At 31.1% G+C, this 114792-nt stretch overlaps 4 protein-coding genes and 10 pseudogenes across 8 annotated transcripts; 3 read left to right on the top strand and 11 right to left on the bottom strand.

The window, feature by feature from the left end:
- Positions 1–20964: 20964 nt before the first annotated feature.
- Positions 20965–23613, bottom strand: LOC145181942 (uncharacterized; annotated as a pseudogene). The gene is made up of 3 exons (XR_016452945.1): positions 23275–23613; positions 22395–22635; positions 20965–22152 (listed from the first exon to the last, which is right to left on the bottom strand). The product of XR_016452945.1 is annotated as an uncharacterized LOC145181942 (transcript).
- Positions 23614–29953: 6340 nt separating this feature from the next.
- On the bottom strand, positions 29954–31544 carry LOC149888054 (uncharacterized; annotated as a pseudogene).
- A 2453-nt stretch (positions 31545–33997) lies between these two features.
- LOC149888053 (zinc finger MYM-type protein 1-like) lies at positions 33998–35032 on the bottom strand. Its single transcript, XM_090088993.1, has one exon. It carries the CDS (start codon positions 35030–35032, stop codon positions 33998–34000), a length of 1035 nt encoding a protein of 344 aa, XP_089945119.1.
- A 52-nt stretch (positions 35033–35084) lies between these two features.
- On the bottom strand, positions 35085–36128 carry LOC149888052 (zinc finger MYM-type protein 1-like). Its single transcript, XM_090088991.1, has one exon. The coding sequence runs from the start codon at positions 36126–36128 to the stop codon at positions 35085–35087; it is 1044 nt and encodes a 347-aa protein (XP_089945117.1).
- Positions 36129–46597: 10469 nt separating this feature from the next.
- Positions 46598–48335, bottom strand: LOC149888051 (uncharacterized; annotated as a pseudogene).
- Positions 48336–50103: 1768 nt separating this feature from the next.
- On the bottom strand, positions 50104–59934 carry LOC149888049 (uncharacterized; annotated as a pseudogene).
- On the bottom strand, positions 51288–53430 carry LOC145184043 (uncharacterized; annotated as a pseudogene). Its single transcript, XR_016452383.1, has 2 exons — positions 53235–53430; positions 51288–53021 (listed from the first exon to the last, which is right to left on the bottom strand). The product of XR_016452383.1 is annotated as an uncharacterized LOC145184043 (transcript).
- Positions 53995–55559, bottom strand: LOC149888050 (zinc finger MYM-type protein 1-like; annotated as a pseudogene). The gene is made up of 3 exons (XR_016452386.1): positions 55126–55559; positions 54816–55005; positions 53995–54722 (listed from the first exon to the last, which is right to left on the bottom strand). The product of XR_016452386.1 is annotated as a zinc finger MYM-type protein 1-like (transcript).
- A 1891-nt stretch (positions 59935–61825) lies between the features above and the next one.
- On the bottom strand, positions 61826–64274 carry LOC149888048 (uncharacterized; annotated as a pseudogene).
- A 3972-nt stretch (positions 64275–68246) lies between these two features.
- LOC149888047 (uncharacterized) lies at positions 68247–68957 on the top strand (annotated as a pseudogene).
- A 110-nt stretch (positions 68958–69067) lies between these two features.
- LOC149888046 (uncharacterized) lies at positions 69068–70734 on the top strand (annotated as a pseudogene).
- A 3217-nt stretch (positions 70735–73951) lies between these two features.
- LOC149888045 (uncharacterized) lies at positions 73952–76295 on the top strand. Its single transcript, XM_090086944.1, has 2 exons — positions 73952–75929; positions 76135–76295. Exons 1-2 carry the CDS (start codon positions 73952–73954, stop codon positions 76293–76295), a joined length of 2139 nt encoding a protein of 712 aa, XP_089943070.1.
- Positions 76296–94180: 17885 nt separating this feature from the next.
- Positions 94181–94519, bottom strand: LOC149888044 (uncharacterized). Its single transcript, XM_090088990.1, has one exon. The coding sequence runs from the start codon at positions 94517–94519 to the stop codon at positions 94181–94183; it is 339 nt and encodes a 112-aa protein (XP_089945116.1).
- A 4457-nt stretch (positions 94520–98976) lies between these two features.
- On the bottom strand, positions 98977–99989 carry LOC149888043 (uncharacterized; annotated as a pseudogene). Its single transcript, XR_016452390.1, has 2 exons — positions 99859–99989; positions 98977–99784 (listed from the first exon to the last, which is right to left on the bottom strand). The product of XR_016452390.1 is annotated as an uncharacterized LOC149888043 (transcript).
- Between the last annotated feature and the right edge of the window lie 14803 nt (positions 99990–114792).

Genomic DNA, 114792 nt, shown 5'->3' with positions numbered 1-114792 from the left:
ACTCAGTTAATGCTTTTCGAATAACTTCACCTTCACCGTCAATCAAGAAAAAATTGGATCTGATATATTTCTCAAATTTCTTTCATTTTCATTTATTACCTCAACTTGTATTTTTACTAACTCTTCATCAATACAAATATTGTGTCGTTTACAAAAGTTATGTAAAATAAAACATGCATAAATTACTGTTGGAATTTTTTCAAGTTTTAAATCCATTTATTTGATCAAAATTTTCCAACGTGCTTTAAGGCGACCAAAAGCACATTCTATAGGGTTGCGTGCAGTCCTCAACATACTGTTAAAAATGACTTCTTCATTTTTCTTGCATGTACTATATTCTTTCATACAATGTGGAAGTAGTGGATATGCAAGATCTCTAATTAGGTAGCATGGAACTTTTATTTTGCTCTTAGTAATAGTTTGAAAGGTTCCTGGAAGTCTTGAACATCTCAAATTAGTATTAATAGAAGAATTTGAAAAGACTTTAGCGTCATGCACACTACCATGACGTATTTGCCTTTGTTAATTAATTTTCTAGCTAGAGTGGACTTGCCGCTTCAAGTAGGACCTACAATAAATACATTCTCTGGGTAGTTATCGCGTTCACCCTTAAAAATGTCCACTTCTTTTTTGTCGTCTTTAGAGTTTTTTTGAAAATGACTCACGTCGTTTTGTTTGGTGTAACAAGAAGAAAATCCGCATTCGTTAAGATTCTCTAAAAGAGATTTTTCTGTTTTGGTTATGTTTTCTTTTCGTTTTTGAGAACTTTTGTCTTTGCTCGATTTTTCAAACTCCGCATCGTTTTTTTCTTCTTGTTCCATTTCGATATTTTCTTATTATTTTTTTTTCAAGTTGCAATTAAAAAAAACAACTGCTTCTTTTTATATAAAAATTTTTCAAAAAAAAAAAAAAAAAAAAACACCAAAAAAAAACAATTCTTTTTACAAATTTAAAATAGAGCGAAAAAAACTAAATATTGTCATCGATTTTTTTCTTTTTAGCATTAATTGTTGCAGTATTTTGCCACATTTTCAACTGTTTAAGTTTTAGTCATTTTATTGTGCTCGCATATATCTTTCGTTTCGCACAAGTAATTTCTTTATCTTTTTGATATTTACACTTGGCTTGATCCATTTCACTGTTTACAATTTCTAATTTATTGTTTAGTTTTTCAATCATCGTCTGAAACTTTGACTGTAAATTTTCCGTATCGTTTAAATATTGTTTTAAAATGTCAACATTATTCTTCATTTTTTCCGTATCCATTTTAAGTTTTTTTTTTCTTTCTTTCATGTTAAGACGCTTTACATTTTCTTCTATATCTTTTTCTTCCATTTAAATTACTTTTGTTAAATTTAAAAAACAAAACAATTAAAGCAGGTAATAATAAATTTATTACTTTTTTTTTTTGAACCGTTAATACAATACAATACAAGTTTAGCTAACTTACTCCGTTCTTGGTTTTTTAACCGGAAATTTAGCCATTAAATAAGACATATCACAATCACACACTTCACAATTTTTTTGTTTAACATTTATAACAATTAAACAAGCAATAAAAGTTATTACTTTTACACCGCTAGTTTTTAAAAAAAGTTATTACATTACAATGCTAGTTTCGGCATTAAAACATTTCAAAGTGTTTTTACATTGACGTAAACAACCGCTAGACAGTTTAAAGCCAATACAATTCCGAGTTAAATTATAAAACTTAAAATTATCTTGCTTTTTACACCTTAAACATTGACCATTAAATTTGACATTAAACATGACTTGTTTTGAAACGTTAACCTGACAACGATTGTATTCATCGATTTCGATGTTTTTCACCATTTTTTTAAACTTTTTTATGTCGCACGTTTCCATTTCTATGGTTTTGTTTTTTAAAAACAATTCTCTTTGACACACTTCGCATTCAGGTGTTTCCAGTTTTTGTGCATACTTTTGACAAAATGTTGAAAACAAATCTTTCACTTTTTCCAGCGGCAAACCAATTTTTGTTGTTTACTCTTCCAACCACTTTTCATGTTCCAAGTCTTTTGTCATGTGCAAATCTTCACGTTTTTCAACGATTTTGTTATTGTCCATTTTTATTGCTAAACAAAAGCGGTTTTTTTGTTACACTCACAACATACATAAAAAAAATTTAGTGTAACACAAAAAAAATAACTACTACGTAATTATATATAAGTACAATTTAAAAGTAAAACTACCATTTCAAATTTTTAAAGATTTTTCATAATATTTATAATCATATTCCAATAATGTTCGTTATCAACACAAAACGGGTGATATTTTTTAGCCCATTTATCCGGAGTCAGAAACGTAACGCCTGGTGATTCCATAGCCCAACCATGTAATGCCGCATATTGATTTCTTTTAACTGCAGAGCAATCAACTTTTATCATGAAGTGGTTAAATTTTTTCCGTAAAATTTTTTTTTTCTCCTTTACAGTCATTTTTTAAAATTCTTTGGTAAATGATAGAAATCTGATAAGTAAATCATTGTTTATATTAATTATATTAAAACTGAAAAAAAAAAACTTTATTTACAATAAACACATTTTCCGTTACAAAGAGTAGTCACTTTAACAGCTTTTTTGCAAATAACACAAGGTTTTTCTGCAATCCATACGTAAGGTCCAACTGAAATGGTTTTTACATTCTTTTCCATTTTTTTTTTTGCAACTTAAAATAACAACAAAATTTTTTTATGCAACTTAAAAAAAACAAACACACACACATTAAATAAAGCTATGTAAAAAGATTAACAGTCATATTTTTATTTCCAATTTAATTTAATTTTATAAAATCTTCGCTAGATTTTTTGAGAAACAACATAAACAAAATATAAAAATATGTCGTTGGATTTAATTGGTAAAGTTTATGTATTATGGCGGAGTATCGATCATCCGACTTTCGTTGATCGTAGTCAATGCTTGCAATGTCGTATTCTTTCATGTTTAAAGCACGTCCAAACATTTTTACGTCACAACCCCATAATTCTCGAGCAATTTCTGTCATTTTGTTTTTTTCACAATGTTAGCGTCATACTCACAATGACTAGCCTTTTTTTTTTGTTTTATCGTTTACTAAAAAAAAATGCTTTTTTGTTTTTTTTTTTTCTAAAAAAAATATTTTATATGTTAACATACATTAAGATTGTTAATGCATAAAAAAAAAAAAAAAAAAAATAGAAAAGGATATGCATAAAAAAAAAAGAATATTGCACAACATATATTTTTATCATTTTATTATATAAACCAAAAATACAAAATTGTTTTTTTTTTTTTATTCAGAAAAAGCTAGTAAATCTTGGTTATCTTGAATCCACATTTTCTTTATTGTCTCTTGACCCTTGTCTTCTAAAAGAAACGCCAAAAAAAGATCTTTTTGATACAAACACGGATTTTGTTTTTTTTGCAATGAAAAAATTTTAAAATACTTGTCGCTAATGTGACATTTTTTTTCAATTTTCTTTAAAGCCTCTTCGTCCATTTGTAAACTGTTTGTCAGAGTTTTCCAGTTATCTTTATATATCTCCAATGCAATGCACGCTAATTTAAATGAAGCAATAGGTACTTTAACGGTAAGTTCTCCATTTGATATTTTTCCAACAAAAATATTTTCAATAGCAGGCAAAATAAGTTTTCTTTCTTTCACTTCCAATTTGTTTTTGCTAAAAAAAATAAGTTACTGTTATTAGCACATTATAATTATATTATATATAATTACACTATTATAAAGTAAGCACACTGTTATACACTTTTGTAACAAAAATTTTTGTTTACAATTCAATGAATTTATTTTTAATATTTTGTTTACAATTCAATGAAACTTTTTTAAAAGCGACAAATTTGGACATATTTTGTTATCAAAAAAGAAATGAGCAATGTCGTTGTGTTTTTCTAAGCAATTGGAGCAAACAAAAACCTTGCAATGTCTGCACGGAACGTCCAATTCAAATTCATCTTCCGAATTCTTTTTAAAGTACATTTCGCAATGAACACACAAGTCGTACTTCTTCTTGTGAGCGTATTGAGCATTTAAAAATCTTTGCTGTCGTTGAGAATCCATGATGCTATAAACTCCTCTAGTAGTGTTGCCACGTAATAATTTTAAACACTTCTGCCAATGAATTCGTATTTTTGTTTCATTATCATCAATTTCTCTTAGCTGTCGAATAACTTTATTCAAGGCGCAAACAATTTCTGTTAATGTTGTCTTTAATTCTTTTTCACCATTATCACCACTTTCACCATTTTTACCACTTTCAGCATTCTCATTTTTTGACATTGGCTCCAATTTTCTAACAACACTAAACACGTGTTCTCTAATTGATTGCAACAGTATTTCATTCCCTCTCAATTCTTCCATTTTTTTTTCTTTAATAAACTAATTTTTTTATTGAATAAGAAAAAATTATATATATATATAAATATATATATATATATTTATGCATGAAAAAATACTTTTTTTTAAGAAAAAAAAAGCGTTTTTAGAAAAAAAAAAATTTATCATTTGCTCATATATTATTTGCATTTTTCTATAAATACAAATCAGGATTAATAATATTTATGTCCAGCCAATTTTTCAATTTTAATACTACTTCTGAAGTAACAAGTTTTTCTTTTACAATACACTCAATTAAATGTTCCAGAAAACATTTTATTTCTTCAATTGTTTTGTCGTAAATTTTTTTTGCACGATAGTAACTAACACCTTTTTTATACTTGTTTCTTTCAAATGTCACAACATTTTTTTTAAACTCGACTAACGACTCCAATATTACACAATTATTATTGTGTAATAATATATATATTATAGCGTATATTTATATATTATATATAAAAAACATACTTAATTTTTTTTTTTAGTCCATTAAAAAAGTCCCATTAAAAAAAAAAACTAAAACGTTATTTGACAATAAATTAAGAATATAAACCACCTGTTTTATGATTACTAATAAAGAAGATTAACCTCAAAGATTGTGAAATAACTTGTGAAGAAGAGTACTAATGAAGAAGGGCGAATACAATTATTTCATACTGTAAAAGAAAAATGCAAATGATGCAAAAATGCAAATGATTCAACAACTCTGAACATTACTTTTGCATTTTTATATAATGTAAAACAAATTTATTTATGGCTGCACAATGGAAACAAAAGCGGTGTAGCCATTTTTTTCAAGAAGACCGTTCAAAATAAAGTAAGGGAAAAAAAGATGAAAAAGTTGAGTTAAATGAAGTTATTGACAACAAAACAAATTGCAAAGATTACAAAGAAATCTCAACAAACCTTTTTACAACCAACACATATTTAAAATGGTTATTTGTTAAAGATAATGTTAAAAAGGAAGATATCAATAAAGACAGAGCGAGTAAAAAAAAGTTAAAAATGATTATAATTATGACAGGATCCTTTCGTGGATTCGACTCGCTGAAAAACCTACATCTTGAACTACACGACATAAAAAAAAGAAATTTGAAAAAAAAAAATGCAAAAGTAGTAAATATTCCATAAAATAAATTTTGCACTTGACGAACTATTAAGAAAAAAGTTGTTGATGTCAATGAAAATAAAAAAGTGCTTAAAAAAATCGGGTAAGGTCAAAATATTTTGACCTTAAAGAATTTGACCAAAAAGAATTTGTTGATGTTAATGTTGATGGAAAAAAAAAAAAAAAACTTTTCATTTTATGTTCGACCAACTTAGTTTATAATATAAAATTTATAATATAAAAAATGATCGCGAGATAGATTAAATTTTTAAAAATACATCTTTTTTAAAATGTGCTAAATATAAATTTTAGTTGTAAAAGTTATGTTGTCCGAATTGTCATAAAAAAAGAAGATAAAAAAGACGTTTTAAGACGTTTCAAGAAGATAAAAAAGACGTTTTAGACAATAAAATGATGTTAAAAAAGAAATTGTTAATTTTTAGCAACATCGCAATGTAAATATTTGAAAGTTTTTATAATTGTTATTATAAAATTTATAGAATTGTATATAAAAAATATAGAATTGTGTATGTAATTAAATATGCAAAATCAAAAAAAAAAAAAAATGACAAAAAAAGATTAATGTCGTTTAACAAATAACCGTTTTATCATCGTTACTTTGTAATGCATTATAATAATAATGATGATAATAATGATAATGACAATGATGTAGATTTTTTTTTTTAAGGGGTTTAAAGAGAATGATAATGAAAATGATTATTTAAACGTTTACACTTATAATAATTGATGAAATGATCATGACACTGCTAGTATAATAAAGAAAAGATTAAAAAGAAAAGAAAATGATCATGACACTGCTAGTATAATAAAGAAAAGATTAAAAAGAAAAGAAAATGATCATGACACTGCTAGTATAATAAAGAAAAGATTATCAAAAATAGAAAGTGAAATGTCATAGTCCGTTCTCTTACTAACGTACAAACTTAAAAAAACAATTTCAAAATAGAAATCCGTTTAAAAAAAAAAGTAAGAAGAAAGTTTGAAAAAAAATTTCATATATTGATATATTGTTTAGAACATAATGAATTGTTTAAAATTATACCAACGAAATAATAAATTTTTTTTTTTGAAAAAAAAGTTTTACGTCTGAAACACCTTGATCGTCTTGAACTTCTTCAGGTGATTCCAAATCGGGATGACTCATTTCTTCTAGTCGATACTTTAAGTAAGGCTGCAAAACGTCACTATCAAATTGAAATATCCAAGGTTCGTCTCGTTGCAACACTTGTTCTTCTAACTTTATTAACGTTCAATGTTCTCGTCACTACAAAGTTCGCTTTCTTTTAAACCCTTGTTGTTTTCTTCCAGCTCTTTTAAACTGTCACAACCTTGAACAAAGCAACTTAAACCGTTATACCAAGTGTACATTTTTGTAACAGTGCCTGTTTTTGGCATAAACTTTAATCGATGTTTTGCTATTCTAACGCCTTTGGTATTAAGCGTTATGCGGTTTTGAAACACTGTTTGTTTGTCATTGTCGTCATCATCGGCTTGATTGTTGTCAGCTAACGCTTTAAAATAATTTAAAGGAGTCAACTTGTACTGTGGATAACCTTTGGCTCGAATTTTGTTGAAAGAAGACTCTACAAAATAACACTTTGGAGCCAAAGCCACAACACAACGAATAACAGCGGGCGGAGGATATTCGTTTTGAAAATATTTATAGGCTTTGGCATGTTTATTGTTATAAAAGGGATGATCGTTAGGATAGTTTGAATAGTCTATTTTGGAACAAGTTCGCAAATCTGAATGCAGCATTTCTTCTACGTAATCGCTAAACGTCATATTTGTCGAAATTGTTGTTGTCATCATTAACAATACGATAAAACATTAAACAACCAGAATCCGTATCTGTTACCATTAAACTGGTACGTATGTTGTGATCTGCAGACACTTTTTGAACGTTTAACACAAATCGACCAATACTTCTTTTAGCTTCGTTTAACACTTGAGAAGCCATAGCTCTTAACGACCGATTAAAACGTCATTTGTTTCTTTCAACAATTAAATAGCCGTTGTTATCACTTTGACCACCGTCACCCAAGCGACCCAACTCAAGCAAAATGTCTTCTTGATTGTCGCCTAAAACACATATAGTTAAAGTATCTACACTAAGCATTTTTTCGGTAAGACTTTCCCGAAACTATTCGTTGTACACGTCGTACAAATTTTCGCGTTGGCTCTGATCTGCTATTTCAAGTGTTTATTCATCGGCATTAATGCAATACCAACTTGCCGGGTGTTGAATAAACGTTTCACTAGCGTCGTATAACAACTCTTGAAACGGCGTGCTTAGCATGCTTTTAATTTGAAAATTTGTGTAGTTCATTTTCACCAAAACTTCTCGACACTGTTTCACGTTGTCGATAATATAAACTAGCTTGGACTGAGCGTTTACCTTGATTCCCATTTTGCGATATTTTTCATCGTCCATAGCCAAACAACCGTAGTGAGCGTTGGTGCGTAATTTAGCGTTGGCGTCGCTTATTTTGTCTCCTTTTTTTAACGCTCCTTGTCGTTTTAAAATGTTGCTAACCACAAATTCTTTGGCAAAAGGAAAAAGCCACATGCCAAGAACAAAATAAACTCGCAACAAAACGGCGCCACACTCTTCCACTAAAAATTTGAGCAATGGAACGCTTAAAATGTTGTCGTGCTCGTCCATTTTCATGACCAATTTTTGCTGATTTTTAAGAGGCGGTAGCTTAAAACATTTTTTGTAACGATCAAATTTTCAAAGCAGCAACAAATCTCTCGGACCTAACTGGTGACATTGCATCACATCTTTTTTCACGAGACAAGTATACAAGCCCAACAAGGACTGAAATTGAGGATCAATTTTTAAACGAACGTAACACAAAGCGCCTTTTGAAAAACCGTAATAAGGATTTTGATGATAATACTTATTCAATATTTCATCCAAATTAGTCAAGCTGTAGTCAAAAATATAACGCATTTGAAAAGGCATTGGTTCTTCTTGACCTCCACCGTATTGACCATTTTCGTCAAACATTTTTATGCACGTTTGCAATCTGCTGTTGATAAGATATTTTTGCAACCAACTTTTAATGCAATCGGTATCGACCATAAAACGCTTGCCGTTTGTAGACATGCCGCTTTTCATCCAACTGTTAATAAGGCAATGATGTTGCTGAGACGGAGGATACTGGGCGGCCACGTTGCACAAAAACTGAATAAACATTCTCGTGAACCGAAATATGGACAACTCGTTAAGCATGTGAAAACCGGTGCTTTCAAAATTCTTGCTGTCGTAGCTGTGCAACGTGACCAACAAAGAAAGTCCGTCCAACACCGTGTAAATTTCCAATAGCTGTCGCAAAGTTTTCAGTTGCAAAAAAGTCCACATTTTGTCCACCACGGCGTAACTTTCCTGCGTCTTTTTTATTTCTTCTTCAAATGTTTGCGTTTTAGACAACAGGTTTCCGGCAAATATTTCAATGGGAGGCGTTTGCCTGTAACCGAATATCTAACAAATAAGGATCAATGTGCTGATATGGAAATATCGCTTTTTTGCAAAAACAACTTCGAAGCGACTGGTCGGTGCGAAGCTCCACCAATTGCTGTTTGTTAATGTATCAGGAGTTATCTGCAGTTATCTATTACTGACAGCACAATTTAATAAAACTCAATTTAATTTTTTATAAATATGGCCCTACGGTTTCTTTAATCGATTCCTTAGTTTTCAACAAACCAAGATGTTTCTTCGGATGATGATACTAAAGGTGGCACCAACCAGTCGATGGTGATGATCTGTTTGCCGTCAAAAAATTCAAACGACTGCATGGACAAAGTTTGGAGCAGATGAATTTCCCCAACAGTTCATGAGCTCCTTTTTCTGAATCAGTTGGTTCCCGGAAATACTGCCAAATTAGGGAGCGTTTCTGTCGTGCACCTCCTTCCTCACTTCCTTGAGTACGGGAACGCTTCAGTTTTGGGCGGACATCTAAGATGACAAGTTTAATAAAAATTAGGCAGATAATTAACCATACGATTAAAATTAACTTTAATCAAAACTTTGAACGCCTCCCATCGTCTCTTGATTTTTTACAACTTTAAGCAATCCTTGAAGGTAATTAGCACCCTGTAAAAAAATTTACAAGCACTAAGCAAAGAAATTAAACTGATTATATTAAACAAGGTATTACCTGTTTTTTCGTCTTCGCTTTCAGAGGGAAGTATGTCATCTGGACCTGAAGATAATGTAGGATTTTCTTTTTCACATTCACTTCCTTCTTCGTTTTCAGTATCATCATCGCCTAGACTTTGTGATGACAGAGCACTTAACTGGCAAGCAAACATTTTTGGAATGTTTTCCTCTTTTACACACGTCCGATTTTAAACTCAAAATTTTAAAATTACGACCTTTTTAACATCGTTTCATCGTTTACGAAAAAGGAAGCAATTCTGACACACAATGATGCTTTACGATCGTTTTTGGCTTACCTTGGGTTTTTTGTGACAACCAATCAGAGTCGAGCATTTCAAATAAAGATAGAGATAAAGTTATTTTGCCAAAGGAATGGCGTGAATAGCATAAGAAAATAGATTAAATTTTGTTTAATTGCCAAAAGGCCAAGTGAAAATGTAATTATTGTGATTATTACGGTTATATTCCGTTTTGATAACTTTTTTAGAAATATCAATTATCTTTAATCAAAATGGGCCTTTTTCACAGAATACCCGACAGAGCCGTTCGGGTAATCGGGTTCGGTTCGGGTAATTGGGTTCGGGAACCGATAGGATCAATAACTTTCGGGAACCAATTATTTAAATTACGCGAAAGATTGAGTCGGGTCGGGTATGAAAAAAGTTCGACTACCCGATTTTATCGGCCTTATCGGGTAATACCCGTTCGGGTAATCGGAGTCCAATAAAACTATTTTTAGCTTTTATCGGTGTCCGATACCCGTTCGGGTCGGGACTCGTTCGGTTACTATCGGGACCCAGCCATTCCCTAGTTGTAATTCCATACCTCTTCTAGCATTTAGCAATTTAAGTTTTGCACAAGCGCAATCCCGAAGCTCAACAAAACATTCAGAGTCAATCCATTGGTAAGAATCTTTTGCTAAATCTGCCATTTTTGTAATTACAAAATTGCGAAAAGCAACGACATCTTCTTCAGCTGGAAGTTCAGATGGTTTACGGGATTTTATGTTTTTGTTTTTATTTAGTTGGTAAGTGGCATCTCCAAAGATAAAGTCCTCCCACATTTCTAAAACACTAACAAACTTGTCAGTTTCACTAGCAGACTGTCATTTGCTTCTGATAAATATAATGCATTAAGAACTTTTGCAGCATGTTTTATTAAATAAAATAAATTTTGCTGCAAACCAGCTTTGATCCCTGAATCTGCCTTTTTTGTAAAAATATCTGTTGCTTCTCTTAAGGCAAAGAAGTTAGAGCGCAATAACATACTACTAGAATCTTTACTTTGTGTTGGTAAGTTTTTGTGGTGTAAAAATAAGTTATAGAGATGTGCTAATTATCTTAGCGTCTCTGACAGAGCTTCTTGCTTCTATAACTTTATCAAGTTTCCTCTTTTCTTTATCATAAAAAACTGAACCAATTTTAAGAATTGTTATGTCTTTTAGGCAAATCTGACCAATTTTGTCTGTTCGGAAATGTGATAAAATGTTTAAATGCTTCTTCAGGTAATCTTAGAAGCCCCACTGGAACAAGAAGAACTTTTTGGCATGAGTGTTTTTGACACGACTTCACATGATTGTGCCAGAATCGTTTTGAAACAAACACAAGGCATTGACTGCAATAGCTAATCGCCTTGTATTTCTGAGCCTCTCGTTCTCTTTCATATTTTGGTTCCGCTTTTCCAGCTTCAGCTACATTGGCTTCCAAAATACTTTTTCTTTTAAACATTCCAAAAGCTTTATCTCTTTCTTTTTATGATTTAATTGATAATGCAACTTCAACTTCTGAATGACTTTTGTGCATAACCTTTATGTATCTTTTTAAATATGATGTATACTTTTTACAAAAAATGCAAAATTGATGTGGTTTCTTTTCTCTTACATTCTAAAATTTAGAATTTTAAATTTCAATTTCTCAAATTGTGGGATTTAACTTTATTCACATTGATTTATAAATGTTGCAAAAAAAATGTATTTTTAAAATGTACCTTAACTTTTTTAGGCATTTCTTCATCAGGCAATGTTGGTTGGCTGTTTTGACCTACCTAGAATATTTAACAATAATATGAAGTAAGAGATGTTTTCTTTTTTAATAGTTTTTCTTGATTTTATTTCATATAATGCTAAAAAAGATTTAATGTTTAGTATAAAATCAGTGTTTTTCTTAGTTTTTAAAATGTTAAGTATTTAAAATACTTTTTATAAAAAAAGTCAGCTTAATTTTTACCTAAGGTTTTTCTGTCACGTCATCTATCATAAAAGTTCTTGAAGCTATTTTGGCATTTTTAATATCGGATATTTGCAAACAAATGTGGTTAAGATATTTCCTACATTAGTTAAAAATAAATTAAAAGCAATAAACTTGATTTTGATCACTTTGAACATGGAAAAGTTATTCATAACACTACTAGAAATTTTTTCACTTTTCACTTTATACAAGAGGTTTGAAACGAAAATAATGTTCTTTGGATGGCCCTGAAGACCAAATGCATAGCCAAATTTGTCAGGGTCGAACCATTTTTTGGTAAACTAGAGGTACCGGTTTTCCCATTTTTGTAATATAACTAAGCAATGTTGTTGAGGTATATGACTGTATAATTGACAAAAAACAAACTAAACAGGATTATAAGTCAGCCAGCAGAAGTCAGCCGTCATTCTCTCATCGGCGCGCCCATGGTAGTGATGCTCAATAGTTGAAATCGTTTGGTGGAAACGTTCTCCATTCTCGTAATGTTTCTCTCAAAATACTTGGGAAAAAGTCCGAATGGCTATGCAAAAAGTGAATCTTTAGGGACATATGCACATTCATTTCTTTGAAGGCTGATAACAGTTCTGAGATGAGTGCAAAGAAGAAACTTTCAGATACTTACCCAGAAAGTTCTCCACACAGTCTTTCAAAGCCTTTTATGCTCTGAGCTCAATCGGGGACAAGGAATCAGTAAACTGTTGCTTTTCAAAAGTTTTCGAGTGTCTGGTCCAACGAATACTCCTTCCTTAACTTTTGCAAGTTAAGGTAGGAGTATTCGTTGGACCAGACACTCACAAACATATGAAGCATGTGTATTTCATGTAACATCCTTGCACACCTGTCAGCAGACCTACAACTTTCAGATCCGATCAAACTCTCAACTGAAATGTGTCATAACGAACAAGCTGGAAAATAGATTTCATAGTTTCATAAGATTCTTTTGCTGTAATAGAGTTAGCAATCGGGATGGCTGGATACGTGTTCTCATTATGCAAAAGTACCGCCTTTACACTTCTTGTACTGCCATCGATGAACAACCACCTGCCATTCTCCACTTGTGTATAGATATCCATCTTCATCAACAAACTAGGAATATCACAGCAAAATTCAAAGTTACTATCTTCATTTCTCTTAAAAAATGGCACGTAAGTTGCGTCTCTTGTCTTATAAACAGACGTTCTCGTTTCCTTTGCAAGGACACCGAATTCTCATAGCATTGAACCAGCAAAACACGCATTCTGTTTGGACAGGCCAAGTCTCCTAACAAACAAGTCCAGCTGTCTCTGGCTGATAGACTTCGGCTCGTCGTTAAGCAGCCAATCATCATCATCTTCATTGCTCTTCTTCATGTTCTGCACATCATCATCATCACTCAAAACAACATCAAGAAGATTAGAAGAAAACACAGGAGGCTCTTCTCCCTTATCATATGCTCTCGATCTTATCGCTGATGGTAAGTCAGGGTAAATTATGCTGTTAGCTGTCCATCTGGAAAATTACGCCGTGTATAATGGAACGCTTATCTCCTTTAAACATAAACCTCCCGCAGCACTTCCGTCTCTGAGACATTCCAAATAATATGAAATAGCAAAAATAGTTATAATATAGTAAGAATTATAATTCATCGAAACTGATACTTAACATTTGCTCATGCGAATTAAATGTAGGATGAAGAATTAGATAAAATTGGTTCATTAAAACAGTTAAAATTATCACCATTTTCACAAATTTGTTCTTCAGCTCAAGTAATAATAATGTTAAGTGATAATACATGATAGTTTTTTTTAACATCAAGTCAAATAAATGTATTATGCATTCATTAGAGTAAAAGCATCATAGAAATTATAACCATCGACTATTCTTAGTATAAAGTATATGAAAAATGGAGAAATAAAAATTTCCATTATACAAAAAAATATTTCGACCTAGACTATCAAAACTATACTTTTTCTTTCATCATTTATTAAGAACTAAATGTTTTCGTTACAGTTTGTCTTGTATAAAAATTCATGTCTGGTAGTGTAATCAAATAGCATTTAAAATGTTAATTTAAATAACTCTAAAAACATTTTGTGTATTTAAAATAGTTTTCAGCTTAACAAATAAAATAATAAATTTACCTCTAAAACTAAGTTGTAGTTAAGGGCTTTAAAATCAATGTCATCCTAAAAAATTATTAGCATCTTTGTTTAAATCAAATCATATTATAAATGCAAAGTGGTAGTAAATTAAAGTTAAAACTTCGCATACCTTACTGGAATCTGATCTTGATGTGCTTTCATTTTCTAGAGTATGAATTCTTTCTTCATCACAGGACGTTAAATTAAAATATTTTCACTTAAGTTTGAAATGCTGAATATATTTCCTCTCAAATGATCAATTAGTTTTAATCAATCTTCAAATATTAATAAGCATGAATTTATTTACAAAAGCAGTATAGCTGTGGAGTTTGGGGTAAAGACTCTTTTTCACTTTCTAAATCAGATCTTTTTTTGTCATTTTTTATTGTATTCCTAACATCAGGAATGCCAGCCCAGAATATTTTGTTCAGGTAAACTTTAAAATCTTGTTGCTTTGCGAAATCTGCAGCGGATCCCCTTTTTTCATGCTTCTTAGTTTTTGAATATTCATTGTCCAGATTTGAAAGATTTTTCACTAGACTTTGATCGTTTAGTATAAAAAATCCAGCTTTAATCCATGGCTTTTTACCTTGGCCAAAATACAATCACATTTACTTTTTATTGCACATCTTTCAAAGTTTTTCTGAGGAGAACAAGCAAGAATAGTGGCTTTTTTTGATGTTCTTGGGGAAAATGATTGGTTATAAACTAAGTGCTGCAGTATTTCCATTCCTATTGGGAGCTGAGAGCCTTATTTACAAAAGATAAGAAATAAAAAGTTTAGCTAAATTTTTTAGCTTAAGAGATTCTAAAACAAATTATTACCTTTAATGGCTGGCTTTGCTTTTTCGATAATGAATAGTTTTTTAGGCCTTAGTGTTCTTTTACTTCCTATTTTATTTTTTACAAATGGAATCGTTCAATTGTTCTTTAAGCTACTAAAGCTGGGTCTCGTCAAATCTCCACCTTAAAGAAAATACAAAATTTTATTGTAGATTTATATTACTAACTAAAAAAGTAAAAAATATATATTTTAACTATATTGTTATAATCCTTTGTCAATAACAATACGGAAAGTATGTTATCAAATATTGTAATTTTTTCAAATATAAATACAAAAAAAAATTTTTTTTTTTAAAAAAACTACGATACCATGTATTTTTGCTAAAATATATAGGTAAAAATAAACATCCCAAAAAACAAAAAATTTCAAATTTTTTTCATTTAACTTTCCCCTTTGAGCTGGAAAATCGGCTGTTTTTGATGGTTTTTGAGAATTTTTTTTCTAAAAAAAGTGATTAGAAATAAGGTAAGGATAGATTGGACCTGAAATTTTTTTGGGAGTTGTTTTTTTAACATTTGCCCCAAATCTAGAGTGTATGGTATTTTAGATTTGAAAATTTCCTTGAATTGACTACTCCTAATATATATATATATATATATATATATATATATATATATATATATATATATATATATATATATATATATATATATATATATATATATGTATTAGGGCGGGCCAAAATTTTTGTCGATTAGAGCCGCCCCCTAGGATGATTCTATGGATAATTATAAGCAACTTTGGTGAAGGAACCATAGGTCTATCTCGATTTTCAAGTCTCCCACTTTTCAAAAAATGATTTTTTAACATAACATCATTTTGATTCAAAATTCGATTATTTATTTATCTTTATATTGACTTTTTTTAGGTATAAATGGTGGGTTTTTGGGGTCGAGAAATTCATTTCTGATCTTGATTTTTACCTATGACCACCGCCAGAGGGCGTTTCATGCATATTTTAACTATTTTTTGTCTATTTTCTGAGAAAAATTACAAGTTTTTCGGTAAAATTGATCTTTATTTATCTTTTTCAATAGAAAATCAACCTAAAAAATAAGAACATGTGTAAAAAATTTTAAAAAAATGAATTTAGTGGAAGAAAAGCGAAATAAGTTATTTTTGAAAGTCTTTCTTGCTTTCAAGTCTATGGTATTTTGCACTGCTTTCCGATGTAATTGCCATAACACTATGTCGATTTTTTTCTAAAACACGTTTAGAAACGCTAGCCAGCAATTGAACATGTCTTTCTGTTGTCTAGAGCATCCCGCCTTCGGAAATTGCGTAAATTCCGATGTGAGAAATAGTTTATAAAGGTGACTCCGATATGATTTAATCATTTTATTTTCCGATATTTTCCGATGGTTTGTGGTCGCTTGCAAAATTTTGCTGTAATTTTGCGAAAACTTCGTAATTATAGATAAATACATTGGAAATACCACAATATTACGAGTTTACACTTTAAATACGATTTATTGTGAAATTACGCGAAAATATCTTACGATAATGCGTAAATCTCGAAATATATCGGAGAGCGCGTGAAATTCTCCCCATCGGCCTCGGACTACATCGCACCTCCGATGTGATACCATTCCTCACCATGGCATCACATCGGAGTCACCTTTATAAACTATTTCTCACATCGGAATTTACGCATTTACGCAATTTCCGATGGCGGGATGCTGTTGTCTATATGTGTACCGGAATTCTTGGATCAGGCAATGGTGGATGATCGTATTCCAAATGATCATACGTAATGCTATACGTAAACGGTGGTTCGAATAAGACATCATCTTTATTTAAAACAATCATATTCGTATAATCTGTGCAATTGAAGTTTATCAAAGGTTTTTGATAAATTCTAAGATGTGCCGGGTCGTACAGATTTCTTCGGTATTCTAAAATTTTTTTGATTGCGATGTTTCGTGTCTCTTTTTTATCATCAAATTGCATCGCTAACAAAATATTTTCGGAATGTGCGTTATATGAATTGTCTTTCATGATATTATTCACAACTCCGCGTAGAATTGTATCCAAATATTGTGTCCAACGAATGAATTTGTAAAATAATCCAGTACCGACGACCACCGAATTATTGTACTTGATGTTGAAATGCATCGGCACATACACTTTCATTATGTGTCTTGCCAGAATTTTCAAATTCCTTGATGGATTTTCAGTTGACACATACAACCGCAACAATCTATTCGCCTTGGTGAGCCGACATGAATGTGCTATTGGTCCTGGTTTAATGTGAGACAAATCCGCAGGAACAACACCGATTGATATTGCATTGGCCATTTTGTATTGGGTTGGGGAATATATTCGTAGCGTTTTTATCAAAGACTTTTATTTAAGGGAAATCTTTACTTATAATAATAAATTAATCGATTATGTATTCGCCATCGCTGTTTACGACCTCCTCCCACCTCTCGACCAATTTGTCGATGCCTTTCCGCCAAAAATCGCCCGGTCTAGTATCGAAGAAGTTATTGACCCAGTTTTTAAGGTCCTCTTCATTATCGAAGGTAACGCCCCTCGTATGGTTCGACAGAGATCGGGTGCAAGATCCGGAGAATACGCCGGAAGCTGAAGGACCTCCCATTCGAGTTCTTGGAGTGTGGCTTTGACGACTTGTGCAACATGGGGTCTGGCGTTGTTGTGAAGGAGTATGGTTTGGCCTCGTCGATGAGGTCTTTTCAGTTGACTAGCTTCATTTACGCGGCGTAGCTGGGCAATGTAGAGCTCCTTGGTGATCGTGACATTCCTATCGAGCATTTCCCAGTGCACCATGCCCTCCCAGTCCCACCAAACACATATCATGATCTTCTTTGGATGAAGATCACGCTTGACTCTGGGCTTTGGCGTATCCCCTGGTGCCACCCATTCCTTCCTTTGCTTCATATTAATGTATAGACACCATTACTCATCTCCCGTGACGATTCGATACAAAAAGCGCTGTTTATGACCACGTATTGTTCGATGGCGGGCGAGATGTTGAGAAGCAATTTGAAGACGATTTTCTTTGTTTACTTCGCTCAACTCGTGAGGTACCTAGGCTCTTAATTTTTCAGCAAATCTCATTGAATGAAGATGGTTGAGAATCGTTTTATGATCACAGTTCATTTTTTCGGCCAATTCAGGACTTGTTTAGTGACCGTCCTCCTTTAAAAGTGCTTTGAGACGCTCTTCGTCGAAGTCAGAAGGTCTCCCGCTGCGAGGTGTGTCGTCGACGTCAAAATCGCCATTTTTAATCTTTGCAAACCATTTATGACACCGTCTCCGTATACGTTGCAAATGTCCCGGGTTGCTTCAGCAGCTTTGGCCTCGATGAAAAGCGAAGAAAAGTAGGTGTCGAAAATGTTGTTTTTTATCTCCTGGATATTCCATTTTTAAGCCTTAAAAGTAACAAAAAATTAAATCATTCCAAAAGACGATTAGGACAGTTTTGTAGAGCAGAAAGAGTTCTATCGAATGAATATTTACACTTTGTCAAACAGAAACAAATCGTTGTAAAATAAAATAAAATATAAAAACGCTGCGAATATATTCCCCAACCCAATATAACCACTTTGAATCGGTGAATAATTCAAATTGATCTAAACCAGGTGGCATATTCTCTAGCACGAATATCTCGAATTCATGTTCAGGCTAAAATATAAGAAATTAGATGAATTAAATGTAGTTTTACCGTTTAGTAATGGAAAAAATCGACGCGAAAAATGACAAATGATGCATACCGGAAGATTTACACACGTTTCAATTTGTTTGCCCAACGTTCCGGTTGTTGTTCGTGGTCCAGTGGTCGATGACCTTTCCAAAGTGTCAAACAAATGACGAAATGGCAGCTCGTTGAAGTGCTGAAGGCACACAAACCAATGCAGCGGTCTATTCAAATGCAATTCAAATCGACGCAAAATCCCATTTCTTATGCCAGTATTTGTTGGCTCACCATCACAGCATAAGCCGATTAATGCATCGAGAGCAATTTCTTTTTCGACGAAGAATGCATTCAATGTCATCAATTTGTGTTCAGCATCTTCATTTTCGACTTTTGTGTGGTCTATCAATTGAGAATTTGGTTCCTTCAAAACAACTAGATGTGGTTCTTTCACGATTCTTGCACGGAACTTCTCAAGGATTTTTTCCATTTATCCTCATGATAGATTTTACTCTTGCGAGATTGATGTGTCAAATTAAATTTGATATTTATGAAACGATTAAGTAAAACTTGGTTTTGTTTCCTAAACTAATTTTTTTTATACTTTTATGTATAAGCTGCATACTATAAGGAAATGCCTGTAGGAACTTCCTTATGCTATAAGGAAATGCCATTAGACATATCCATTAAAACAAATTATTACGTGTTTAACATGTTTTTAGGTCATTTTATAACGAATTTAAAAAACTATTGTTAATTAAATTTGTTAAAAATGATATTTAATTTCTCATTATAATAGCTCCTTTTAAAATGAGTGTATTATGTTTTTAAATTGAGTGAATATAGCCAGATTTTTATAACAATTGAAATGAGCTTGCTAGTTAAAGGTATTAAGCTATACTTTTTTCTAAAAATAGTTTTGGTTAAAATATTAGTACCGTATACAACTGAGTATTTTTGTGTTCAATTTGTGAGCGGAAAATGAGTTTTCCTTTGTTTTAAGCAATTTTTAAAGTGTGCGCGTGCGCTGACCAATAACATAGTGTTTTTGTGGTTAATTGCCCGTTTTAAGCGATCTTTTTTTATATATAAAATTAAAAAACATACAATGGGACAATTAGAATAACATTATTTAGTAAAAAGAGGAAAGTGGCCTTTTATGTGTCAGGTAAAACGCCCTGTATATATTTAGTTTTAATATTTATGTTTTGTTTCAAAAGAAATTAACTTACCTAAAAGTTTTTAACACTAAATAATCACAGGACGTTTTGCCCTCCACATAAAAGGGCATTTTTCTTCATCCAAAACTAGTCAATTGCAAATAAACTAGTTTTATTGATTGAGTTTTAAAATTTTTATACCTGAAATATTGTGGAATAAATTACCCACAAAACAAATATTTCTTTATTATAATCACACAAATAATACAACTAATTTTCTGTAACTTTTAGTGGAGCAAGATGTTCCTAAAGTCAAGTCCCTTGTGCATTTGTAAGAGCTAGGTAAATTAATAATGTTGACTTTATGGACATCTTGCCCCACCCTATTCTAAACTTGAAAAAATAAGAAAGCAAAAGAAGAGAATAAAAACAATTGTTAAAAAAAAAATGAAATGAAAAAATTAAACTGTAAGGTGCAACGAGCGAAGGGGGAGAAGACTGAGTCAAAGTAAGTAACTTGAGTACATATCGTACATATATATGCTTTATATACACGATCTTCCTTACTGTAAATTTTATGATACGGAATAGGAAATGGAATATATATATATATATATATATATATATATATATATATATATGCGCACGTTCCGTTTCAGTTCCGTTTGTAAACGCATTTATACGCGTAATTTGCGTTTGAGTTACGTTTTTAAACGCATTTTATATGCTTAAGTTGCGTATTAAATGAAGAGCACAATGCAAAAAACAGCAGAGTCACATTTTTCACATTTTGAGAAAACCTAAATTAAAGGTTTGAAACCTTTTTATTACAAATTATGTGAGAAACTGTCAATTCTTTTAATTTTTAAGGGAAGGTCATCCATTTAAGCATCAAATTTTAACAAATAAATATTCTGAAAATCATGTTAGCTCATGGAAAATTTTGTTTTTTCAAAATGTGTTCAGATTGGACTCTGCTGTTTTTTCCGTTGATTAGGACTTTGCCTGTTTTTCTATTGTAACACATAAGAAATTACTATATAAAACCATTAAATTTTAAATTTTTTTTATTTTAAACAAATAAAAAAATAAAAAATGCATGAACATTCACTGGTCTTGACCCTCATCTTCAACTTTATCGTCATACGGCAGAGCATCATAGAATGCCTTATTGGTGGTAAATTTTTTGAGGACTTGGAGGTCTTTGTACTTTGCAGCTGATATAGCCAGTCTGTCTTCATACAAAGTTACTGGCACTGCTGTGCATACTGAAAAATTGTTTTTTCTCGTTGGAACAATGATGTTTGTTTTCAAGAAAATACCGTTCCATGAGTCTCTGTGACAAACGGTCCCCGGACCTTCATCCTTGTTAAAAACCATTTCCCGAATGGGGCGCGTGGGGAACGGGCAGCCTTTCTTATACAATGGCCTTAGAAAGCCGGAGAAGTTTTTGACCAGATCCTGTTTAACATCAGTCACGTTAAATGGTGTAGGATGTTTTCGTGCTTCACTAAATATTTTTATCCAGTCTTCTGGAGCACTAGCACTAGACTTTGTATTTACTGGACCCATGTCCCTGTCACACTCCATATAAGAATGTCCGCGCTCAGGGAATGTCACTGTCACCGAGGTAAACCTTTTTCTATGGTGCACCATATAATCTAAAAACCGAATCAGGGTAAAGTTCTTATACTGTCCTGAGCAGGAATCGCAGAATAGTTCAAGGTGAGTAACCTCTTCGCTGACCTTGGTTGTGATGTGGTCATACAGGAAAGAAGCCACCTCATCTGAACCTTTCCTAGCGACAGTCTCATCATAGCAGTAAAGAAAAACATCATCAGTTGATAGTTGGTGAATGTTAAATGATTGTTATGTGAGCTTTCTGTTGTAGTAAAAGTCATTGGTGGACTTGTTGGGTAGGTTGGCATTTTTTTGGTAGTCAAACGTAAAGGCCTCAAGATGAGGTGTAATCTTGGCCCTTCGCTTAGCGTCTCTTTTTCTCCGGTAGAATGTGTCAGCCTTTCGCTGGTGGAGATCTTTTTGAAATTTTAACTGCTTCAGGTCCCTTATGAGGACTTCATTTGTTGGGTTTGATTCAAGAGTCTTTGTAGCAATTTCTATTTTTGCCAAGAACTGGTCGCAGGCTGAGCAAGTGTCGGTTCTTGGGTACCCAAAGCCAATGGTAAAATCGTTGTTGAATATAAGCCTGTATGACTCATACACTAAACTGTCTCCTGGCCACTTCTCTTGATATAAATCAAATATCTTGGAGATGCTGAGTTCTTCTGGCAGGTACAGCCGTCTCGTCTTCTCTTGTGAGTAATGAGACTGCCGACCCCTAAACGAAGAGATGTGGTCTCTTATTCTCTGCCGCAGTTCATCAGATATTTTGTGATGACTGCCATGCTTTCCTCGTCCATCAACAGGAGGCAGGCCTGGGGTGAGTAAAAAAAATTTAAAAAAAATTAAAAAAAAGTTATAAAAATACATGTTCAGAGAATAACAGCACTCTTTATGAATTTCAACATTTCTTTTTAAATATTGAAAAATATTAATATATAGACAAGAAAGGATTATAGAAAAATGTGCATTTTTTTTACATTAACTATGATAAGAAAAAATAGCTTTTTTATTCCACAAACTGAAACAAAAAACTATTGCTAATAGTATAAATTACCTGTAGTAGCAAGACTTCTCTTGATAGTCTCAAGTCTCCCTTTCTTAATTCCAAAGATGGAGATGAAGGCTTGAAAGCAAACATAGGCAAATGAATCTGGGTCAACATCATCTGTACTCTTCAGGAATACTTTATAGTGATAGAATACTTTATAGTGACTGTTTGCACTTTTAGGCTCTTCCTTTCGAGGTCTTTTTCGGCTAATCTCCGCGACTGTGATCAGTGAAGCAAGATAGGAATCCTGTAAAAAGAAGCAATATAAGATTATTAACGCAACCGGTCACACATCTTTGGAAACACAAGCATTTTTATAAAATTTAAAAATATATAAGCCTACCTACTTTGTTAGAATTAATAAATTTCACTGCTTTGTGCTAGGACCTACTCAGAAAGTTGAACATAATAGAATGATCGATTTTATCAAGAATTGTCTATAGATAGTTGAACATAATGGAATTATCGATTTTATAAAGAAGTTTTTTTTTATTAGATAGACGTCTAGGCTTGTTGTTATGCTGCGTTCAAATAGAACAATGAACTGTGATATTGGGTCCACCCCACTAAAAAACTAAGTTAAAAATGCCTATTAAACATACAATACCAGCCTTGGGTATCATAACAAAGTAATACAACCAGATGTCTACCATGGTTATGATTCAGATGTACAGGTCTAGCTATTCTAGACCTAACTAAATTTGAATGAAAATGAGAATGAGAAACCCTTTGTCTTATTTAATCAACATGTTCATGGTGGAATAACAGGTGCATTAAAATTATGAATCTAGGTCTAGACCTAAATCTAGAGCTAGTATTATAAATAAAAAAATAGTCTAGAACTATATTTAAAGAGTTTAATTTAAAACTTAAAAGAAGAACTCACCTGAGCATCCTTTGTTGGTAATGCATTGAATGACTCGAGGAGCAAGGCTCTATTCTCTTCTTTGACTGTTTGAAAGCATTTAAGTCTTATACATTTACAGTCAGGGCCAGTTACATGAGATGACAACCTCTGTTTCTTTGCTATGTCTTTCTTACTGCTATTTTTCTTTCTCTTTTTTGGCTTGTCTGTAACAATAGGTGTAGCATCGTAGTCAGCCATTTTGTTTTAGTATAGATTCTTTGTGTACTGGTTACTCAAATGAGCTTGTGTACTGGAACTCAAATGAGCTTAATAAAAACACCCTATTTTGATCCTTATGAATTTAAAATCAAAAAAAGATTTAAATTTACTTTCTATATTACACTTAAACATAAGAAGCATGCGGCAAAATTTTGAAAAGTTTAAAGAATTTCTATCTATTATAAATTACACGTTCGACGTCATATCTGTCAGAGACTTGGCATGATTCAGAATGTCCTCTAGAGTTGAATTCTGATTATAGCTTGGCAAATTACAAACTAATTAGCCAACCACGAGGAAGCAATAAAAAAGGCGGAGGCATAGGTGTTTACGTGCTCAAAAAGTATTAATTTAAAATAAAAAAGCCATTAAGTGTAGCAAATAATAATTATGAAATAATTAAATATATGAAGATCACAATGGAAATCAAAACGGCAGAGTCACATATAACGTTATTATATAGACCCTGCCTTTTCTTTCCTTGTCACTGGTGGACACTGCTGTTTTTTCCATTGTATACCATATTTTCTTATTCCATTTTACCATAGACTATGTCGGTTTTTTCATTTGAAACTTGGCTTAAAAGAAGTATTTTTCAATGCTTTATTACCCAAGGGCCATAACTGAAAAATTATAAAAATGTGACTCTGCCGTTTTATCCATTGTGGTCTTCAAATGCGTGCGTAAACGCAGTAATTTGCGTAAATTGCGTTTACGTTTATGTAAGTAAACGCAATAAATTTCGTCAAATGCATTTGAGTTTGCGTGTGAGTTTTTGTTTTGGAACGCAAACACAAAACGCAGTTTTTTTTGCGTTACAATAAATGACTGTAGACCATCCATTTGTAATCCGTCAAGTATCTTGCCTTGAATTGACGCTGACATTTGTGAAGAAATTGTGACGGAAAAATACATTCTATAGGTGGCTTGAATTGATTATTCACGAGAAAGAACTTTTGACTATCATCGAGTGTCCTTATCGCCATACTCAATTCTTCATAATTCATTGTAGCATTCAATATTTTACCAACATCATTGGTGAAAGCGAGAGGTTCAGAATCTGATTGTTTGGTAGTACAAGATATTTTCGCGGGAGGACTATCAATAGAATCATGTTGTTTAGAAATAACGGTATTAGTATTTGGTGCATTTTTATTGAGAGATTGATTATGATTTTCAGTTTGTTTTTTTGTACACCATCCATCTAGAGGTTGACAAGTTTTAGCTGCTGATATTCGTTTTCTTTCATTTTGCTCTTTGTGTCCCATAGTATATGAAGAGTGACTGAGTATGGTCAATTTTTCATAATAATGTAAATTTTTAAAAAATGAAATTATAAATATATCATTACTAATAACGGCAATGTAAATATAAAAATGAAAATATATTATCAGAAAATATTATCAAAAATTTAATATTATATAAAATGTGGACCTTTCAAAAATTGAAGGGGGGGGTGCGTACGCACCCTACAACCCCCACCCCACCCCTGCGTACGGGGTTGGAAACACAAGATATTATAAGTTCAGCTAAAGGAGTAAGATATTTCTGATGATCAGTGTACAAAAATGAATTAAACTCCTATGTTAATCTTGGAGTTGATGGGTTGTTATCAATAAAAACCACTCTATGTTCCTCATGAAATCCTTTAACTTGACATCGTTCACAGGAGTAATATCCTGTATGACCTTGTATACATTTAAGAAAAGAGCGAGAAGGTGCATCACATATGAATGCTTTAAGTGTAAAGTACGCACAAGTTCCACCACACATCCTGTCTACTGTAACAACTTTAGAGGGTTTTAAAAGGGTTCTTGCATCTTTTGGTAACTCTGAATGTTTTTTAAGAATACTCAAAAGCTGGTTTAATTGGTTTTGAGAAGTTTTTCTTTTTGAAGACCACTTTGCCAATCTTCTGCTAATGTTTCTGTTGTCAAAAGTGGTGCTGCATTACAACATTCAAAATTCTCATAATTACAACTCGAAGACTTATTGTTTTCTCCGCATTCTTTAAAAATATTATTTAGGGCTTTACAAGGATTTTAAGGCTCAGCCTGAGAAGCATTAAATTCAGGATTCAAATTCAAATTACAAACATTAATATCTTCATCTTCAAATGTCATTATAAAATTCAACATTTTTATTCAAGCGACAACGCTTTATTCGATTTTCAGTTTCCATAATGATACCTATATAAATCCTTTTGCAAGAATAATGATTTAGAGAATTTATATTGGTGGAGATAAAACTTCATATGAAAAATCTCACATTTTTAAAACACACAAAATTTATTCACGCCGAAAGTCTTTTTAAAAAAACGTCTTTAAGACGGCTAAAGGACGTCTTTTTTGTTTGCTGGGATTATTCCAAAAGTAAAGACGTCTTCAAGACGTCTTACGAAGACGCGCAAGTTTTCACGACGATACAGTGTTTTAAGAGACGTCTTCAAGACTTCATTCGTAGACAACACCACTTTAAGACCTGAATAAGACGGTCTTAAGACGTCTTATGTTTGCTGGGTAGTTTAAGCAGTTTTGTTGGAAGGCTGTTCGGTCCAACACTCTTACCTTCTATGATAGTGGAATTTATATAATCGAGGGTTTCCTCTTTAGTTATTGGTTGCACATAAAAAGAGTTACTATTAGGACTGGTCAGATACTTTTGAAAGTTGAATTTAGAATTTGTAATTCCATTGGATAATTTTGAAACAATCGTAGTAAAGAAATTGTTAAAATGAATAGAGATAGCTTTAAGAATAATTTCGCATTTGTTCTTGATCATTATGCTTGTTCGCGATTAACTTTTATTTGACTTTACATTTATCAACTCTTTTATACCTTACCAGGTATATTTTTATACCTTACCAGGTGTATTTATATTATTGATATTGTGACTAAGAAAGTTTGTGTATTATTTCATTTTGCAAAACTTTATAAGATCCCAGTGGGCGAAGCGACGTCGGAACAACGGTAGATTGATGTCGGAGCTGACGTCGGGTCGATGTCGGATTTACGATGGAAATGGAAAGGTTGGCAACGTCAGCATTCCGATGTCATTCAACGTTGAGCGATGTTAAACCAACATCGAAACGACGTCAGATTACTGACGTAAAGACAATGTCATTATGTGGTAGAGCGATGTTAAACCAACATAATAAATACAAGTAAAAAATAGCACATATTTTCTGGCGTAAGAGCATTCATTAGAAAAAACAACTTTCTATTTTGCATTGGTATCTTTCTGGAGACGCCCAACATCCCCACTAACAACTTTGCTAGGGGCATACCGCAATACCTTCCGTTTGATATCGTCTACCGTAACTTCGTTTCTTTTCGCCATGACGCTAGCTAAAAATAAGTTGAAAGTATAAAGGCATATATATAAAGACCAACTTTGATTAATTTAGAATTTCAAATCACATAAGTAAAGTTATTTTGGTTACAAAAACAAGCAACTAATGAAATTTTAAAAAAGTAATCCATTAACTACTTGACAAGAACATCTTAAATTGACTGAAAACGTTAAAAACTTTCAGAAAACTTGACCCATTTACCATCTTTATAGGTAAATAAAACAGGCTTATACTGAGTCTGTTTTGTTACTTCAGGGTTTCGTCAATGTCGAAATCAGCTAAATTGTTGTTAGCTTTAGTGCGGTAGTAGAGTAGTTGCAAGAGCGCTCGCTTTGTATTCATGAGGTTTTTGCAGTTCAACCCTTTCCTAAATCTCAGGAAGTACCGCGCTTAATTCTTTTTTCCGCATAGAGGCCTACTCATATTTCGAAGTTAAGAGTTGAGATTTTAAAAAAATGACGCAACTCTCATAAGTGGCCACACCCCAGCCAGCCAAACTAGGCGGGACCCACGTTAGTTAAAGTATGGGTCCCGCAAAGGAATTCCAGTCGGGACTCCCAAGGTTTTGTCCAGGGGGCCCGCATGGGAACCGCAAGAGATTATTTTTGGAAGGGGCTCGCACAGGAAATGCTTGGGATATGACCCACAGAGACCGTTTGTTAACTTGCGCATCTTGGGACCAATCTGCGACCTGTTTGACCACACGCATGAGTATCAGCGTATAGCAATCCTCAAATGAATTTGAAACTTAGTAAACATTTTATACTTTATACTTTAACTAATAGTCGAATATATATTGAATTCTAACTATATTTCTGATAATAAAGAATCTGAAGATGTTACAGATAATTTTTTTTTTGGCTGTCTTGGCCCCGGTCTCGCGCGTTAGCAAACCGCCTGCCCAGTTCGCCTTCGATCTCTTTTTGGGTTGCATTAAATGTTAATGCATTCGATCTCTTTTTGGGTTGCATTAAATGTTAATGAAAAATTACACACACACATATACAGATATAATATAGATAGATAGATAGATAAATAGATAGATAGATAGATAGATAGATAGATGATAGATAGATAGATAGATAGATAGATAGATAGATAGATAGATAGATATACACATGTTTTGATTTGACCGTTTAGATTAAGTGCTAAAAATTTCCATACAGCAGCTGCTGGTATGAAATTTTTTTAATAAAGTTTCTGTATTAATACACAAACTTTATTAAAATATTTCACAAGACAAAACTCACAGAAAAAACATTTTTTAAATTACACGTCTCAAGATTATTATATGAATAGCATAACATACCACAGACTACTGCATATATTTTCAGTTTGGAAAAACAAACTTTTCCAGATTACCCAGAAAGATTACACAGTCTTCCAAGATTATTAGAGAGAATGAATTTCATCATTCTTTTAATGGTATCATTTAATGAGCTTCCACCAATATTGGATACAATACAAGTCTGAAAAAAGTATCAAGTCGAATTAAATTAGTAAATGATTGAATTATGTATGTTTGTCTTTCTTGTTCTTCTTTTTGTTCATCTTCGTCCATGTCTGAGTCTGATATTTCTATAATATTTCGTTGTTTTTTAGATGGCGTTTCCATTATAGTTTCGTTCATTGCCATTGCTGACGTACATTGATTTTGATCGTCAGCTAGTAAATCATCCAATTCCGAATCAGTTAATGGTTTTATCGCTGCTGCTTGTTTTGCATAGTCGTTTGCTTTGTTAACATCATCCACTGTGTATGATAATTGCATAAGTACGTCGTATGCTTGTTGCTGGTTATGCGATGTTTCTAGCATTGCTTTTAGGTTTTTAATTTGTTTTTCTTTTGCTTCATTTGGTACTTCTTTAGTGGCTCTCCGTTTAATAACTTTGGTGTTTAGCATTTTGTGAAAGTTATTATGTGTTAGCTGTAGCTAGTTGGAGCGTGTTATGAGGCGTTGTTTCCGAAACGCATGTTTTATACTATGGATTACCTTAATCCTTTTTCCTATTGGTTGAAAACCGGTTCTTTTCTTGTTATCTTGTTAACACGAAATATTTACAAATTATTTACCGACCACCCGACCAGCCGGGCCGCCGGCCCATCCCGACCGACCATTCCACTATGAGATCTCATAGTTGATGGTCTTTGGTGTTTGATGCCAAGCACCAAAGTTATTAAACGGAGAGCCACTAAAGAAGTACCAAAAGAAGCAAAAGAAAAACAAATTAAAAACCTAAAAGCAATGCTAGAAACATCGCATAACCAGCAACAAGCATACGACGTCAACTATGAGACACGACCAGCCGGGCCGCCGGCCCATCCCGACCGACCATTCCACTATGAGATCTCATAGTTGATGGTCGGTCGGGATGGGCCGGCGACCCGGCTGGTCGGTCGGGTGGTCGGTAAATAATTTGTAAATATTACAAGGCTGTTTTACAGCCAATTACATTTGCTAATGTAACATTCTTCAAAGACTATGAAGTAACACATATGATTAGGCTTTTAAATCTTATTAAGAGAGAAAGACAGGATTTTAGAGAAGGATCTCCATAAACAACAATAGTACTAACTTGCAATTCCAAGAATTCGCACTTTGAATAAAAGCCAGTGTTCTTCTGGGTTACTGCATATTGTTTTGGCGTTTGACACTTTACTTGCTGCTTTTACTGGTGGATACTAAAAATTTAATGCAGTTTTATCTTTAATTAAACTTTTAACACTCTGTTTATTTCCATCAACCATCCACTTCATTGGCAAAAAGTCAATCTCTTTAGTCTCAACATATTCAACAATTGAATAGATTTTAGTGTAGCAAAATCAAAACTGCATCAGCTGAAATTTAGTAATCAATATTAATAGTCATGTAGTCATAATACTCACCATTCTTTAAATTTTTTATAATCAAATAAAAATATTACAAATTAATATTGCAACTAAACTTATCAAAGTAAAATTTTTTAAATATTTATTCATCTATGGAGTGACAAATTGTACACAAGTTCTTAACAAAAAAATCACTCAACGCACCACCAAAAGAAAGTTTAATACTAAAGTTGTATAAGTAATAAATTATTTTCTTTTTTAATTTATAGAAATATTAAATTGACTTAAAAAAATTATTTTAAAAGATAAATGAAATTGTGGCTTAGCAAAAAAACCTTGTTTAAATGGAAGTAGAAAATACTTTGTCAGCAAAGTAGCAACAGGAAAAGTTCGTCTAATTCGAGTAAGCTTGGTCACAAAATATATTGAAAGAGAAATTGAACTAACTGGATCTGAAAGAAATAGTTCAATATCTTCAAATTCTTCAAACACAACTAAAGCATTATTGGGTTCAGCAAAGGTAGAATTGTGCAAAATATTCTCTACAATTCCTAACTTACTTTCAATCTGAAAGCAATTGTCTCCAATGGATGTGAAGATAAATTACCCAGGTTCATGGTATTGTTTGAACTGAAAATACGAACGATAATCAATAGGTATAGGACCATCTAAATGAATTCTCTTCAACATTGGCTCTTTCTTATTGGAAGTGTTGTCATCGATGTTGCAGTGCCCTTCAATAATTCTGCGTACTATTTGACCAGTTGTATTTTGAGGCTCATGGACTAATTTTTTTAATCTCCCAAGGTAAGTTTCATATTGAAACGCAGATACGTTATTAAGAACACCATAATGTTTAGCATCACTGAGCAAATATATTAAAGAGTGAATATTATATACACGTTGATTTTCACCATACAATTTAGAAAATGAGAACACAAGGTATTTTAAGAGTTGTTCAGCATAGGCAATATTTTTTGACAATAAATTTGGGCTCAGCAATATCTGTATGGCAACAGACAAATCAAGGAAGTTTGAATATATTGTGTCTTAAAAACGTACTACTGTAAATTGCAATGGGAAAAGGTCCATTTAATGGACACTTTTAGTGTATCAAGAATTGGCCAAAGAGAAACTGAATTGCTCAAAGAGAAACTGAATTGCTATTAAATAGCGGTATACCATCAATATTAATATGAATATGCAAAAGGTCAACTTTAGAATCAGGCTGGTTTAATTTTAAAATATTACGCAGCCAATACTGCACCCCATAGTAATAATATTCTTTAACAGCAATTTACTTAAGATCTACAGTTCGCTGAGTGCTTAAAAGAGTTCTTGAGTCATTAGCAAGATTGGAGTGTAATGGACTCAATATGTGCAATGAACTTTTTAAAGCTGAGTGTGATATACTGTAAGTTATCGCCCAATCTCGCAACTTGTTTTTTAGTGTACAGTCATTGCAGTTACAATTATCGTTGACATCATCACTTTTTTTCTTTTCATCAATTTCATCAGTTTTCCAATCGTCCCTACTATAATCAAAATCAACACTAGATTTATTATCAATACTATGAGAAAACTTTTCTGAAAACTCGCTTTGAGAATTTAACCTATCAAAAGTAAATATGGATTCATTTTGCTCTTCATGAACATATGCATTCTGATCAAATTTTTTTCTTGATTCACTAAAACTTATATCATCCACAGTTCTATCTAACATGGAAATACTAGCACAATTCTCATTTTTCATACATAGCTCTCTAAGTATTATTGAAACCTTTGAATTAATTCTTTTTTTTTTTGTTCTATCTGAGCACAACTTGAAATCATAATTAGATGTTGCCATTATAATGTTTAACTTAATATTTTTTGATTACAACTGCTGTTTAAAATAATATCGCATAAATAAAAAACAAAAGAACACCCCACAGTTCTTTTAAAAACAAAAGTATTTATAAGACACAATGCTATCAAAATACATACAGGAATTAAAGATTAAGAAATTAATGATTTTATATTGAACTGGTCCATTGTTAAAACAGAACCTGCATATAATGATATTTCCAAAAGATGTTTACTATGCCTGAAAGAAAATATTGATACATGCAAATCGAAGAATGTTTATTAAATAAAAAATTGGAATTAATATCTAAATATAGACAAAAAAATTAAGTTTTTTTTGAAAAACAAAAATAAAAAAACCTTTAAAATAATAACAGTCCATTAAAAACATAAAAATACAGAAACTAACACTTCTAAAAAATTTTTTTTATTTTTTAAGTAATTGAGACATTAATGACATGTCTCAACTACTATATATATACAGTTATGGACAAAACATTAGTTGTGTGATTAAAATTAACGAATTATTATTTTTATCTTTAAACAGTTACTGAAAATGAAATTATGATACTGGATTATTAATTAAATAGGTGTAAGATGATAAAATAGTTAGTACAAAATTTTAAATTTTTGCTTTTATTTATAAGAATTTTATAAGTATAAAAAACAGGTTGGGCATAATAATAGTAGCATTAATTTATTTAATGTTATATTGCAAATAATTTAATTTATTAACAAAAAAAATGATATAAATTTAGTTAAACAATAATAAAAAATTAATATTTAATCACATGCCCCCGGTTTTTTATCACAGTTTTGCATCTATTCGGCATTGAGTTAGTCAAATTTTCAAAACATTTTAAATGAATGTTGTTCCAAGCATTCTGGACAATTTGCCGTAACTCCTGTTGTTTTTTGGTATTTGACTTTAAACTGCTTCTTTTATATCCGTCCAAAGGTTTTCGATCGGATTGAGATCCGGTGACTTTGCAGGCCAATCTATACCCTATTTTCTGCAACCCTATTTTCGATGAACCAACTTTTTATCCTGCGACTGGTATACTTTGGATCGTTGTCCTGCATATAAACTCATCTTAGGGGCATATCTTCTTCTACATAAGGCAACATGGTATTTTTGTAATATTTGAAGGTATATGTCTTGGTCCATATTACCATCTTATAGATTGGCCCTACGCCATAGTAAGAAAAACAATCCCAAATATTTATTTTTGCTCCGCCATGTTTTACAGTTTTTATGGAGTATTGCAGTTTGTATGCAGAGATAAGAGGCCTCCTTACATACATGCTGCGTTCACTTGACCCAAATAAAAAAATTTTGCTTTCATCAGACCACAAAATATTACGCCATTTTGAAACAGGCCAATCTCAATGCGTTCTTGCAAAATGTTATCTTGCTACCACATGCCTTTTTTTCAAAAGGGGAACTTTTCTTCAGCTTCTGGCGATATATATATATATATATATATATATATATATATATATATATATATATATATATATATATATATATATATATATATATATATATATATATAGCAATTCAGTTTCTCTTTCGCCAATTCTAGAAATGTATATATCATTTCTATATATAAATAGAAATGATATATTTTTTAAATACAAATGATACATTTCTGTTTCATACCTGAAATGATCAAACATTATTCATTTGTGTTACATCAGATAATCTGTTGCATGTGTCATTAGATGATTTTGGTTATCTGATGACACATACAACAGATTATAATCAGATATATTTGGTGAAACACGAATGTACGATTACAAATTGTAAATATGTTTTATCAGATTATCTGACAGATTCTAAAAAGAATTTAGTTCGTATACAATGATTATTATAGTGAGTGCATAATTTATAAAAAAATAGAAAGTGTTATAAAAAATTTTCTAACTAAATTCTAAAAAACACAAACTAAATTCACATGTAAAACTGCTTTCAGTCGCTAATAATTGTTTAAGAAAAATTAAAAGAAGTTGTTGTTTATTTGCGTCATAATACATTATCGTTTGGGATATCAACACGAGACCCGTATGGAAACCGACACAAAAACCTCACTGAACCCAGGCGGGGCAACCCACACTAGCCCAGACAAATACGGCGCGGGACCAGAGTGTCTTGGTTTGCTAGGACATTTCTCATGAGATGTTGTCATTTCCCATTGTCTATCAGGAATAGCTTTCAATTGTATGATTTAAAAAGGTTGAAATAATTTGCCAAATTTAAAAATGATAAGAAATATTTTTAGGAATATTTGCCATGTAATGTCTAGTGGTAGCAGATTTCAATTGAAATTTCATGATTCTCATCAGGCTCTTTCAGAGACTGAGTGAGGCCCGGGCCATTTACAAATTTTGAGGCCCTTACCATAAAATAACTGCCATTGCATAATAAATAAAAAAACAGCAAATTAGTAATAATTTTTATTTTAAAAATACTTTTCTTGCTTTTGATTTTGCAAATGCACTGACAACTGTTGAAAAATCGAGTTTTCTTGCAATATCACAGTTAATATTCAACATTCCAAGTCCATTCAAGCGTTCTTGTCCCATGGTTGAACGGTGATAGTTCTTTACTTGTTTCAACACATTGAAAGACCTTTCTCCTGAAGCCACTGAGACAGGCAAACTGATAAAAATTCGCAAAGCAATTGATATGTTAGGAAAAACACCAGACAGTCCAAGTTCTAATATTTCTTGAAACAATTCTTTTGGTTTGCAATCTGATGTAAAGTTTGTAGAGTAAATTTGTTTCAGAAAGATTATCTCATCAGAAATATCAGACAGTATTTCCTTGTGGTACTTTTTTTGAAAGTTTGTTGTGGCACTGAGTAGTTCTTCATTGCTCATCTTGTTGAAGTGCCAAAGAAATCCAAAAATACTACAAATTTGTTGTTGTGACTCAAATCGACGTTTAAGACCTGCTAGAATAGAGCCGATAATTACATAAAATACATTGATTTTATAGTGCTGTTCTGAATCAAATTGTGTTTTCAACTTTCGAGTGGTAGAAAATTCTGGTGAAATGTCAATAATCATTGCAATTAATTTTGACTCATTCAGAACAGCATCCCATTTTTCACGAATCTGTTGAATGCTGTCCATGAGATTTTTAATGTTTTCCATTTCAACATCTAGAGTTGCATTTCTTGCCTCAATTATAAGATTGGTTTGGTGAATCATTGTGAGGAGTTTCATCCATAAAGATGACATTACAATGCATTCAAATTTTGACAAATACTTTTGAATGGACTGAAGTTCTAACTGAGCTGATACTGTGAGATTGAGAGATTGCAGCTCTTTTAAAGCTGTTCTCAGTGAATTCAAGTGACGGGCAACTGGTTTTACTTCTTCAATCCTTGCTGACCATCGGGTCTTGGAAATACCATGTAGTGAAGCAGGTACATGTTGCTTGAGAATTTCCCACCTTTGTGGACTACTGCTGAAGAAATTGTACATTTGCTGCACAATTCCAAAGTAAAGAATTGCTTATTTGCATGATTCAGCACAGTTAAACAACAAGGTTTAAAGTGTGATTTCCACAGCTGGCAAACATACAGTTTGGGTTTTCTTCTAGCAAAACTGCTTGCACACCTTTGTATTTTCCAGCCATGTTTGGACCATTGTCGTATGCCTGACCAGTACACAACTTAAAATCTATGTTCAACAAAGTTAGAACGTGAAGAATCCTTGCTGCAATTTCTTTTCCAGTTTTTTTTGAGTAATCGTCAAAATAGAGAAACCGTTCTTCAATGGAAAATTTAGATCCATCAATTTTTATATAACGGATAATGAAAGTTGTTTGCTCCTTGTGAGAGCAGTCTGGTGTTGCATCAACAACAGTTGAAAAATATTTGGTGTTTTGAATCTCTTCAATAATTTTGGTTTGAACAAAAGATCCACAGAGTTCAATAAATTCATTTTGAATCCGGGTGGACAGATAATGAACTTGTAAGCGCTTTTTGTTCAGTTGAGATTCATGGACCTTTTTCACATGCTCTGATAAAATTGGATCATATTTGCTGAGGAGCTCAATTATTCCGAGAAAGTTTCCATTGTCAGGGTCATAAATGTGTTGACTGGAACCAAATAAAGCAAGCCCACGTTCAGAAAGAAAAAGAATGACGTTCAAAAGGCGCTCAAGAAGTTTTGTCCAATTACTGGTTTCAGTTGACAATTCTGTTATTAGTAAATTATCAATAGAACTTTTTCTGATGGCTGCTCTACTGGCTGATTTCCATTTGACATAGTTTTGTTTGTGTAATACAGACATTTCATGTGCTGGTATTTGGTCTTTCAACTTTCTCCAACCCCTGGTGATATTCCAAACTAACTGTTCTGAAAAGGTGGATACCTTGGAATCACTTTTGTTCAACAGAAAGCAGGGTGCACAATAGAATGACTGTTGCACATCACTCCAGCAAAGCCAATCTCTTGTGCATGTCTCACCATTGGGAAGAATTTTTGATCTCAGACGAGTAGGAAAGGCGTGATTATAAGAATCTCGTGGAATATTGTTTGGAATTAAAAAGTTTGTTTGGAAACTTTCTTGCATTTGAGTAATATTTCGTTTGTCAACAGTGCCAATGTCAGACACAATCAATTTTGATATATTAGAACAATCTGATTCACATTTTTGGTCCAAACTTTCTGAATATGAAATTTCAGAATCAGAGATGCAATTACACCATGTAACAACATTTTTGTTTATGTTAATTTTTTAATGTTTCTTACATAATTTTTGTATGCTGATTTCAGTGGTACCATTGGTTTTTCTCTATCATCAAGATTTCCTGAGAAAAAGCATAAAGTATATTTCGGAGTTTTCGTATATGTGTAATGCAATTAAAACATTATATATATATGCTGATTTTAACTATATTCGTGTGTTTATTTTCAGTTTAACTAATTACAACTGTTACATGAAGTGGTGAATATGTCTAGTAGATCCTGCAAGCTTTGTCCTGACTCATTCTGTTATGTTTGTGGTTACTATATTAGTCCAACACAAGCTAAACATAAGATTGTCAGTGGTACAAAATTCTTTACTGCATATCATGCTTATTTTGGCATGGCTATGGGAGATCAGGACAAATCGTGGGCACCACACTACAGTTGTGGTAGCTGCAGATCAACTCTGGAAGGATGGCTGCGTGGAATCCGAAAGTCAATGCCCTTTGCGATTCCGAGAATATGGAGAGAACCGACGAACCATCATGATGACTGCTTTTTCTGCATTGTTGACATTTCAAAGTATAAAAAACCGAAAGATAGGCTGACTCTAGTTTATCCAAGTACACCATCTTCTATTGGACCAGTTCCACACAGTGATGAATTGCCTGTTCCTACTCCACCTCAATCCGAAGAAGCAGCTGCATATCATTCTGAAGTAGACTCACCGGATGAACTCAATGATGACTGTGATTTCAGGGAACCGAATGATTCACCTCATTTCCCTATCCAACAAGAACTTGATGACTTAGTACGAGATTTAGGTCTCACTAAATCAAATGCAGAACTTCTGACATCACGTTTGAAAGAATGGAATTTATTAGATCCAAGCTGCAGAACCTCGAAATACCGAAAAAGACATGAAACATTCGCATACTTTTATGTAGTATCAGAATCACTGTGCTATTGTCATGACGTTCGTGGTCTTTTCAATGACATTGGCATTGTTCACAATCCTGAAGAGTGGAGATTATTCATTGACAGCTCAACAAGAAGTCTAAAGGCAGTTTTGCTCCATAACGGAAACCGATTTCCTTCGATTCCAGTAGCTCATTCCGTTCATCTAAAGGAAGACTATAAGAACGTGAAGTTGTTGCTTGAGAAAATCAACTACGACAGTTACAAGTGGGATGTATGTGGAGACTTTAAGATGCTAGCATTTCTTCTCGGTCTGCAAGGAGGATACACAAAGTACTCGTGTTTTCTTTGTTTATGGGATAGCAGGGCTGCAAACCAGCACTTCACAAGACGTGAGTGGCCAGTGAGAGAACATTTACAGCCTGGTTCGCACAATGTTATTAATCAATCTCTGATACCTGTTGAAAAGATCTTACTACCACCCCTTCACATTAAACTTGGTCTTATCAAACAATTTGTCAAAGCATTAAACCCAGATAGTGCAGCATTCCAGCATATTCGGCAGATGTTTCCAAAGGTGTCAGATGCAAAAATTTCAGCAGGTATATTCGTTGGTCCACAGATTAAAGTTATGTTGGCATGTAAGGAGCTTGAGGACAAAATGTCTGCTGTTGAAAAAGAAGCATGGACTGCATTTAGACATGTTGTTCATAGCTTTTTAGGCAACAATAAGAGTGATAACTACAAAGAGATAGTGGAAAACTTAATTGTACGGTACGCAGATATGAAATGCAGAATGTCAATAAAGCTGCATTACCTGCATTCACACTTGGAATTTTTCAGACCAAATTTGGGTGATGTGAGTGAAGAGCACGGGGAACGTTTCCATCAGGATATTCTTGCAATGGAGAAAAGATACCAGGGCAGATGGGATGCAGCTATGATGGGTGACTACATCTGGTGTTTGATACGCGATGACGAGAAACTTCATAAAAGAAAACCTCGTTCTACTGTTCACTTTTAGTGTTTTTTGAGATTGTGAGAGACTGTTACAATACAATATAATGTAACATGATTGCAAAACGATTTATATTAATTATATGTTTAATTGATTTTTTTTTTTTTTACGACCAAACGATTGATGCAATAAAAAATCCAATGTCATATTCAGACTCAGCATACTCAAATTAATTAAGAAACATCAAAAAACTTTGATAAACAGAAATTTTTTTTTTTTTTGTTACATTGTGTTATCATTTGAGATGGCTTGCAAATTTGTTTCCCTCTGCTGACTGTTGCTTTGGTGAATCAATGAATTTTCACAATTTGATTCCAAGCTTTCTAAATTTGTAATTCCAGATTCAGAGACACAAGTTGTATCTGAGATGTCTTGCACATTTGTATCTATCTGGGGATTTTTGTTTTGTTGTAACATTGATTTTTCAGAAGATGTAGTTCCGGATATTTCAATATCTGATTTACCAAGTGTGTTGGGTTGGCTTGATTTTCCAGTGGTCTTAGAAATGATGTTATTGACTGTAGGCTCTTTGTTTCTTCTTCAATTTTTTGTCTTTTTCGCCTTTTGGATGCACCACTTTCAAATTTTCTCTTCATGTTTAAATTTAGCAATGACATTAGTTTTAAAATTTTTCGATCTTTCTGCAAACAACAATTATTAATGACTGACTTAAAATAAATATCAGAACAAACTTAATACAACACAAATAATTTAATTAAAATAATAATTATGTGTATTAATAATCAACTAATTAAGTATATTAAAATATTGTCTCAACATTGATTAAAATTTTATGTAATTGCTCATGTTATCACAATTTAATAAAAATATATCAAATTTCCGAAAAAAATTTGGAGGCCCCTATTTAGGTCGAGGCCTAGGCCAAATGGCCCGTGTAGCCCCCCCTCTGATAGGGCCTGATTCTCATATATTTTCAAAGTTTGTTGATAATCAGGAGGAAAAACTTATAACTATCAGTATGAAACTACAAGAATGTAAATTGGAGTATTATATTATTCAATCGACTTTATTTTTCCCTTCTTGTACTCAATCTTTATTACGGAAAATCTTGCAAGATATTTACTTTAATTACAAAAGCAGTTGAATAGTTTTATACAAAATTGTCTTTTATTTTTCATTTGTGTGGTTTTTTGTTGCTATTTTACAGATATAGTAATAACTTATTTCAAACTTTTTTTTAGATAAAAATTAAAATATTGACAATTTAGGTGGGTAAAAATGGCTAAATCTAAAGACCCAAGATATTTCATACTAGAAACCATCCCTTATGAATCTGATAAGGATATACGGTGATCTAGGTTACCAACTACTCGTCAGGTGCTTTATGTTTATTTGCACTCTTTACTTCAAAATCTAAGAGAGATGCAGCAAAAAAAAAACAGTTAAATCAATCCTACCATTTTATAATCGGGCAAGAATACAAACAATTAAGTGTAATAAAATGGCAAAAGAAATCATGAAATTATTTGAGGAGTTAAAGAGTATGTTAAAAATTGACCATGCCCATAGAAACACTGTCCAGAATACTCAAAAAATTATTGAATTTAGAAACGAGCTAACAAAAACAATGAGGTTCTGGCCACGGGATGTGCTAGATAAGTTGGTTGATGCAGAAGATAAACAGTTTCTGATCCGCATCATCATGATGACTGATATGACGGCATCTATAGTAGGGGGGGGGGTCCAAAATTAATTTTTTTTAAAATTATTTGTAGCTTAACCACTCTTTCTTAATTAATTTTTTATGCTGATTTCGAATTTCACAATTTTTTTTCTTCATTATCTATATTTAGCCTTCTACTTCAATATTAAAAAAAGTGATTATTTTCACAAAGTAACTTATTGTTAAATTAAATGAAATCATTATTATTTTCAAGTTTTATTTTCATTTTATTAATAAAGTATGTAATCATTATGCCTAGCTATAAATAACACAAAAAATTAGACATTGCACACCATCAAGATAGTCTAATATTATTGATAATTTGTTTCGATCTCTATTGAAAGTGCAAATTAATTTTGTGGAAGTCATCGTAGGTGATTGTGGATTGCTGTGATGACTTTCCAAGTAGAACCTTCAAATTTGTGGCATATTCTTCTATAGACATAAGACGGCGCTTTTTTGTATTTTTATTTACAGTACTGTATGTATGTATGTATGTATGTATGTATGTATGTATGTATGTATGTATGTATGTATGTATGTATGTATGTATGTATGTATGTATGTATGTATGTATGTATGTATGTATGTATGTATGTATGTATGTGTGTATGTATGTATATATGTATTCGTGTGCGCTTTATGTTATATTACAATATAATGTAAAACATATATAACAAGCATAGAACAAAGAATGATAACTATTTGTAATATTAGGTGGTATAAACAAATCTAAGGCTTAAAAAAAAATAAAGAAGAGCTAATTACAACCACAATATCGAAAAGGATTATTGTTTTTTATTGGTTTTGGCACTTCAACGCCTTTTTCATGAAACCATTCTTTGCACAATCTGAGTTGTATCATTGGTTGTTTATTGCTTCGGCATTCTGCAAGTGCAATATATATCTAAAAATTCAACTTCTGAAATATGCAGTGAAACTCTCCGCACCTTTGATGGAAACTGTGTCAACTTTTTAAATGACTTTAACAAGTGTTTTCTCAAGTCTTCCTGTATGTAATTCACAACAGATGGGTCACTGCCAGAGCAAAGTTTACAAGCATTCGCAAATGCAAAAAGCCCACAGTCATTTGAAACCAACTGATACTGCACATTTACATACTCAATTTTATTTATTTTAGTATTAGAGTGCAAAAGATCAGCAGCCGTGTTCAACTTGAAAGGCTTTCTTATGTCTATTTACACCTATCCTATTTGGGTGGCAAGGATTTTTGCATACAGAACCAAACAGTTTACAAGGACATCGTTATGCATCACACCTATTTTCGCATCTACAAACCAAGTTCATTGAATGGAGTTCGTCTTTTTTTTTTTACTTCTAAATATGTCTTATCCAAAATGGAACTCTCATAAGCATGGTTTATTATTTCTACTAAAGGGGAGTCATTAACAGAGCTGTTTGATTTTGGAAGAATTTCATTGAAATCTTCATAAATATCATTTTTTGGTTTATTTTCTGAATTAAATGTATTATAGATACCCTTATTTTCTGATAACGACTCACTAAAAATGGAGGTATTTACAGAAGTCACCTCATCATCAAAGCATTGATCATCAAGACTTTCTTTATCAAAAGAGCTATATTCAACCAAAATTTTTTGTAAAATAAGGGCAGGTTTATAGATTTTGAGATGGCCTCCTGTAGCACGAATGGTAACACCTTTGTTATCTTGAAGTTTGTATACTCCATGAGGAAGGCAATTAAGTATTTTATACAGGCCTACAAATCTATCAGCTAATTTACCTCCTTTGGTTTTTTAATGGTTATAATTTAATTTTAGTACTAAGGCATTTACTTTAAAAAGTTATGGTTTTGAGTGCTTTTTATCGTAATTGTTTTTTTTGCTTTACTTGAGCTTTCAAAATATTTTGTTTTACCTTTTCCAAGACTAACTTATATTATGTCAGTGACATGTCTGAATCCTTTAATTTAAAATAATCTGCACTTAAATCTTCCGGAGACTTTGTCTGGAAATCTCCATCAATTTGAAGATATGCTTGTCGACCATACATCAGATAAAAAGGTGTGAACTTTGTAGAATCATGACAAGATGTATTGTACGCAAATGCACAGGTATCTAGAAAAACACTTCATTATTCCTTTTTAGATGACACATATTTGACTAGCATGTTTTGCAGTCTGATTAAAGCGTTCATCAAGGCCTTAAATAAAAAAAGGAAAAATGTTATATAAATATAAGTGATTTAAAACCTAAGTAATTTTATTTATGATTAGTTCATTTATTTATGAAATTAACATAATATTGTTTATTTATTCATTAACTTCAATTAACAATACTTACTTGTGGGTGAAAAGGTGTTGCAAGCCTTTTTTTTTATAGCAAGCAATACATTAAGTGTATTATTGAGTTCATTGCAAAATTCAGATCCATTATCTGACAGCAAAACCCTTGGCACTCCCAATCTCATGAAAACCTGAATCATACAATTATTTATATATACATTCTATTATAAAAAAAGTCATTTTAAATCGAAACCCCATATCTAACTTATAAAATACCGTGTATAATTAGTTATAGATAAAAATTAATTCACAGAAATTTATGTGTAAAATAAATATGTGTAAAGAACAGCAACAACACTTTACATTAGTTTATGGATGTTTAAGATTTTGAGAAAAATTGTAATACCTTGAATAGACATCTTGCCACTGTAACTGCCATTTTGAATTTCTAGGTATTACTTCAACCCATTTTAAAAAATAGTCACTAACACTTAAAATATATCTGCTACCAATTAATAATACACTTGGACTGAGTGGGCCAATGAAATTTATACCAACCATATACCACGGATCTTTAACCTATACTGGGTGCATCTCTGGTATTCCACAGTTTAATTTCCTATTCATTCTCTGACGCACATCAGAAGATGTAGGCTGAAACACAATTTAAAAAGAGTAGCAAAAAGCAACCCGTAACTCGGGTTATGGTCGGTCTGTCACTTAATTTATAGTGGCTCTTTTCCACAATTTAAAGTTGCGAAACTTTCACTATACCCTTTTAGAAAAACGCCTTCAAATTAAAAAAAATAAACCATCTGCAAAATTAAAACAAAAAGTATCCGCAGGTAAAATATTTGACCAATTATTTAACATTATTTGAGTAATTTACAACTGACATAGGTCATATCAGTGTAAGGCAGAACCATTTTCCTCGACATAACTAAGTTCAAAACAATACGTTTTTAGTTACTGACACAAAATAATAAAAACTTCATCATGCTTTATATTGACAAAAAAGTAAAGATAAATCATTGTTATATTATTCATAACATGAACTTTAACTAATAATATAAACATAAAGCGAACGTAAATTATACATGAGTTATTAATTTTTTGGTATCCCCTTGATACATGTCTCTTTAAAAAAGGAAATTGTCTTTAAAACGTTAAATGCACACAACTAAATAAGTTTATTAGAAATAACTGACCATTTGACCATTAGGGGAGAGGGGGACAGCTTTGAATATTTTTTAATTTTTTTTTTATAAATCAATATTTTAATTATTCAAACCACTTTTTTTCTTCTGAATAGTTAAAGCAATAATTTAGGAATAAAACTGCAGTGTTTAAATAAATTTTGAGCTAAAAAATACGCCAGAATATTTATTTCTACAGCATGCGCGAAAATGTTCAAAACTGCCCCAACCTGAGGCAGCTTTGAACACACCTGGGGCAGCTTTGAATTATCTCTGACAAATGGAAATAACAAGTTATTAAATTTTTTTTTTTTTAAATAAAACATTGATTTATTTTTAAATTTCCTTAAGTTTAAGTTTCTAATAGTAAAAATCAGTTATTTTCTCTAAATTATCTAATCTTATAATCATTCTAAAGTGTTGATCTAACAAAAGTTATATAAAGCTATTTAAGCTGTAAATAGAAGCAATTTTTTAAAAAAACAAAAACTTACAAAACCAACTAAACCTTAAACTTCAAAAAAACACGATTATAAAATAAATGGAAATGGATTAAGTTTAAGTTGGGTATGTCAAGCCATAATTCATTTTAGAGCTTTTTATTTGGTAGTCTCTTAACATTATTTCCTTATCTTTGTTAAATACTTGTGCGATAGTATATTTAGTTGTCAAACCAAGCTTGGTCTTAGATAAAAAGTTTTTATACTTCTTTATTCTGTAATGTAAAATATTACGTTTTATATTATAAGTTATAGCAGCTTTGTTTAGCCTCATTAATCCATTTGCAACTTGGAGAACAGCATTATTAACATCATCCTCTATGACTTCTGTAACTCTCTTTTTTTTGTAATTTCGAACCATTTTTATCTTTAAATAATCAAAAATCAGGCCGTAAATAATCAAGCAATAAAGTATGAGAGTATAAACAAAGATTCAAAGGTGCCCCATTCAATTTATTCAAAACTGCCCCAATAGCGATTTAAATAATAAACGATGATTTTTCCAAACAAAATTATCTCAACGATTGACATTTTCTGCTTAATTGTAAAACCTATGAGTTATCCTATCTTATAAATAACATAAGACATCTCACTAGTTACAAACGTGGTCAAAAAATTCTTACAACTTTCTATCGAAATGTTTACGGTTTGTCCTCAAAAACAAACCAATCATATATTTTATACAGTTTATGCCAAATTCCAGGAAAGACAGGTGACAACTGCGAGGGTAAATATTATCTTCACAAAATATTTAGTTTTGTTAAGTTTAAATACAGAAACGCTTCAAAAATGCAAACCGTTCAAAGCTGCCCCCTCTCCCCTACAATATATGGCACTAATCTGACCATTTTTATATATGGACTCTTTGTTTCAATAGTTTTCAGTAAACGGTAATTTGCTACCATTAAATAAAAATTTGTTTTGTTACTCGAAATTCAATTCTTTTAAATATTTTGACACTAACAAATGACCTCCCTTCCCCGTTTTTCCATTAATTGTAGTCAGGAGAATCGAGTAATCAAGTTTTTGATGAAGACCTTTTACCAGAATAATAAAATGTAAAACAATGATTTACATGTATAAGAATTTATAAGAAAGCTGAGTCATGAACACAGACAGAACAGCTGTGTTCATTACTCAGCAAATATCAAAAAACTATAACTAAAGATATAAAAATATCTAATGTAACGGTTAATATCACTAAAATGTTGAATTGTATAAAAATTTATACAACAACAAATCAACAAGTACTACGTAATTAGTTTACTTAGTAATAATAAGTTAAAATATAAGTACCACTATACTAAGTTATAAAAACTTCTATAAAAGTTTACTTATTGATCCAGTCTGCTTGCAATAACTTCTGCTCAATGGCGTCCAGAAGCGAGTGACACACCAATGACAAAGATTCGGAGGTTGAACTTTTCATTGATGAAGTGGAGAGTGATGGCTTGATAAACGTCATTGTTCCGACTTTGCCAAATGTCAGAAGAAATGGTAAATCCAGGACTTTTCAGCAACACTTTCTCCAGAACTTGATCCACTGCTTTTTTCACGTTTTTGTTAACTAATTTCAATCTAAAAGAAGAATAACAAATAAAAAACTGTTCTTTATACTAATTTTTAGTTATTTAAAAAAACTAACAAAAAAATTGGTATAAAAGTAGGAAGAGAGTTGCTAACTTTCTAACAAACAGCAATAATGGCGTCATGGGACTTATGGCGTCATTTTCATTGCAATTACGATTAATGGGTTTGGGATTTTAAGTTTGAAATAAGCAATCAGACCCTGGGATTTTAAGTTGAAATAAGCAATCAGACCCTGGAAGCCATCATGCTAATTTAGCTATACCTTTAACTAAATCCTTTATTATCTTCTCATACAATAGTAAGTTATGCGAGATTGTTTTAACAGAATAATGTTTACTATGCTTTTACAAGGAAAGCAAAAAAATGAAAAAGTGTGCAGACTTACCCGTTAACAACGTTTTTGTAATACAACAAACAAGAAGAAATTATCCGCGCTAGTTACCGCGACATTCCCGCCCTAAAATAATTCATCACTAAGTGCTCAAAGTTATTTTCGTCCCAGATTTTAATTATTTTTTTTTTTTTTCGATTGGCAAGTTAGATTCTTCCAGTGGGTAAAGCTTATTCACTGGTCTTTTCACATAGGTTATATTTCCATCAACAACGTACTTAAGGTGGCTCACCCCCCTTACATCTGACTTTTTACTTATAAAAGTTAAAAACTTGCTTTTTGTTTTTTATATAAGGAAATTCTATTTAAACTTTAACTTATTAAAAGAAAAATGAAACTTCCATTTTTTGATGCTGAGTCAGCATAATTTTGTCTAAAACCTTACTTTACCTAAAACAATGATATCTGGAGTAAATTTTGCTGAACACTGAATACACCGTAATTAGCGAAATGGTAGCTAAATAGTTGCTCCAGGGCTGGAACTAAACTTTTTTTCAAATGTTAAAAAGAACTAAAATGGTAGCAATAAACGTGCAGAAATTGATTTAGTGCCTGTGTCAGTCTAACATACTACATTCAAACTAATTTAGTTACACTTAAAATGTTATAATTCTAGTCCCAGCCCTTATAAATATGTTAATAAACATACTGTGAAAGTTTGAAGATAAAAGATTTAAACAAACTGAAGATATTAACGCTTTTGTAAGAAAAACATTAAAATAAGAAATTCTTCAAAAACACATATTAATAAAAACAACATAAAAACAAAAAATTTTTTTTATAAAAAGTTACTAAAAACTGCCACTAGCATAAGAGTTCAAATCATCATTCTCTTTCTCAATGTCTAAATAACCTTTATTTATTGATCTTATATGTTTTCTTCGTTTTTTATTAATATCAGTCGATTTTCTTGACATTTAATAATCGCTTTTTATCATTTTTGAAAGCTCCTTTTTCGAAATAAACTCTTCCAGAAAACCCAAGCATTTTAAAAAAGCAACTTAAAGAAGTAAATCCATCATTGTAATTTAAAATAGAAGAATAAACAGATATTTCAAGAACTTTCCTTGCAGTAAAAGTAGTTTTAGGGGATCGCTGCCATAAGAAACCATTAAATGACTCATTTCAGTTTTGTGTCATCCCATGTAAACACTTTCTTAGCATTTCAGGGTTTGACAATTCTTGAAAAATAGGCTTAATTTCCTCCATAATTGCCACAAGTAAATTAATTTTTTGTCTATAGCTTGTTTTACCCGTTACTTTATCTGATTGCCATTTGCACCAACTGTGTTTCCTTTTTAAACAAAGTTGATGACGAGTGACTTCATATGGAAAGTTTGTACAATGGTAAAATACAGCTATTAAAAATTTTTTCATACTCAGTAGGTTATTTTTATTTTGTCTCATAGCCATTGCAACAAAGTTCTACATTGTGCTAATAGTTTTTTCGGTCAACCTTCCTTTTCATGACATTTTTAAGCCATCGCTTAACAACCTGCTATTAAAATCTTTAGTTTTTTGAAGCAAACGAGAGCCTACTCTTTTCTAATAATCCCAAATACATTCTAGCTTTTTAATAACATAATCACCGTATGGTTTACTTTTAATAACATTAGAAAATAAAATTTCCAAGGTACTTAGTGTATCTTAAGTTATAACTTTGTATGGACGAATGGAATATTTCTTGAACTCCAAAATTGTTTTTCTGACAAGTGTGTGTAGCTTTCCAATATTCAAAATCAAAAGGATTATTAATTCTTCTATGTAATTCACACTGCATACAAAACTTAGATAAAGAACAAACATCAATCACCTTTTTATTTTCATGCGAAAGACCAGCAAAAACACCATTTAAAGAAGAGTAGCCACGACGTTGCCATGTTCCGTCTATTGATATGCCACAGACAATAATTTTATCATCAGGAGCACTTGCATTTATAATTTCCATTAGTTCTAATACAGCAGCTTTTATACTTCTTTATAAACTTTATGTAGTTTATTGTTTGTAAGATTATAACTGTGGTTCGTAAGAGAATGACGCATATTCATTATAGCAGTAAAAGTAGATATAGCTTCTCTACCACGTCCATTTTCACGAAATGCCGTAACAGCACGTAAGTTTATTTCAGATGGTTTTGAACTAGAAACACTTCGATTTACAGACGATGATGAATAAAATGTACTTTTAAAGTCACAGTTTGAATATTGTATTATAATTCCAATAGAAAACCCCATACGCATAGATTTATTATGAAAAATAGTTAGCTTGCTATTACACTCATTGCATGTAGATTACTGTTCAAATATATTTTTAATAATTATAAAGTTACAAATAAAGAAAAAGCTGTCAACCTCGGAATCACAATTTATTGCAGCACTAAAGTTATGTTTTTTCTTAAGCTTTGATGCACTTGTTGTTTCTGATTTCCTGCTACAACCATTTACTTTCTCTTCTCTCCTTGTATACTTATTTCCATTATATTTTCTCTTTATATTTCTGATTTTATTTCTTTTGTTCGCCAAATCCAAATAGAAAGTTTTCAGTTAAGAAACATTGTATTAATGATACAGAGCACATTTTTGAGAAATATTATCTTATACAGAACAGTAGAAAAGCATAATCGATCTAACATCGAAAAATACTTCAAAACTTTAAGTTGAAATCTTTGAGAAGTAATGAATAAATTACACCTTTGCTATGACGTTGCTAATGAGTAGGAAACTGTATTAACCACAATAATGGTATTTTTTGTTACTTTTTAAGCTTACAATAGTAAAAATATATTATGGATTTTGTGTCGAAGGTAACCGGTGCGTTTTGTATTAGATCAAATGCATCGTTTAAATCCCTCAACTGTTTGTAAATTAAGATCTAGTTGAAGTTGCTTATAAATTTTATTAGTCGTTAATTATCTTTGTGTGTATTTTATCCAGCTTTTTAATGCTACTTCTATCTCAACAGAATCTAAGTAAGATAATGTTAAACGCTCTTTATTTCTTTTAAGCTTTAAATTCTTAATAAATCGCATGACAAATGCTGTGACTCGCATTAGACGCATATAGCTGTAAATCGAGCGACATCAATCACATTCAAGTCTATACAGTTTTCTTCTACTTTATTCGTTATTTTTCTCAAATCAAACTTTAACCATTCTTTAGGATCGTTGTATAGAAGTGGTAGTCCATTGAACCATACCTTATTATCGAATAAATTTGCTAAGTTTGTGCTTCTGGATACTATGTCAGCTTTGTTATTGTGGGATTCAATATATCTCCAATACAAAGTGTGAAATGTATCTCTAATTTTTGGAATTCGTTTTTGTAAAAACAGTTGTTTTATTTTATCAACTTTTTTAATCCAGTGTAAAACTATTATTGAATCACACCAACAAATTACTTCTTTGAACTTGAGTACTGGGAGTAATTTATTTTTAATAGTTGTAATTGTTTCACTTAATAATAAAGCTGTCTTTAATTCTAGTTTGGGAAAAGCATCAAATACAATCCTATTTTTATTAGTAACTTCATCATCCCTTAAAAAATGGTTGGTGTGGTAGATAGTGGACTGTTCCATTAATTTCATTTTCTTCAAGTAATGGTTCTATAACACCTTCTATTTGGTCTTTAAAAATATTGCTGTACGATTCAAGGAGTAAATCATCTTTACTCAATTTTTTTTTTGAGACTTTCGAAACGTTTGATACATCCCTGCGGGCATACTAACATTCAATCAACATTTAATTAATGTTCGCCCAAAATGTTTAAATTTAATTTCGTTTTGAATTAGAACGTAAGTTATTCGAATGTTCCTTTTAAACCCTACCTAAACGTTAGTTTTAAACGCAATTTTAACTCCATCTAAATGTTCGTTTTAAACGCCCTACGAATGTAATAAATGAAACAATCGTTTTATTACTTTTCAATATTTAGTATGAGTATAACACTCATTCTAAATACTGAAAAGTAATAAGAAAACATCTGATTAAACATTTATGCATTTAAAATTGTAGTAGGACATGTCCAAATAAATTATTTTACAGGTTATATAAAACTTAACTGGCTTACCTTATACAAAGTATTGTGAATATAAATTGAAATAAAAACAACTCATTTAAACAATCGTACTAAGTACTCAAAGGTAATCTAAATCGATCGTTGTCTAAATTTAAACAATGTTTAACTTCTCTTAACTTTGACGTCAAAAAAAGTTAAGCGTTGTCTAAATACGTGTAAAGAAATTAAACGTCGAAGAATTTTTGTTTATTTGTTTTTAAGTTTGATGAAAATACATATAAACTCATGACAATTTAATAATATTATTGTCATCAAGATCGTCTTCATGATGACACTCGTCATCTTTTTTACTTAAATTGATCAATCCAGCTTCTCCATCTTGAAAATTTGAAAAATGAGCATTTAAATAACTTTTCCCAGTTCCAACTATACGGATGGGAGCCATTCTAAGATGGGAACCAATAAATGAATGTATTTCCGATGCTGTGATCGTACAATAGGGTATGTCATACTTTTAGAAAATTTTAAATTTTCAAAAATAACAATTTGGGGAGTGATTTTATTATGTGGTAGGTATTTCTAAACAACATTGAAATAAATTTTTTTTTTTTTTTTTTTTTTTTTTTTTGGGTAAAAATGAACATGAAAATTGCAATATTTAAGTAAATACCGTTAAAATGAAAACAATAGATAAAACTAAGTTACATTTTTATAACACGTGGTATAAATTTTTATAACACTAAAAAAGTATTAAAAATTTAAAACTTGCAGATGAACTGCCTGTAATTGTTATATGTGAAACATCAAAATGTTTTATAGACGTACACGGATTTGTCTGAATATACTATAATTACATAAAATGTTAAAAAAAAACACGTTTTGATGGAAAATAAAATTTTCACAAAAATCAAGCTTGAACATTAACTAAACAGTTTGATTAAATCTTTCTTGGATTTCAGATTTGGAATAACATCTCTGTGCTCTATTCTTGCTCTGATAAAACCATCGCGTCTATGAAAACCAGAAACAGCAGCTGCTGCTTCAGTCACTTGCTTTACAACTCTTTCACATGACTGGGTGTGGAGAGGATAGTAAGGTACTTCCATTGGAGAATCTACTACTTTTTGTAAATCTCCTTTTGTCATATTGCATGTGAAATTCGGTTCCAAGATTTGTTCATTACTCCAGTCAATAAGTTCAAGGAGAGTCACAGCATCAAAGTTAAGTGTTGGTTTTTTTCGTTTTCTTACACTTACATCACCTTGCTCTGAGTCTCCTCTAACTTTCAGAATCATGTTAACTGCAAAAGTTCTATTTTCATTTGATGAGCTTGCAAGAAGAGAAATAAGAAGAGACTCAGAATGAGCATGAAATGACCCATTTTGAATAGACTTTGTAACGGCATCCTTAACTTCGACTGTTTGACATCTTAATAAATAAATAAGTTTGAGTAGATGATGGGGCCCATCAACAATAGAGTGTTTCACCTTGATTCTAAACCACATATGAAAGTATACTTGAGCCACGAACTGAGAAAGAACTTTTAGATTTTTTAAAATATCACCTTCCAAGCCATGTTCACTAATATAAAGCCAAAGGATTGCCTGACCAGTTGTAAGCCACCTGCTATGGCAAAGATTTCCACATTTTTTGTTGACAAGTGAAGGATTCAAGATACCTGATTCAAGACAAGAAATTAACTTGTAGCTTAGTAGAGCATCGATGGACATTGACTTTAAAATTTCATCTGGAATTTTAATCAGAGGTTCAATCTGTCTAATTGGTTCAAACTTTTCTAGTCGTTTTAATTGATTTACTTTTGATAATAGTTTGCCTATTGGCCCTTTAAATCCATCCTTGGAGTGTGTAGGCCCATCAAGAGTTGCAATTAGGTGCCTTAAAGGTAGCTCATTTGTATGCAACATGCAAATTGATCAAAAACATTTTCTTCCAATAAGTTTCTCCAGATGAGTTAACAATCCGCCATTGTTACCAGACCCAGTCATTGAATTTGTAGAATCTGATCCAATCACAATTATAGTTTGATCAATACCTCTAGGAACCATCCAGTTATAAAGCCCGATTGCAGCTTCTTTAGCTGGTTTGTTCGGACCCTTTGAAGGTGTGTAATGGGTCAAATAGCTTCCATCTGGTTCAGAAGTAACACTTATGTTTTCTTGTTTTTCTATTCTTCGATAAAACGTTTTAGTAATTGAATCTTCCATCAAAATTAGAGTAGGATCTTTTCTTCCATCTACAAATATGCCTTTGATAGGCACTTCAACAATTAGTTTTTCTGATGAAACTCTAGTTTTATCCATAACCTCTTGTCTCGCTCTCCATATTTTTTTAGGATCACATGCTAAATAAGCCATTTTTGGAGTCAAGTAATTAGATTTGATCAAATCTTGAAGAAAAGCAGATACAATTGCAGATGTAGCAGCAGGTGATATGTCAAATCGAAGAGATGCTAGTGCTGTATTGGGGATCTTCATGTAATTTTGTTTAATGGTAACAAATGGGGAAGTTTTTTGTTTGATATTGTTAGAGCTGTCTTCAGAAGATATTTCATTTGCATTCCTAATATTTTCAAGTGAAGTTTCTTGATTAAAGTCATGCCCCACTGATTCATAAACTTCATCTTCAACATTTTCTGTTTGAACCTGTATATTAATATGAGCTTTTTTAATCGAATTTTTTCTTTTTTCTAAAGATGCAATATCTGTTATTTTTCTTTTCCCTGCCTTAACCTGTCTTTCTGTTTCTACCTTGTCTATTTGATACATTTGGTAGCCTGACTTTTCACCAACCTTATCTCTTTGAGATCTTAGCCATAGTAAATCAAGTTGTGGCACCTTAATATCTTTAGAGCAACTGCATGAAATGTGAACTCCTGCAGCACATTTTTTAAGCTCCTTACATGGAGAATTTTCATCTGTGCAAAGTAATATTTTGCATCTACATTTTGTTATATCCAACAACTTGTCAAGCTTTCCTTCCCACAATTTGACAATTTTTTCTTTTGTTTCTTTTCGATTAGAAATGTCTCTAAACTTAATCCAGGCAGTTAAAATTTTATCTGAAAGCGTCTTTTGAGATATGACTACAGGAGTCTTAAACAAAGCATTGGATTGAGACCATTGTTTTAATACCAAGTCTGCCAATACCACAGAGATTTCTTTTACAGATAGATGACATCTCCTACAAAAAATATAAAACTTAAACTGTTATAAAATTGTTTGTTAGAAATACTTATTATTGTAATATTTCATACCTAGTGGTTACTTGATATCCAAAGATACCCAGCGGACATCCAAATGTCTAATGTATGTCCTATGGATGTCATTGGATGTCTTGTGCCCCACTAGGTATAGATTGAAATTGCACTTTTCAACATCGTGTCAAAAAACTCACCTATCAAGATTGTCAGAAAGAAGCAAATTTTCTTGAATATGTAGACCTTTCCTTAGTACATCCCTCAGTGTAGGAACTTCAGTTTCCAGCCAATCTTTTCCTACTCCAAGATATTTAGTTAAATTAGTTGTAGAATTATGTCTAGTTTGTTTCAACTTTGAACTCTCCATAACACAATATTTTATTTTATTTATCATTCACTGTTAAACAAAAATAGTTATATTAAAAATAATTATATTAAAAAACCAAAAGAAAAATTCAACAAAAATTGCAACTTTTTGATATCGCAGGCACATAAATAAATCCACTACTAACACAAAGCAAATACTAAGTAACTGTGTTTTATAATTCATAGATTACAATTACAAATGGACTTAGAATCCATTTAAGTCCATTAGTCTAAGTTAGATAATTAAAAATGTAAAGTTTTGCTAATTTTTTGTTGTAAAAATGTATTTTTTATCGCATTTTTACATTTTTCAAGTTGATTTTTACACAAAAAAAAATTTTTTTTTTTAATTTTTTTTGGTTGAATATTGCTTAACTTACCCCAACCCATAAAAAAATTACTCCCCAAATGTCATTTTCAAAAATTTTTTAGTATGACATACCCTAACGTACAATCACCAGGCCCGGATTAAGGTCTACAGTGCCCATAGGCTGTAAAAAATTTGGTGCCCCCAATTAAAATTTTTTTTTTACATATTTCTCTACTCGATACTTGAATAACTAATAAAACTTTATTTTAGGTTTATTAGCCACATCAATATGTACATGTATATAATACCTATGTGAAAACAAATAAAAACATAAAATTAAAATTAAACAAAATATATTTTAGATATATAAAAATATAAAATAATCATATTACAAAAAGTAACAAACCATTATTTTATACTTTTCTTTTTCTTGCTTTTTGATGGGCAAATGTGTTAATAGTATCATTAAAATCTAATTTTTCAACCAATTCTGCTTCAATGCTAAATATTGCTAATGCATTCAGTCTTTCCTCCTTCATGGTTGACCTCAGGATTTTACTCTTTTAAGTACAGAAAAAGCTCTTTCGCCTGAGCAGTTTGAAACTGCTGTACTAAGGTAAATACGCATAACTACTTCTAAATTTGGAAACATACACTCTAATTCTTTGGTCTTGATGTACTTATACATAGAGAGAACAGATTTTACATTTTTATCCGTGGAAATTAATTTTTAAAAAAGAATACACTCATCTATAAGTAAGCTTGAGTTTTCAACATCAATAAAATATTTTGCCAAAGTTTCACATGTGTTCCTTATAACAATAGAACTCGGTGTTTTATACAATGTGGGTATACACCCATAAAAATCTGATATTTTTTCATAAGCTTGTCTTCTTGAACTAAGTTGACATTTAAGAGTATCAATGATCACATAATATACATTTCTAACAAAATCTATTTTCCCTGTAATTTCTGTGAGAGGTTGAGATCTTGATTCATCAGCCATAGCCTAAAAAAAAAAAATAGTTTTTAATGTTGTTAATGTTTATGACTTTTTTCAAATTATTTTATGTGTATTTTAAAATTAATAAGTCAAACATACCTTTCTCTTTTTCTTTCTCTTGGAATCTTTGGCATACTCCGAACAATCAGTAATTTCTACAGCCTTATTTTCAAAAACATCAAAATCATCTCTGATCTGTACCAAGTAATTTTCAAGGCCATTATATAGGTCTAATACTGTATGAAGATCAATGTCAGTTGATTGTAATTTTTTATTTGTAGCATTAAAACTAAAATCATATTAAACTTTATATTAATTTATTTATCTATTAAGCTGACCCTAATAAAATAAAATAAATGAAAGCATAATTTATTATTTAAAAATAATTAATTTATAGAGTGAAAAATACCTGTTTAATATTGAATTCCATATGCATATCATTAAACCAGTTTCTAAAGTTTTTAATCTTGCAAGCAACCCATTAGCTTCTACTTTATATACAGCTTTTTCTTTCTGATTATCAACTATACTATGCAAAGCTTCAATTATAAATGCATAAGAATTAAATAAAGCATGGCAAGCATCAAAACGAGCACTCCAGCGAGTTACTGATAAATTTTTTACACAAAGATTTTTCTTCAAATATGCTGCACACGTTCCGACCAAGTGAAGAGAATGTGCAGAACATGGTACATACTCTGCAAATGAATTAAAACTTTTAATTCTTGACTGCAATCCAGAATACTGACCTGACATATTTATCGCATTGTCGTAGCTCTGGCCACGATAATTTTCAATTGGTATATTGTGTGAATTAAGAAAAGCCATTACAACATTGTTCATTTCTTCAGATTTATGACCACTGTTTGGAATGAATATTAAAAATCTTTCTGCAGGTACACCACTAGGTAAAACATATCTTAATGCAATAACAAGTTGATCGACGTTTGCTATATCAGGTGTAGAATCAACAATTAAAGAATAATACTTGGCTGCTTTTAATTCTTTTAATATAATTTTTATTATATCATTCTTCAACAAAAGTAAAAGTTCTTCATAGATTGTGGATGATAAATAAGACGGAGTTCCTTTCCCTCTATTCCCATATTTTTCTACATGTTGAGCAATAAAGGGTCAAATTTAACAAGTAACTCTAACGTTCCCAAAAAGTTCCCATTGTTATTTTTGTTAAATTGTTCATTATCACCTCTGAATGATAAACCTTTTGCACCGAGAAATTTAATTACTTCAGTCAGTTGTGTTGCCAATTGAGTGTCAGTTCTACCTACATCACTTTGTAATGTAATAAAACTTAATGTATTATTTTTATGTGCCAAAGAATTATCGTGCCTGGAAATAAGTAAATGTCCATTTTTCCAATCATTAAATTCAGCATCTCCCAGTTGAGTACTGCATCCAAATAATTTTCATGGAGCACAAAATAATACAAATTTTGAAATTGAATAAAAAAGCCATTTCCGTGAAACATTTTCTACGTTTTTTCGATTTTTCGTAAAGATTGATTTACTACAATTACGATCATAATCAGAATAAGATCGTTTTGATGAGGTAAAATCTGCATCAATGTTCTGATCACATCCAAATTTTGCAATATAATTACGACATATATTACTATTTGTCCAATCTGCTGGATCTTTTAAATTATTTGTATTATTCTGCGTAAGAGGATTAGGAATGACATTTCGTTCAGATTTTTCTGATTCCTCATTTACATCAACAACTGATTGATCTGAAGAAGACGCAGTACATTGAAGAGAAGTAGAAGTAGTAGAACAATTATTAGTAATAGTTATATCATTTGAAGATTCTAGTTTATTATCTTCAACACAACTGGGGGTAATGTTATTTATTTGTTTGAAAAAATTATTTAACCTAGGTATTTTACTAAGTAAAATCACTTCTTTTTCTTTTTTAAAAATTACACGCTTTCTCGCTTGGGCTCCACTAATATGTCGTTTCTGATCCATTTTTACATAAATATCGAACACTAAACTACATATAAAACGCACTACTCGCACTAAAGTAAAACCTTTATAATTTAAATTTACAAGTTACAATAGTGTTAACAAAACATACGTACGATCAAACGGAGGAATTTTTGATGCACGTGACGCGTGTATACGAAATACTAATACTATTTAATATTTTATAAAATCGTTTAAAATATTTTAAATAAAAAAAAATATTTTAAAAAAAATTTAAAAAATGGTCATAAATTGGGTAAAATAGTATAAATACTATTTTACCAAATTTATGACCATCGGCGGCGAGCTACGACAAATATAAATAAGTAAACGCACTGGCATTTTCTGCCGTCTGCGGCTCCACATACGTTATCGGTGTGCGACCGGTTCTACGGAAAAATAACAATCTAAAAATAAAACGAGGTTTAGAAGGCCGCACGACAAAACGCATTGATTATTACTATTTCAAATTTCCGATATTATTTAAATAAAAATAACATCAGGATAGTATTGTGCTTATTGTCAATAATTATTTTACAGATTGTACAATTTTTCTAGTTTAAAAAAAAAAAAAAAAAGGATAGTATGTAGTGCCCGTGCTCCTAAATCCGTGGTTGTGTAGGCTGAAGCCTACACTGCTTACGCCTTAATCCGGGCCTGACAATCACGTTTCATTACACATTCTAAAAACAATTAAATCAGTATTAACGTTTACACTAAATGTTGGATTAAGGGTCTGAAGATTTTAGCAAGTGGATGCAAAAAATTAAATACAAAAAATCAACAGTGGTACAAGAGGAGCCGTAGATTGAGCACCAATAGATTAGTAAAATCGTTTAAATTGCTTCACTACTTTTATATTCTACTAATGTTTTTAGAAATATTTAAAAAAAAGTTAATCAGATTGCACTATGCTCTTTGAAAGCCCTATTCAACGTATTATAGGTTTATATCATACCCTTCAAAAACTATTTTTTTAGTTTTAATGGTGTTTAAGATTTGAAATACATTAAAGAATAGAATTATAACGTGAAGTTGATTTTAGCTAAACAAAAAACTTAATACTTTACCAACAACAAGTTGACATAAAGCAGTTTCTCTAAATGGAAGCTTTTTAAGTGTGCCTTTTCCATCCATACTTAAATGCGGCATGACAAAATTAGAAAAAAGTCATTTTAAGAGATTTTTTGAAGTATCTTTAGTATATGTTCCGCCAATTCATGAAAGAAGGTGAAACTACAAATAAATTATTAAAAAATGCTTTTTTTAATAGATATGAAATTCCAGTTTAGAATCAAAATACGAATTCTGCTTATTCAGTAAAAGCAAAAATCTATTTTAGACATCAAAACAAACAGTCTTGAATAAAAGTTTTAACATCATAGTCAAGTTTTAAATGACAGGATATTGAACTTGAAATAGAAGATATCAGCTATTTACTAACTAAGGTTGTTTTATTTGCAAGTATTCCACACTGCTCCTCTAAATTTCTATATCCATTTAAGGTCTGAATAGGTCCAACAATAACTTCCAGATGAACTTCCCCAATATCTATGTGTTCTGAACTTGGTATACCCATCATTTCAATTGTTATTCTCAAATCTTTAATTTCATTTGCCAAATTTGCTAGCTGATAGAGAACTTTACTCTGGAACTCTGTAAAATACATTACATTATTCATATAAGAAAAAGATTTTTAAAAAACTTCTAAAATTTTGGTATACTTACTGAATTATTTTTTTAAAACTTAATTTTTTTTTTTTTTTTAATCTATTTTTAAATGTATGTTGTAAAACATATACCTAAAAAATTTTATGCAATATTTAATCAAAGTCCATTTTTCACAGTTATAAGATCCAGAGATAATGGTAAAAGAAAAATTATAGTTTAAGAAACTGTATTGGTTACATCAAACAAAATTAAAATTTTTAAAGTTTAATAACTTACTCGCTTGATCCATTTCATTGATTTGGGGTGCAGTTGCGATACAACTGCTGTCTGTTTGAAAGTTCCTGTTTAGTTTTGGAGGTAGTTATGGAAATACAGATGGTTTAACTACAATATAAAAAACCATTGGATTAAATTAAGTATGCAAAAAGCATTTTTATAAAAAATTCATTTTTAAATAACATAAACAGTATATAAAAAACATGTACATATATACAAACACCAAGTCAAGCTAAAAAAAAAAAAGTATTACTTGATTGATCCACAATATTGTCTTTTGATATAGGCGCTGTTTGCCTCAGTAATGGAATCCTGGAACTAAATATTCTAGTTAACAGACAAAGAGATTATGAAAGTACTGATGCTTTAGCTACAATGTAAATAGTTATATAACTACATCATGTTGCAAAGTCATTTTTAATGAAAATTTTACTAAAAACTTGTAAAAAATTTGATTTAAATAAACTTATATCATTGGGATTTTTTGCGTAGGAATTACAATACTAAATACGTTCAAAGGTCATAAAATTTCATCTAAAGGTGAAAGTTATGTAAATTAAAAGCATTAGGAAATTTAGAGATACTACTTGATAGTTCCATTTTATTATGTTTTTAGGAATCTTAGAATTCAAACTTCTTCTTGACACAAAAGGTGACTGCAGGACAGTGGATGGTTTGGCTCCAAAGTAAATAACGATAAAGTTACATTACTTAATTAAAAATAAAATATTATACAAAACTTTTTAAGAAACCAAGCTGCATCTGCAAAAAATTTTATAGATGTTATATGTTTTTTATAAATATTAACAGTATTCAAAGATATAAAGACTGACACAACTGATCAACTTCAGAATCTTGTGGTACCACATCACGATTTTTCTGCATATAAATTACTTGGTTGCAATTTTTTGCTCAATTTTGCAGGTGGAGGTGGAAATTCAGACAGCTTTACTATATTGTAAGTAAATTGCAACTACATTAGATATGAAAAATTAGTATAAAAAATTGTTTTACTTAAAAGCATAGAAATATACAATATTATTATAGTTATTTTTTGTTATTGCCATTATTACCACCAAGGCTTTAGAGCTGAGGTCTAAATTTTACTACCTCATCTTGGTTCCTCATAAAAATATCAACTACGGGTAGCTCTGGTTCCAAACCCTGATTATAATCATGGCTTTGTTTTTTCTTACTACAAGTTGCTCGTTGTCACCAAAATCTAATTTGTCACACTTTTTACTTTCTGCATTAACATTAACATCAACTTCTTTATCACCTGAAAAATAAAATTAGTTATACTGTAATTGTAATAAAACTAAACACGTAAACTAGTGATACTATATTAAAAAAAAAAAAAAAAAAAAAGTGAGTCGTCATTTGCATGTTGTTTTGAGAATGTAGAATTTTTTTACAGGGGTCTTAAGAAAGAAATATGCAGTGCTGAGAAAATATTGATTATAAAAACAAAAGAAATTAACTTAAGTTCAATGTTATAAAGTTTTTACTCTGACAATTTAATAAAACAATTATGAAAGTATTGATATAACTTTAAGGTGTAGCTAAGATGACCTTAGCTTTAAACATTTTTAGAACTAATTTTCCATTTTTGTTTCATACTTTTGATCTTATAATGTTATGTTATAATGTTCCTAGGTTATAAAACGAATTTCAAAATAATAAACAAAATACATAACAATCAAAAAGAAAATTTAAAAGTATAAAAATTAAACATACCTTAGGTTTATTCTTTTCTAGGTTCTTATAGTAGGTATTTCATTAAAAAATATTTTCTTTTTATTGAAGTGAAAATAAGAAATAAGGAAACCAAAGAAATTAACAATTATTCAAATGACCTTTGAAAAAGCATACAAAAATTTTATAAAAGTCATTAGAATGTATACTAATTACATTTTTTTACATATTATGTTGAGTTAAAAAAGTTACTTTATAAAATATTGTTTAATTAAAATGTGTTTTCTAAAAACTCCACGTTATAAACACATTTATTTGAAAGAAATTTTTTTTTTTATTGCAAAAGAAGTAGTATTTGTGAATGTCTTCTAAATGTGTTGTTTTGTGGCTGAAGTTATAAGGCATTTTTAAACATTTCTTTAAAAAAGTAATAATCACTTTTATTTAATTTCTTTTCTAGCAAAAAATAAATCCTCTTAACTTTTTTTTTTTTTCTTTTTTTAATGAAATCGAATTTGATTAATTTAAAGTAAATTTCAAAATTTAGGTTAAACATCAACTAAATGTCGATTAAATGTCATAAAGCCTGATGAGGTTTTGATTAAGCGTTTAAACGCTTTTTAAATATTCCAAATTAGTTTAGAATTGATTCCTAAACGTTCAGATTGATTTAAATGTCATTTAAACGCGATCTAAATCCATTTTAAATCAGCAAAATCCCGTAGGGATAAGTCATAATTATCACTAATTGGTGAAGGATCTTTAAAGGGTACTTTGACATTATACCGTTTGAGGGTATTATCGTATTTAATGGTGTGACGAAACCTATCAACAATCTCACAGTCACAAGCATCAGTTTCTCATATACTCCTATTCGATATCAGAGATTGTTTTAAAACGATTTAGGAGATGAATCTGATCCAACAAACATGACATCAGCAGTGTTTACGCTACAGTGCTGGTTCTAACTTTTAATATTCATGGGACCACTTAAATAAAACTCCGATTGGCATCTTATTGCAATGGGATCAAAATAATTTCCCCTAATAATAGTATTTTTAGATAAAGGACTAACAAAAATCAGCTCCAATCAGGATATCAGTTTTTAAGTCCCTGTTTTGCATATTTCTATCAGCAAGGCTTAAATTATATAGGAGTTCGCCGTTAATTTAACGGAGTAATAATTTAACGGATTCAATCCATTACTCAAAAGTAACAAGTGAATCCGTAAATTTAACGGGTAGTTTGTTGAAGTAACAAAATAATCCGTAGAATATGAAAAACTATTTTGTTTTTCTTGAGAAATTGCTGAAATAAAACAGTTCAAGATATTTTATACGGTGTTTAGACGGTTAACTAATTGCTAGGGTTTTAGACGGCGTCAACAGCAATAAAACCTTTTTTAGAAATAAGTAAAAAATAACACAAAATTGTAAATTTTTATTTATATTATGATAAGTAAAAGACACATTTAAGTAAGAATTAAACATATTTAGCGAGTGTTGATTGCAGCTCAACCACTCTATTAGACAACGAACCGTACTGCAGCCCATAAATATCTTGCAGAAACTGCCAAAACATGATTGTTGATGGCTGGTATTCGATGGTAAACACCAAAAAAGCTTTAATAAACGACTAATGCCTTCTACGATAGATGTGCTGGCTTTAAGCAAAGTTTTTTCAGTTGCGATCTTTATGGAGAGAATTTTTTCTCCCTTGACCCCCTGCATTAATATTACCGGGTAAGGGGACTCCAATTTTTCTGCAACATTTTGCAATTCATCCTCAGCCTAAATTTGTAATGAAACTAATTGTTATGTCCGTTACAATATTACGATAAGTTTTATTTATATATTTATAAATTATAATTTTTTGCTGTTTTCAATTTTAAATTTACGTGCAATGTAAATCAACTAAAAAATATTTTTTTACACTGCATATCGGAATGATTTCAATGGCTACTTCTGGAGCAGAACGTTTCAGTTTCCCCTCTTGTCGCAGAAGAGAGCATAGAAGCTTGTATGCATAATAAGCTTTCCAATCTAAAACAAATATATAAATGTAAAGAAAACGTAAAAGTGCCAAACATACCTAAAAGTTAATTCCATGCAAAACATCTTTTGAAAAAAAAAAAGAAAAGATCTTTAATAAAAATAATGCAAACCATAATGTTTTTTAGAAGCCGTTACACCCACAGTTTTGATGTAAACACTATTTGACATTAAAGCTTATTTTATAATTGGGTCTGAAACAGTCTGATTAAAGGTTTTGGGGATATCAACCATGCAGTCGGAATATTTGAAATGAAATTCCATATCAATCTACAAATAAATATGCTACTAACACTTATACATAAATAAAACTTTGGACAAAATTTAAAAACTATTATTTTAAGAACTAATAAGTTTTATTATTTAATATTTCAACTGTTAATATGTTAGTATACGTAGTTTATAAATTATTAAAGTAATTATTTTAAATACCATATTTAGCAATATTATAAAGTTTTTTTGAAAGATGTTTTACTTGACTAAGGAAAATTTCTTTATTCATCTTTAAATAACAATATCTAATTCTTGCTTCAAGCTCTTCCAAAATCTCAGCTCTCCAATTATTCTCGTACACTAGCCGTTTTAAATCACCCCAAAAGTTTTCAATTGGTCTTGCTTCTGGAACGTTAGCTGGGTTTATATCTTTGGGTACAACTTTGATTTTTTTTCAATTTTAAAAAGTCGATGACCGACTTAGCATTATGTGATCGAGCTAGATCAGGCCAGAAAATAAACTTATTGTCTTTTTTATAATATTCTGATATTACAGGAAGTAAAGTTTCTAGTATCTCTTTACAAGTGTACTGGTTGATTGCCTGCTTACTGTGATGAATATAAAGAGGGCTTATTCCACGGGGGACTGTTGCAACAAGAAACTAAGAGTTTGTCCTCGTACTTTTTACGCTAATTGTATCTTACTTGGTCAGAACATTGAGAAAGATCAGCGGCATAAAACCTATCATTACCAGCTAACGTGCTGTTGTTTAAGGTAAAATGGCTTTCATCATCCATAACAAAATCCAAGTTTTTATAATTTTTGTACAATTTGCGACATTTAGGACGTATAGCTTTCTTCTGCTGATGGCTTCAATCTGGGCGATTTGTTTTTTTTGAAAGTTCGAATGTTAGTCATTGTTTTTAATACATGGGAAATTCGAGTTTGACCACAGTTAAAAACTTGAGCTACTTTCTTTTGGGGAGCACCCTGACTTATTTTCAAAAAAATGCAGCAATCTTTGGAACATTTTCTTTAATAGCTACCTTAGCCATTCGACCACTTCCTACTTTTCCTTTTAGAGATCCATTCTCCAATTTTACGATTTTATTGTAAGCAGTTGTTCTGGGTAAACCCCATTCCATAAACTGCTTAGCAACAAACGCTTTACCTTTTTCTCGATTTTTGGAAAAAAAATTTCCATAAATTTTTCGAGGTCCTTTACTTTGACCATTTTATTTTCAATATTTAGATAATATTTTTAACTTAATTAAATTTAAATATGTTATAAAATCCTCTTTTAAATAAGTGTAAAGGTTTTTTGCGGGCATAAAATAAATTACATAATAAACCCAATTAAAATTTGTTCGAAATTTTATTTATAGAGTGTTATTATGTTCAATGCCTAAAACTGTATTAATCTTATCAATTTAATTGCTATAAATCATTTATTTACAAACTCTGTACAATTATTTTGTAATCATTTATAATAAAAAAAGTATGAATATTATACACTAAAGATTGATATCTCATAAAAAGAGTCACATAATAGATTATATTCCCAACAAAATACCAGCTCTGGAATAATCCTGAATTTCGGAAATTTAAGCATCAGTCAGGATAATGAAGGTTCATCTGATGAATGAACCCAAATTTGTCAAAAACAAAACGTTGACAAACAAACTTTTTTTTGTGGTCCTAATATACATAGGAAAAGAAAATTAGTAAATGTAGTCGCTTGTATGAGAAAAATAAGACAATAATTCAAATACACTTTTAGTTGCTAAAATGAATAATTTTAAATGGAGAAATTACAACGCAATGACACACAACAAGGGAAATGCAAAGCAAGTTGGTAATATAAAAAAAAATTAGTAAACATCTACAGTAAAATTTATATTCAATTAATTTAAATAATTTTAATAAACACTAAGTAACTTTCGTCTAGCATTTTCCAATCCTCTCTCCAGGAAGCCATAATGATAAGTAGAATCATAAAAAATGCATGCTGGAAGTACAAGTGCCTCACTTAGCACTGCTGCCACCGAAGTCTTTTGATACCGATCAGGATAATTTCCATAAACACTTATCATTTTGTACAAAACAGGTCGAATGATGTGCTTTCTAGTAGAGATTGAAACTTAACCAGAATCAACCTCTTCAGTATTTTTATAAGTACTTTATAAAGTAATAAATGATATTGCTGTTCATTAAAAAATTACTGTTCACAAAACCTTAAAAACTTTCATTTCTAAAAAAGCAAGAAAAGTTATTACTTCAAAAATTATTACTTAAAAATCAAGTAAGTTGCAACTATGTAAAAGCAAGTAAAAATCATTTAAGTATTCTACTTACAGTGTGCTCTGCAAGAAAGGCTTTAATCGAATTAGCTGAAACAAACGCCTCATTTGCAGCTTTCATTAGGTGGCAGTTGTTAACAGAAACACTACATTCTGAAAACGTAATACTGGAAAGTAAAGTACTTTGATTTGGCTGCAAAGAAGGCAACACTAATGGTGAATGTGATATTGGCTGTATTAAAAAAATAATAATTAATATGTAAAAGCAGTTTATAATGTTAAGACACTCAAGTAAATGCTGACTTCAAAATATTACATAGAACTTATGATAAAAAAAAGATTTAATAAACAATTTACACATTACTAATGTGTTTGTATAGTGAACAGTATTTGGTAAATTCGTTTATATTCCAACTAAAAACAGCTTCTCAGCAGCCGTTCTAAGTTGTAATTTAAATTAATTTACCAAATTAGCATTGGCCCACTGGTGACCATCTATGAGGAGAATGAGAATTGTGTGTGATTCTGCTAAATGCTTTGTTATTTCAAAATTAGTTTCATCATCCTCTGTCCCATCATTTTCGTAGACAAAGCCAAAGTTTTTATCTGATTTCAAACTAAACTTGCATTGCACTGGAAAAACAATAGAGTCATTTAGCATTTCATTTACACGACAAAAATGCAGACTAGTTAAAGTGAATATATATAAATACACAGTACTGATTTCATATACAATTAAACATTTATACATATTTAATAATTATTAAGATTTATATATCTTTCGCTTTGTAATGCATAAATGAAAAAAAAAATCAATATTTCTAATCTAAACTTTTATTCTAAAAATTTGTGTATCTCAGATTTACAAAATGTCCGTATGTGCCGTCTCCTCCGGCAATACATATGACATTGTATGGATGATTGTCCTTGAGCTGATTTGTATGTAAAACGAGCAGTTTATTTGAATTGCAAGATTTTTAACTTCAAAAGAATGAAAATATTTTGAAAACGTTCCTGAAAATGCAATGTTTCAAATGGATAACATACAAAGTATATTTGTTTTTTTAGAGAAACAATTCACTTTAGCTCTCCAAACTGAGGATGACTTTCAACAATGTCCTTGCACAAAACACAATCCGGTTTGTTTCAAAACAGCCATCTAACTGAATGAGCAAGATATATTTCATCACAATTGTCCACATATAAAACTGTGCGCAAACTATTCGATACTGCTAATTGTAAATTGCCTACAGTTACTGTATCATATATGCGGATTTGTTCATATTCTGTTAAAAAAGACCCACTAAAAAATGTATTTGCTAGTTTGAGTTGACTACGATGTATAATAATTTTGCAAATGCTTTTGAAATTAAGAACAACAGAAGCAAGTTCTTTAGCAAATCGATGTTTTGCCTAAAAATACATACACCATTATTTGCTTTAAGGCCCATATTTTACCATAAATTCGGGATAATGTAGCATAAAATGATGTTTTGGAATAAGTCTCTTTTCAGGATACAGTAGCTTCCAAAACTAATTGAGCATAGACCTTTTTGGTTATGTTTTTTCATCGAGTGAACGTTTTTAAATGAAATTTTGCATAAGCATGTCAAATTACAATAAAATTATGAAAAAGAAAACAAAAATCCTAATTTGGGAGTAATTATTTAAAATTTTAATAAAAGAATGGAAATGATTGGCTTAAAACCAAGCCAACATTGACAGAAGGGTAACGTACGGGGCGCATACGGGTCTGCAACTGCGTCCCGTATAGGTTCCAGTCAAATCCTGTACTTTAAAACCGTAAGGGGCCCATTTGGGTTTGCAACTGGTACCCATATGGGAAACCCATCGGGAACCCGCCGGATCATGGCCGCGGTTTTCCTCTGGGGCCCATATGGGTATGCCCGGTGGGTAACCCGTATAGTTCCCACAAAGTTTGCCAATTGCAAATCTTGCAAAACTACGCTTATAATTTACAGATAAAATAAAACTGTATATGATTTGACTGTTTGTTTCAATCAAAGTAACAATTAAAATTACTATGTCAAAATTGAGAGAATTTTTAACCATTCTTTAATCGCGTATCATCTGATTCACAGTTGTTTCGCGAATAGGAAGCTTTTCCATCGTTTTATTCTCGTTTCGAAGCTCTTTCTTGTTTCAATGTAAGCTGAAAAAAATAAAATTTAACTGTTAGTCTGAAATTTTTTAGGTAACACACCTGCTTTTATTCATTTAATATATTATAAAACTCTCTACTTAACACTCTTCAGATAAAATTGTTGTGATTATAACATTCCTTTAGTTACTGATAGATAAATTATAATTTTATATTGATATTCTATATATTTTTAAATAAATAAATAAACATGTATATACTTCTATATATATATATATATATATATATATATATATATATATATATATATATATATATATATATATATATATATATATATATATATATATATATTAGGGTAGGTCGATTTTAGCTTATTTTTGGGATTTTAAGTTGCGTAATGTTGCAGTTACTGTGTCTAGGTTAGAAATGAGGTTTTGCCAAATCTCAAGTATCCTGATTTAAAAATGGCTTGCGGATTTACATTTCAAGTCTTAATTTTGGACTAGTTTAGTTAAATTGTTAATTTCATATGTTGAAATATTATATTTTAAGTAAAATAATTTCGTTTTAAAATATCTCGTTTCGAATTTATAAAGTAACCAATTAACGTTTTCTTAAAAAGCACAATTGTTTTAAGAAGCCAATAATTTTTCGCTAAATCGTTTACACGCATTTAAATTTAAATTTTGCAAATCTTTTTTGTATTTAAAAGTTCTTGTTTGTATTTAAAAGTATTATAACTTGTTTGTATTTAAAAGTTGGTTTTAAAATTAAATAAAAAGTATTAAAAACTAGGTTCAAAAAAAAAATCGCAAATTAAAGAAATCTTTTAATACCAAAGGTAAATACTTATGATTATTATATTTAGAGTAATGTTTTTAGCTATTTATATTAAATAATTTTTGTTTTGCAACTTTTCGAAGGAACTAATGGATTTAATTTAGTCGGAGGAACTAATGGTTTTACTAAATTCCTGAATGAAAATGATTGGGGCTATGGCCCCCTCATTTTGAAAACGAGGGGGCCATGGGTCCCCAAATTTTTTCAAGAGGGTTTTATTTCTTTATTGTTAAGAAAAGCCGTATTTTAATAGTAAGTTTTGATATTTTAGGTTTTTTTGGTGCTTTCACCCCCACTAAAAAGTCACGCTGTTACCTATGACTCTAAGTGTTATACTTTAATACAGCTTACATTTATAATTAGTCCGCGAGAAATGCCAAAAGTAAAAGCTACAATTACACGGATGAAAAGTGAAAAAAAATATTGTGGTGGCCCATGTGAATTATCAATAGCAGATCCAAGCACTTTTAGACAGGTTATTCAGTACTATTACTACCTTTTTCATATAAATCCAAATGCAGATATCGTATTAGTGACTCAGCAAATAAGCAATAACATAAAATCAATTTGGGCTACAGTAAACCCAAGTTTACCTCTTATAACGGACAAATCTATTATTAGGAAAGTTAAAGATCTTCTCGTACTTGTTAAGGATATTAATCGCAAGCACGGAGAAGCAAGCGCTAAAAGAAATCTTGATGCAAACTTAGACAAACTTTTTGATATTTCTGCATGTTCCTGTTCATTAGATGTGTTTCCCTGTAGTGACAGTAAAAGTTTCATGTTATAAAGAAAATTGCATAGAGGAACATATTGTATGCCTTTGCTCTCAAAGTAATAAAGTACCTCTTGAAGACAGAGCTTATCTTCGTGATCAGAGGAAAAAAATTGGTCCAAAAGGTGCATATCAACTTTCTTCCGTTGATAGATTTTCTGTCAAAAGGATTCAAAGACTTGATAAAGAACGAAAAAAAATATCTTATAAGCTAGTTGATGAAGATGAATCCCTCATACGACACGTAAACTTAATTGAAGAAACAAGCGATTTAACCAATACGGAGGCAAATATTTTATAAATACATGAAAAATTTGTAGTAGATGAAACAAAAAGTATTTTATTATATTAACTTTTTTTAGGATGAAGGTGAATGGAAACCGATAAATGATCCTATTGGAAAATACGACTTGGTTAAACTTCCAAGATTTGCAATGGAACTAGTCAGAAACGAGTGTTCTTCAAACGTAGGTGCAGCCCTAGCAAATGCTTTACTATATGACATAAAATATCTCCTGAAAAATGATGTTGATAAAAAAGATATTTTGATTGATAAATGCAAATTAGATAGGGCCAAATCAAAAGTAAAAATTGTTAGTGAAGATGTGGACTCAGTACAAAAAAAATAGTTAATTTGTCTTGGGGTTGATAGCAAGCTCGATCAGATAACTAAAACAAGTAAAGTAATAAACTCACCTCAAGGAGAAGTACTAAAGAAATGCATTAAACCTCAACATCACCTCACATTCACTTATGAAGATGGAGAATCGAGTGGAAATTATTTGACTCATAGGACGATTCCTGTCACTGGTGCTACAGGCTTAGTTCTTGCTACCGAAACATTCAGTGTTTTTCAAGAACATAACAGTTTGGAAAGTATACAAGCTGTTCTTCTTGATAATACTGCTACCAATACTGGACCAATAAGTGGCTTAGTTGTAAAACTAGAAGAGTTTTTAAAAAGAAAACTACATCTAATTGGATGCGCCTTACATCAAAATAAACTTCCGTTACGAGTTCTTTTTGCGAAAATTGATGGTGACACTACCCGGCCAAGAAGCTTCAGTGGTCTACTTGGTAAAAGATGTGCTGAAAATATTCAGGATAGAAATCAAGTTTTGTTTGAATGTATTGAAAACCCAGTTGTAGATAAATATATTCCAGAAGAAATACTAACAGTCCTTAGTTGCGATCAAAAACTTTTACTTGAATATTGCAAAGGAATAGGTATTGGTAAAGTTTCTGATAAATAGGCTGCCTATAAAATTGGACCGCTTAACCATGCAAGGTGGTTAACACTAGCTATTCGCCTTCTTTATTTGTATACTAGAAACTATCAACCAACCGTTTCTTTAAAAAAACTTGTATATTTTATTGTTCAGGTTTACGCTCCAGCGTGGTTCGAAATAAAAAAATCTTCAAAGTTTCACGAATCCCCACGCCTTATTTTTTCTACTATTACTAGAATAAATAACCTCCCCTTTGATGATGTTAAACATATTGTTAAAAAAAACATTAAAAACAACGCATTGTGTCTAAAACCTGAAAATATTCTTTATGCCATGCTAAAAGATAATGACAGCAATATACGAAACTTTGGTTTTCAAATCTTACTGGCTCTAAGGCAAAGGTATTTTTTTTATAATTGACTAAAATAAATTAAAAAAAAAAGAGACATAAAATGTGGTAATTGCCTTTGATTTATATTTATAGAGTAAACAACACAAGTTTGGAAGTAAATTTGAAGAAAATTCCGGAAATTAATTTTAATGCTAATCATTGGTATGAGTTGGTTGACATCATCAATACTAAATTTACGGAGCAAATCCAATATATGATTGACAATAATGTTAAACCTGAAATCCCAGACTTTCCTTCTCACTCCCAGAGTGTTGAGCGAGCGGTAAAACTTGTGTCGGAAGCATCCTAATATGTCTATGGATTCGAGAATCGACACAGCTGCATTTTAACTAAACTACTTAGCAGGAAGATGCGTAAACCATATGTTTCAAAAGGGCATTTCCATTCTTATGATGATATTTTTAAATTGAAAATTAAAAAATATCATCATGAAAATTTCGCATAATCCTACAAATCTTAGAATTTAAATCCGCAAGCGATTATTCATCCAAAATCTCTCAAATTTTGAGAGTAATCATATTTTAACTGTCTCCAACTACTACAATATTACGCAATATGCGGAATAAAAATCGACCTACCCTAATATATATATATATATATATATATTAGGGTGGTGCTCAAAAAACTTTTTCAAAGTAAATTGATGGGACAACCTCTATTTTTGTTCCTTTTAGCATAACAAACTTATGTGCAAAATTTGAGAAGGATATTTCATCATTAAGGGGTGCCACACGGGGTTGAAAGTTTCATTAAGGTTGACGCTAATGGCTGTAAGCAATTTTTTCTACATAAACTATTTTAATTCAAAAGTTTTTAAATAACAAAGTATTGAACATTGAAAACCATGAAAAAATAACTATAATTTCAATATCATTTTAGTTTTTCATTTTGCTTTGAATGGAAAAATGACTATTTAGTCCTATTTAACAACAGTGGATTTCTTGGCATCTGGAAACTGTTTTCGATGCTCAGACACAACATGGAGAAATGCTTGCTTTTGTCCTTCATCTTTTGTTAGAATTTGGTTAAAGTCTTGGATAAGAGCAACTCCTCTCTCTGCTCTGTCATTCACAACGCTCAAACCGGCTACAAAATGCTTAGCTGCAATAAAAACTTGGTCCTCGTTCCACAAAGATGAATCCAATTCGAGCCAAGAAGTTGAGATGCCCAGTATAACAAAAAACCTCATGGTGTTCGAGTTAATGAAATCAGCAAGCTCTGATAATGAAATGTTGTTTTCACGTAGTTGAACACGTTTTGCAGGAATTCCATTTCCAGTTTTTGTTTTCATTGCATTTACCATCTCGTATTTTGTAGCTGCATCAACACGATCATCAAAAAAACTAAAGGCAATCAGTTCCTCACTGAGGTACCACATATGACGAGACAATGCCTTTATCGCTACATTTGCAACATTTAAATTTATTGTCCTGAATTGTGTGAGTCGTTTAAGGCACATGAGATCATTCAGTGGAGCTTGAATGGACAGCGAAGCAGTAAACCATGAGTTGAGATAGACAAAGCAGACAAAAATATTCAAGAAACGTGATAAATTTATTTCACGCTTTGTCATGCGAAACTGGGATCTGAAGAGAAAAATTTTGATTGAATAAATAGCCATGGCCATCCATCTGGCCCAATGCATAGCCCCAGGAGCCTTAAAATGAACCCCGCGAGGAGGAATATGACCCAGGTAGATCAAAGACAGTTCTAAAAGTTCCCTATAATCATCACGAGGCTGGTTCTCTGTCAGCAAGCAGTTTTGAATGAAATCAATAGCTTCTTTCATCATTTCTCTGTTGCTGTTAAAAACTAAAGCTGTTTCAGGATCTGATATACCGTCTTCATATCTGTCACGACTGACTTTTCACAATTGAGATATTCCACTGCAAAAATGTTAAAAATGAAAAATTTTAGTTAAAATAATTAATTTGGTAGTCTGATAGTGATAAACATACAAAATGGCGATTGGGTGGCAAATTACAAGGAATTCTGGGATAGAAAAAATAAGTAAGTGGGCTGCAGCTAAGTAATTAATATTTAAGCACTATAAAAATTTAACTCTTTGAATGTAACAAATTTCTAAAAATGCTATGAAGTAAAATTTCTGTTTTTTTTATCTGTATTTGAAAATTTATAAATATTTTTCATATACAGAACATTAATTAGTTGATAAATTTAACAACTGGTCAGATTCTCAAAAAAAAACATAAAGAGTACACCTCATTGAAAAGACATCTGGTTGTGTTCAAAATGGATTTACAGATAAAAAAATTTATTTAAAGATTTCAATAATATTCAACAACACATTAATTTACACGGCTATCTTTTCTATCGCGTACATGTGGTTTTATCAGTTGGCATGTGGCACCCTTTAATGAAAGAATATTTTTATAAAATTTTGCACATGAGTTCATGAGATCAATAGGAACAGGACTAGAGGTTGTCCCAGACAAAATCTGAACATTTAATTTTTGACTACTACCCTAATATATATATATATATATATATATATATATATATATATATATATATATATATATATATATATATATATATATATATATATATATATATATATATATATATATATATATTTATGTATATATATACATACATATGTACGTGTGCGAGTATAAAATTACCTGGTAAAGATGACTTATACGAAGGTCAACATCCTCTGATGTAAAGCAAGATTTGGAACTATTTAAAAACAATAAGAATAAAATATTACTGACTTATTTTTTAACAAGTTTTTATCTTAAATTATTTTCCATTATTTGATGCTGGCAACAAGATAACAAAAACTGAAATATATACTTAAGGGAGATGGGGCAATTGGCTTGGTAATTGTATGATTCAAAGATTTGTGACGGTCCTCAAACTTTTTGAGTATTTCTAAAAAATTAAAACTTATTGACTATAATAATGACTATAATTGAGGATGTTAATAAATCAGATAACAAATTTTTTTGTGTTGAGATATAGTGCAAAAAATGATTTTTTTGTGAAATTTTTATTAAATAACGAAACTTTACCATGACTTTATAAAGCTTTTTTTTTTAAACATAGCTAATATATGTGAAGACATTTATTGCAATATATATTTCAATATGGATATTCAACTCAGTAGCTAAGTAATTTTTTACAAAAATCTCAATTATCTTATTTTAAAATTCCATTCCACGATTATAGTTCTAAACTTTTAATTAAATTAATATCATTTATTGTTATGATTTTAAGTGTTTTAATTCTTTTGTGGTTTTATTTATTTATTTTTTTTTCTTGATTTGTTCATCGAATTCTTCTGTAGAAAATCTTTATACATGTTTTGGTCCATCTTCATTTTCTAAAATTTAATATTATTTCACTTCAAAATAGTGTTGCGAAGGTAAAATTTACTGGTAAATATACCGGAAAGTTTACCGGTAAATTTACCGGAAAATTTTGAAAATTTACCCCCTAATAAATTTAAAAAATTTTCTAGTAAACTCTGCGCATAAGATGGCAGTGTCAGTTAAATGAGTTCTGATCATAACAACATACAATTATACTACAGCTCTTTATATATTTATTTTATATATTTATTTGAAATTAAAAAAATGGTGAATAATAAAACACTTGTGTGGAATTATTTCAAATGTAAAATCACAGATAAAAAAATGCTGGGTGAGTGTATCTTCTGTGGGAAGCAGTTTGTAAATAATGCAACTCGGATGAAGCGGCACCTAGTTAAGTACTGTAAAAATGTAACAAATGATGTCAAACAGAAATTTAATAAAAAAGGAAGTTTATTGTCAACTGAACTAGTTGCAGAAATTGCTGTTAGTTCAACTGAAGATGAAGACGACGAAGATCTTGATAACAAGAATAAAAATATAGTAAGCAATAATAGTTATACAGTTTTTCGTGATCGAGTAGATTTTTCTCTAGTAATGCCTTCTGCTAGTAGTCAACCTGTTTTGAATTCTTTATCGGTAGATGCAACTGCTACAGAACTTTTTCCAAGATCTTCTTCATTATCAGGTCATAATTTACCTGGTATAAAACTCTGGATGGATACTTGTGACCGGAAACACCTAGAGGATTTAAAATTAACTTTTGCAAAAGCAATCTATGGAACTGCAACTGCATTTTCGATGACTGATAATCCATTATGGATAGAGTTTTTTAAAAAACTAAGACCTGCTTGGAATCCGCCACTTCGATATAAACTTGCAGGGCCTTTGCTAAAATTTTGGCATTTACGGATTGAAAGTGAAAATGCAATTCTGATAAAAAAGTCTCTTGGGTGTGTTTTGATGTCTGATGGATGGTCAGATGTTTGTAATGATAATCATATACAATTTCTTCTTTCTACTCCAAAACCAATATTTCTCAAGTCATTTCATCCCAAATGCAACCGTCATTCAGCAGAATATATATACAATATTTCCAACTCTGTAATTAAGGAAGTTCATGTTAAACCTATTGCCTTTATATCTGACCATGCATCAAATATGACAAAGGCATGGAAGCTGTTACAACATGATCACCCAGAAATTTATTGTTATGGCTGTGGGGCACATGCACTCGAACTCCTGGCTACAGATATACTTAAGATTCCCTCTATTCAGTTTAACCACCTTCAACACAAGAAAGTGTCTGGTTTCTTTCGAAAGATGCAAGTTTTAAAGCATCTGATGTTAGAACATCAAATGACATTGAAAAAGTCTAAACTTGTTTGCCTACAAAGTATGCCGACAAGATGGTCAACTGCATTTACTATGATCAAAAGAAATAATGATCATCAAGATGTTTTGCGTATTTCAATTTCAGATGCTCGAGTTTATGCTACAAGTGCACCTGATAAAGCAAAACTAAATTCTGTGAAGAATATTTTACATGATACTGTTTCATTTTGGTCAATGAGTGTTTTTTGTGAGCAATTACTGGCATCACTTCGAAATGCAGTTAAATCTGCAGAAGGAGATCTTGTTCGTGCATCTGTAATGCCTCGTTTATGGAACTACGTTGCCAACAACATTAAAGAAGTGTTATTAAATTGTGACTGTGAAATTCCTCGAGATGAAATAAAGTTAATAACTGAAGCTGTTGAAAGACGTAGAAAATTCAGTGTGCGTGATATTCAAAAAGTAGCAAATCTTTTGGATCCTAGACTCATGGGAAATGATTTGATAGAATCAGAAAAAAGCCAGGGTCTCTCAACCAATGTCAAAATAGGATTAGAATTTCAATTATTAAGTGGGGAGATAATGAAAGATTTTATGTCTTTTAAATCCCAATCTGGAGAGGTTTATGGCAACAAATTGATTTGGGAAGCTGTTGATATTACCATTGACCCATTGCATTGGTGGTCTGCATTCTGTAGAGGGCAAACTTTACAGAATATTGCATTTAAGCTACTATCATTACCTGCCTCATCAGCTGCAGTTGAGCGAAGCAATAAAGAGTACGCACTGCAAAAAACAAAGAAGCGTAACAGACTTTCAAATGATCTAAGCGCAACAGTAACAAAAGTTGCATATAACATCAAAGTACAACAACCTGTGAGAAGGAAAAAGAAGCAGACTCATACAGCGCTCCAGTTCATCGATGGTCCTATAGATATGAACTTTTCTTCCATAATAACATTAAAAGGTAACTGTGAAAGTACATAATCATCATACATATGCAAAGTCTTTGTTTTAAATAATTGTTTTTCTATATTTTGGTTCTGATGTAAAAGAGTATTATTCATTATGTAACCATTTCAATATACAATGTAAAATGTTCTTCCTTCACCTTTAATGAAAATATTATAACTTATTAAAATTAAATTATACATAAGTACAAGTTTCTTTAGATTTACAACCACCTCCTAAGATCCAGCGAATTGAACCAGTCTCAGTGGTATCTTCATTGGATAGCTCTGATTCTCAATCAGATGGTGAATTAGTCACAGAGGGTTTCGAAGAAAGTAATTCTGACGAAGGCAATAATGATCAAGCTGAAGTTGATTTTTGAATTGGCAGTTTAATAATATCTTTATTTTATCATATGTATTATATTTTATCATACAGATGTAAATATATACTTTGTGAAATGTAAGTTTATTTAATCTGCTGCCTATTTGTTTATACAATTCCAGATGAAGTCTTTTTTATACACATATAATCGAAAAAGTTGTAGTAACTCATGATTGTAGTATATAATCCAGTGGCCGATCTAGAACAACACGGACTAAAGGCACAACACAATTTGGGGGCCCCCTTGTGTCCCCATATATCGAACCCTGAGGGAGGAAAGTTTGAGTTGACATATGACCAGCTACCCAAGAATCATCGCGGCCATCAAAAGATTTAACTATTTAAAAATTGAAATAAATATTTTTAAATTCTACTGTTTCGTCACAAAATTCTGATGGGCTAAAAAATTATTAAAAGCTGAAAATTAGGGGGACCTAGGCCCGGGCCTTACGTGCCTTTTGGAAGATCAGGCCCTGGTATAGCCGGCAGAATAAACATTTAAAACCAGCAACATGAAATAAAGGCATTTGGCATAGTGTCTATTGTGAAGTATGTTTTAACAAGGCAGGGCTCTAGCTAGGTTGATGCGGTGCAACGGCATCTTTAAGGTTTTGGTCAGGTCTAAGTTGACCTAAAATACACTTTAGGTCAAAATTAAAAATTTTTTTTTTTTTGTAGAAGGTCAAATTCTGTCATAGGGCTTTGTTTTCTTATCTTGCATAGAAACCTCATTAAAATTTTACTTATTGTACAATGTGGAAAATACAAGAAGAACTTAAATGAACTGCACATCAAAAACGTTGTGTTTCACTTATATATTTTTTGAAAAAAAATTATTTTTGGTAAAAAAGAATTCTGTTGGAATAGCGAGTAGAGTTGTGTCTTAATATGATGATTAATGTAAAGGCATTATCAAATACAGTCAAGGAGAATACTAATTTTTGTTTATTAATTTTTGATATAGTCTTATATTAAAAATACAACCCTAATAAAGTTTTCATACAACCCTCTCTTAACTTTTCAACTCCTTAACATAAGCCTTAAAGAATAGAGCTGTTATGCGGAGAAACAAGTTAAGGGCAGTTGTGGCGGTCATTGTACTCAGAACTAATCCCTTACGAAGGGAGCGGTCTACCACTACACCGCTATTGGTTTTTACAAATAACAAATGTTACTTAAAAAAAAAAAATTTAAAGGAAAATTTACCCATTCTATTTAAAATTTACCGGTAAACTTTGAATCAAAGTTTACCGGAAAATTTACAACGCTACTTCAAAATAATAATTATAAAATACAAATTTGCGAAAAATCGACACTTAAGGGGACAAAAACAAATATAGAAATTTACGAAGACATTTTGTGTACCCGTAAATCTTTTTTCCCCCTAAATGCTAGATTTTTTTAATAAAAAAATTTCCCCAATGGTAACCTTTATACAATGGGAAAAGCATACGTATTGACTGAAAGGGAGAGCCCGCACAGGAGTAGTTTATGCAGGGTTAGGGTTGGGGTTAGGGCACAGGTTAACGTTTTATTTAAATATTGTTATATTCATATAAATTTTTGTTGTATAAAATAAATAAATAAAAATATGAAGTATTATATATATTAAATAAAAATAAATTTAAAAAAATAATTTTATAGTAAAATAATAATTTTAATTTATAAATAAAAATCGGCATAAAATAAAAATATATAAAAAAAACTAATAAGAAAAATAAAAGATGTTAAAAATATTAAAATGTTGCAATCAAGAGCAAAATTTTATATATATATGTATATATATATATATATATATATATATATATATATATATATATATATATATATATATATATATATATATATATATATATATATATATATATATATAAAATTAGTAAAAACACATCTACAAACAACATCATTCGACTGAAACTCTTTTACTTAAACTAACCAATGTTATATTTGAATTTTTTTAGTTAACTGTACCCAAAAATTTAAAATTGGCAATTCATGTTCATCTAAATTGTAAAATATGGAGCACCCCAAGGTACAGTCCTGGGTCCAAATCTCTTTAATATCTAGTTGTTGATATACCAAAAGTCTTGAATACATTTCTAAATGGATGTGTGAATCATTCATAAACCAATCAAAAACAAAAATATTATTTATGGCACCACCTAACATTCAAAAAGATATTATTATTAAGAGTACTTTTGTCAAAAAGAAATGCATTTGATTTGTTGATTCCGCAAAAAGTCTAGATGTGATACTCGACAATCAATAATCTTTAAAAACACAAATAAATAAGATTGTTAAAAACTGTTACAATATAATGAGAAAAATACCCATAATAAAACAATTCTTATCCCATAAAGATCTGTGCACCATAGTATGTTCATTATTATTTTCACAACTATATTATTGTAACTCTCTCTACTTTAGAACTGATAAGACACAATTAAAAAAACTGCAGTCTGTTCAGAATTGTGCAGCAAAACTGGCATTTAAAACCAGAATAGAAACTCAAGTAAATAACAAAGAATATAGCAACTTGCATTGGCTTTAAATTAGAGAAATAATATATTTCAAGGTCGTTTTAATAATACAGAAATCTATAAAACAGGAAGCACTAACGTCATTATGCAATTTAATTCAATTCTCTATGTCAGAAAGATCAATAAAACTAAAAGAAACAAAATACAATAATCATTTCAGTAATCGAGCATTATACCAGTATGGTCTTAAACTTTGGAATATACTTCTAAATGCCATCAGTGACAAAAAAAAACAACTATTTTTAATAAAAAACTAAAATCATATTTAATGGTGAACGGAGAACTATTCCTCCAGAAAACTCTTGATTATTAAAATTTCTCGCTTTGTTTAATTTGTTGCACAGCTGAGCAAGTGTTTTGCCAACTTCTGGCAGAACACAGTAGCTGTGGTAAACATGTATTTATTATTTATTTTTTTATATATATAAAAGCCTGTCTAAGTTATCTCAATCTACAAACTCTAGAACAAAGAAGGCAGTTAGGGGATATGATACAATAATTTAAAGCATTCCAAGGGGTTAATGAAGTAAATTGGTTTCATATCAATGCACACCACATTCCCTTTTAGCACAAGGACCTGCAAGTAATGTTAAAGGCTCAAAATTATATACATATATGCATATATATATATATATATATATATATATATATATATATATATATATATATATATATATATATATATATATATATATATATATATATATATATATATATATATATATATATATATATATATATATATATATATATATATATATATATTATATTTACACACACATATATATATATATATATGTAAATATATAATATATATATAATATATATATGTTTATATATGCAATATATATATATATAGTATATAATATATATGTAATATATAATATATATATAATGAATATATGTATATTATAATATATATATATACATATATATATATATATATATATATATATATATATATATATATATATATATATATATATATATATATATATATATATATATTATATATATATATACCCTATTAAGTTGAACCCTGGATAAGTCAGACTTTTACTAAGTCGGACAGATTTTCGATTCCCCTTGAACACTTTATACATACGTAGAGCTCGCTTAATTCTGATATTTTCTAAGTCTACATATCTATCTATTCCCTTTGATATTTCATATATATATATATATATATATATACTATAAAATATTATAACAAATTAAAATTTTCTCCTACTGAAAAACCTTGACATTGGAAGCTATGATATAGCTTCCAATGTCAAGGTGTCTTTGCCAACAGTTTGAGAGTAGGCAACAGTTTCTCAAAGATTTTAAACTCCAATTCAGAGGGCACAACAGATGCAAATCTGCTGGGTCAATGCCTGGTCTTACTTTTATTGCCAAAAGAGGTTCTTTCATGTCAAAGACACTCTGCACACACATGTATGTAGAGTTCCAGCGAGTGTTGTTGGCAGTGATAACCTTTTTGTAGACCAACTCTGTAACATTTTCCTTTGAATCGGTTTCCATGGCAAGACGAATGTCCCTGTTCATAGCTGCAATTTCGGCCTTGATTCTTTCATTCGCCAAATGACTCTTGTGCGTCTTTTCTGCTAGCCTTTGAGCACAAGTGATTGCATGATCTACTGTTGTGGTGGCATCGACAGTGTCCTTGATGGCGAAATTCAAGGTATGGTCCACACAAAGCAAAGACTCATCAATAAAGGTGCACTTTGGAATTGCAGCTTTGAAATTGGCAGCATTGTCATGAGTTACGACAACTGAAACAGTTCCTGATGCAGGTAGATCGGCAACAACCCTAAAAAAGTAACAAAAAATTACAGCAAACTGAAATGTCTAGTATTGTCACAGTATGGTAATTTATGTCTAATACAAACACTAAAATAACTAACTTTTCTTTGCACTGATTATAAACGTGCATAATGGCGAGATCAGGCATATCACTTTAACTGTTGAACACAACAGTTAAAGTGATATGCCTGATTAAAGTGATATACTTAACTCATGTAAAAAAGTACATTTTAAAATTTAACTTACTTGTCGATCTTTTTGGCAATGTTGTCTGCTGTGTGCCTCTCCCTGAACGAACTAACAGAAACGACAAACTTGTTCAGGGTCCACTCCTTGTCAATGTAACGAACAGACAATGATTGGTATGGCTCCTTGTTGTCCAAATGTCCGTGCTAAGAGCCATTCCCTGACTTTCCAGTAGATCAGTTTCCAAAACTTTATCCACAGCCGTCTTGACATTCTCATACAACAAAGGCAGCTTTTACCTAGAATAAGTTGTGGCAGCCTTGATTTTCAGCTTTGGATCTAAGTAGTGCATAAACTCCTTGAAAGGTCTTGCCTCAACAAAGCTGAATGGAAGATTCATCCTTGCCAGAAGTTTCATAATTTCCAAGTCACCTCGAAATTGCTTTGGATCTCTGGATTTGTACTTCAAACACTGACTCAGTCTTGCCTGGCTTGACTTGCGCTTTATAAGACAATCTGGTATGGAAAGTCGTCTTTTCTTAATGGAGCGGTTGAGAACTTGAGGAGATTTTTCGCCTGGAAAAAATTTTAAAATAGTTAAGTATTGCTAAGTCTCGTTACGCTTTTCCCGGTTTATTTCGAGAAAACAATTCCGAGACGCAGACCCTTAATATCTAGTTAATATAATTGCTCTGTCTCGTAACGTTTCGTAATTATCCGGGACACAGTTTTTAAATTCCGAGAAAAAATTTATGTCCCGATTTATAACTTTATTCCGGGATAATCGTTTTCTTTGTCTCGTTATTTTTTTCCGGGAAATTTCTCGTCTCGTTACGCTTTTCCCGGTTCATTTCGAGAAAACGATTCCGAGACGCAGACCCTTAATTTTCACTACTAGCATTCACTAACTAAATTAGTGGTACGTAATCTGTATTGTTTTCTTCATCGAATGCAACAATTGCATACAACATCATACTCAGTAATACAGTACAGAAATTACACAATAAGTTACTCTGCTACAAAATGTAAACGAAATAGAAAAAATCCATATCTCCTTTATATAGGAATAAAATATTACTAAATTGCACTTTTGGTTTTACAGAAAAACGTTCAATGGTCTTTAAAAACCATTCACGATTCTAAGAATATATGCCACGAGGAAGTAAGACAATAATGAAAACCCTCACGTCAATTTTATAATATTATATGCATTTCCTTGTGGCGTTACTTTTCCTAAACAAAATATTTATGAGTTCTTTAAAGTATTTATTGTTCAAACTGCATATAAAACTTTGTAAAATTTTCAACTTTTTAGTAAAGAAAGAATTTTATAAAAAATAAGATTTATACATAAAAAATAAAAATAGTTATAACAACTTTTTATATACATTTTCATAAAAAACATAAAACGAGAAAACGATTATAACTTTAATTTATACGTTATATTGTAAAAACTTTTTTTGCACAAGGTAAGTTGCAAATGGTGATAATGGTCTGATTGCATAGATTTTTCTGCATATTACTTTCACCAGATGGGTCCCTAATGGGAAACCCGTAAAAATCCCAGTTTTCTTAGCCCTGATAATCAGCACATGCGGCCCATATTACTATTTTTGCTTAATTTTTAACCGTATTACATGCGGCCCATATTACTATTTTTACTTAATTTTTAAAATGTACGGTTGAAAAATTAAGCAAAAATAGTGCATAGTCCTAGTACTTCGTTGGAAAACCTTTTGCCGCAACGACACCATTACATCTACATGGCTTTGAATCAACCAAATTAATTAAAACAATAATTGGTATTTCCTCCCAAGTGCCCTTAATCAACTAAAACAAATCATTGCTGGTTTCCGAACACTCATTTTTCTCTCAATATGTTGCCAAAGATGTTCGATTGGGTTCAGGTCTGGAGATTGTGACGGCCATTCCAAGATACAAACTTTCTTTTGAGCTAAAAATTCCGTGACTAGCTTGGAGATGTGTTTTGGATCGTTGTCTTGTTGGAAAGTCCAACCACGCAACATTTTGTCTTTTGCATGTGGCAGCATTATATCTTTGATTATTCCTTTATACATGTTTTGGTCAATAATGTCTTGAACTCGATAGATAGGACTAACTCTATTACTGCTAAAACACTATCAAACCATTACTGAACCAGCACCATGCTTTACTGTAGGAACTTGGTACTTAACATCATTTCGAAGACCTATTGGACGTCGACCATATTTTATACCATCAGAACCAAACATTTTACACTTTGACTCATCACCCCATTGTATTTTCGACCATTAGTTTGCTGTCCAATTTAGAGCGAATTTTAACTTTGCTCTACAATTTTTTGCAGAAACAAAAGCTTTTTTAACAGGACGACGACCAAAAAGGTTGTTTTGTCTTAAGCGACGTTTTACTGTTGCATAAGAGCAAGAAATTTGATGTGACTGTGTAAATTCTCTATGAATTTCTTTAGCACTCTTGCGCGGATCTGCCTTTGACGATCTTACAACAAAATTATCTTGGCGAAAAGTTGTTGATTCTAGGCGTCCTGATTTTGTTTAAACTTGGAAGTGACTCCGTGTTGAAAAACTTTTAATGTATAAACAACTGTTGATCGCGGAATTTTCATATCTATTAAAATTTGTCGCACAGTCTTACCGTTATTAAATGCTTGTACAATCAACTTTTTTACTGCCTTGCTTAAATATCTATTATGTCCCATTGCAAATTATTGATCATTGAATGTTTTTATAAAAATCTACCTTTAGAAAAAGAAGTGAAAATAGTATATAAGAAGTGAATAAGTTATATCAGCATTGTTAGAATTTAGTTTGTCCAATTACTTTTTAGCCAATCATTTCCATTCTTTTAGCAAAATTTTGAGTAATTACTACCAAACAGGAACTTTTGTTCTGTTTTTCATAATTGTTGTATAATTTGACACGCTTACGCGAAGTTTCATTTAAATATGTTAACATAATGAGAAAATATAACAAAAAAGGTGTTTGTCCAATTACTTTTAAACGCTACTGTATATGGTTTTAAATTGGGCATTATGTTCCTCCAAAGTAAAATCGAGCTGACAAATAAGGCCAACAGTTATAGTTGGAGCAAATATTGCATCGATGCAATCAAGTAACATCAGTAAAAGTCATTTAAGGCAGATTTCTTATTAAAAATCATGGTTCAGCAGATTAAATGCGAATACTTTTAAAGCTAATTTCTGGAGGTTTGCTGTTTTTTGTCACCGAATGAATATTTATAATTATTGATTGCATTGTTGACATCTGCAAAGAAAATATTTTTTTGTCTATCAGCGATTGCAAAACAAGGCATATTTATAAAGGTAAAACACCTTCTAATACATCAAGCATGCAATCAACTGCACTCTGGTCTACGCAGTGAAACTGTGACAAACAATTGAAATACTTAATGCCAGATTCTGAAGCATTGCAGTTATTGCTTCTGCTTTCTGATACCCACATATCGTATTCTACTCGAGTCCTCCTTTCAATGGTTTCTGCCTTCAATGCAGTTTGAATTTCACAATGTGGACTCTTGGAAAATCAGTAAAAGTGTTTTGCATTAAAGCTTTCCGTGAAGCCAAACAAAGTGTGTGCTTCTAAACTGTCAGCAGAAAATAAAATCAAAATGGCATGAATAGTTTCTTCCGCTCCATTATCTTTGACAACAACACCTTGTTCACTTTCCAATTGTTGCAATAAAGATACATAACTATGAAGGATTGGATTGTATGAGTATTTATCTAGTGCATCTAGTGCCATAAACCAACTAAAAAAATGCTATCAGTTTTAGACTGATACTCAGGAGCAATATTGCGTATCATCATGTATAAAGCTTCAAGTTTATGTACGCGTGTATGGCTCCCAAGCACATTTGTTACTTCAAACGCATCAATAAAAAAGTGTAGCAAAAATGTTTTTTGGTGCCAGAGTTTGGTGAAGGAATGAATGATAATGAAAATTATGTGTATCAACAAAATCTTGTACTTTATTTGGGAGTGAACTTGGTGTGCACTGTGGAAAAGTAATTCTTGATGAAGCTTGTTCCAATATCTTGGCAAGTAGGATATCAATAGGCACAACAAAGCATATGTCCTCTACTAAAACAGAATGCATTGATTGCCAAGCCATAGAGTATTGTTGCTCTTCACGTATACCTAGTGATATTTCTGTTGCCTCAATATAGTACCCACGTTCTTTTAGCCATTTGTTTCTTTTATATATAGTGTCAGTTTTATTGAAAATACTAAACATACTATTGACATCAATTATCGCATCAAAAAAATCTTTAAAGCATAAACAGCAACCTTATTTAGTAGGCCAGACATATTTTCCATAATAAGCTGCAAACTAGCTAAAGTGATGTTTGGTTTTGAAGTTATTTCTGATACAAACTTCATAACAGATACTTCAATACTTTCTCCTGTTATAGAACTAGAGTTAACAATTGTGATATTATTACAATCTTCGTGTGGGACACTTGGAAAATTTGTGTTAAACACATCTTCAGTGCAGTAAAGATGGACTGCTGTTTGTAAAATAGCAAGAAACAAAAGAAATCCTAATTTTGAGTAATATTCATAAAGCTGTTACAGAAGTGAAAAAAACTCTGAAAGACGGCTGAAAATGTAATGTTTCTTGCCCATAGATGATTGCGCTTCATCGCGAAATTCTGGGAGGGGTGGATTTAGCGTACCAAATGATAGGGCTATATGAACTCGATCTTAAATCGAATAAATGGTGGAAGAAAGTGTTTTATCGCTTACTTATGATGTCCCTTGTAAATGTTTGGATAAAACATTAGGAGGCCACAATGCATAAAATTCCTTGAATACAACTTTTGGTTCCTCTGGCAGAGGAAGTGATAAGTAAGGGAAGAAAAACTGCAGATTTACAACATTCGTTGTCGAGAGGGAGACCATCTATGAAAAAAATACGACTGAAAAAAAATCTCCACATCTTCCTGTGGAAGGAACAACAAGACGGTACGTAGATGTGCGGAAAACCAACACAAAAACAGGCAAAAACAATTTGTCTGGAATATGATTTTCCATTATGTTCAAAATGCTCTGCAGCCTATCTTACATAAATATTTTGTAATATGTATATGCGCTCATTTTTGTTATGTCAACAAGCTATGTTATGCTCAAAATATACAGTTTCTCAAAAAATTATCCGACCAAACATTTTTTTAAATATTTTTCCTAAAAAAAGTGCTGTATTTTCGTAAATTTAGACTTTTTTGGTTAACTTAAATTGATAAAAATAAAAGGATGTGTTTTTAAATAGATTTTGTATTTTTTTAATGTAAAATATAAATCACAACGTTTTCAGTCTTAAAGTAAATTAAAATAGGTCGTTTTTTTATTGTCAAAAAATTATTCGACCAAACACATTATTTGTTTTATAATAAATTATTATATAACAAACAATTATTTTAATACTTTGTTGGGCCTCCCTTTGCTTGAATTACAGCTTCTAGACGTCTAGGTATTGATTCGACTAAAGATTCTTTCTTCTTCGATTGCCATTTTGAGGTTATCTTTTTTGGAGAATGAACGATCTCCAATTTTTCGGTCTAAAATTTCCTACAAATGTTCAATGGGATAAAGGTCCGGCGATTATGCGAGCCATTCCAAAACCACAATATTATTTTCAGCAAACCACTCCTTGATTTTAGTAGCACTATGCTTGGGATTGTTACCTTGCTGAAATGTAAAATCAGATCATAGCCGAAGTTTTCGAGCAGATGACTTCAAATTTTGCTTTAATGTTTCTGTATTGCACTTGATCCATTATAGTATCAATAAATTGGAGTTTTCCGACACCCTCCCAAGCCATTGAACCCCATATCATCACGTTACCGCCACCATACTTGATAGTTACTCTGACGCAACCTAATTGGTAGGCTTCTCCGGCTTTTCTCCAAACTTTTTGGGCTCCATCAGATGACTGTAAGTTGAATTTCTTACTCAAATATGGTTTATTACACACAAGTCGTCCTTGACATCCCTGGTCTCGGATACGATTTTTGATTGTCTGATGGAAAAATTTGATTCCATAATTCTCTTCAGCTTACTCAGCCAGTTCTCGCGCAGAAATGAAGCGATTTTTCTTGACTTGTATAATTAAGTTTCTATCAAAACTCTTAGAAGTCTTTTTTTTGGGACCCTGCCCTTCTTTTGTAGCTGTTGTTCCAATCAAATTATACTTCTTCATTATGTAGGATACTGTATTATGAGGAATTCCAGTCACCTTTTTTATAACTTGTTTATATATATAATCTTAGTATGAAAACAGCGTTATTTGTACTAAATCTGACATTATCGGCAATTATCCGTAACTAAAAATAAGATAATAATTACCAACATCATACCATATACTAATTACTGCAATAATACTAGACGTCATTGTGTGTTTAAATAAATGTTTATGATGAACTTCCTCAATTTGTAGAAAGAAAATCTACAAATTTTCATCAAAATGTTCATCAAGGGCTGTTGTTTTTATAAGTTCCTCAGCCTTTGATTTCGTCATTCGTGAAGGCCATTGCCTCAGAGTTTTTGTTTGCTCTGCTGATGTGTTTTCGCTAGGTTTAGAATCATTTAGGAATTCCTCGATCTCAGTAGTCCTACTTGGCAAATTTCCAATGGATAGAGCATCTGAATCGGTCTTTCTACTATTTGATTATTACCCGTTCTTAATTTAGCACCGTGGATTATACTATCTTCTCCGCGTACAAGTTTCGTTACCATACCAACTTTCCACTCACCTCTATTCTTTTCTTCTCCTTTAAGCAAGAAAATCTCTCCCACTGCCTATGTCCTTTTTATTATAGCCTTTGCGCTGGTAACTTTCTTATAATGATCTGAAGTACTCGTTTGTCCATCTTTTCCATGCTAAGTTCTTGTATTTCGTGATAAACCGCATTGCTCGTGTAGTCGTTTTGTTGTTAAAATCTTCATCATCGTCATCTTCTGCATTTTTGGAAGGGATCATAATACCTTTCTCATGTTTCGATATATCCTAATGGTCGGTTATTCAATGTATTCTCAATATCAATCAAAATTTCAATAAATCGTTTGAAAGTCGGATGAATCCTTCCAGTTGCTTTGTGTAATGATCTTTTTACCAAATCCACCATTCTTTTAAAGAAATCTCTCCACCATGGGCTTCTTGCCCATGGTGGGGAGATTTCTTTGAAAGAATGGTGGGTTTGAACTTCCATTTTATGTTCATTTCACGTAAATATTCTTTTAGCAATCGTCGGATTATCTTGCAGTACTTGCAAATGTTTTAGGATTGTCGCTTATGAGCGCAGGTGTGTCTCTTCTTGTAATCATTTCTTTTACACTTCTTGGTATTGGTGTTAGGTCCAGTAAAGTATTTTTCCAAAGCATCCGTTCCTTTGTTAATTCAGGTGAAAGTGTTTTGTCTCACAACAAACCAAGAATTTTTTAATATCGTTGATTTTGTTCATTGATGGTAACTTCATGATAGTTCTCTTTTGAATTATTGGTTTCCAATACAGAAACGTTCGAGTACCATTTGTGAAGCTGGAATCCTCCCTTTTCAAACAAATGAATTGCTGACTTTTTCAACTTTTCGACACATTCCCGGTCAACTCCCCAGTGATTATATCATCAACATATATGCCCTTGTTGATTATCTGAATTTCATTCTTTTTTTGCGGATAATGTTTTTCATATGTCAATAAATGTTGCTTGATTACTCCCCCAAGAATAAATGGGCTAGATGTCCACCCGAACGGGATTCGAGTAAATCTAAGAGTGAATACTTCTTTACTTTTCAAGTCCGATATTCAATAGAAACGGAAAACATCACAATCTTAAGTGTCAACTCTTATTTGTAGAAAGGCTTGTTTAATGTCTCCAGTAAGATAAACAGGTTGCAATCTGTTTTGTAAGATAACATTGAGTAGTAAGGGTTGTAATGGAGGACCAATATGTAAACAGTCGTTAAGTGAGGGTGATCCGTACTCTTTAGCTGACCCATCAAAATCAATTCTTTAGCTTGGTTGTTTCGGAATCCTCTTTTATCACTGCTCGATGAGGCATGTAGAATATTCTCTTGCCAGTTTGTTTGTTTGGTGCATACTCAATTATCCCATCCTTGAGTTTTTCTTGAATAGTAAGATTATATTTTATAAGATCATTTGATTTCTTTTCCAGTTTTCTTAGTAAGCTATCCAACTTTGAGATACTCCCATCTGAATAAGATGTCAGTTTTGAACGTTCCTCTTTCCGTGGTAATCCAGTGTGATGAAAACCATTCGAGTCTTGTTGCAGCTGTTCTTTAAATTCCTCATAAACTTCATTTTGATTTCCTTCGCTTTGATTTAAAGACCAATAACATCCAAGCCATATAGTTCTTTGTAGCAGTCGTAGGTTGACTTTCTAAAATATAAACAGTTCGAGGTGCTTTGTCCTGGTCCCATAACCGTCCTCCCAAATATGCTTTCTTCCACAATAGCTTCTCCATCATTTCCAGTCCTGAAACCTTTTAACTTTATTCCTGCAATATCACCAGCACCAATTATAAGATGAATTTTATGATCATCGTAATCATCTTTGTTATGAAATTGCAATCCCTCTAACTGTTTGAATTTTTTTTTTAGGACGGATATCCTCGAATTTTGTAGCACTTTAAGCACTTTCCTTTCTAACTTGTAAAGTTTAATATTAAAGCTGTTGCGTCCGTTTATTGAATATAGAGTTGTATAGAACAACGGAAGGTTTTGATGTACTGATCCAGCCATTGTTTCAATGATTTTCGATTCCCAATTATTTAGCTTTAACTTTAGGTACTTGATTAGCGTAGATGAAGCATACGAACCACCGGCTCCCGTATCCAAGAGTGCTCTCACTTTATATTTGCCAACATTCACAACAACTGTGGGATGAATAGTTTGCCCTTCGTATCTAGTTATAAGGATACCCTTTTTTGATTCGTCTTTATTAACCCCAATGCATTTAGATGAATGATGCCTTCCTTGACAATGGTAGCAAGAACGTTTGCTGCGACAGTTGGATACTGTGTGGTTTGTTGACGTGCAGTTGAAGCAGCTATGGCTTTCTTTAAGATATTGTTTCCTTTGCTGTGTTGAATGAAGTTTCGTACATTTGTGACTGCGATGATTTTGCGAACTGCAGTAGACACAGCCAATGATTTTAGTTTCGTTATGTTGGAAGTGTTTTTCCATTCGATGTTTGTGATCCAAATTATTTCGAGGTTTTAAATTTTGTTTTCTTGAATTTTATTATTACTTGGTCGTCCAATAGATGATTCCGGGTTTTGTAACGTATATTCACGTAGAGCTTCAATTATCTGTTCCAACCCCCATTCTTGCCATTTTGGATCTGTTCGAGTAATATCAGCTTTAACAGGACCAAGTTTGTCGAGTGTTTCGCGAACCAGTATTTCTGCTGTCTCCAAATAGTTTAAAATTTTCAATAAGTTTACGCTTACGTTTAATTTTCTGTAAAAATGAGGTATTTGATCCACGTCGGTATTTTTTATACCATTATAAACGAGTTAGCCCATGCATATTATAAGTTAGAACTTCAACTCTAAACAAAACTAAGCTGTAAAGTATAGTCATGATGCGCATATTGTTGAGACAAATCATTACTTAGATAGATTCTTATTGTCAAAGACAGAAGTAAAATATTATTGTACAAAGGAACTGGTAAAATTTTACGCAGAAACACAATACAAGTATACAAGCCGAATAGCCGAATTCTGTAGCTTTCCATTGTTCAAACTCTATTATCGCTCTTGGTTTGCGAGCAAACTCTTTCGGCACATAGATTGCAGCACAAACTAGTTTATCTGAAAGCTTTGCTCTCTAGGTCCTAATCTGACATTCAAAGGCCCTTTCACCAATAGATAAACTAACTTCCTAACAACACCTAAACAAAAAGATGCATGTAATTACAAGGAAACTTGGTTACTATGCCAATACCAAGTTTAACTAGTGTGGATTCTACTATATAATGTTCTTTTTGTTTCATGCTCTTCCAACATGCAAACCCTTTTGAGTACATTTATCACATCCAAAATAAGCGTTGTGGCTTTTACAAGCTTTCAAGAATGCCTTTGCTGGTGTATCACAAATAAACGAAGATATTTTAAATCTGCATACTTTTCCACTAATATTAATACCTTCACTTATAAGGGTATTGGCTTCTTCCACAAATTTCTTTAGAAACTCAGAGGTATATTTGGGCTGTGTACTACCATAAAAAAGTCCTATTAAAAATGGATGTTTGTTACACTGTTTTTTGTTTTAAAAAAATCAGTTCCAAAATTGTCCATTTGTACTTTTAAACAATGGCAATCCATCAACATTAATTTGAACTGACACAGAATCAATGCATTCTAAACTATCTATAACCCCCTGCTGAATGCCATAATGCCAATATTCTCCTCCTGCAATAATGTTAATTGGAATACTAGCTTTTTTTTGAAGAAGAGTTCTAGGATCTTTTGGTAATTGTAAATAAGGAATCGACTTTGTCAATAATGCTAAAAGTGATGAAAACAGGCAGTATATATACAGTGGGCAAAATAATTGTCCGTACATTAATGAAAAGTATCTATATTTGATCAAAACAACATTTAAAAGTATATAGATAGTTGTAATTAAGAGTTTTTAAAGAAATATTATAAAATTAAAGTAATTTTGAGTGTATTAGTTAAAAATATATTAATATATGAAAAGTTATATAAGTTTATTTGAAATGAGTTAAAAGTTTAAACAAAAAAGTTGTCCGTACACTATGTTAATTTTTAAATTAAAATTAGTTAAAATTAAATTAATACCTTGTTGGACCACCATCAGCTTCAATAACTGCTCTTCAACAATTTTTCATTGATGAGACGAGTTTAGACGTAATTTCTTGATTAATCCATAACCAAGCATCTAAAACCAATTCTTTGAGCTCGTTTTTATTCTTTGGAGCTCGATCTTTCATTCTTTTTTCCACCACCGACCATAAATGTTCTATAGGGTTCAAATCGGGCGATTGTGCAACCCAATCCAACACGTTAATGCCATTTGCAGCAAGATATCTGGTTACAGTTCCAGCTTTGTGCTTTGGATTGTTGTCATGTTGGAATATAAATTCCGTTCCAAGTCCTAATTTTCCTGCCGAAGCCACCAAATTCCGTTCTAATATGGATCTATATAAGTGTTGATCCATTTTCTCATCAATAAATTCAATTTTGCCAACATCGGACGCACTCATGCAGCCCCAAGCCATAACATTTCCACCACAAAATTTAAATGTTGCCTTCAAACACTTCACATTATATTCTTCTCCGACTCTTCTATAAACTTTTGCACCACCATCAGCTCCATATAAATTAAATTTACTCTCGTCTGACCAAATACTCATATTCCAGAATGTATCATCCTTCAGAACATGTTCCTTTGCCCACTGCAACCGTTTTCTCTTGCTCACTATGCTGATGAATGGTTTTCTCCGAAGCGTCTGTGCAAAAATATTGGCTTCATGCAGTCTGCTCCTAATTGTTTGTGGCGATAATTTAATATTTAATTCATTTTCCAGCTCTTTTGATACTTCTACTGCATTTTTTCTTCTATTCTGCTCGATTTTCCCAACTATGCACCTGTCAACTCTTGGCGTTGTTGATCTTTTTCTGCCTCGTACACCATTATTTGCCACTGATTTTGTTTTTAAATACTTTCCCATATATATTGAACAGAGCTTGGTAGTATTTTCAACATTTTTGCAACTTTTCTAATTGATTATCCATTTTCCCTATCAAAAATTACTCGTTTACGTAAGTCAATACTATATTCTTTTCTTTTCCTTCCATTATAGCCACGTAGTTAAGAAAAGGTTTATTTTTATTTATTATAGTATTATTTAACCTAAAAGTACAAGATATTAATATAAAAATCATTTATAAACAAAATTTTACCTTTTAAATCAAATGTACGGACAATTTTTTGGTTTTAAAATTTTTAAAACTTTTAAATAAGTTAATTATAATTTAAATTGTCGGGAGAAAATTAAAGATGGTGTATCGTTTTTGTTTTCTTGTGCGCTATCTATTGGTTTAATTTATTTTTTTCTATCATTTAAAGTTTTTTAATAAGAGCTTTTTTTAAAAATCCTTATTTTTCATTAATGTACGGACAATTATTTTGCCCACTGTATATATATATATATATATATATATATATATATATATATATATATATATATATATATATATATATATATATATATATATATATATATATATATATATATATACAGCTGTGGCCAAAAATTAAAGACCACTCATTATTTTTTCAAAATTTATTTTTAACCTTAGTGTAATTTTAGTTTGGAAAAAGGTATCAAAAAAAAAAAAACATTTTTAGAAAGAATTTTTATTGTATTTTATATTTATTGTAAAAGAATTTATAATTTTTTCACAAAATAATGTTAAAAAATTAAAAAACTGACTTGTAAAAAATATAAATGGGAAAAAAAAATGGACAAAATTTTAAGACCAGTTTCAAAAATATTTCAAAAAGCAATAAAAAAATAATTTAGAAACGTGTTGTTCCTCCATTTGTTTTCAAGCATTCTTGTACTCGTTCTGGCATTGAATTCATTAAAGTTTTGATTACTTCATCAGGCAGATTTTTCAAATGATGAGAGAGAAGATTTCAAATCTTCCAAATTGTAAAGTTTTTCTTTACCAAGCTTGTGATCAAGCCACGACCATAAATTCTCTATTGGATTCAAGTCTGGACTATTGGCAGGCCATGGAAGCACTTGAATTTTATTAGAACTGAACCAATCGCTTACAACATGCGCTTTATGACACGACGCATTATCTTGCTGGAAAATAAATCCATCTTGCAACTGCCATAAATCAATGCTAGGAATAAGCGAGTTTTCCAAAATTTCGATGTACCTTTCTTTGTTGAGTCTACCATCGAATAAATGAAAAACGGCAACTCCACAGGCTCTCATACAGGCCCAAATGCTTATTGAACCACTGCCTTGTTTTGTTCGTTTCAAAATGCATGGTTCATTGAACCGTTCGCTTGGAAGTCTACGCAACATTACGCGACCTTTTCTGTTGTCTACCTCAACGTTCATTTCATCACTAAAGACCACTGATCTATTGACCAATTTTTATGTAGTTTGCACCACTCTTTCCTGGCAAATTTTTGTTTTTTATTTAAGCGTGGTTTTTTTTTTTTTTTATTTGAGCGTGGTTTTTGTGTTTTTTATTTAAGCGTGGTTTTTGTGTTTTTTATTTAAGCGTGGTTTTTTTGCACGTCATAAATAATTTAAATTGTGGAGGACCCTTCGCACAGTTCTAGGGCTTGCTTTCAAAACATTTGACAGTGTCCATTTCGTAGACAAGTCTGTAGATGATGCTTGTCTGTTTTCTTTCATTAATTTCACTAACGAGCGAACATCACGGTCATTTGAAATTTTATTGCGTCCAGTCCTATGACGATCATTAATTGACCGGGTCTCTTTGTATCGTTGAATTATGTTAATAATGCAAGAGTGAGACCTTCCGAGCTTTTCTGCTATTTGCCTGATGCTATAGCCTTCTTCTTTTAATACAAGAGCCGCGTATCTGTCTTTTTCTTCGATCTTTGCACGCATTTTTGCAATATTTTTATATCCTTATTGCAATTCAAAAAATAAATGTTTATTTGATATCGAGACTCAGGTTTCGACATTTAATTTTATGGCCAACGTAATAAGCAATTAAGACAGTTAAAAAAAAAAATGGATTATTACTTTTTAATAAGTGTAAATTAAAGATTTGAAAGGGGTCGTTAAATTTTGTCCAATTTATTTAAAGAAGATTTATAAGTACTCATCAGTTTTTTAATAAGTTAAACGCTATTTAATTAGAATTAGATTTAAAAAACTATACCACTTTAATCGGTACGTTTTAATTAACAAGATGTTTAAAAAAAAAATTTAATATGTCAATTAGAATCTTCTTAATTTTAATTTAAAGATTAAGAAACCAACTAAAACATGAGTGGTCTTTAATTTTTGGCCACAGCTGTAGTATATAACTAATTTATGTGGATGTATTAATATAAAAATGAAATAATCTATTATTTTTAAAAAACATACATATCAGCATTATAGCTGGATTTGTTAAAATAATATAGATAAAGTTGGTTAAATATTTAAAAAATAATAATATTACCATAAAAAACATGGGTCTTAATCTGAAACTTAATAAAATCAACATAATAACATTTCCATTTAGAAACCTATGATTCGATATTTGAATCAAAAGGAACTACTGGATTGATTTGTTTTTGTTTTTGCTTTGTTTATAACGGGGTTTTCTTTTCATATTTGTATTATACTTGATAACGAAGGTACATATCAATTTAAAATCAATTTAAAAATAGAGTGTTTCATCCATTCTATTCATCCTACATCGTAAAGGTATGGGCAACCATTACCTTTACGAGTATCTTTTTGAGGTTCCCAAAAAGTTTTTTCAATTTTGTTTTATCAGGTAGAGTTTTTATCAGGTTAAATTGTCAGAAACTTCCTGAATGTGGGGTAGATAATTCAAGACCAGAAGTAATAGAGAAAGAAAGAAATCTTTTTGTATATAGGTAGAACCGAGTATTTAAAGTTTTTACTTTTTCATGTCAGTTAGTGAATTTGATTTCATTTTATGTGAGTCCACATAGGCCTTATTAGATTGCTGAGTGATTTTCCCTACTGATTTAAGGCATATGCGGTAAGGTTGTTTGACTGCTATCATGAAAAGAACAGTGAGAAGAAGAATAAAGTTCAAGAAAAAAAGAAAAAAATCTAAATCAGCTGCAGCAGAACGAAAGAAATCAAGAAATTATATTTATAATAAGTATATATAACTATGTTATCTATGAATGTAAACAATATTTTAGTTTAATTGAATAATATAGTTTTCATATATGATCTTTCTTTTTTTACTAACTTTTTATTTTTAAATGTGTTTTGTTTTCAAGTGAAACTTAAGTTTCCTTTTTTGATTTTTTTTTGTTTTCTTTTTTTATATCTCTGCGCCCATTAAAAGAACATGTCTGCAATTTCAGTCTAAATTTCCTTTTGAAAAGGCCGAACTTCAAAAAAAAAATTTTATAAAAAGCAAAGTTTTGTCTCTTAAAATAGTCAGACTTTTTGTAAATGTAGCCTACAGCCACACTAAACTCTGGATAACGTTTCAGTCGGATCGGTTAACTGATTAAGGATTTACGGCAGCCCTCTCACTACAGTCATTTACTACTTCAAGATTATTCACAAATTGTTTGAATTCTAGGTAATAGTCATTTAGATTCCATGTCTCAGAAGGAGTCTTAAGCCACTGTACTTCAGCATTTGAATGGTTTAAGATAAGAAAAATTAACCAACTCTGGTCAGTTATAAGCGGGGTCAAACTTGGGGAGTATCATCATCAAACTTTAGGGAGTTCAGTATATTAAATTAACTTGATGTCGCCCTATGGCATAAGTTGCTGGTTTTAGGGTTGAGTACAATTTCTCGGCAATGTCACTCCGTTCTTTTACATTTTTGTCAATAAGAGACATATCTAGAATATTTGGGTCTATGTACCAGGTGTGTCTCTTTAGAGGCTCTATAACAGGTTTTGTCCGGACAGGATTGATTTTTGAGATTCTTTACTTTGGGATTCAAGTTTCTTAAATATAGGTAGTATTGCAAAACCTCTATGCCAGTAGGAAGTTTATAACATAAAGGATTTTATCTAACCCTCTTTACTAGAAATACTTCAGCCTTATTTCAAATAAGCTTCAACTTCTTTTTTGGTGGCATTTTACTATTCAGTAACTTTTTTTAAGTTAATTAGTTGCTGAAAAGATAAATGATAACCAAAATATGAAATAAGTTAAAAACCAAATTGCATACAAAAGGTGAAATATAATTGTTCACAAAATGAAAAAATTGTATGTGTATTTAAAATTTAACAGAAAATACATTCAAATGGCACATTGGACAAAGATGCACTTCTTGCAAAAGCTAAAGATAGAGCTTGATGATTTCAGCAATTCTTTTATTTTTCTCTTTTACTTCGCTCTCCAAGGACCTACTCCTACTATTTATGGAGCCTTCCAGAACCAAGATTGCTGTTTTTATCGGTCATGAGATTTCCTTGAAACCAATGATATTCTCTTTCTATAAATGTGTCATAATTTCTAACACATAGTTTTAGTTTTTTCTTCACTTTTGAAACGAATATAGCTAAAGTAATCTTTACTCTAAGTTTTTTACGTTAATTTCTTCAGTAATTTTTATTTTCTTAACTAAATCTTTCCATAATGGTAATTTACTTTCTCCTAATTGACGTTTATTTGGGATAAGATCGAATTTTTATTTGGTCTCATGGCCTACTACAATTATACGGCCGGATTTGTTGTTTTTTATGGAGAGAAATAAGGCCAGTTTTAAAAAAACGTTATTGGATTTTTCACAGAAATTGCTCGAATAATAAAAAAGAAATTAATGGAGATAAAAAAATAGTAAATAATTGTTTAAAAATATTTTTTATATAAAGTAACTTTCATAAAGTTACAAAAAAAATTTTAAAATGTAAATAACAACAACAAATGGATTAATTAAAACGTTTTCTTTTGGTTCTTTTGGATTTAAAACCAACAATTTTATCTTTTCTTTTTCTACCATTGATAAACATTTGCTTGTAGTTGAAGTATATGTTTATAATTATATTGTTAATAAATATTAGAGGATTCCTAAAATGCTGAGGATGAAGATCTTTTCTCCTCCATAATTTAGGAACTTTCTGGCTGCACATCTGATATTATCAGCATTTAAAAATAATAATTTTCATAATCAATCCCGTAATGTAGGTTGCTACCTTTTTGCTGTTGTTGTCTAAATCTATCTCTTGAAAATCATTTTCAAAATTGATTTCACATAAAGGATTTTAACAGGACTCTGGTTTAAAATTCAACTTAAGTAATCTTCTTTTCACAGTGGGCCTGAGCATGCTCAAAAAAAAATTTTTGTACCCAATTTTTTCACATAGTAGGTCTTAAAGGTGTTACTTTTCTCAACTCAAACCTGTTAAAATTAAAATGTTTGAACGGGGGTTTTTGAAAAAAAAAGTATTTTCCTTTTTTAAGAATTTCTCAGTAAAAAGCACAAAAAATAACATGAATTGCTATCTATGCTGTCTTTAATATTTCATAAATGCTTAGATATAATAGAAGAATTTAAATATCAATAATAAAAAACATTAATTTATAATTAAAGCTAGTAATTCTATAACAGTATTGTTCATATATTGATAATAAATAAAAAATCTCAAAATATGAAATGTCATTAGTGAATATTTGTGCATAATATTACAGATATATAACAATGTTTTGTACATTACATCAAGTCTGCAGAGCTATTGAATATTTAAAAAAAACTATACATCTTATTTATGTTTTTATTAAGTTTATTCATTTAAAAAGCTTCGATATCCACAACACAAAATAGACTTATTGAGTACTTATTAAAAATAATTTACATAAATAACTCTAATATATACTTTAAAAGTGCGCAATATTGTATGCTGCAACAGCATTCTTTAATGTTTTGGAATAATTTGGATGATACTGCCCGATTTTTCTTTGGTTCCAAAATTGCTTGAAATCCTGGTGTACTGCTTCCAACGCCTGCTCCGTCCAATAACCAAGGCCTAAATATTTTTTTATATAATATAATTTAAAGATTTTTTAAATTTGTGTAAATATAAAATAAAGTTTTCGCAAAAATATAGCCCATATTTAACTAAATATTCAATATTATCTAATAGATATTTCCTGTAAAAAAACACTTACCAAATGTGCCTTCTTTAAGGTCAATAAACTCTACAATATGTTGCTCAACAATATGAACTTTAACTGTTACACTGGCTCCTAAGATTCTGTAGTCATCTGAGAATTTTTTGATGTAATTTTTGTAAGTTTTACACATTGTTTTCCCAAAACATCCTTCTATAACCTTTTTGAAAGATATTAGCGCCTTTATATATTTGGCCCCAGGAATACCAAGACCATGTGTACAAAAAAATCTATTTAAAATATCAACTTTTTTTAAAATTATATTCGAAGCAATTCCTTCAAGTCTGTGTTGTCCTTGATACGATACTCTGCCAAGATTAATGGACTTAAGATAGACTGACATGAAGTTAAAACCATCTTCTTTGTTCTTAAACATATTTTTTTCAATTTCGGAAATAATTTTGTCAACAATACCAAGTAGAATATGTAGTCCAGGAATGTTTATTATCTCAACAATTTTTTTCTCAGGATCTCCTGTAACAAGAGGAGGATGAATGCTATTTTGAAATTTTTTGGCCTGACTAAGTTTAGAACCATTTTCTAACCATTTTTGGTGCCATTGATGCAAAGAACTGATTGTGTTTGCCTTAGCTTTAGGCAACAAAGGTATCTCAGTTTCGCAGAATGGACACAGGTGTTTAGAAGATGCACATTGCTTTCCAACCATTTGTAGTTGAACTTTAATATCTTCTGACAATGAGTAGTCTAAAGATCCTATATTAAGCTTTTCAATAAGCATTCTTAAGTTTACATAATCCATGTGAGGTACAATTGCTAGAATAAGGGTTTTAAAAACACTGGAATCTTTAAATTCTTTTTTTTCATAGCCTTCTGAATATTTTATTCTCTTTTGAGGAGTTTCCTGATCTCTTTCATCAGGCTTGTATGTTATAGAGGCAGTACACTTTAAAAAGCCTTGTCCACCATCTATTCCCACTTTAATATCAATCTCATTTGGTAGTAGTTTCCTGTGGTTCATTACCATAGATATCAGTTTCTCTACATCATTGCAAATTACCCCAGGAACCTCTCGTTCAATAAACTATAAAATTATTGTTTGATTAAATCAATAAAATTAATAATCAATGTATAACCATTCATAAAACATTAGACTACCTCATGTGAATTTCCAACTTTATCTTTTGTGAAAACATTTAAAAGTTCAGAACTGAATAAAAGAACTAGTAATGAGTTTTCTGTAACTCTTGCAGCTCTGTAGTTGCTTGCAACAGAATTTCTATCTCCGGTTTCGTACATAAGAAACTTAGCAATCTCTAACATTTTGTTGTCGCTAAAAATAATTTTTGAGTTATTTGATTTGCTATAACTTTAAATATAATTTATAGGTTTATAAATCATAAAATAAAAACTATATATTAAATTCTTGCCTAACATGAATTTTATTTTGCAGCATTTTCAATTTTTCTAAACCAAAGTGTGGCTTCTTAATTTCAGTATTGGTAAAATAAACCAGACATTTATTCCGGCCATAAGTTTTTAGCTTGATTTTATTGTCACTTTTACCAGCCATATGTTTTAGAGTAGAGGATACAACTCTTTCTAAAAAAAATTTTACAAAATATATGACAATATTTTAGTTTTCTATTAAAATAAATTAAAAATTGTTTTCTTTTTAATTAATATATATAATAAAAATAATAAAATTATAATTAATATTATTATGAAATTATTACACCTTTAGTTTTAGGTGAAGCAGCCTGTAATAAATTGGACAAATTTTTCTTTCTCTGTGTTTTATTGCATGGATGACGCAAACCTTTTCCTGTTTCTTTAAAGCAGAACATACAGATCGGCCTGACTTTCTGGTGGTCTCTTTCCAAATTTATTTCTAGTTCTTTATTAACTTGCATGAAACTTGGCACTAAGTGAGTCTTATTTTCTTTACTATTAATAGTTTCGCGACCTTTTTTACATATAAAGCATTGGCATCTGGTTCCTCTCATAACTCTTGTGTTCAAGCGTAAAGATAAATCTTTATAACTACTATACTGTGTTTTACTAGGTTACAGTAATGTATAAGTTATCTGAGATTAAATACATTAATTTTTTAAACTTTTATATTACTTACTTTCGTATTTTGGTAGAAAACTAAATGGTTTGTATCTGGGATCTTTTTCCTCTAGTCCAATGAGTTTTCTTCTGCATGAAGGACATAATTTTTTAGGCAGATTATTATTTCCAAAGTTATATTCTTTCCAGCAATTATTTTTTATGATACTTTCATAATCTATACTCATTTTACAATACTCTCTTGGTTTGATAAGCCTAAATTGTGGGCTTCCTTTCTTTTCTTTAGAAAGACACAGAAGACACACTAGTTTTATGAAATCATTGTGTTCTTTTGGTTTCATTTTTTAAAATATTATTTTGTTTGTTTTCTATTAAAAAGTAATAAATAAATTTAAAAATAATGACATAAAACTAGATGAAAGTTTACTTGGTTTGTTAGATTACATAACTTTATATAAATGTTGGTATAGACAGTATGATGTATAGAACAGTTATAGTAATAAGTGTATTAACTATTTTTAATGATACTTAGGTCGTTAGGAAAGTTCGTAGAACTCCCCTATAAAAAAAAAAAAAAGAGTTTTTTTTAATTTTATTTTATCAAATGTTCAAAATAATGTCCATCGTTATCTATACAAAGTTGCATCTTTTCAAACCATTTGTCAAACGTTTTTTTATACTCTTCTTTGAGTATACTTTGAAGTAGCTTCGTTATGCGAGATTTTTGACAATCGACGTCAGTATCGCCATCAAGATTTTTTTTTATCAAGTTGAATAGCCAATAATCAGATGGAGCTAAGTCTGGTGAGTATGGTGGGTGGCAAATTATTGTAATTCCAACTTGGTTTAGACAATTTGTGACGGTTTCAGTCACATGGGGTCCAGCGTTATCATGGAGAAATTTTAAATTTTAAGTGCCTATTTTAGGTCTTTGCTTATTTATTTCGCATATAAGAGGTTTCAAGCAATTTTTTATATAATATTTGCTAGTAATGGTGTCTCCCTTTTCAACATAACCCAAATGAACAACACCTGTTGTTTTGAAGAAGATGTAGAACATATTTTTCGGCTGAAACCTGTCGCATCTTACTATAGTTCTTGGACTTTCACCTTCACCGACCCAACTAGCGTTAGCCGACTTGTGTCCAACTTGTCTCAAATAAAACCACGACTAATCCCCTGTAATAATATCACATAGTCTCCATGGGCCGTTTCTGAAAAGGACTAAATTTTCCTTACATGCTTCAACTCTATTCTTGCGATTTTGATCGATTAACTCGGGGGTATCCAACGTGATGTAAGTTTTCTTTTTTTAAGTGCGTTGTGAATGATTTCGTTGATTGTAAAACGACTAATCGATGTCATGGCTTCAATTATATTATGTGTTGCATGCGGATTTTCTTCAATAATGGTTTGCACACGTTCAATATTCTCAGCTGCATACGTGGTTTGAGGGTGCCCTGAGCGAGGATCATCTTCGAGACTCTCTCTACCAATTTTTTAAATAAAGTAGCCCACTTAGCAACTGTACTATATTTTGGAGCTTGGTCACCATGAACTAAAACCAACTCATCGGTTATGGCTTGTGCTGAAACTCCAAGTAGAGCACGGGTTTATATATGCTCGATATTCAAATTTTTCCATTTTTAAATTTTTTCTTTTAAGAGTATGTAATAAAATTTAAATAACTTTTTTAATGAACATTCAAAATATTTCAACAAGTACTTAAAATGTTCATAATTAAACACAGTTTAAAATGATATATAAATATTTAATTATTTCCTGTCTCATAGTATCTTTATTGATGAAGTTCTACGAACTTTCCTAACGACCTAAGTATCATAATAATATTCTTACTGCAATGTATAGTACCAATAAAATACTATATATATGTTGTATAAAGTACTACTGTGATCAAAAAGTAAGGTGAATTTTTAATTTAAACTTCCCGCCTTATTCGAATCGTCCAATCTTTTTTATTTTTAAGTTGGTAGGAATGTCATTAACATTTGCGCCAAATTACATGTCAAACTCATAATTATTTTTTTTTGTTTACCCTTGTTTCTGAAGTACCAAATGTGCATTCGGCGATTTTCACGATGTATAATTTTGTTGAGCAAAGAAGTGCTATTAAATTTTGTTCGCGGAATGATATTTCTGCTGCTGAAACGTATCGAATGTTGCAAAAGGCCTTCGGTGAAGAGACTATGTCTCAAAAAAATGTTTACAAGTGGTACAAAGACTTCAAAGAAGGCGGAGAACGTGTTGATGACTTGGAACGCTCCGGACGACCATCGACTTCGATTGATGATCGCCACATCAACAAACTCAAAGAATTGGTGCTTGCAAATCGTCGGTTAACCATTCGAGACCTTGTTGACATGGTTGGAATATCATTTGGGTCGGTGCAAGCGATTTTGAAGGATCATTTGGGCCTCAGAAGATTTCTCAATTTCTTTGAAAAAGAGCGTCGCGTTAAAACGTGTGAAGCAATGCTTTCTGACTATCAAGACGTCTACAAACAAATTATTACTGGCGATGAGACTTGGGTCTACGCATACGACCCTGAAACAACCGACCAATCGAGTGAATACCGTGAAAAAGGCGAGCCGAGACCGAAGCAACCACGTCAAAGTCGCTCAAAAATCAAGGTCATGTTGACTGTTTTCTTTGATTATTGTGGTGTCGTGCACTACGAATTCCTTCCAACTGGCCAAACTGTCAACAAGAAATATTATTTAAGCGTTATGCGACGTTTGCGTGAAGCTATTCGCAAAAAGAGACCGGAATTATGGGCCAATAACTCTTGGATTTTGCACCACGATAATGCGCCTTTGCACACAGCACTGGTTCTTCGTGAGTTTTTCGCCAAAAACTCTACCCATGTTGCTCCACAACCACCGTATTCGCCCGACTTAGCACCGTGTGACTTCTGGCTGTTCCCAAAGCTCAAGAGACCACTCCGGGGAAATCGTTTTGAGTCCATTGAAGAGATCCAACGTGAATCGGCACGCGCATTGAAGGCTATCCCTACCGAGGACTTTTCGGCATGCTTCGAAGACTGGAAAAAACGTTGGCAAAAGTGCATTGGGGCCGGGGGGGGGGATTATTTTGAGGGGGACGATACAGATTTGGAAGAATAAATAAAGATTTTTCATTTTATAAAAAAATTCACCTTACTTTTTGATCACAGTAGTATATAAAGTAAGCATTCCTTGTATTTGAAATGAATGTTTACTTTTATATAAGGTATATAAATTTGTTTTTTTTGTTGTTGTTGTTTTTTTTATAAAAAAATTCATAAAAAGGAAAATACTTTTTTTTTCAAAAACCCCCGTTCAAACATTTTAATTTTAACAGATTTGAGTTGAGAAAAGTAACACCTTTCAGACCTACTATGTGAAAAAATTGGGTACAAAAATTTTTTTTTGAGCATGCTCAGGCCCACTGTGTTTTATTAGAGATTTAATTTGAAGTATCTTCTCTGAAGACTAACATAAACCAACAAGAAAACGAACTCCACTCCTTTATCTATATTTTGAAAATCTAAATTCTGGAGGGTCACTTTGAAAACGACTTGTTAAAATGTAAGTATAACCTTCATTAAGTAATTGTCTCACAAATTAGCAGAACTTTTTAATGTTTTTATCACAGCGCTTGCTGTTCGCTTTCTGAGAGTAAATCTTCCACATGCTTTAACTGCATTATTTGCCATTCATTAATACACATTGAAAAACAACGTAAGAAAACAGGTTTTTTACCTTCCGCCACATTTGCATAACCAATAAAATTATTTGAATAATTTGGCTTTGAATTGGATATTAACCACCAGCTATTATTAAGGTGCAAAAATTCAGCGGCAGATAAATCTTGCGGAAAATAACTTTTAATGGAAGCTTGACGTAGTTTCATGAAAGAGATTCAAAGCAAGAGGAGCACTTTACTTAAGATTTCTTGGATGTAAAGTTTGAAATGTGAGTTTAGTTTTAGTCCCTTACGTAAATTACCACTAATTTTTTCATCCCTTTTCGTAACATTTATGTAGAATATGCTAAGATATTTTACCAGCACTAAATTAAATAGGATCAATGAGTCCATAGAAATGGAAGCAGGGAATATGAATCGCTTAGAATTGAGAAGATTATTTTGAACTGTTTTTAAGAGATGAACACTATCATACATTATGTAAATTTTTGTTGTTTTTTCGTATACAATAAAATGATCTTTTTCAGCTTTACCAGTTCCAAAGCATTTGTTTTGTTATAATAAACTACTTCTAAAAAATGGCGGAAAACAAGGTTTTTATGGATTCAAGGACATATTCATTTCTTCAATAACTCCTTATACCAAAGTTGACCGCAGCAATCCCTATATATTCTAAAAGTATTTTAAAAGTAATGTTAATTAATTGAAAAAAATATATCTCCTTGGAACTCGGTGGAACGTTTTTTAGCTGATATTTAAACCAAAAACGGCTACGACGACGACGACTTACAAAATCATTACTTTTACGTTTTTGTCACAGTTGGCGTTTCGATTTCATAAAGTCGGTAATAGATTTCTATATTTTATTTTGCTTTAGAAAATTCTTTTAATTTGAATAAAGTAATCCGATTTTTTTTTTTTTTTTTTTAATGTATTTTAATTAAACAAAGTTAAAAGATTATCTTAGAAGTAAATATAGATTTTTATTGAGATTAAAAAGTCTTCATTTTAACTAAATAAAAATCTCTCATTTTTCAGATTTCTTTGAAAATGATATTCAAGTTTTTAACTTCTTTTAACCATAAAACATAAAATATGAGTTTTATGAAAAAAATGTTTTTACTTTTTAAATAAATAATCATTGAAATTTAACATTATTAAAAAAGGGCACAATATTTACAAAAAAAAGTTGTGAGGGGTTTGTTACCATTTTCGTCTTGTTTTCAATTATTATGCGCTGTAAGAGCACCTATTGACAGCTAACCAAGCTGAACTGGAACATTTCCGTAAAGTCTTACGCAACCCGGTAGATATAATCATGTCTGAAGATAAGTTTGAGACCACTCTCGTATTTCCTTGAAATACCGAAGTGCCGGGCACAATTAGTGCAATCTTAAGCTGTGTCTCTATCCTACTTTACGAAATAGAAACGCCAACTGCGACGAGAACGTAAAAGTTATGATTTTATAAGTCGTTGTCATCGATCAAATCGTATATATCTTTTACCAAAAGATATATACGATTTGATCGATCTCCTTCACATTCCCGTGAAAATAACGTGTTACAATGGCGTCACCATTTCAGCTGACGAAGTCTTTTATATTTTTATAAAACTTTTTGCTTACCCTTGCAGGTATTAAGATATGATACCGCGACTTGGAAGACCTGTACCGCAATTGTGTACGACTTCAAATCATGTCATGAATTTACTATTTATACAATCGGGGCATATACTGACCAACTTAGATCAGGGGTGTTTAGATACTCAGCACCTAAAAATGTATCATGCAAAAGGAGCTCCTCTTAAGAACTGCTGGGATTTTATATACAGAACTTTAAGAGCAATAAGTCGTCCTAGAGAGTACCAAAGAACAGTTCATAACGGACATAAAAGATGTCATGGAAAAAAGTTCCAATCACTAGTTGCACTCAATGGCTTAATTACAAATCTATATGGTCCTGTGGAAGGGAAAAGACATGATAGTGGTATGCTCACCGATTCAAATTTACTAAATAATTTAGCACTTCATTCTTTTAATAGTAATAGAGAACCTTTGTGTGTTTACAGAGATCCTGCATACTCCCATAGAGTTCATTTACAATGTGGATATAAATGAGCTAACATATCCTCTGAGCAGCTTATTTGGAACAAAAGTGTGAATAAAGTTCGTGTTGCTGTTGAGTGGATTATTGGAGATATTGCTAACTATTTTAAATTTTTAGATTTTAAAAAGAATCTTAAAGATGGCTAAGATGCTTGCTGTTGCATCATAGCCTGCATCATGTTATTTTGCTGAAAAATATTTTTTTAAATTTTGATTTATTGATTAAATTCACACACGCTACATACATAAGACAACATACATTTAGCACTACTCATAAAGAGAGAGAGAGAAAAAAAAAGATAACACATAATAAAATTAAAACTATAGTGCATAAAGTAGCATTTCTGCAACATACAAAATTAATATCATAACTTACTATAATATTAAATTTATAACAACAGTTTTAAAAATAAAGACCAACCTTTAGAAAAACGAAAACAAATTTATTTGTTCATAAAAGAACGCATTATCTACTTCAAAAATCACTTGAAAATTGAAAAAAAAAAGTCAGCTCAGAAAAATGTAATATGACGAACTAAAATCTCTCTTGCGCAGTGATTTAGAAAATATTGGCCAAAATATGTATGCGCACAATTTAGTATATCCACATATCAATACGGCAACACCATGCATTACTTATAAACAAATTTTAAAGTCGCTTTATAAGTAATAAAAAAGTATGTTGCATTTCTGCAACACTATGCATTTAAGGGTTAATCGAAAATATGAAATGATAATGATACTTACTTTTGGTTCTTCTCGTTTCACTTTACAAATAATCAATATATTACAAATGATCAATATATAAATATTTACAAATACTTTTAATATGTATAAATATATATGATATTTTGTAATTAGGTAACTTGCAAATATTTTTTACCACCTTTGGCCTTATGGCGCCTGTCTTGATTAGAACTATTCTCAATTTAAATATTTTTTTTTTTTTTTATCTTCTTCTTCTTTACTTCTTTTTCCTTACCTCTTCTTTCAAAATCTCTTTTCTGTAAATCCCTTTTTAAAAATATTCCGAAAATTCTCCTACCAGTCCTCCAAGAAATCTTCTACCATCCTTTCATAAGACTATTTTATTTACATTTATTTTCGCAGATGTTTCTGAAATCTGTTGTTGGTCTAGTATAAACAAACAATGTATTTCAATAAATTATAATAAAGTATCAAAAAATAATGAAAATTATCAAAAAATTATATCAAATTTCAAAAGAGGTCAATCATAAATAAGTTAAATTCAAAAGATAGCTGACTATTTTCTATAGACGCAGTTCACATTTTCTAACAAAACTATCAAAAATAAGGTTTTTATCACATTTTTAGTACTCGATTGGACTTCCTTTGCGCTCAATTACTTGATAAATTCGTTTTGGCATACTTCCCACCAAGTTTTCCAGCACTTTTGGCTCCATATCCTCCCAGCATTCTGATACCGCTACTTTTAGCTCTGCCACAAAGTTATATTGCTTCTGGTCAGCATAGATACGTCTTACAATGATTCCCCAGATGTTTTCAACAGGATTCAAATCTGGACTGCGAGCAGGCCACCACATTTGCACAATTTTTTTAGCTTCAAACCATGCTTTAGTCTCGTTATTAGTCTGAATGCTGGCCTTGTCTTGTTGAAAAACAAACTTTTTGCGTCGATATTTGTTTTTAAACGGAATCACACATAATTTTAGCACATCAATGTATTCAGAACTTTTCATTTTGCAAGATGTAAATGCTAAATTTAACTTTCCTGTTGCACAAAACCCAAGCCAAACCATCAAAGATCCACCACCGAAATTCCTTGTCGAAAAATATTTGGGTTCTCTCCTTAAATCACGCCAGTAGCCACTAAAACCATCAGGCCCGTCAAGATTAAACTTTTTCTCGTTCGAAAAAATCATCTGGTATTGAAAACAAAAGTATTCAGCTATTTAGACGTCTTACGTATTCATGAGAATTTAATTCAAAATTTCTTTGTTGTTCCCAATCGCGAGCCATGTTTTCACGGGCAAATTCCATTCGTTTCTGTTTGTGAAAGGGCTTCAAAATTTGGTGCTTTATTCATTTTGATTGTACAATATGTTGGCTGTCTTTAAGAACTTTTCTAATCGTCTCCTTGCAAACATTTAAACCCAAATCTGACTTAGTTGTTTTCAAACATTTCGATGAATTTGATGCGAGTCGAACAATTCTGCATTTTTCAAGGCCTGAAACCTTAGATTTCTTTGGTTTCCTCTTGATTGTTGCATAATCTGTTGGATTTTTCAAGATATTACGGATAATGTGATCTGATCTCTTCAATCTTCTAGCAATTTCTCGTTTTGGAACTTTTTCTCAATGATAAGCCATTATTTGATCTTTTTCAATATCGGTAAGGACCTTTCCTTTCGGCATTTGGTTAAGTTCAACTTAATTTCGACTCACAAAATAAAAAATACTACAGAGTATAAGAAATTTGCGACAAAACTCGTAAAAGCTTAAGTGCGTCTATAGAAAATTGCCACCATAATTAAAATTTTATTATTTTAATACAATCAAGACAATTAATAATCAGATGCATAATGGATCATTGTTTTCTTACCTATACTTATTCAAAAGTACCGTTAGAACAATTTTATTACCACTGTAACAATGTAAATCCGCTAAATTCTACATGCGTCTATAGAAAATGGTCGCAGTGTATATGAGTCCCACAGATATTTTGGCTGTCTTGAGCTGTCTTCATTTGAGTTGAGTAAAACATAAAGATTATATTTAGTGGAAAGACGCGGTTGCCCGGACACTTAAGAATAATAGAGATATTTCCCATATGCAAACGGAAAATAAAGTGAAAAATACATTTTAATGAAAATAGAAACATTTATCGAATTAAAAAAAAAAAAAAAAAAAAAAAAAATAATGAGTAGGGTAATACCCCGAAATCTCATAGATTAAAGGAAATATTTAAATAATCCTCGCTTAAATATTCTCGTCAAAGCCGCGGCAACATCAGCAGAGCTCTTGTCTGTCAGGGCTTCTTTATTATATCGTGAGGCGATGTCGGCAACGCGTACAGTGAGTCGAAATCAAAAATTTGCTTTTTTGTTAATTTTTAAGAATTCACCATTATTTGCACCTACTCCTGAGACTAATTATTTTATCTTTTTTATGGCGAAACTTGCGCACAAAATGCTTGTTTTAGTGTCACTCTTTCCAAGTTGGTGTGGGTAAAAACAGTAAAATCAAAATTTAATTTTAAGGCATATGGTTTAGATATTTGGTGAGTATACAGAATATTTTTGACACTGCATTTTGATTTTAGATTGTCATTCCCAAGAACTTGAGAAAAGTGCCCCAAATTGATTTTTTTTTTATTTTGTTTTAGCATGAGTTCGATTGAAAAACTAAGAGATTCCATGATAATTTTAATATTATCCCATGAATAATTATATATAATAGCGAAAAAATAAATAGTTGCCCATTTTGTTTCAAATTAATATATATTTGAAAAAAATTTAACATTTTGTGTTAATAATTTGTCACACATTTTTCACACTATCTTTGCACTGCAGAGGTAGTTTCTCATAACTCAAAAACCAACATTCAAAAGCTCATGCTCAAGCAAGTCATGCTAATTTTCAAACCTCAAAGGCCGAAATTTCCATGATTTGACACCCTACTGCATGAATTAAAAGTTTAAAAATAAAACTTTCATACAAAATAACGAATTATAGTTTACTGTTTGCATTCATCAAGGAATACATTTAGTTCCTACCATTCAAGAGTTAAGAGCTAATGATGATAATTTACCTAAGGCTTTTCTACTTGAGTTTAGTAGAATGTAGGGTCTAGACCATAAAAATATTAATGAATCTTAAATGATAAATCTTAACTAAACTTTATCTAATATTTAAATTAAACTCTACTCTAAATTGTTGAAACATTCAATAACTTTCTCAAGACTTGGCGAACCTGGTTGGATGAAAAAATAATAGTTAACAGAAGGAACAGCAGGTTAAGGTAAAAAAATATGCTCTATGAAGATCTAAGTGAGAGAAGCAAAGGATCTGAGGTAGTAATAACACAGCAATCGCAAACATGCAGTACCCGAAGGGGAACCACCTGGGATGTCAAACGGGATGCGTATGAGGTTTGGTCGCGGGATCTACTCGGAGACCACGTGGGCAGAATAAAAAAAAAAATCTTTCGGCTGCTTTTTTCTTTTTTTATAGATTTTATTTTTTAACTTGATTATTTACAATTTACAGTTTTTAGAGCTTGTTAACAAACTCTAAAAAAATATAAATTATAAATAATTATTATAAATAAATATTAAAACTTTAAGATTTATTTGTTTCATTTTAAATAAATTAAATGATCATTTAAGTAGTAATCGGATAATTTACACATGTTGTAAAGGAAAAGTTTGTAGCATGGTTATAAGCAAGTTGAAAACATTAGCTCCTTGAAGAAAAGTCCTTCTTGAAGGAGTTTTTTGATATGTTTTGTTTTGCATACTAGTTTTTTTTTGTTTTTTTTTTCAGCACTTAAAATTACGTCAGTTTATTTTAAATAAATTGTAAATGAAGTTTTACAAGTTTCTAAATCAATTCATACTGATGTTGGAAATGTTGCCGTGTTGACGCTCAAATTAATCATTTTTTTCATGAACTTCTGTCCTAAAAGATCCTAAATAATTGTAAAATGCTGATGGTATACTCAAGATAAAGGTCTTATTTCCACAGGAGATACTAACAAGGAAATGGGGTAGGGCGAAAGTACTATGGCTCTTTTCGCTGCTGCTACTCTCAGAATGATCATCCCCTACCAGCCCAAAATCATCCTTGGTATAACAAAGTTTACTTATTTAAATGCTTAACATTAAATTAAAATGAAAGACTGATGCATTAACTATGTAACAACGAATAATTGTATTTTATTGGTGTTTATTTATGAAATGATGAATTATTGTATTTTATTGATGTTTATTTAAAAAGAAACAAATAATTTAACAGTAAAACCTGTTTCTAAATCTTCCCCGATTCTCTCACCAATAATTCAGACTTTAGATGCTTTTCTGTCATTCTTTTCTTTCTTCAAAAACAAAATTAAAGAACAGAAGGAAAAAAATTAATGCAATTAGGATAGTATTAAAAAATAAACAGAACAACTAATGCTGCGTCCTCTCGGTGTCCATAATAGCTTACACTCTGTAAATAGTAATTTTGTTATATCTAAAAAACTGATTGTAATTCAGAGCTAAAAAAAGAAATAAATTTCTTTTCTTAAAAACAAATAAAAAGTTGCATTTGAAAGTTAACATTCAAAGCAAAGTAAAAAACCCTCTATGTGTATAGTAAAAGGTGTTGAGAACAAAAGGGGCACACCAACCATAGACGCCGAGTCCACGGGGGCAACAGGGGCAGTAGCCCCCCCCCCGAAGTTTATACTAATAATTTATTATTACGGAACATCATGTGCGCGAGAGAATCTATTCGCCGCCGTAATAATCCGTGATAAAACATTATTATTACAAATTTCCGGGGCGGGGGCCGCTGCCCCTGTTGCCCCCGTGGACTCGGCGCCTATGACAACAACCAAAATCAAGTTCTGAGTACGTCATGTTTAAAGTTTCTAGAAGGACATTAAAGTTGAAGCGTTGCAAAATATGACATGCTGTTTGGGATTTTCAGTTACTAGGGATGCATACTAATATTTATTATTTTGTAGAGAACATAATAAAGTAGAAATTGGGCAACGAAAATGGATGATCCGAAATTGATTGGTGTATTCCTTTTGTTATTAAAAAATGGAATACTGTCAATGTAAATATGTATACTAATAACTGAAAAGTCTGTTGAGAGAAGTGATTTTTTAAATAGCAGGAAAGCCAGTTGCAATCCCATTTAGCATCATTTACCAACTGCAACAGTTTTGCTTTCAATATTCCTCTTTGTGTGTAGAAGCGATCTATAATATTCACGCAAACTTGATCCATTTTTTTTTCAAAATCTGAAGTAAACTGTCTAAAGCATTATAAGATATTTTAAAATTGGATGCCCTTTTTTCTAGAAATTTATCCAAGCTCTTTTCACTTGGGGTTTAGTTGTTCTATTTCTTCGTTATCAGAATCATTAGAATGTGTAAGCCATTCTTAAGTATAATAAAGTTCTGTAGTTTTATTTTTGCTTTGGCTTTCTTTAATTTTAGAACATTCATATGAATATTTATTGATCATCTTGGATAAATAAATCATCATCTGGTTTATTATTTAGAGAAACTTCTTCAATTATTTTTGCCACAAGAACAGCAACTTTTCGTCGTTTTGTTCTTTGTGAACTCATGGTAATTAAATAAAGAAAAATTTATAAATTACTTTTACTTCAAATAGATTGTCCTAAGTAAGCTATGAAATTTTCATCTGACCTGCTGAGTTTTAGGTTAGGTTAGAAGTAGCAGAAGGCAAACCTGATAATACCATAGCTTTAAAGTTCAAACTAGGTTTAACAATGCTTTATGGTAAAGTGGTGAATGCTCTCACTAACATTTTATCCCCTTCAATCATGCAGTGTTAGTGAAGCTAATCTCAGTGAATTTAACAATCCAGTTTTGATAAAATCTAAACTAGTCAAAGAAAAGGCTTTATCTTTGGGGCTTCTACTCTCAATTGCTGGCTCAGATCTTTTGAGTGTATTTCTCATTAGGGATACAAATGAACATTACAACATAATTTACCAAATCCTCTTCTGAAAAGTGTCAGTAAAAAATAGAAAGAAGAATATTTAACAGAAATTTAGAGAGGAACTAAGTCTTATAGTTAAATTCCCAAACAGGTTGTTGGCAACTCTAATTATGGGAACACTATTTCAAGAGCATGTGAAAATATTGAGATCTTTGCTGATATAACAGGAGTAGTGTTAGATGCAATTATCAGATTTAGGACAATCCCAGAATCAGTAAACTTCGGTAATGAGTTAAAGTCTGAAAGATTTGATCAGTATTGCTGTCGAACTACTGTTCTTATACTATTCTTGGTATCTTATTCCACAAACTGTTCATTAGCTCTTGGAACATGAGGTGCAGATCAGTTTTTACTCTGAGGAGTCACAAGAGGCTCTAAAAGAATGTTATGATGAACCAGTACCATTACCTCTTGATTAGAAGTGATCCTATAATATCTAACATGAGTTTCAAAAAACACAAATCTGAAAATGAAAAACCACTTCTTTCTGAAGTTTCGTCTTTTTTAATCACGTGATAACAAAATAAAGCTGTTCTTGCTAGTAACAGTTTTTTCTTTTTTTGTTTTGGTCATAAAAAAGTAAAATAAGATAATACGGTAATTTGGTTTTTTGATCCCAAATATTTTATTTTAATTATTATATGATCGTTTTGGTTTGAGGAAACCTAAATTTTTTTTTGATATAATTAATCTTTGTGCGCGTAAAAAGTTTCAACACGCTTACGCGTACGTTGTACGCGTGTATTTTTTAATAAAAAACCCAAAAACGCTAGTAATGATCTATCGCATATTTATACAATTCTTGCTGTTTTTTCACCTTTTTGACTCACTGTGTAACGGTCAGCGCGTATTTACAAGTTTTGTGACCCACCTTATCATGTTGTAAATACAGAAGGTTTTGAGTCAATTTTCAGTAGAGATACCAAAGGTTGACATTAACTATCAAAAATAGTAGCGAAAACATCATTGGCTACAATTAATCAGGATCAAACACTTTGATCAAAATCATGTCCAGAAAAAAAAATTTCATAAGTGACAATTATACTGAAAAACAGATTGTAATTGAAGCTGTTCTCGACATTTTTTCTTGGTTAAAACTTACAGAAAAGAAAAAATGTTGAACCAGGAAAGTTGAAAATTTCGTTGGATTTTCATTGACATCGCTTTTCTAAAACTATATCATCAAAAGTATACTATCCAAAATAAACCACCACAAAAAATAATAAATAATAAATTCTGATATCAAGCATATACATGATCTCAACCAATGGAAATACACTGAAAATATTTCAGTTTGGTTTAAGAGAATGAAAAATATCTTTATAGGTTTCTTATTTTTGACGTCAATGGTGTCTTTTCATCAGTTAATGAAAAACTTCTAAACGACACAATTACCATCGCCGAGTTACACATAGCAATTAAAAATAAACAGAAAGTAATTATTGAATACGCAAGAAAATTTTTGCTTTTCAATAATGAACAAAT

The sequence above is a fragment of the Hydra viridissima genome, unplaced genomic scaffold (assembly GCF_058129835.1).
Source record: "Hydra viridissima isolate aposymbiotic clone 2 unplaced genomic scaffold, HvirCarnegie_v1 scaffold_5, whole genome shotgun sequence".
Taxonomy (NCBI): domain Eukaryota; kingdom Metazoa; phylum Cnidaria; class Hydrozoa; order Anthoathecata; family Hydridae; genus Hydra; species Hydra viridissima.
The sequence above is the reverse complement of the archived record's forward strand: the minus strand, read 5'-3'. Positions and strand labels throughout refer to the sequence as shown.

Excerpts from the sequence above, each read along its gene's own strand:
- LOC149888044 (XM_090088990.1), bottom strand. The coding sequence starts at position 94,519 with ATGCGTGCAAAGATCGAAGAAAAAGACAGATACGCGGCTCTTGTATTA.
- LOC149888045 (XM_090086944.1), top strand. The coding sequence starts at position 73,952 with ATGCTGGGTGAGTGTATCTTCTGTGGGAAGCAGTTTGTAAATAATGCA. Across the intron at positions 75,930-76,134 it reads TTCCATAATAACATTAAAAG|ATTTACAACCACCTCCTAAG; the intron begins GTAACTGTGAAA and ends AAGTTTCTTTAG.
- LOC149888052 (XM_090088991.1), bottom strand. The coding sequence starts at position 36,128 with ATGCAAGAAAGTTTCCAAACAAACTTTTTAATTCCAAACAATATTCCA.
- LOC149888053 (XM_090088993.1), bottom strand. The coding sequence starts at position 35,032 with ATGTACAATTTCTTCAGCAGTAGTCCACAAAGGTGGGAAATTCTCAAG.